The sequence below is a fragment of the Chlorocebus sabaeus genome, chromosome 22 (assembly GCF_047675955.1).
Source record: "Chlorocebus sabaeus isolate Y175 chromosome 22, mChlSab1.0.hap1, whole genome shotgun sequence".
In the NCBI taxonomy this organism is placed as follows: domain Eukaryota; kingdom Metazoa; phylum Chordata; class Mammalia; order Primates; family Cercopithecidae; genus Chlorocebus; species Chlorocebus sabaeus.
The window spans coordinates 31,841,511-31,950,910 of NC_132925.1; the positions used below are offsets into that span (position 1 = coordinate 31,841,511).

At 40.9% G+C, this 109,400-nt stretch overlaps 3 protein-coding genes across 3 annotated transcripts; 2 read left to right on the forward strand and 1 right to left on the reverse strand.

Moving 5' to 3' along the window:
- Positions 1-272: 272 nt before the first annotated feature.
- Positions 273-40,150, forward strand: TMPRSS7 (transmembrane serine protease 7). Its single transcript, XM_038003308.2, has 16 exons — positions 273-403; positions 2,618-2,685; positions 4,104-4,297; positions 5,313-5,351; positions 6,081-6,309; positions 8,203-8,333; positions 9,064-9,176; positions 15,075-15,181; positions 18,724-18,860; positions 20,461-20,568; positions 24,723-24,833; positions 31,876-31,992; positions 32,908-33,079; positions 34,541-34,809; positions 36,380-36,516; positions 38,522-40,150. Exons 1-16 carry the CDS (start codon positions 311-313, stop codon positions 38,690-38,692), a joined length of 2,196 nt encoding a protein of 731 aa, XP_037859236.2. The 5' UTR covers positions 273-310; the 3' UTR covers positions 38,693-40,150.
- A 3,996-nt stretch (positions 40,151-44,146) lies between these two features.
- C22H3orf52 (chromosome 22 C3orf52 homolog) lies at positions 44,147-76,834 on the forward strand. The gene is made up of 6 exons (XM_007985836.3): positions 44,147-44,369; positions 50,991-51,120; positions 60,309-60,436; positions 68,154-68,224; positions 71,575-71,756; positions 75,253-76,834. Exons 1-6 carry the CDS (start codon positions 44,232-44,234, stop codon positions 75,255-75,257), a joined length of 654 nt encoding a protein of 217 aa, XP_007984027.3. The 5' UTR covers positions 44,147-44,231; the 3' UTR covers positions 75,258-76,834.
- Positions 76,835-78,738: 1,904 nt separating this feature from the next.
- GCSAM (germinal center associated signaling and motility) lies at positions 78,739-92,699 on the reverse strand. Its single transcript, XM_073009712.1, has 6 exons — positions 92,180-92,699; positions 89,115-89,183; positions 86,672-86,716; positions 85,606-85,652; positions 83,837-83,865; positions 78,739-82,383 (listed from the first exon to the last, which is right to left on the reverse strand). Exons 1-6 carry the CDS (start codon positions 92,206-92,208, stop codon positions 82,069-82,071), a joined length of 534 nt encoding a protein of 177 aa, XP_072865813.1. The 5' UTR covers positions 92,209-92,699; the 3' UTR covers positions 78,739-82,068.
- Positions 92,700-109,400: the final 16,701 nt, after the last annotated feature.

Here is a 109,400-nt window from a genome sequence, read left to right on the forward strand (position 1 = left end):
AAAGTAACACACAAGGGCCATGAGATCCTTTTAATCTTGCTCTTAACTATTTGCCAGAGCTGACAGAAGGAATATTCTGAGATACGGTTATTTGCTGCTGATGAAATAGATGTTGTTACCTATATTTAAAACTTCACAGGCTCTGAACCAGTTAGTATGTAGGTGACTAAAATAAAATTATTTTAGGAGCCTCATACTGACATAGCTCAGACAATTCCTTACTGCCACACAGATGGGAAAGCCTCCCAATCTCGTTCTCTCCTATTTTACAGGTAAGACAGAAAGCAAAGATGCTTTTTACTTTGCTGGGATGTTTCGCATCACCAACATTGAGTTTCTTCCTGAATACCAACAAAAGGAGTCCAGGGAATTTCTTTCCATGGCACGGACTGTGCAGCAAGTGGTGAGGCGATGGGGGTAGAAGGGGTTAGGGTGGAGAGGGTTTGCGGGGAGGTGGGGGATGAAGCTGGAGGGGACCACAAGTGTCACAGGTGAGCAGGGTTTAGGGAAGTAGAGGGCAGGGTAGACAAAGGAAGCTGTCAGAAGAAAACATGAAATTTAGCACATCTTGGCTATAAGATAGAATTTCTCCCCCTGCTCCCACGTTCCAACGTAAAAAAAAAAGAATGGTTCTCTCAGCTTCAGTTTTTCTCAACTGTAAAATAAAGGAATTGGAATCAGATGACCTTTAAAATACCTTCCAGTTCTGAAGTTAGATGCATACCGATTAATTCCACTATTCTACACATTTATTTCAACCTCGATGCACTGGCAATCTCTTCACTGTAAAAAGTAACTTTCTCATTATAGAACTAATAAATATTTATTATAAAAATTAGCAAAATTCAGATGATTATGTTTTAAAAACTAACATCTTCTTTAACGTCATCACCAGAGATAAAGCCCCTTTTTATTCTGAAATACAAGAACAGTGCAATACTGGAATATTATTTTCAATTTTATAAATTAACATTTTCTCTTAGCATGCTATTGCATGCTTCTATGCAAGTAAATCTGCCTTAAAAAAAAATGTGAGTTACAATAGCCTCAAAGTCAGCAAATCCCCATTGATTGAATGTTTAGGCTGTTCCCAATTTTTGCTATAGATAATGTGACAGCAAAGCTACCACATTCTTTGTGAGTATCTCCGATTACTCCCTTAGGTGGTTTCCTAAAAGTATAATTACTTGGACAAATAGAAAAGTATGTATTCATGGCTCTTGGCACATATTACCAACTAGAACGTTGCTGTCAATTTGTATTTCCACGGTACTGGAGAGGGTTGTCATAGTGATGACCTTGACACAATGACTGGCTGTGTAGAAGGAGGAAAGGTGGTGAGAGAGAGGGCACATCAAAGACAATAGTGCTCAGAGCAGCTTTTATTTACTGAATGCCTTCTATATACTGAGTACGTCACTAAACCTTTGCCTCTAATATTTATACAGTCCTGTGTCGCTTAACAATGGAGCTACTGTTGTACAAACATCATAGAGTGTGTGTACACATACATAGCTGGAGTGGCCTACTACACACCCAGGCTAGATGGTATAGCCTACTGCTCCTAAGCCACAAACCTGCATGGCACGTTACTGTACTGAACAGTGTAGCCCATTGTAACACAAATCACTAGATGATAGGAGTCGCTCAGCTCCATCATAATCTTGTGAGACTACTGTCATATGTGTGGTCTGTCATTGACCAAAATGTCATGTGGCATATGATGGTATATCAATTATGTCTCAAATTATCCCAAGGAGGTGGGTGTTTTGATTACCACTTTATAGGTAAAATAAATAAATAAATAAATAAAACAAAACAAAAAAAACCCTGTCTAAACAGGTTTAGGCAACATGTTCTGTGTTGCACAGTGAATTTAAATTTCACAGCTCATATTACTTCCACTACACTTTATAATTTCTAAGGGTAGAAACAAATTTTTTTTTTAATCTTGGGCAATTATGTAGTGGTTTTCAAATTATGTAGGAAGGAGAATACCAGAGAAAATGACTTGGGAGAAGAGAGTGAGTTTGGTTTTAGAAATGCTAGGTGAGGGCCAAGAAGGTAAATCAATTGAAATACAGCTCTCCTTTGAGATTCAATTATGAAGTTTTAAAAGGGCTGGGGCCCTTCCCTAGAGTTTGTTCTGAAGGAGGCTGGTAGACCTGGCTGTGGATACCACTCGCCCCCTAGTGGCCAATATGAGAATGTGTCCTTAAGGATATAGTCAACGCTGCCGCCCTGATAGAAAAGACGTTGGGTCAGATACTGCAGTATGAAAATGTGCTTAAATGAGTTTAATTTGTTAACTGTGGAGAAAACTAACCTTTGGAGTGGGGAGAATACAGAAGTTAAGTTTGAGTTTAAAGAGAGCAATAAATGACTGAGGGTCACTGATTTTTCACAGATAGCAGAATGAAAGTAAGTCACCCAAGATTGTTGCAGGAAGAATTTATTTGAATTCAAGAAATAATGTCTGGGTGTGGGTTAGGGGCTTTTATTTTGAGGCTTGCACTTCTTCTTGCTGGCTGTCAGAGCTTGGGCCTACAACATTTAAGATACTGTAAAAGGAAGTCAAGTATGAAATACTTCAGATACCTCAACTATTCTTTTTCAGATAAACCTGGTTTATACAACATCTGCCTTCTCTAAATTTTATGAGCAGTCTGTTGTTGCAGATGTCAGGTAATGCATGTCCCTCGTTTTGGGATTTCTGTGTTCATTGTTCTAAATTCCATTCAAGGCTATGAAAAGGCTGAGATTCCACCATTCCTAAGTAGCTTCTTGGAGGTGGTTGGGGATTCATACTGTATTAACACAACTAGTGACTCAACTCACTGCCCTGCTTTCATGCTGTGTTTTTGCTCTTTATCTACCAAATCCCGACCTTCTCCCCATAGCTAGAATCCTGAACCCCTATAGCAGTGCTGCTGTGCAAAATGGCCATAAACTTGTCTATCATGTTGGGTGGAGGGTGGAGGCAAAAATAAAGCACAGACCGTGATTTCTGAATGTTCAGTGAAAAACCGGTCAATAGAGATCTTCTGAGAGAAAAGGGAATTCATGGTGAAATAATTTTTAGAAAAAATTGTGCACCATATATTGTATCCCACCCCCACCCACTCCCAATATATCTGCAGAGATTCACAATCCACAATTCACTTTGACATATTAAAGCACTGAGAAGCCTTGGAGTAAAGCAACTTGATTAGTTTCCTTAACCTTCCATTTCTCAAGTCATTTACTGCAGAACGCCATGTTATGTTCCTTTCATAAAACATGGCAGTATTTATGCCATTAGGAGCTCAGGCTCTGGGGGCAGACTGGAAACCAAATTGGGCTTAATTACTGGATCTGCTACTAGCTATGTGACTTGGAGTTGTATTTGGCCTCAGTTTTCTCACCTATAAAATTGGAATAATAATAGGACCTTCTCATAAGATTAAATGGGATAAAGGAAATTTAGCAGAGTATCAAACATTATAATGGTTTTAATTTTTTTTTTTTTTTTTTTTTTTTTGAGACAATCTCACTTTACTGCCCAGGCCGGAGTACAATGGCACGATCTCAGCTCACTGCAACCTCCGCCTCCCGGGTTCAAACAATTCTTCCGGCTCAGCCTCCCGAGTAGCTGTGATTACAGGCACCCGCCACAATGCCTGGCTAATGTTTGTAGTTTTAGTAGAGACGGGGTTTCACCATGTTAGTCAGGCTGGTCTCAAACTCCTGACCTCAGGTAATCTGCCTGCCTCGGCCTCCCAAAGTGCTGGGATTACAGGCGTGAGCCACCGCGCCCCGCCACGGTTTTAAATTTTAATGGCAGTGAATACTGATTGATATCCATTAGAAATAGCATATTCTCCATGGAGATGCAACTATACAGTAATGGTTTTAGATTAGAATCCAACACAATAGTCTGAATACATTTAACATGATGCTGTCCTTTGCCAATCTTCATAACAGAAGTCAATGACTACCTAAAGAAGGGAGCTAGCTTCAGTTGAAGGATGTGCTCACTGGCCTTACCTTGAATCTATTAGCTGGGTACTGCTTCTCTGTAAAGTCCTGTGAGGTCCCTGACGATCTCTCTTTTTTCGTTATAGCAGCAACAACAAAGGTGGCCTCCTTGTCCACTTTTGGATTGTGTTCGTCATGCCACGCGCCAAAGGCCACATCTTCTGTGAAGACTGTGTGGCCGCCATCTTGAAGGACTCCATCCAGACAAGCATCATAAACCGGACCTCTGTGGGGAGCTTGCAGGGTCTGGCTGTGGACATGGACTCTGTGGTACTAAATGGTGATTGTTGGGTAATTCTCCTTTAGCATTCCTTCCTACAGCACTCCGGGTACTTGCCATGATTATAGTCAACATTTAACGAAGCATTACAATGTGGGATTATCCCACAATCCCAGGAGCGCAGGATTAACTAAAGACGTTGGAGCTATGTTAGTAAAGCAAAAATACAGCGATTGAACAATAGATTTGGGGAAAATATTCATATGAAATTGAATGTATTACTGTGTACCTCTACCTACCTTTATTCAGTTCATGCATCGTCAAACTAAGTCCCCAAAGAACAAAGACCTAGACAAGGAAGGATTTTGCTGAGGTTTATCGTGTTACTTTACTTGCCCAGACAGACTGTCCCTTTACTGTGTAATGCTGTCCAGCACTCCAAAACAGCTTGCTTCATAGCCTCAAATGCAAATTTCATTGTTTTCCTTGATAGTAAAGTGGCTTAATGATTGCATAACTCAAAATTTATGCAGTTTTCTGTTTTGATTTAAATTTTATATATAAAATACATATATGAACATGTTATAAATATATTATAAATTTCTGTGTATTTAAAAATATATAAGTATATTATATACACACACACATACACTAGGCATATGGTAGGTAGCTGACAAATATTTGTTAAATAAATGAAAAATCTCATAGAAAATTTTGCATCCCATGTATTATTTCATATATAGGACTAATATCATATTTGTTTGGTTGCTTTTTCACCTTTGAAAATATTTGAAACTTGCAACTACAATTTCAAGGATACAAAGGTAAAGAGAATAGTACAGTGAACTCTCATACACCCATCACTCAGCTTCGACAACTATCAGCTCACTCGCAACTCTTCTATTTGATCTCTAAATACCTAAACTACCTCATCCTCACTGGATTATTTTAAAGTAAATCCCAGATGTGTTTGATTGCTTTTAAAGAAGGACTGAAAATAATTTTTACTAAGCAAAATTCTAACAAAATGAAATGTTGGGATTCAGTCTCTTGTCTATGTGCTTTTTCAATGCAGCTGGGCTTCGGTCGGATTACTCGTCAACCATAGGATCTGGTAAATTCTTTCATGTGGTTCCCCCTCCTCCCACGTTAATATGGTTTTTGGCTGTAATTTTCATTTTCTAATTGATGGTATTTGTTAGTGCTCTTTTAATTGCAAGTGACAGAAATGCATTCAAACTGGCTTAAGCACAAAAGAAACTTAACTGGCTCATGTAAGTGGGACATACATGGAATGTGCTAGCATTAGTCATGGTTGAGTCTAGGATCTAAAATAAAAATATCATCAGAACTCTGCATCTCTGCCTACTTCTATGGAGACTTCGTTATCAAGTTATGCTCTTTCACTGTGGTTGTAACAAGGACCACCAAGCAGATCCAAACTTATAATTTATCATTTTCTCAACCACGGTGAAAACCACCTCCACGTATTTCCTGACTGCTCTTGCAGAAGTCCTGGGGCTGACTCTCATTGTCTGGATTGACTGACATGCCTATTCTTTAAATGACTTCTTTGACTCTGATTGGCCAGCCTGGGTTATGTGCCCACCTCTGAAGCTAGGGGTGAGTTTAACCCCAACCAAACTATATAGACAGAGTGCGGGTAGTTTCTAAAGCCAAAGTGCAGGGCTGTTACCCGAAGGCAGGGAAGTGGACCTAGGCTGGCAAAGGCAGCATATGTCCTTCATATGACCTCTTTTGCTCTTTACTTTTCTATAAAGATTTCTTTTTTTAGAAAAATCATTCCTAAAATAAAGAAAGGAAAATGGTGCTGTCTCCACAGACAAAGGCTGCTCTCAGTACTTCTATGCAGAGCATCTGTCTCTCCACTACCCGCTGGAGATTTCTGCAACCTCAGGGAGGCTGATGTGTCATTTCAAGCTGGTGGCCATAGTGGGCTACCTGATTCGTCTCTCAATCAAGTCCATCCAAATCGAAGCCGACAACTGTGTCACTGACTCCCTGACCATTTATGACTCCCTTTTGCCCATCCAGAGCAGCATCTTGTACAGGTACGATGCAGGTACTCTTCTTGGCGGGTAAAAAGATTTTTTACAACCTCTGTTTTACAGTATCTGTGTTCCCCCTGGATTTTTTTAAAAACAGTTTTTGTGTGCACACATGAGGTCGATGACTGACCCATGCCCTATTTAGTATCCATTATACTTCAGTACCCTCGCCAGAGCCTATCAGACTCAATGTTTGTTTTCTACTTGTAGGAAATACTCTCAAAGTCAGTACAGCAAGAACTTCATCCAATATACCTGAAATATAACATACTTTGTTTAATTTTAATTTATTGAAATAAAAATGAAGTCTACTGTTTCAACAGTGTGAGAATAAATATCCTATGATGATTGCATCACATTAGTAAACAATTAAATTCTTTTCTCATTACAAAGATAACACATGTTTATTGTAGAAAATTAGGTCAGAGGAAACAGTATCAATTACTTTACAATCTCCTTATTCAGAAGAAATTTCTGTTATATTTTAGCATAAATCCTTTCATTCATGTATATGTAATAACACACACATATACATACCATAGTATTTTTTACTTAATAGTAGATATTTATTTATGGATGCTTAGTATTTGGTAAACTAATAATGAATTAGGCTTTATTAAGAAAGTATTTATTACTCACTGTGCTGAAAAGGTACGTAAATTATCCTATTATTTTTAACCGTGTCTATGGATGTATGTAACAATGCTTTATGTGTGTATGTAGGTGTTTATATTTTGTTGATGAATGTGCATGTTAAAAATTCAAACACTAGGTAAGAATATGCAGTGAAAAGTAAGTTTGCCACTGATGCCCATTCTTCCATCATTATCAGCTTCTTTTCTTCCTTTCAGACATATTTACATATCTCATTTAATCCTCAGCACAATGCTATGAGGAGCATACTATTATTATTACTACTGAGGCAGGAGAATAGGATCTGGAGGCAGGGAATTTACGGCCAATTAGTGCTGACTTCCTAAAGCTGATTCAAAGGGAAACAACAAGATCTCGGGGCAGGGAACCTAAGCCCAATTAATGTAAACTTCCTAAAACTAAACCAAAGGGAAAAGCCCCATCACCCTACAACCCTCTCGCTTCCACCACTTCTCAGGTGGAAAGGGAAAGCACCCTGATTGGCCTCAGGCTAAGCCCGGGCCATCCCTTCAGCTGCATATGGCACCAATTTACCTCGACCTTTAATTAGCCATGGACCAAATCCTTCATCCAGATAAGGCGTAGCTGATAGGGACCTCACAAGGAGCACTTAAAACCCCAAATACTTTGTAACTGGGGCCTTGAACCGCTTGCTCTAGTCCACTCCCACCCTGTGGAGTGCTTTAATAAATCCCTGCTTTCCTTTCTCATTTCTGTTTCATTCCTTTGTTGCTTTGTGCATTTTGCTCAATTCTTTGTTTAAAATGCCAAGGACCTGGACGACTCACATGGCCTTTGTTCTGGTAACACTACCATTGCATAGAAGAGAAACTGGTGCTTACAAAGATTTAAGCTTGGCATCTTTCATCCATTTACATAATGGAGCTGACTTTTGAATCCAGTTTTCCTTAGGGCAGAGTCCAGGACCTTAGCCATTAGATACACTACTTTTATACCGTATTTCTGCTCAAGGAGCATCCAGTGACAGGCATCCCAGAGAATTCTCTGGTAGAGGTTCCTACACAAAAATGTATCTACCTTTTCCGGCTCTGTAGTGCTCTGTGGCTACTAATGGATGAGGTTCTGGTTGGGAGAGAGTCCCAAGAACTGAGTGGATGGATTGAACGGATGGCCCAGGAAACCTGTGGAATCATTTTGAATGGAGACCCATTTCTCGAACAGGAGACCCATTTCTCAAATAATGTATTATTCATGTACTTTTGTTTTATTATCTGCTTTCAGAATTTGTGAACCCACAAAAATATTAATGTCATTTGTTTCTACAAATAATCTCATGTTGGTGACATTTAAGGCTCCTCATATACGGAGGCTCTCAGGAATCCGGGCATATTTTGAGGTCATTCCAGAACAAAGTAAGTCTTCCCCAGTTATGCAGAAGTCACTTTTAGAAATATTTGTTATGATAGCCTATTCTTATCTTTCTGGAGGCTGTGTTATAATATTCATTTTATTAGTCTGGGACTCTGAATAAGGGTCCAGTCAGAAGAGAGAGACCATATTGGTTATTTGGACACAATGAATTCTTAAGAACTATTAACTTAGTATAAAGGTGTTAATAAGGTTACTCAAAAGGTGAATAGGACAAGAAGAGAAATGTCAGGTACCATGGATGTAACATGTGCAGAAAGTAACTATCATCCCTAGGGCTGGGTGAACAAAGGAAAGAGGTTGGGATTATCTCAGTTTAGAGCATAGAAGAGAGAATATGAGGGATGGAACTCAGGCCTCTGAGGAGGGATTGCTGTTCAGCTGTTGCTGGTGTCTCTGAGTTCAGAACTATGTTTTTAAAGAAAGTAATAGCATCTTGCAGATCTGCAGCCAAAATATATGATTTGAAAACAAACATAGAATTTCAGAATAAGCATTTTAGCTATACATCTGTAGGGTGGTATTTCTTTCTTCTGAAAGAACAAACAAACAAACAAAAAAAACCAAAAAACAAAAAAAAGCACAAAGTTTAAGAAATGTATAAAGCTTGTCGATCAAGGAAGTGTGCATTAGTAATTAAATGAATGTATGAAGTGTATGTTTCCATAATCTCACAGCTGCGAATCATTGTGTGTCACTGGGTATCTTTTTCAGAGTGTGAAAACACAGTGTTGGTCAAAGAAATCACTGACTTTGAAGGGAAAATTTCAAGCCCATATTACCCGAGCTACTATCCTCCAAAATGCAAGTGTACCTGGAAATTTCAGGTAGCCTAGTTCTACCAGTGTCTTAGAAAAATATGACTGCTCTATTTTTAATAACATGAATTTCATTACCTTTATTTTTAATTACAAAAGAATATTGCTTAATTTTATAAAATTTCAGTATTATTGAAACATATTATTTAGAACGCAACACTTTTCTGTAATTTCAACTCTCTGCCCACAAATGAACTACTCTTAGCAGACCGGAACTTGTTTCTTAAATTTGTTTGTGTTGAAAATGCAAAGGCATTGTTGAAGGTTCAAACAATTATTTTATTATGATAGAGCACATTCATCCATTTTAAATTACTTCATCACTAGCATTGTAATAGGAATAATAATAAAGTAATACATTGGATTAGTCAATACAGTCAGCCCTCTATATCTGCAGGTTTGGCATCTGTGGATTAAACCAATCACAGATCAAAAAATTTTACAAACACACACAATAAAATACAACAATAAAAAATAATATAAATAAAAAACAATACAACATAACAACTATTTACATAGAATATAATTGTATTAGGTATTATAAGTAATCTATAGATGATTTAAAGTATAGGAGAGGATGTGCATAGATTACACGCAAATACTACACAATTTTACATAAAATACTTCAGTATCTGAGAATTTTGGTATCTGTGGGGTTCCTGTAACCAATCCTCCACAGATAGCAAGGGACAACTGTATTATATTTCAGTTGTATAAGCAAACCAGAGTGCAAATGTATACGAAATATCTGTCTATCTATTATCTGTCTATCATCTATCTCTCTATCTCTATCTATCTATCATCTATCTATATCTATATATATATGTATGTATGTATGTATGTATGTATCTATCTATCTATCTATCTATCTATCTATCTATCTATCTATCTGTCTCTGTTATCTATCTATCTCTCCCTCTGGTGCTAGATAAGGCATTTATTTATTTTTTTTTTTTTTAAATCTTAGTAAACTGTTTTTTTCTTTCTCCACCTATAATATCACATGGAGACAGGGCAAAGTGTCACTTTTGTTCATTCAGGATATACATATAAACTCATTGTTGTGTGGCATAGCAATTAGATAAATTAGATGTAAATGGCAAGCAGTATGTTGTTTGCATTTATTCAATATATTATTGAACAACTACTATGGGCCAGGCACTCAGGCATGATTCCGGACACGGGGGATCCATGAAATCAGACACACACGCACAGCAGCAGCCCTGCTCTCATGGAGCTTACCTTCCAGTAGGGGAAGGCAAGTAATAAACAAACAAGTTAAATATGCATAATATGTCTCATAATGATAAAATGCTATGGAGAAAAATAAAGCAGGGAAGGGGGCTCTATAGCTTGAGTTGGGGGTGGGAGGTGTGAAGGATAACAAGTTAGGTGTTTGTTATCTTAAATAGGATGGTCAGGGAAAGTCTTGCTGACAAGGGGACATTTGCACATAAACCTAAAAGATGAGGGTACTAACCTTGTAAATACCAGGATAAGAATGTTGCAGGCAAAGGGAACAGCTGAGCCAGGGACTCTGAGGCAGGAGGGTGCTTAACGCATATATATTTTTTTGTGCATAGTCATAATAGTTAAAATAATTTCATTACTCTACCCAAACCTGTAAGTTGGTGTCCATACCCTGATGGCATGTATCCTTAAATTTAAAAAAAAAAATCATTATTACAAATATTTCCAAAGTAGTTAAGAGATAAAGGTGCTGGACCCTTGCTCACTGCCAGATTCTCAAGGCTTCAGGGCAGCAGAAATGCAGGGCCTCAGATGAGCAGTGAGTCTGAGGAGGAGAGGAAAAGAGGAGATAAAAAAATGGGTTAGGGAAGGAAAAGGGAAAGGAAACAAATCTCCATTTCTTCAGTCTCTCCACAAAGCAGATTTACCTTCTGGAGTTCATGTGATAGCAGAAGACAGTGCCATTCTCAAAAGCTCTGTCAAATGTTTGAAATTCCTTTGAGATAAAATAAAGGTTGACTTCTTAATAATCCATGGCCTTAACATGAAAAATTTAAAACTTTGTTGGGACTTTTAGTCAGGGTGTGAATAAGAATATTGGATCATTTAGTGTTTTGCTAGGGGTTGGGGGTGAGAAATGCTGAAGAAAAAAAAAAAAGACTTTGTAAGGAAAAGGCCATCCCAGTGGGCAAGTGAGGAGTGGGAGAAAGGAGGCGGGAAACACCAGGACCAACGTGTTAGCCGTGGTCATCTCAGAGAGCAAGTTTGTTCTCCTCAGTGTGCAGGTTAAATAAAGCTGTTCCTTTTCAGAAAGCTTTGAAAACATGAGAGCATGTTACTGTGAATGGAAATCAGTGTAAAACATATTGACTTTTTTCACCTGTGAAATAGCTTTGAATTTATTAAAAAATAACTAAGAGCTAGATGACTTAAGTAACAAAAATATTGACTCATCATGATAAAAGTTTTTTACACAAAAGTTAGTTTATATTCTCAATCCATCTTTGTGTCTGGTTCCATTTTGAAATTTGCTGAAGAGCAATCAACTCCCTTTGCAAACTCACTTTCAGCTGAGTTTTAAGGTCTTATTTATCTGAGAAGGATTAACTCCTGCTACAGCTTAAAGTCCACCTGATTCTTCTCTCAAGCTCTCTTGTCCACTCAACAATGCTTATTAAATGTCTGCCACGTGTCAGGCTCTATATGGGGATGCCTAGTAGCAAGATAAAGTCCTTGTTCTCATGGAGCTTACAGACTACAGGGGAATATGGAACAAATAAGTATAACCAGAAAAGGGTGTTGAGTTTATATTATGTTGTCTGTATTTGTTTAGCACTTCAGTGTTTTTGGCAACATATTTTTATTTGCCCTTCAAAACACACCTCTAATATAGAAGATATATTCTTAGCACATTTTATAGGTATGGAAAAAGAGATGGGTCAAACCATTTGCTAGGGATCACTCAAACAGAAAGTGACCCAGGTAGGACTAGAAGGAATCATGCCTTCTCCATGAATAAATTCAGCCCCTTCTCCTTGTCTGGGTTTCTGAAGATGTTCTGCTTCCCTACATTTCTTAACAATCACTTAGCTGAACATTTACCTCCTCCCCTCTTTTCGTATTCCAACACATTTTCTTATAGAATCTTAGAAAAGGAAAATGGAGCAGTGCTTTGAATTGTTTTTATCACAAAAGTCATCAGCACAGCACCATCCAATTTAGGTCCACCAGGCAGAAGCACGGATTTTTATGGGCCATGTAAGTCACCTCCTTATATCACTTAGGAAATGCACAAGATTCCCCAGAAGGGAGCCCCGCTCCCTGCTTCTGTGAAGGAAATATGCAATCAGTTTTACCACAGAAATTTTCACTGCCCATCTGAGGTGGGCTCTTGGGTTGTGTACACACGATCCCTGGCAAATTAGGGGTGGCTGAAAGATATGGCCTCTTGCATCCTATCACCATCACTGACCAGAGAAATATTTAAATATTACAGGTCCAGTTCCCAACGCAAAGGCAGAGGATAGGGAACAGAAACAGAGAACACAGAACATATAATAGTGGACTTATTTTTTGTTCACTTGTTGAAATAGCCTGCAATGCATTGTGAAACTAAATGTCACCCCTCTGTTTGTCAAGGAGGTTAATGTAAGTAATGCCTCTTGGCCAATCTGTATGCAAATGTAGAATTGTGTGCAATTCTGTATTAGTGGAATCAGTGTGCCAGGGAACTCATTTCTTTTCACTATGGAGGAACTCTGTGGATTGGAAGGTAGTGTTGCATATAAATCCATTTTTATTTTGAAGCTTTGGAATACAGTGAAAATGCCTAACTGAGCTTCTTGTAGAAGACTGCACTGGAAGATATTCTTACATTATAAGATTTACATTAGTTACTTAACATATTTATTATCTCTCCGTTTGCATGTTTTTTATGTGAAGAAATAACCAGATGAGAAGACTTTAAAAAATTGATATGTGTTCTCATGAGCCCTGGGTTTTCGGTAAATATAAGACCATCCCTTTCCGATTGAGCCCCCCATGTTGGTATCCAAGCAGCCTGTTACACCGGGAAAAGGGTGACCTTCAGAGACATGCAGGGCTGGTTTGAATCTGTGGGCTCCATTTTTTAACCTTGGGAAAGTTACTTATCTTGGTTAGTCTTGGTTTTTTCTTCTGTGCAATGGGATTCACACCACCTGCATAACAGGGTTGTTGTGATGTTTAAGTGAGAAACATAAAGCACCTGATTCATTCTCCCTCAAAGGTAGGTGGTGAGGGGTGGTTTACTCTATTCAAATGCTCATGGGAAACAAACAAACACACGCGCACACACACACACACACACAGAGCATAACATATAATGCGATGACATAACTAAAACCAAACGTCTTTCAGAGCAATACAAGTAATGGGTAAAATTCACCTAAAGAAAAAGACAATAAGATTGAATTACAAAGTATTACCTAAAACTGAACTTTATGTTATTTTCAAAAGACAAAATGAACTAAAAAGCACCTCAATAAGGCTGAACAAAAACGATGGGCAATGTATCAGGCAATTTATAAACAACAAAATGCAGAGTTTACAATCTTAGTACCAGGCAACACTGAAATCAGGGCAACGACATCCCTGATTTGCAAGTACGAGACAAAAAGCAATCTGTAACGATAAAGACGATGATCCGTAAGATCTAATTATGTCAATTGTTTATGCAGCAAATGAAACAGCATTAATACTCATAAATCAAAAACAAGTGGAAATACAAAGAGAGAAGTGGGCAATGCCGGCTAGGCACAGTGGCTCACGCCTGTAATCCCAACACTTTCGGAGGCTGAGGCGGGTGGATCACTTGATTTGTGATCACTTGATCACAGGAGTTTGAGACCAGCCTGGGCAATGTGGTGAAACTCTGTCTCTATAAAGATTATTTGATAAAAAAAGTAAAAAAAAATAAGCAAAGAAGTGGGCAATGCTTAAATAAGGAATTTTAAGTCTCTTCATTCATGACAGAGATAGTGGAGGACAATAAATCAGGCAAAGCAGGATATTAAATACTGAATATCATGCACATGAGTTTCATATTATATATATGCAGACTACTCCTTTTTTTTAAAGTGACCGTGAAACATTCATAAATTTGATCACAAAATTATAAAAATTTAAAGCACTGTAAATGATACTCTTATTCAACTGAGATAGAGTTAGAAAGCTTGAAAATGGATGAACCCAAATTTGACTCTCTTAAATGTAAAAATTCCTTAAATAATTCCTGGGTCAAAGTGAAAATCAAAACTAAAACTTTGTCATATCAGACATAATACAGATGTATACCACAAAACGCAACAAAAAAGTCAGTTGCATAGTGTATGTGTGTGTGTGGAGTGGTGTGGTGCATGCGCGCGTGTGCACGCGCACACACACACGTGTTTGCTCATACACGAAGGCAGCTTTCTCTTTTAATGTCTTCCGAGAAGATCTAGGGGTGACTCACTAAGAGCCTTCAGAAATACTGAATTTAATATGAAGAGGAGGCTGATTCATTTCTCCTTTGTCTAAAGAGTCTGAATGATGCTTTAAATCAACTGTGTCATATGTACATCAAAAGAGGAAGGTGTTTACACTCATTAACAAGTGGGTGTTTTTAAAGTTAAGTTCACACTAACAGGGAGAAACTGAAACCCAGAGATGCTGACATGTGTCAAGTCATCCCGCTCCACTTAGGACCCAGCATCTGCTCCCTGAATACATGGCTGCCTGCTTCCTTCTTCAGAACGCTCTCCTCCTTATCCTGCTTTGTTCGGGAGAACTGGTTTATCCCACTAAGGGCCACAGGGTGCAAGGAGTAGAATGGCCTTAAAACAACAAGCCAAGGGAATAAGTAAATACGTCCTTTGATTGAAGCATTTTTTTCTGATTTAATGTTTGTTTTCACAGACTTCTCTATCAACTCTTGGCATAGCACTGAAATTCTATAACTATTCAATAACCAAGAAGAGTATGAAAGGCTGTGAGCATGGATGGTGGGAAATTAATGAGCACATGTAAGTGATTTTCATATGTGAGGCATCTGACGAAAGGTTCATAGCTGTGTGTTCCTTGTTCTCAAAGAGTTTGTGCTTTACCATTTACAGTTAGCGAAACTGAGGGATATAGGAGTTATGTAACTTGCTCAAGGTCATGCAGCTCATGAGTGATCGAGGCAAGATTCAAACTCATGTCTTAGGGCTCCTCCCCCACCACTGCTCTCTGCTGCTGGGCTATAGATACGTATATTCCACACTTCACACGAGTATTTGGCAGATGAGTTTTTCAAATCCTGGATCCGTGGGGGAATATAATAAATTGGGGTTCTGCTGGAAAAAAATGTTGGAGACCATTGACCAATTCTGTGTGGTAGGAGAGTCCCAGTTGGCCTGGCTAGATCCTGAGGCTGGGAAATGGGTTGAAGCTAATCAGAAATCTAGGGGCTTAAGGTTAGAACCAATCTACTTGGCTCTAGAACCAATGTACTAGGTGCTCACTCTCACTCTTAATTTGTCCCTTAATTGTTGTTGTTGATTTACTTATAAACCTATAACAGATTAAATAGGCACTGAATTAAATAGTTTTGTTTTTTTGTTTTGCTTTTTTATTTTTGTTTTTTTGAGACAGAGTTTTGCTCTGTCACCCAGGCTGGAGTGCTGTGGTGCGATCTTGGCTCACTGCAACCTTTGTTTCCTGGTTTCAAGCAATTCTCCTGCCTCGGCCTCCCAAGTAGCTGGGACTATAGGCATGCACCACCATACCTGGCTAATTTTTGTAGTGTTAGTAGAGATGGAGTTTTGCCATGTTGGCCAGGCTAGTGTCAAACTCCTGACCTCAAGTGATCCACCTTCCCTAGCCTCCCAAAGTTCCAGGATTCCAGGCATGAGCCACCATACCCGGCCCCTGAATAGGTTTTCAAAAATACAGCATGCCCTGTCTTGACCACGGAATAGCTTCTCAGTTCACTTTCAGAAAATTCTGTGAAGTTAAAGGATTTGCCTGCTACTTCTTTGTTCATTGTTATTCTATGAGTGAAACCTTCCCTTTCTAAGTGCTTTTTCAGAAAAAACTTCTTTCAATCCCTTCGGACAGACTACTTTCAAAATAACTCGTCCTGTCTTCATTAGAATAGGGCTTATCAAATTTAAGGACATTCTTGGATTCATATTAAAATACAGACCGTATTATTTTGGGGAGTGTAATTGAATCGAGGCTCTATTTTGTGGGAGTCAGAAGACCCGGGTTCAAGTTCCAGCTCTATCATTTAGTAGCTACATTAACTAGGGCAAATTATTTAACTTCTTTGAGTTTTAGTTGGTGAAATGAGGTAATGATTCTTAATAAGTTTTTTCTTGTTTGTTATTTGGTTAGAATTTACGAAATCATGTATACTACAAAGCAAAAAATACTAGCTATTATTAATATGAATAATAAGATTGTTTTTGAAATGACACTTGTTGGATAAACACTATAGAACGTGCCCCCAAGGCTTTAAAGATACTGCATTTTGGTATTTAAATAAAATACAGATCCAGAAAACAAATCTTTATAAATCTTTTGTGAAGGTGTAAGCCTATGACAGAGCTGTGCTTTGAAAATGAGGGACTATTTTATTCCTAAATCACAACGACTACCCCAGATGTGTTTATTGCTGCCTAAGTAGGAGCAGTATCTGCTCCCAAGCAATACCAGGAAAGCTCTCTGAGCCCCATCCTTTCCTAAAGGGCCAGTTCTTCACTAGGCTTGTGGGCTGGCTGAAATCCTATCAGATTCATTTGATGCTTCCTTACCCTCAGCATTTAAAATGCCAGCCCTTCACATTATCAGTACTTTTCATCTAAAAAGGAAAAGCTCTAATTGTGCTAACTAGACACCTTGCTGAACAGTTAGCCTAAGGAAATTAAGGCTATAATGGGGAAGGAGGAAAAAGTCATCCTGACTGGAAGAAGCCTAATGATCTCCTCTAGCCAGCCTGGGGGTGAGGTGTGCATGCTACGGCAGCTGGACTGCTGTATATGAACCGCGAAGAAATGGATAGCCTTTTTACCAAGATTTAGCATGGCAGAACTGCTTTGGTGTGCTAGAGTTTAGCATCAGACCAATTCGCATCCAAATCTTGGTTCTATTTACTTGCTATTTGAACTTCAGCAAGTTATTTCACGTCTTTATGTCTTAGTTTCCTCACTTGTCATGTGTCTGTCTAGATAAATTGACCCTTGCTGGCTTTCTCCAGTTTCTCAGTTTCAAAACATTCATTTCATAAGCCACCATTATTCCTCATTGCATACTCCCCCCTTTTAAACTCCAGTGCAAGCATGTGATCTCTTTCCTCTTGATTCCCCTTAACATGCCTAGCAAGGCTCATCTTTGCAAGGAAACGCTACTAAATGTTAATGGTGAGCGCAAAGAAAATCACTATGAGATTCAGATAACATAATCAGCATGTTTTTAAGAGCACAGGATTCTGATCTCAAGATGGCCAACTCGGACTCCAAAAGTTTGGCATGGCTTAGCTTTCAGGTGCCTCTCAGACCCTGGCTCCCAGTTAGCCAGAAGGACATCTGCACTTGCCATCTCTTCCTCATACCTCAGGAGTTGGCTAATAGCTTATCAGTTCCGGTACTTCAGCCAATTGCGAAAGACTCTTCCTGAGAAACACGTGAATGCTTTCCTCCTTTAATCCTTAAAATCATAGGCTATCTGTGCTCCTGAATGCCAGTGTCTGATCCATGGAACATTCCTGTTTCCCAAGTGCTTTAGGGGCCTAGAGTGATAGGCATTACAGGTTCCAGTGGAGGTCGTTACCCCCAAGCCTTGTGTCTGCTGTCTCCCATCAAGATCTTGCGGTTTCTCTGTGGGAAGAGCCTCATCTACACAGGGCAGTGGACTAACTTAGGGGCCTGCAATATAATAATACTGCATGCTCCACTAACCACAGTGCTAATGTAGTGAAAATTATTAACAGGAGGGACATTTTCTCAAAAGGATACCAGGGGGCATTAGGTGATGAGAGGTAATTAAAAATAATCAAGGTAGGGAAATATTGGAGACAGACATTAATTCTTTGAAATTTTGCCAGGGACAAGCCCTTATGTGCATGTCAGATTTCAATTTACATTGAAATAATGTTGTCTTTTGCTTTTAGTCTTGCTGGAATTCTTTGCATATTTTCAGCCTGAACGAATGGACTCCACTTTGTTTGGCAGAGAGGCTTGTGGACAAAAGCAGGCAATTCTTATGTTACACAGGTTTTCACATTGTAAAAGGAAAGAAAACAGAGATAATTAAATCTGTATATCTTTGGATCATAAGTGATGGTAAAGAAAGCAACAGGTCAATGGTGCTATTATTGTTCTATTAAGCAGAAGAGAAAATAAAGAGGGCAGAAGTTACTTGATCACAGTCACATGGCCTAGATTGAATAACTACCATTAGCTCTACCATACGTATCTCTGTTTGTGAAAACCAAATGACCAAAGTATTAGAGAATTCACCATGAATAGGAATTCAGTCGACAGAACCTCAAGCTGTGTGTTGTCCCCGACTCTTGTCTCCTCAGGTACTGTGGCTCCTACATGGATCATCAGACAATTTTTCGAGTGCCCAGCCCTCTGGTTCACATTCAGCTCCAGTGCAGTTCAAGGCTTTCAGACAAGCCACTTTTGGTAGAATATGGCAGTTACAACATCAGTCAACGTAAGCCTGGGATCACCTCCTTAGGAAAACTTAATGAATACTTACATAGAGGGTAACATTTTATAATTCTAAACTGTGAGAATTTAAGAAATGAATACTGCTTTATTTCTGCTATTTCCTTTTACATACCTCTTTTTATAATAAATAATAAATATAAAGTACAAATAAATACAACAAATAATATATATGATTACATATTTATTACTACTATACTTTGAATTATTAAAGAAATAATATAACTTTTTAATATTACTGACTTATAGTTGAAAAATAATTTCTCACATTATTCCTTAAAGACATGTATTGGTTTGTAGTTCTTGCTAGCCATCATTTTCTGTAAATATGATGTTTACACCAACATGTAGCGGATCCAAAGCCAACACTTGTCACTCACTTTGGCCTGTGCTCGCACAGGAAGAGCGGTTTGGTGGAGGGAGTTCAAATATCCGCCCTCAGAATGCTGAGTTTGAAATTCATACTGAAAACTACTGGAAGAGTGGCCAGGAAGTGCTCATGAGAAAAGGCAATGTGTGAGGGAAGTCATTAGAACTACAGAGAGTAGCTAATGACACGCTCAGGAAATCTTTAACCCATCTTGAGAGGGAAAAGGTAAAGATTGCCCACTGAGGAGTCCACAGGGATATGACTTGAGAGAACATTTCTTTAGACCATGTCTTTCTTTGCCAATCCCTAATAGACCTTCTTCTAGATTCAGAATATTACATCCTGAATATCAGAGTATTGCAGTTTCCAGCAGAGTCACAGGTAGATAAAGCAAGCTGTCTTATTTTTAATTGTTTATTCAAATCATAACTATTTTCCAGCATCTCATCCACTCCATCATGTGCCATTGAAATAGTGTTTGACTTGACCATACACTTTCCCCCATTCTTTTGCACAAGAGGAGGAAGGATTCATTATTTCTCTGATGTTTATCTATGAACTCAGGATGAATGATTCAAGATCAGGAATGAATCTTGAATCAGGGAATGGATCATTAATCAGAAGCCTGGTTGAAGAGGAAAGACTAATGGACAGGGAGGTAGGCGGCAGGAGTCTGGGTTTGAGGTCAGTAAGTAATCTCTCTAGGTCCAACGTGATAAGAGCAGTGGTTACTGATATGTTTTGGAGCACAGCTGACTTGAAAATGTAATTTAAGACATGCAGAATAACTCATCTGATCACAGAAGATTCAGGGACACCAGAAGTCAATTTTAAATTCTCTGGGGCTGTCTACAGACTCCACATTAGGAATGCTGGGCTCCCTTAAGTATGTTCCAACTTTCACATTCTTCAGGCATATGACAAAGTCATCCAGCTGAGACTAGACTATGGAGACAGTAGAAGTTTGCTTGTGCATATGACCTGAATGCAGTGCTCACCCAGAGCTCCAGGTGGATATTGCTTTCTTCTTTGCCCTTCTATGTTCTGCATTTTTGTCTTTCAATGACTGGCGACCTTCATTTGATGGAGACACTATATAATTATTACTGCTACCCTGCCAACTCCCTAACCACTTCACACTTTACCTTTCTTTGCTAATGTGGTCTAGTGATTTTCAGGGATCTCTCCAAGATTTTCTACTTTTTGTTTTCCGTAGCTTGCCCTGTTGGATCTTTTAGATGCTCCTCCGGTTTATGTGTCCCTCAGGCCCAGCGTTGTGATGGAGTAAATGACTGCTTTGATGAAAGTGATGAACTATTTTGCGGTGGGTATTCAAGCTTTTAATACGACTTTCTTATGAATAAGTAACTTCTCAGGACCATGATTGCTGCTGGTATATATCTTTAGTCTTTCTAGTTATTATCTATTACTGCATAACCAACTACTCCAAAGTCTAGTGGCTTAAACAATCATTTATTCTTGATCATGCATCTGTGGATTTTCTGGGATCTGACTAATCTAGACTGGGCTCATATGGGTGGCTCTGCTTCAGGCATTGTGTCCTCCTGAGCTTGATTCTTCCAAGATTGGAATCAGCTCTACTTTTTATGGCTCTTTTCCTCATTGAGCCAGTCATGGCAGTGGCAAAACGAAAAGAGGGGAGAGCAGCAACACATGGTTTCTTGTAAGGCCTGGGCTTGGAACTGGCACACCATCATTTGTGTTACATTCTATTGTTCAAATCAAGTCACATAGCTGAAAACAATGTCAGGGGCAGGGAAATTTACTCTATACACCTTGGGGCTATGGTAACACTGGGGTGCATGATACTACCACAGGGAGTAAAGACCTGTGGCTAATAACTTAATTCACCACAATCTTAAACACTGAAATCCTAGTTGAGGGCACAGATTCTCCATCTAGAGAGAAGCTCAGAATTTGCAGAGAAATGCTCTTTCAGTTTGCTCCTTTATGAAGCCCAGCTCCCACCTGTTGTTTGTAAATAAAAGAGAACGGGTTTTGTGTGTTGTGTGTGTTTTCTTTTCTTTTTTTTCTTTGAGACAAGGTCTTGCTTTGTCACTCAGGCTAGAGTGCAGTGGCACAATCACAGCTCACTGCAGCCTTGACTTCCTGGACTCAAGTGATCCTCCCACCTCAGCCTCCTGAGTAGCTGGGACTACAGGTGCGCACCACCACGTCTCCACATCTCACTAATTTTTAAAAGATTTTACTAGAGACAGTGTCTCACTTTGCTGCCCAGGCTGGTGTCAAACTCCTGGCCTCAAGCATTCTGACCACCTCAGCCTGCCATAGTGTTGAGATTACAGGCATGAGCCACTGCAACCAGCCCTATGAAAGAAAAAGTTTTGTTGTTATTTTTCTAACCTGTACAATTTGTATTGACATCACATTGGTGATGACTAATGTGTAGGGTAACTGACATTCTTATTTAGGGTGAAGAATCTCTGTCTTAATTTTTCATGACTATTTGCACCTCATTCTTGAATCTATCTCTAGTTTCAGGGAGCAATGTGGGAAGGACAATTCACTGGACTATGTGACACCATTGGCAGCATTTTCTTCTGAAGGTCCAGAGTGTTTAAATCCAATACAGTTACAATGATAATGCTATTTAATCTTTTTCATATCCTTGGAAAAATATAGTTAATATGCTATATCTAACTGTGAAAAATTATATGAATGAAAAATAACTTGTGACTATATACTTTATTTATTTATTTTGTAGAGATAAGGTATTGCTTTACCATCCAGGCTGGAGAGCAGTGGTGTGATCATAGCTCACTGCAGCCTCGAACTCCTGGGCTCAAGGGATCCTCCCCCCTCAGCCTCCTGAGTAGCTGGGAATACAGGCACACACCACCAACCCCACTTTGTTTTACTTTTCATACAGATGGCGTCTCACTGTGTTGCCCAAGTCAGTCTAAAACTCCTGACCTCAAGCACTTCTCCCACCTTGGCTTTCCAAAGAGATGGGATTACAGGCACAAGCGACCATGCCTAGTTTATGCCTTATTTTTTTAGTTGACAACACAAAACACAAAATTTGTCTTAGCTTATGGTTCATTGATTATTTAAATCTACAGTGTTCTATTTCTTAAGAAAATAAATGCTGATCATTATATAATGACTGACTTTTTTTACATTATTATTTTTTGTGCTGATTCTCCAGACAAAAACGATTATTGTGAATTTGTAATAAGGACTGTTTTTTGATAATCATTATTCCTCATTGTGCAATTTTTTGGAGCTATTCTCTAAGTGTCCATGAGGTATGCTCAGGGACCTAATGAACAATTTTAGGGCAGCAATATCCTCCTACCTGCCCTCACAAGAGATAGCTCTGAAAAAACAGGTGCAGATAGCAAAACTTTCAACTTTTCACAAAACCAGAAATGTCTAAGCAATCATGCTTTCTAAATTTGCTTGCTTGTACTTGTTGCTGGTCTAAAGGCAATTCATGAAAGTATTCCAAAGAGGAAAAACATGATAGATTTACATGAACATTTCCTAATTCAGGAAATGGATCTCATCAGACAAAATAGTTCCAAAGAGACCACAGGGCCACATAAACCCGAAGTCTGTTATCCTTTAAGATCTCACATTCATTAATTCATTCAACAAACCTTTAGTAAACAACTACTATTTGCTCAGGGGCTTGAGGTACGGAGATGAAGAAGACAAAATCTCCAATCTTAGGACACTCCTATTTTGCTTCGGAAGGTAGATGAATTTGATTTAGATCACAGCTTATGATTTTTATTTTTCTTAAAATCAATTACTATGATGCATTTAATTGTAACTAAACAAACAAGCCACTAGAGTTTAACGCATTTATACAAAACCAAAAATCAATTCAAGATGAGATTTGAGTGGGACCCAGCCAAACCTATAATTTCACCCTTGGCCCCTCCCAAATATCATGTCCTCACATTTCAAAACACAATCATGACTTCTCAACAGACTCCCAAAGTCTTAACTCATTCCAGCATTAATACAAAAGTCCAAGTCTAAAGTCTTATCTGAGACAAGGCAAGTCCCTTTGCCTGTGAGCCTGTAAAATCAAAAGCAAGTTAGTTACTTCGAGATATAATGGTGTACACTCTTTGGGTAAATACACCTGTTCCAAATGGGAGAAATTGACCAAAACAAAGGGGCGACAGGTTCCATGCAAGTCAGAAATCCAATAAAGCTGTAATTATACCTTAAAGTTCAAAAATGATCTCCTCTGACTCCATGCCTCAAATCCTGGTCACACTGATGCAAGAGGTGGGCTCCCATGGCCTTCAGCAGCTCGACCCCTGTGGCTTTTCAGGGTATACCTTCCCTCCTGGCTGCCTTCACAGCTGGTGTTGAGTGTCAGCTTTTCCATGTGCGTGGTGCAAGCTGTCAGTGGAGCTACCATTCTGGGGTCTGGAGGATGGTGGTCCTCTTTTCTCAGCTCCACTAGACAGTGCCCTAGTGGGGACTCTGTGTAGGTGCCCCAACCCCACATTTCTGTTCTGCATTGCCCTAGCAGAGGTTCTCCATAAGGGCTCTGCCCCTGCAGCAAACTTCTGCCTGGACCTCCAGGTGTTTCCATACATCCTCTGAAATCTATGCAGAGGTCCCCAAACCTCAATTCTTGACATCTGTGTACTCGCAGGCCCACCACATGGAAACTGCCAAGGCCTGGGAGATGCACCCTCTCAAACAATGGACTGAGCTGTATGTTGGCCTCGTTTAGCCAAGTCTTAAGACTGCACATAGCAGGAGGGGAAAAAACCATTTTTCCCTCCTAGGCCTCTGAGTCTGTGATAGGAGGGACTACAGTAAGGATCTCTGACATGTCCTGGAGACATTTTCCCCGTTGTCTTGGTGATTAATCTTCAGCTTATTGTTACCTATGCAGATTGATTCAGGCAGCTTGAATTTCTCCCCAGAAAATGGGGTTCTCATCTTGAATTGTAGTTCCCATAATCCCCATGTATCATAGAAGGGACCTGGTGGGAGGTAATTAAATCATGGGGATGGTTACTTCCATTCTGTTCTGATGATAGTGAGTTCTCACAAGATCTGATGGTTTTGTAAGGTGCTTTTCCCTCACTTTGCTCTGCACTTGTTCTTCCTGCTGTCATTTGAAGAAGGACGTGTTTGCTTCCCCTTCTGTCATGATTGTAAATTTCCTGAGGCCTCCTCAGCCATGTGGAACTGTGAATCAATTAAACCTCTTTCCTTTATAAATTAAAAAAAAAAAAAAAAAAAGCAAAAATCAGATCTGACAAAACAAGTGGTAGAAATTACACCAAAGTTTGAACACCTACTTTTCCTCATGGAAGTGTCAGTTTTGAGGAAAGTACACTTTTTGTTTTATTTAGGTCATCTGAATGATTTGTACCTTGAGATTGGCACTGCTGATCATCAGAGAACCCGGCTGGTATCTCAGGCTCATGAACTTTCTGTTTTTATTTTTTATTCTAGTGAGCCCTCAACCTGCCTGCAATACCAGCTCCTTCAGGCAGCATGGCCCTCTCATCTGTGATGGCTTCAGGGACTGTGAGAATGGCCGCGATGAGCAAAACTGCACTCAAAGTGAGGGAGGGTCCTCTGTGCCCTGCTGTTCCTCCTATGAAACTCTTCTAAATCAGGACAAAAATACCTCTGAGAGGTCAGGGGTTAGGGCAATCAACTTGTCCCAGTTTCTCTGGAACTTTTCCAGTTTTAGCACTGAAAGCCCTTGTCTTGGGAACCCCTTTAGTCCCAAGGGGACAAATAGGGACAGTTGGTCACTCTAAATGGGGAGGAATGTGTGTGTATGTGTGTGTGTGTTCATGTGTGAATACTGGCAGATTTTTTTTTCAATTTGTAAAAATGTTCGTGTTAAAAACACTTTTTTATTCTTTTTTAAAAAATTGCTATACTTTAATTCTAGGGTACATGTGCACAATGTGCAGGTTTGTTACATAGGTATACATGTGCCATGTTGGTTTGCTGTACCCGTCAACTCATCATTTACACTAGGTATTTCTCCTAATGCTATCCCTCCCCCAGGCAGGCCCCAGTGTGTGATGTTCCCTGCCCTGTGTCCATGTGTTCTCATTGTTCAGTTCCCACCTATGAATGAGAACATGAGGTTGGTTTTTTGTCCTTGTGTTAGTTTGCTGAGAATGATGGTTTCCAGTTTCATCCATGTCCCTGTAAAGGACATGAACTCATCCTTTTTTTTGTGGCTGCATAGTATTCCATGGTGTATATGTGCCACATTTTCTTAATCCAGTCTCTCATTCATGAACATTTGGGTTGGTTCCAAGTCTTTGCTATTGTGAATAGTGCCACAATAAACATACATGTGTGTGTGTCTTTATAGTAGCATGATTTATAATCCTTTGGGTATATACCCAGTAATGGGATTGCTGGGTCAAATGGTATTTCTAGTTCTAGATCCTGGAGGAATTGCCACACCATCTTCCACAATGGTTGAACTAATTTACACTCCCACCAACAGCGTAAAAGCGTTCCTATTTCTCCACATCCTCTCCAGCACCTGTTGTTTCCTGACGTTTTAATGATCACCATTCTAACTGGCGTGAGATGGTATCTCATTGTGGTTTTGATTTGCATTTCTCTGATGGCCAGTGATGATGAGCATTTTTTTCATGTGTCTGTTGGCTGCATAAATGTCTTCTTTTGAGAAGTGTCTGTTCATATCCTCTGCCCACTTTTTTGATGGGATTGTTTCTTTTTTCTTGTAAATTTGTTTGAGTTCTTTGTAGATTCTGGAGATTAGCCCTTTGTCAGATGGGTAGATTGCAAACATTTTCTCCCATTCCGTAGGTTGCCCATTCACTCTGATGGTAGTTTCTTTAGCCATGCTGAAGCCCTTTAGTTTAATTGCATTCCATTCCTCCTTGAAGAGGTCCTTCTCATCCATTGTAAGTTGGATTCCTAGGTATTTTATTCTCTTTGTAGCAATTATGAATGGGAGTTCTCCCATGATTTGGCTGTCTGTCTGTTCTTGTTGTATAGGAATGCTTGTGATTTTTGCACATTGATTTTTTATCCTGAGACTTTGCTGAAGTTGCTTAGCAGCTTAAGGAGATTTTGGGCTGAGACGATGGGATTTTCTAAATATACAATGATGTCATCTGCAGACAGGGACAATTTGACTTCCTCTTTTCCTAATTGAATACCCTTTATTTCTTTCTCTTGCCTGATTGCCCTGGCCAGAACTTCCAACACTATTTTGGATAGGAGTGGTGAGAGAGCACATTCTTGTCTTGTGCTGGTTTTCAAAGGGAATGCTTCCAGTTTTTGCCCATTCAGTATGATATTGACTGTGGGTTTGTCATAAATAGCTCTTATTATTTTGAGATACGTTCCATCAATACCTAGTTTATTGAGAGTTCTTAGCATGAAGGGCTGTTGAATTTTTTCAAAGGCCTTTTCTGCATCTATTGAGATAATCATGCGGTTTTTGTTGTTGATTCTGTTTATATGCTGGATTACGTTAATTGATTTGCGTATGTTGAACCAGCCTTGTTTCCCAAGGAGGAAACCCACTTGATCGTGGTGGATAAGCTTTTTGATGTGCTGCTGGATTTGGTTTGCCAGTATTTTATTGAGGATTTTCACATCGATGTTCATCAGGGATATTGATCTACAATTCTCCTTTTTGTTGTGTCTCTGCCAGGCTTTGGTATCAGGATAATGCTGGCCTCATAAAATGAGTTAGGGAGGATTCCCTCTTTTTCTATTGATTGGAATAGTTTCAGAAGAAATGGTACCAGCTCCTCTTTGTGCCTCTGGTAGAATTTGGCTGTGAATCCATCTGGTCCTGGATTTTTTTTGGTTGGTAGGCTATTAATTATTGCCTCAATTTCAGAACCTGTTATTGGTCTATTCAGAGATTCAAATTCTTCTTGGTTTAGTCTTGGGAGAGTGTATGTGTCCAGGAATTTATCCATTTCTTCTAGATTTTCTAGTTTATTTGCTTAGAGGTGTTTATAGTATTCTCTGATGGTAGTTTGTATTTCTGTGGGATCGGTGGTGATAGCCCCTTTATCATTTTTTATTGAGTCTATTTGATTCTTCTCTTTTCTTCTTTATTAGTCTTGCTAGCAGTCTATCAATTTTGTTGATCGTTTCAAAAAACCAGCTCCAAGATTCATTGATATTTTTTGAAGAGTTTTTTGTGTCTCTATCTCTTTCAGTTCTGCTCTGATCTTAGTTATTTCTTGCCTTCTGCTAGCTTTTGAATGTGTTTGCTCTTGCTTCTCTAGTTCTTTTAATTGTGATGTTAGGGTGTCAATTTTAGATCTTTCCAGCTTTCTCTTGTGGGCATTTAGTGCAATAAATTTCCCTCTACACACTGCTTTAAAGGTGTCCCAGAGATTCTGGTATGTTGTGTCTTTGTTCTCATTGGTTTCAAAAAACATCTTTATTTCTGCCTTCATTTCGTTATTTACCCAGTAGTCATTCAGGAGCAGGTTGTTCAGTTTCCATGAAGTTGTGTGGTTTTGAAGTAGTTTTTAAATCCTGAGTTCTAATTTGATTGCACTGTGGTCTGAGAGACAGTTTGTTGTGATTTATGTTCTTTTACATTTGCTTAGGAGTGCTTTACTTCCAATTATGTGGTCAATTTTAGAATAAGTGTGATGTGGTGCTGATAAGAATGTATATTCTGTTGATTTGGGGTGGAGAGTTCCGTAGATGTCTGTGAGGTTCACTTGGTGCAGAGCTGAGTTCAAGTCCTGCATATCCTTGTTAACCTTATGTCTTGTTGATCTGTCTAATATTGACAGTGGGGTGTTAAAGTCTCCCATTATTATTGTGTGGGAATCTAAGTCTCTTTGTAGGTCTCTAAAGACTTGTTTAAGAATCTGGGTGCTCCTGTATTGGGTGTGTATATATTTAGGATAGTTAGCTCTTCTTGTTGAATTGATTCCTTTACCATTATGTAACGGCCTTCTTTATCTTATTTGATCTTGTTGGTTTAATATCTGATTTATCAGAGACTAGGATTGCAACCCCTCCTTTTTTTTTGCTTTCCATTTGCTTGGTAGATCTTCCTCCAACCTTTTATTTTGAGCCTATGTGTGTCTCTACACATGAGATGGGTCTCCTGAATATAGCACATTGATGGTCTTGACTCGTCTTTTTTATTATTATTATTATACCCTATGTTCTAGGGTACATGTGCACAACGTGCAGGTTTGTTACATATGTATACATGTGCCATGTTGGTGTGCTGCACCCATTAACTCGTAATTCTTTATCCAATTTGCCAGTCTTTGTCTTTTAATTGGGGTTTTAGCCCATTTAAATTTAAGGTTAATCTTGTTATGTGTGAATTTGATCCTGTCGTTATGATGTTAGTTGGGTTTTTTTTTGCCCATTAATTGATGCAATTTCTTCATAGCATCGATGGTCTTTACAATTTGGCATATATTTGCAGTGGCTGGTACCAGTTGTTCCTTTCCATGTTTACTGCTTCCTTCAGGAGCTCTTGTAAGGCAGGCCTAGTGGTGACAAAATATCTCAGCATTTGCTTGTCTGTAAAGGATTTTATTTCTCCTTCACTTATGAAGCTTGGTTTGGCTGGATATGAAATTCTGGGTTGGAAATTCTTTTTTTTAAGAATGTTGAATATTTGCCTCCACTCTCTTCTGGCTCGTAGGGTTTTTGCTGAGAGATCCACTGTTAGTTTGATGGACTTCCCTTTGTGGGTAACCTGACCTTTCTCTCTGGTTGCCCTTAACATTGTTTCCTTCATTTCAACCTTGGTAAATCTGACAATTATGTGTCTTGGGGTTGCTTTTCTCGAGGAGTATCTTTATGATGCTCTCTGTATTTCCTGAATTTGAATGTTGGCCTGCCTTGCTAGGTTGGGGAAGTTCTCATGGATAATATCCTGAAGAGTGTTTTCCAACTTGGTTCCATTCTCCCCATCACTTTCAGGTACACCAATCAAATGCAGATTTGATCTTTTCACATAGTCCCAAATTTCTTGGAGGCTTTGTTCATTTCTTTTTACTCTTTTTTCTCTAAACTTTTTTTCTCACTTTATTTCATTCATTTGATCTTCAATCACCAATACCCTTTCTTCCACTTGATTGAATCAGCTACTGAAGCTTGTGCATGTGTTGCGTAGTTCTCGTGCCATGGTTTTCAGCTCCATCAGGTCATTTAATGTCTTCTCTACACTGTTTATTCTAATTAGTCATTCGTCTAACCTTTTTTCAAAGTTTTTAGCTTCCTTCCGATGGGTTTGAACATGCTTCTTTAGCTCAGTGAAGTTTGTTATTACTGACCTGTTGAAGCCTACTTTTGTCAACTTGTCAAAGTAATTCTCTGTCCAGCTTTGTTCCGTTGCTGTTGAGGAGCTGTGATCCTTTGGAGGAGAAGAGGCACTCTGGTTTTTAGAATTTTCAGCTTTTCGGCTCTGGTTTCTCCCCATCTTTGTCATTTTATCTACCTTGTGTCTTTGATGTTGGTGACTTACAGATGGGGTTTTGGTGTAGATGTCCCTTTTGTTGATGTTGATGCTGTTCCTTTCTGTTTGTTAGTTTTCCTTCTAACAGTCAGGTCCCTCAGCTGCAGGTCTGTTGGAGATTACTGGAGGTCCACTCCAGACCCTGTTTGCCTGGGTATCACCAGCAGAGGCTGCAGAAGAGCAAATATTGCAGAGCAGCAAATAGTGCTGCCTGATCCTTCCTCTGGAAGCTTCATCCCAGAGGGGCACCCACCTATGTGAGGTGTCTGTCAGCCCCTACTGGGAGGTGTCTCCCAGTTAGGCTACACAGGGGTCAGGGACCCACTTGAGGAGGCAGTCTGTCCGTTCTTAGAGCTCAAATGCCATGCTGGGAACACCACTGCTCTCTTTAGAGCTGTCAGACACGAATGTTTAAGTCTTCAGAGGGTGTCTGCTACCTTTTGTTCAGCTATGCCCTGCCCACAGAGGTGGAGTCTATAAGGGGCAGTAGGCCTTGCTGAGCTGCAGTGGGCTCTGCCCGGTTTGAGCTTCCCAGGCTGCTTTGTTTACCTACTCAAGCCTCAGCAATGTTGGACGCCCCTCCCCCATCCAGGCTGCTGCCTCTCAGTTGGATCTCAGGCTGCTGCGCTAGCAGTGAACAAGGCTCCGTGGGCGTGGGACCCGCCAAGCCAGGCATATGTGCCACATTTTCTTAATCCCATCTATCATTCATGGACATTGGGGTTGGTTCCAAGTCTTTGCTATTGTGAATAGTGCCACAATAAACATATATGTGCATGTGTCTTTATAGTAGCATGATTTATAATCCTTTGGGTATATACCCAGTAATGGGATTGCTGGGTCAAATGGTATTTCTAGTTCTAGATCCCTGAGGAATAGCCATACCATCTTCCACAATGGTTGAACTGATTTACACTCCCACCAACAGTGTAAAAGCATTCCTATTTCTCCACATCCCCTCCAACATCTGTTGTTTCCTGACTTTTTCTCTTTTTTTGAGACAGAGTCTTGCTCTGTTGCCCAGGCGGAGTGCAGTGGTGCGGTCTCGGTTCACTGCAACCTCCCCCACTGGGTTCAAGCAATTCCCCTGCCTCAGCCTCCTGTGTAGCTGGGATTACAGGTGCACACCACCACGCCCAGCTAATTTTTTTGTATTTTTAGTAGAGATGGGGTTTCACCATGTTCCTGACCTCAGGCAATCCACCCCCTCGGCCTCCCAAAGTGCTGGGATTACAAGTGTAAGCCACCACCCTCAGCCTTTTCCTGACTCTTTAATGATCGCCATTCTAACTGGTGTGAGATGGTATCTCATTGTGGTTTTGATTTGCATTTTTCTGATGACCAGTAATGATGAGCATTTTTTCATGTATCTATTGGCTGCATAAACGTCTTCTTTTGATAAGTGTCTGTTCATATCCTTTGCCCACTTTTTGATGGGGTTCTTTGTTTTTTCCTTGTAAATTTGTTTGAGTTATTTGTAGATTCTGGAGATTAGCCCTTTGTCAGATGGGTAGATTGCAAACATTTTCTCCAATTCCGTAGGTTGCCTGTTCACTCTGATGACAGTTTCTTTTGTAATACTGGCAGATTCTTATTGCTTACTTGCTTTTAATGATACTCAGGATTGTAGGATACAGAGGACCTGATGTAGAGGAACTTGCCAAATACTGGAATGGAACACTTTCCACTCTCACCCTTGCAGAAACAAACCTCCAGGGTTGTGAACAAATGTGTTGTAATTCACAAGTCTGTCCATTTTGCCTCCTATTGATATAAAATAACTGAGCATGACTGTGATTTTTGCTCAAAAGTTTTCTTGGAGAATAAGAGAAGGTAATAGAGGCTGCAGCCTGAAGCCACTGATATGTCACACTTCTTCACACTCACCTGCTGTGGGAGAAAGAAGAGGTGGTTTGATTGATTCTCAACAAAGCCTGCCAGCCTTCAAATGGCTTTTCTTAAGTGAAGACACAGATCACTCTGAGGTTGTTCCACTTCTTTCTGCCATTTATCCCAGAGCAGTAAACACCAATCCTGTGATTAAATCATTTTTTATGGGGTTTGGAGTTATTCATTCAAATCTCATTCACTCAGATTTGTTTCTGGCTAAGGAAAGCTGTTTCTTCTTTTGTCCATTTTTAGGTATTCCATGCAACAACAGAACTTTTAAGTGTGGCAATGATATTTGCTTTAGGAAACAAAATGCAAAATGTGATGGGACAGTGGATTGTCCAGATGGAAGTGATGAAGAAGGCTGCAGTGAGTAGAAATTCATTCCTTTGGATTCCTGTATTCCATATTCAGTTTACCTGTTTTTTATATTTTCATTCCCTTCTTGGTGTATTTCACTTGATTGAGGTTGCCATAGCCAAAATAAGAAGAGTAACTATTGGCAAACTGAGCCTGAAATTGTTTCTCAGAAATAAAAACTCTGGAATGGATTCTTTCGTCTTGATAACAGCATTAATGAATTAAATTTTTATAATGAGAACTTTCACTTTCTAATAACTTTAATCAAAGGAGAAGATCTTAAATAAAAACCCTGTGAGAAAATAAATAGAAACTGGAACGCAGTGGATGACTTGTTAATAATGCCTTATGTTATGAACAATATCAAGTGCTGTTTCTTTCTTTAGGTTTGACCCAATAACTAATCTCCCACATGCTCCTATTAGTCATGTGGCCACTAATTGGCCATGTGGCAACATGTAAATTATACATCTTTACCAATACTAGTTACACTGGCAAACAATTGCTCTGATAACTAGTTTTCCCAGTAGGTTTCCATTTGTTCAGGTCTTATAAATCTTTTCCCAAATACTTGCTGTCACATCAGCACAACTTCAAGGAAATTCTCAATTCATTTACATTCCTCTTTACCTGACAATCTAAGTCCATAGGCAGCTGTTTATGTCAGTTCAGCTGTTACAACAGGTCCCCCTCCTCCCCTCATCTGCATTGTGCTATAGAGACTGTGTCAGGGCATGCTTCAGGAAGGAGGGGGTGGTTTGTTCGTACTGGTTTTGGACAGACTCATATGTTCTCTGTCCTCTAGATAAGGAGATTTCAAATTGCTACCTAGTGAGTCAGTTCCCAGACAGCGCTAAAACTGGCTTAATTTCTAGTTTTTCTTCCAAGTCTACCTTTAAATCACATGCCCTTTCTCTACTAAAGCCTGCAGCAGGAGTTCCTCCACCCTTCACCGCATCATCGGAGGCACAGACACCCTAGAGGGAGGTTGGCCGTGGCAGGTCAGCCTTCACTTTGTTGGATCTGCCTACTGTGGTGCCTCGGTCATCTCCAGGGAGTGGCTTCTTTCTGCAGCCCACTGTTTTCATGGAAACAGGTAGGATATCACAGTTTGTACTCTCAAGTGGCACTCTGTGGCCACAGACAACATATCTGCCCTCAAACTGTGGGAAGCAGATCCCCGTTGGGGACATTCAATCAATTCAATTGAGCTTTCGTTTTTTGGATCCCACTTGTGTGACAAACATTTTTTTAAGGTATTATTGGTATAAAAAAAGAACACAAAGAAAACATCAAGAACATATAGGCTTTTACTAAGGCTGAGAAAATAAGATAGGGCTTTTAACTCAGAGGGAGCAAACTTAAGAGAATGTGTGGAGAATGTGGAGAAAAATGGGCACTGCAGAGTGACTGGAGAATGGAGATCCCCATTTAATATAGGAGGGGGATCCTGGAGGGGCCCATTAGGGTGGCTTTGGAAGGGCTCTGTCTTTACCAATGGGATTATTATGGGATAGATGCTCTTCCAGCTAAGGGTAAGAGGACATCTTAGAAAATAACCTCACTTAAAATTTAAACTTACTATTAGAATCTACTGAATATTAGGTTAAAAAAATCATTCACTTCTCATTCTGGTTTTTTTTTTTTTTTTTTTTTTTTTGAGTATTTCAATGAAGTTACACAGTTTGGATATTTGTTTTTCCTGGAAATTATAGGATTTGTATTAACTATTAAGATAGCTTCACAACTGCTTGATTATTAGTCTCTAATGCTGTGAAACTGCTCCAAATAATGCGTTAACCCTAATATTTCTTTAGGTGTCCATTGCCACTCATGAGACATCAGCTAAGCAGATTGTGACCAAAATTTTGGGGCTTCCTTTTTTCACTCCCACCTTTTACCCCACTGTTATGCTGATGGAGATGGAAGCTTCACATGGAGATTACAAGTCCTTCTGTGACTCGTGCAAGGTCACGGAGGTCAAGATTGGGATTCTTGAAGGACTGATGGGAATGGCAGTTGGTGACCCTATGAATGGGCATTGTTGAGCAGTAACAGTGGTGATCATTAAGACTTCTGGTAGTTTGCCAGAAGGAATTTCACTAAATTCCTGCTTATAACACTTTAATTTCTAATCTATCTTGGTATTCACATCATTTGAATTTGGTAGTAGGGTTCTCCATCAAATGCCATTGTCAGCATGAATAGGAAGAATGTGACAAATTAATTCTAGTTACCAACATTCTTGACCTGTGTGTGGTTCATGAAATACCAGTGGCAAGAAAATGTCCAGGCATTTGCTTAGGACATTGTTGAGTGAATTTTCTATAACTCGCCACTCCGAATACAGCTTACTTCATTTCTGACTTTATGAGGGAGACAAAGGAGGCTCACAGTTATGCTTTCTGCCATAGTCCCTGGACAGAGCCAGTGGCTATAAGGCGGCCCTGGAAGTCAGGCCCTTCTTTTTCAGTCCTCAACTCTTTAGAGTGCTTGTTTGCAAACTATATGTGGTTCTTTAAGCTGCTAACTTTATGTTTCATTACTGTTCTATCAGGCTGTCAGATCCCACACCATGGACCGCACACCTTGGGATGAATGTTCAGGGGAATGCCAAGTTTGTCTCCCCAGTGAGAAGAATCGTGGTCCACGAGTACTATAACAGTCAGACTTTCGATTATGATATTGCTTTGCTACAGCTCAGTATTGCTTGGCCTGAGACCTTGAAACAGCTCATTCAGCCAATATGCATTCCTCCCGCTGGCCAGAGAGTTCGCAGTGGGGAGAAGTGCTGGGTAACTGGCTGGGGGCGAAGACACGAAGCAGGTATGAATGTGTATGAATGAATGGTCATGCCCTCCCACTGCAAAGGACGATAAGGTGTCTATGTAGTGCTTTAGGGTTCACAGAGAGGGTTCGTGTATATCATCTCCTTTGAACCTCCTGACAACTTTGGAAAGTTGGATTGGAGAAGGGTATTGTTATTCCTTTTTAATGATGCTATCCACCTGCTTTAAAAGAAGCAGGGCTCACCTCATAAAGAGGGAGAGGACTGTGTATGAGCAAGGCAGGATTTTTTAACTAGATAGTCATGGGCCCTTTTCAAACTCTGAAGGATATGCTACGTTATTCACTAGAGAAGGAGCAATTCCTCCCTTTTCATTCAAAGAAACGATTCATTTATAAAGGAGAGAAAGACACACATGCACATCCCACTATGTCAACTCATAGGCAACAGTCTGGAAGACTATGTGGTATGTCCTGCGCCTATGTAATTGGCTAAGGGATGAGAGTGAGGGCTGAACTTCAGACTGTCCTTAATTTCCAGACCAAAAATTCAGGCCTGGAGGTTATACCAGCCTGGATTCGGTCCACCCAGAGGAGATACCTTTTTGCAATTCCTCTGACAGGAGAGGACATCTTTTCAATATGCATAAAGATCAGGCTCTATAGTAGGGAAGTCTCTACATCTACCCTGCCAAGGTTTTTCATGGTCCAGGATTCAAGGTGGGATTCTGAAGATACAGTGAGGGGAAGAATCCAATGCTTTGTGAATGTATCCCCAAACCCTAGTGCTAATATTTTCCCTTGGTCTTTCAATCACCTCACATTCTTTTGTCGTCCTTTTCAAGGGTTTAGGACAAATACAGCACCTGTAATTCCTGAACCTTACCCTGCAGCCTCATTCTGACACTCTAAAGTGTGGGCAGTTTCTCAAAGGCAGCTTCTCACTGCTTTCATTTAGTTATTGAAGTAGTAATACCACCAGCTTGGGCCCACCAAGTCTCAGGGTCCCAAGGAGGGAAGGCAGCTGACTGTGTGAACACTTGTAACTTTGATAGGTTACTGTGCTCAGTGCTTTGATTACATTATCATATATCACATGAGGAAAGCATCTGCCCAACCAACTTATCATGAGATGTTTTCTTTATAAGCCTGAGTATGTGTGTGTGTGCTTATTTTTCTGAATCATCTAGCCAGGTAGGTTCAAAAGGAAGTGGAAGGGCTATATGCAAACTATTAGGTTTTTATGGTTCGTCAGAGACTTCCATATATCAGTTATGCTGTTCCATTTAAAGAGCTCTCTTGAATAGTAGATATTAATAATAACTGTTGCTGACTCATCATTCTACTGAAAACAGGAGGGAAATGGTGAGGAATATGGCACAGTTGTTCAAGTAATTGAGTCAGACCTTGGGTCTGAATCTTGAGTTACTTGCTAGCTGTGTGTCACTGCGCAAGCCCTTTAATCTCCTAACCCTCCATTTGAAAGTACCTCAAAGAATTGCTGCTATGAGGGTAAAAGGAGATAATGTGTGTTAACTTTTCAAATGAAGCCGTGAATCCATGTAGCCATTACCACTAACACCATTTCTACTTCCAATGTGTTTTGCAGATAATAAAGGCTCCCTTGTTCTGCAGCAAGCAGAGGTAGAGCTCATTGATCAAACCCTCTGTGTTTCCACCTACGGGATCATCACTTCTCGGATGCTCTGTGCAGGCGTAATGTCAGGCAAGAGAGATGCCTGCAAAGTAAGTCACTGATCCTTTCCCTTGCCTAACATGTTGTGCTTTCCATAAATGCTTTCTCACTTAATCTACATAACACTGGGAAATAACCAGGGCAGGTATTTCCCTTAATTCACCTGAGCTGCTCAGATATTATTTATCATCCAATTGCCTAAGATCATGGAGATATATTGAAATAATTGATTCTATAGAACTCAGTTTTCTATAATGTGCTCCATGTATTTTCCTTCAATATTTAGAGGATGAGGTCAGCATTCATCATTCTGCCATAATTTTCTTATAACCGATTTATTTCCTACTTCCTTAGCAGCTGTCATTTAATTTCTAAAATTTGCAGGATTTTATGTACTCATTCCTTTGAAGCATATGCTGGGGGAAAAAGGAGAGGAATGGAGAGGTGACAAAGAGTACTAATTTGTAGTTCGCTGGGTAGGCCCCTGGCAGTGGTAAAGTTGGAGGTCACCTTTGGGGTGACATTTCTCGGAGTCTGAGATTCCAATCTATGCAGTTACCTACATGATCGCAAAAGAGTAAAGAGATGATTTAGAGCAAGCTTGTCCAACCCGTGGTCCACAGGCCATATGCAGCCCAGGACAGCTTTGAATGCAGCCCAACACAAATTCATAAACTTTCTGAAAACATTATAAGATTTTTTTTGCAATTTTTTTTTAGCTCATTAGCTATCATTAGTGTTCATATATTTTATGTGTGGCCCAAGACAATTCTTCTTCCAGTGTGGCTCACGTAAACCAAAAGACTGGACACTCCTGATTTAGAGGGTGAGTAGGACAGTGGGAGCTGCTCTTTCATCTTTCCACAATCTTAGCGATGATGCCACAAAAACTCATCCTATAATAATGAGTTCTGTCTTCTGAGCTCCTATTTTGTGGCAAGCACCATGCTAGGTTCTTTAAGTAAATTTATTCTAATCATTCTTTTTCCTCATTTTATAGAAGAGGAAAGTGGGCACAGAGAGGGTAAGTAAATTGCCCAAGGTCATACAGCTAGTAAGTGTAAATGTCTGAGCTGGGATTTGAACCCTTGCCTCTCTAATGCTAAGGGTACTCTATTTTGGGTGCTTCCCATAGCTAGTCAGTTACACAGCCCTGTTCCACATAGCCACGGGTGTTTACTTAAACTTAGTAGAGTTGATGTGGTGACAATTAAAATAAAGACCCCCGTTTCCCTACTAGTTGGAATTTTGCTAATCAGGTATAAGATCATGATTTGGATACATGGGCAAATTTGTTGCCTCTGAGTAAGCTGCAAGATTATGTACCCTCTAAAATAGGAAAATGAAACCTAGATATTATAATTTAAAGGATTAATACTGTGGAAATGATGTTTATACTTTGAATTGTTTAAGCCTTTGCTTAGAGGAATTGAGATATCAGAAAGGACTCTCAAGTTAGAGTGATTTGTTTGTGATAATTGTGGACCAGTAGTTGTTAGGGTCTTTTCACTGGACCTGGCTAACTAAACAGGGTCTCTTCTTCTCCATGGGGCTATGAGCTAATCACTGAAGTTGCATGGCCCAGAGATAGAAGTCAACCTTCCAAGATAACCATGCCTCATAAGGTTGTTGTGAGGATTAAATGTCTTTAAACAATTCTTACCACATGGCTAGCACTAAATAAATGTTAGCCCTTACTACTACTACTACTACTGTTACCACCACCACCACCACGATCACCACTAGTATTATTGAGGTTTATTATTTGTTTAGGGCTATGTGAGAGTTGTTTTCTCCAGTAAGAATCTTCTAATGTTATTCTTGGCCTAAAGAATCATGTTTTGTCTAATGAATGCAGCTGTTTGATTATAGGAAGAACAATTATAAAATGATAGAAGTTTCACATTACTTTTTGACACTTCCCAAATTACACAGTGATTAGCCAAGCAAAAACATGTCATAAGAGGACTCTTGAACACAGTTCATTAGATACAATAAAGATGAAACTGATGATCAGGGGACCAACTTACTTTATACTTATTTTTTTGTGTGTAGGGAGATTCAGGTGGACCTTTATCTTGTCGAAGAAAAAGTGATGGAAAATGGATTTTGACTGGCATTGTTAGCTGGGGACATGGATGTGGACGACCAAACTTTCCTGGTGTTTACACAAGAGTGTCAAACTTTGTTCCCTGGATTCATAAATATGTCCCTTCTCTTTTGTAATTGTATCAGTTGTATTTTTACTGTGATTTATGTTAAAAAATAGTTTAAAATGATGCAATAATTGGCTGGGTGTGGTGGCTCACGCCTGTAATCCCAGCACTTTGGGAGACCAAGGCGGGCAGATCACGACATCAGGAGAGCGAGACCATCCTGGCTAACATGGTGAAACCCTGTCTCTACTAAAAAAAAAAAAAGAAAAAAAAAATTAGCCGGGCATGGTGGCAGGTTCCTGTAGTCCCAGCTACTCAGGAGGCTGAGGCAGGAGAATGGCGTGAACCCAGGAGGTGGAGCTTGCAGTGAGCCGAGACTGGCCACTGCACTCCAGCCTCGTTGACAGAGTGAGACTCCATCTCAATAAATAAATAAATAAATAAAATGATGCAATAATTATTAATAAAATCAGTCCCTTACATTTTTTTTCAACTGGAAATGTCAAATTGCATACATTTAATACTGATTGAAAGACAGATTAATATGTGTTCCATGAAAAGTTTTCCGAAGGGAATAACTAAATTCGTTCTTAAGTACAAAAGGTTATTGATTCAGAGATGGAAGAAACCTAAAGTAATGTTATGAATCAAGCCTCTAAAATAAAATAAAAAAATAAAGGAGATGTTCAGGGATCCTTATTTTATGTCCCTATTCATGTTCAGATATTTATAAAAATTAGAGCAAATTTGACTTATTAAAATAAGAAATTTCAGTAAAAACCATACCTGACCATCAGCATTTTCAAGAAACTAAATGCACAAAATATCTTACTTGCAAATGCAAATAAAGCAAAACTCGGTTATTGACAGAATAAGTACCAATATTGTTGCTTTATAAACCAATTTCATCTAACCATATCATAGTGGACCATCTTCGCCATGGCACATGGTAATGTTGTGTACAAAGAAACTAATCAACCAACCAACAAAACTGACAGCAACCATTACTAAATGGCAGAATAAAGCATCATGGTAATTGAATTGAAAGCATGTATATGAGATTCAAAGAAATTATTGTAATGCTGGTCAGCAAAAAAAAGGCAAAGAAATTTTTGAATGATTGTTGTGAAAGTAGAATTTTTCAGAAATATTATCATCTGACTTTTGGTTATTTCCTAAAACCCCAGTGGATGAGACTTTCTTTTACTTTCAGACTCTTATAATACCTTACATAGTTGTAAATCTAGAGCACACTCTCAATGTATCTTAGTTCTTGATTTATTTTATCTTGATTTAGAGGGTTTCATACTTGATCTCCGAATATTTTTTCATCAACAGAAGCCAGAATTGATAGTACCACCAAATGAGTGAAAACAACAGAAAAAAGATTGATATTATTTGTTTTCCTGTTATAAAGTCAAAGCAGTAATAACAATACTATTATCAGGTAGGGTCTATTAATAGAATAATGCACAGAACCTTAAGAAATCTTAATGTAACAGCAAAAGGAGAGAGAGCAAAAGGTGTCATCCCCCAGGCCAGATAACTTTTTCAGTTCATAGAGCATACTTCTATTTGTTAAAAGACTGTTCCCTCAGATTAAGGATAAAGCATCTTAATAATACCACTATGAATGGGCCTCAAAGGTTTCAGTAAACTGGTTATATGATAGTGCAATTCAGAGGGCCAAGTCTACCACTAATTCAAAAGGGAGGACTTGGCTACTGAATCCACTGGACAGAAGAGTGAATTAAGCTGATATTTCTTATAATTTATATTTATTTTGCCTGGATGGCTGTGACCTGTATACAAGGTGAGTTGTACTTTTTACTTTATGGTCATTTCTAGGCATAGAATTGCTCTTCACAAAATACATGAAAACCTTTGCCTAAGTCTGTGATCTCAGTTACGGGATGGAGGAGGGCTGGCATGATCTATGAGATCCATCAGAGGGAGTTTTTGAAAGCACATGTATGCACTACCACTATAGGCCCTCACTGGTATGAAAGTGAGTACACTATGTTCCTTAGCAGTGCTGGGGCAGGGAAAAGGTTGAAAATCAAACCTAACTTACTTGGATATTGCATGTTAAGATGCCTTTAGAACCCGAATGAAGTGTGAATATCCACTTCATTCTTGCAAAGGTGTGAAGTAAGGCAAGCCCCAAGAATGGTTTTGTTAGCAGAGCAAAATGGCCTTCATAAACCAAGACAGCAGCATTTCACGTGCCACGTTACTGGGGAGAATTTGTGGGGACTCATACCCTCTTTCACAGCGCCTTGAAAACAGCACAGTGAAGCACCACAAGCAACCATTTCTCAATTGTTTTCTACTTGATTAGCTTGAGTGACTGACCCGGTTGCTGATGTTCGGAGTAGTACTACTTGCCATCTGACAACACACAGGAACAAACTGTTGCGTATTCCAGAGTCACTGACCTATTTGAAGGGAATGAGATGCTTTGGTGTGTTGGTGATATCCCTCTGATGATGTCACTTTGTTTTTTTGGTTTATGTGATAATCATTTAGGAAATTATTTGCTTCTAAAAAGGATTTAAAAAGAAGAGCAAGTACTATTACAGAACAGCAACATCAAAAATCTTATATTGGTCAGCAAATATGTTTTAATTTTTTAAATTCTTTTTTTTTTTTTTTTTTTGAGATGGAGTCTGGCTCTGTCGCCCAGGCTGGAGTGCAGTGGCCGGATCTCAGCTCACTGCAAGCTCCGCCTCCCGGGTTTACGCCATTCTCCTGCCTCAGCCTCCCGAGTAGCTGGGACTACAGGCGCCCACCACCTCGCCCGGCTAGTTTTTTGTATTTTTTAGTAGAGACGGGGTTTCACCGTGTTCGCCAGGATGGTCTCGATCTCCTGACCTCGTGATCCGCCCGTCTCGGCCTCCCAAAGTGCTGGGATTATAGGCTTGAGCCACTGTGCCCGGCCTTAATTTTTTAATGTTATTTAAATTGGACTCTTTAAACAACCTAAAGCAATTGAGTCAATAATAATTTTAAATTATATTGAAGAAATCTATTTTTGAAATAATAGTGCATTTAAAAAGCTACCCTTATGTAAATAAATTCTGAAGGAATTACAAAAACAAATCTAGGTAGAGTTTGGTTCCTCATTCACAAACGCTTGACTTTCATCAGAATCATTTAATCTAAACTTGGTTGTACCTCTAGGGAGAAACATCTCTTCCTAACTTATTCTGAATCCTTAGAGTGGAGTGAAACTGGCAGGATGAAGAAAGTCTTCAGGTAGGGTTGGAACTCTCATCTGCATTCTAGGTCAGCTGTCTGGAGATTAAGAAATTTGCAGATAACCAGAACAGGAACAGGTTGCAAATAAGAATTTAAGTAGTTCAGGTACTATGGGAACTGTCAGCAAGTGTGAGTGATGAGGAATATAGGACAGGACAGGAAGAAAAATCAATATCAAAAGAAAACTTTGAATCAAGGGTTAGTGCTAGGTGCTAAGGGTCGGGGGAGGGTGGGTATTAGCTACAAAGACAAATGGAGCATTTACTGAGATCCTTTCATTTTTCAGGCACAGGAATAAATGCTTTACCTTAATCTTCCTGCCTCTGCTAGGTAGGAATTATTTTATAAGAAAACAAACAGACATTAAACGACTTGCCCAAGAAGACACAGATAGTGAGAGTCTAAATTTGATCCCACTTCTGTCTGCCTTCAGAATTTATATTCCTTCCACTGTAACACAGGACAAGGGTTAGGCATATGGAATTACAGAAATGCATTCAAATCTAATTACAGAATACATAAACCTTGCTTAACAGTACTCAAAAGGCATTAGAAGATGTGGTTTAGGGTGTGCATGAGACAGGAACAGTTGCTTTTTGATTCTCTGGGGGAGTGAAGGAGGCTTTAGGTATCTGTGCCTGGAGAAACCAGGCTTGGAGATATCTACTATCCATCTGATGTGAGAAAAAAATCTCACATTTAGGCTGAACTCCTGCAATCAAATGAGGGAACTATGAGAAAAGTTTTCTGGACCCTGGGTAAGGATGGGGGTGGGGAGATTCAGAAGTTTGAGAGGTCTCAGTGCTTCCAGTCAGGTCTGCATGTTTTTGTGACTACAGATCCTATCAAGATCTCCCTGCAAATTCCCACACCCTTCAATGGCTCTAGTTCTTAATCAGTCTCCAGTCCCGTTTAGGCCTAGGGGTGTTAACAGTGTTAACAGCTTCATGCTATTGCTAGTCCCTGGGTACCTCACCATTCCTTGTTGATTCCCTTAACACTTGCTCCTTGGTTAAAATTCCTGTTCAAAAATCCCAGCTGAGAATGCAGCCTGATTCTTGCAGGATCTGCCTGTTGGAGCAGAAGTCAGTGCAGGTCAGCAGATGAGTCACTGCAGATTCCCCTTAGCAGGCGGATGGATCCAAAGTTCAGGGGATCTGGTAGCAGGCAACAGACAACTGGAGACAGGATATCTAGGCTGTGTCTCAACATCAGGCACCGAATATGCCAGACTTTTGGACTCAAGTCAACATATTTGGAGTGGAGCTGATTTATATGCTTCTTGTTAATGATCTGGTCTTAATGTGTGTGTGTGTGTGTGTGTGTGTGTTGCGTGGAGGGTGAGAATAAGGAGCAACACTATTCGGAACAGAAGCTTGAGAGGTGAGGCCCTTGGCCCAATCCACGGCGTGCTTAACAAACCTAATTCCATGCTAACTAAACCGGAAGTTCTGAACTATAGATAGGGTGTCAAGGAGATTGTGTGTGCGCAGGAATTTTGTGTGTGTGTGTGTGTGTCAGGCCCCTCCCCTCAAAGATAAATAATAATGGTCAACATTTATGAGTGCTTGCTGTGTCAATCACTGTTCTGAGTGCCTTGCTTACAGCAACCCTTGTAATCCTGGTAAAAACTGTATTACGAGGGTACAAATATTACACCACCTTTCCAGGCGAGGACATTGGCACAGAGAGATGAAGCCCGAGGTCTCACAGTGAGGAACGCCCTGGGTGGAGAATAACCCAGGTACACTGGTTTTAGAGTCCACTGTCCCCAGCACCACACAATACTGTCTCTGTGCCTGACTCTGGACTTGACGAAGAAGTGTGTTGGTGTATATTACTCACCTTCATATACTCAGAACCTAGCACCATGCTGGCACGAGGCATGGTTATTTCTTGATTGAATGAAAGCACTTTTGCTAGACCGCGAGGACTGTGGCAAACCCCAACAACCAACAGTTCGTGGGCTTAGATCGCAAACTTTCCTCCGTTGGACGGTGCTGCCGGACCCATCCTTTCCTTACCACAGCCCGACACCCAGGCAGCCCCTAAACGCAGATGGTCCGCATCTGCAGGCGCGGGGAAAGGCACAGCAGGCAGCGCCCTGAACAAACCAGAAAAACAGCCCTCGGCTCTGGAGCCCACTGCGACCACGGCTTTAGGTGCTCTACCCCGCTCTGGGGAGTGGCCGCCACTCACCGCTCGCCACTCCTGTCGGCTCCGGGCGCTCCCGCCGCCCGAAGCGCGCGGCGCTCCGCCTAGTGGGTGGAGTGTGAGGCGGCGAGGTCGCTCGACCCTGCTAGCGCTGTGGCCTCCCGCGGAGCGGCTCAGACCTTCTCCGCCCGCCCATGGACCTGGCCCAACCCTCACCACCCGTAGACGAGCTGGAGCTCTCGGTGCTCGTGCGGCAGCCAAACGAGCACACGCCTCTCAATGGTGCCGTCAACGTCTTCCCTTCTTTGGACGAGGAGGTCCCCCCGGCCGAGGTAAGGTCCCCTTGGCGCTGGCCCTAACCTGCCAGCGGCGGGACAGTAGTAGGACCCGGGCCTGGCACCCGCGAGTTTCGGGTTTCCAGCCAGGCGGGGCGTCGCCGGCGCCGAGCGAGGGTGGGGCGCGCTCGAGTGCTCTGAATGGAGCCGAGTAACCGCGACACCTTTCGGCCGGAGCAGTCCCCTCCCCAGCCCCTGGGGTCGTCCAACCCCTCCGACCCCCGAGGCGCTTTAGGAATCGTAGGGGTGAGGTGTGGCCGCTCCTGTCTTCAGATACTCCGGAGATAGAGGTAGTTTTTTAAAGTTATGTAACTTTTAATTCAGTTTTTCTTTTTCCCAGTAGGGAGAATGAGAATGACAGATGGAGTATCCTCCTTCTCTAAGAATCTCTTAAGCCTTCCCCTTACCTTCACTGCCTTGCCACGTCTCTCGCTTGCCTCCACCCACCTCGCCGCAGCTCCCAGCCCTCTTCCATGCCTACCATCCGCCAAGCACTTTCTGACTTCTCCCAGCCTGGCCATTGGATTCTGCAGGAAGAGAGATAGGGGAGAGCACAGAGGAGAGAAAGCGGTCAGAAGGAGAAGGGGTAGGGCTGGCGTGGGGATGGTGCGGGCGGGTCGGGGGGGCAGGTGGAGGTGAACTTGCCCTGCTCAATTGAAAGAAAATAAGTTCAAAGTTCTTGTCTCGAAGGACGAGACTTCGCCCACCTTGCTTTTACCTCCTCTCAATCCCTGGCGATTTTTAGGCCAAGCTCTTTTCTGCTTCAACCCTAGCAATGATGGAAACATTATTCGCTCTCATCAAAGACTTGTAAAACATCAGAGCTTTGACTTCCCAGCCATCCACCTTCTGATTAACTCTTAAGATTGGCTTGAGGTTTTCTGGGTACACAGAACCCCCCCATATTGAGCCCCGACCTGATCTTTCTAGGCCCCACTCCTCCACCCCCAACTTTTTGGCTGCCCAGGTGTTGATTTTAGGGATAATCAGGAAATTCAAAAGTTGAAAGCATTGCTTTTGCTCTACATTGATTCCTGGAATTATTCCAAAGTCTGCTTTTATAGGTACTCTGGAGAGTAATTTGAAAACTTATTTCTGAATAAAATATGAATGCCACAGAAGAATGAAGGCTGAACAAAGATAGTCTGGTCACAGTGCAAGTGGCCACAACTGTGAACTTGCTGTATGGGTCCTCCAGGACGGTGTCTAGGAATGGGAGTTGGAAATACTTGCCTCAGATTAGACAGACCCGGACACCCTAAAGACTCCCTAGCTTGGGACTGAATCCAGAGATCTGGTGACAGTTTCACCACTAAACAATGTGTCCCAGGGGCAAGGCTGTCCCGTAGTGGTAATGTGTGCCTACTCCGGCTTCTGTGAGGCCTGGGAATGCCTTGTTGAAAACAAGTGATGGGTAGAACATGCCAAATCCATGCAGGGTTATCAGTATTCTGTAATTGTTTAGCACGTACCCTGTAGCAATGGTTGTTTCGTGTTCCCATGACGTCCTTGTTAGTAAGGTATGTACAGATACCCTAGACTTCTTTGTAAGTTAACTTTGTAGGTCACCCAATAGGAGAGCTGTCCTCAGTAACAGGATGGAGTGAAGGTGAAGGGCTACAGGAGCACTTGGAGTGTGTTCAAGGAATGCTTGGACTTTGTTAAAGGGAAATCTTTAACAAAGAAAAAAAAAAGCATCACCTAATGTGATAATCATTCTTTTTTTTTTCTATAAAATAAGGTGAAGTGTATTTCAGTTAGAAAAGTCAATAAATATAGGCTTATTAAAAAGATTCAGACAAGATTCAGACCCTTAAGAATTTTGTGTGTTGGTCTCTTTGAACTGTATTAAGATTTCTAATTTTGCAACGTAGCTGAAGTTCATGTATTTTCATTCACTCTGTTTAGTGACTGTCTTGTGACAAATACTTTTGATGCATAAATGCATTTAATTATCACAGCTAACTTAAGAGGAAGGCATCAGTATTCTGGTTTGTCAGATTAAAGATGCTGAGTGAAGAAATTGAGGGAGGCTCAGAGGAGTTACCAAAATGCTCACGTTCCCTCAGTGGTGCCTCTGAAGCTTGAACATATGTTTTTTAGATCTCAAAACTATGCTGTTTCTGTTGATTTATTCTATCTATCTATCTATCTATCCATCTATCTATCTATCAGCATTTAATTTAAATATGTCATATATAATTTATACTCATTTATTTATAGTTGCCTACATTATTAATTATTACTAATTTCTGTAAGTTAGGTAATTTATAATTAGGTAATTTAAGTGAGCTAGGAGTTGAGTGTCACATCTGGAATGATGGAGTTGCAGGTGGATGGGTGAGAAATCAGGAACAGTTCTGGAATGATTGGGAAGAAGACATCTCTCTTCTTCCTTGGAAGAGCTGTGATGGGAGAGTGAACAAAAGCAGTAGAAAGAACTTCTTTCCCTTTCTTGATGTGTGCTTGGCACTTGAGACAAAGGAATAGAAGCCGCTGAACTCTACTTTGCCTGCTGTCACTGTAAACATGGCAGTATGGTTGGGTCAAAAGTGAAAAAGAAATTATGGGTAATAGAGTGAGGCTGGTTTTCTTTTATGGTTCATTACAGGGGCTCTGGCTCAGTTTTCAAATAGAAATCCTAGAGGCATTTTAAGAGATGGCAGCATCATTTGAAGAATAACAAACCAGTAAATTGATAGTTTTGAGGCAGGTAAGATTTCTTTCAGGCCGGACGCATTGGCTCATGCCTGTAATCCCAGCACTTTGGGAGGCCAAGGTGGGCAGATCATCTGAAGTTGGGAGTTCGAGACCAGCCTGACCAACATGGAGAAACCCTTTCTCTACTAAAAAATATACAAAATTAGCCAGGCATGGTGGCGCATGCCTGTAATTCTAGCTACTCAGGAAGGCTGAGGCAGGAGACTCGCTTGAACCTAGGAGGCGGAGGTTGCGGTGAGCCAAGATCACGCCACTGCACTCCAGCCTGGGCAACAAGAGTGAAACACCGTCTCAAAAAAAAAAAAAAAGATTTATTTCAATGGGCTAGCTAAAAATTAGCTCCATTGCCATGTGCTGTTCAGTTTAGGACAAGAATCAACTGGCTCTTTTGTGCTTGGATCAAACAAGTGGATTAAATCCCACAATGAATATTATAAAGAGTTTCCTACCTGTAAGAAAATTTTCCCTGATCTATATAATATCTGCTTCTGATTGAGTCAAAAAGAAGAAAAGCTTTTTGGATCTAAGAGATAGGTATCCTGCCACTGTTGCAGGATCCTGTGTCATGTATTTAGACCTTTATCTAAAGACGGATGTGAATATATCTGAAAGCCCCGAAAATTCTCGAGCCATAGAATATGATCACAGAATATAAGATGCAGTTTGCAAATGTAAATTATTAAGCCATGTAAAACAATAATAGAATGTAAGATGCAGCTGCAAATACCTCCGAAAGGCACCTTAGAGAAGAATCTACCTGTGGCCTCTCCTCATGACCTAGAATTTGGGCAAGAGAGATGAAGCCAGTGAAGAAGGCAGTGTGTCTTCATAATCCAGTTTAGAGGCAAGACTCAGATGGCACAAGTAGCACAAACCTATTGTATCAGTGGCTGTTCACCCTCAGGGCAAGTTGGAATCTCCTGGGGGTACCTCTAAAAGATCCTAATTCCTCAGCTGATTCTAATGTGCAGTCTGCTGAGAAGCACTGTACAAGCTATTGTTTGGCTGGGAGTGTCTGACAGTTCCGTGTGCTTTTTTTTTTTTTTTTTTTTTTTTTTTTTATTTGAGACAGGGTCTCACTCCTGCCGCCCAGGCTAGAGTGCAGTGGCACGCTCATAGCTCACTGCAGCCTTGACCTCTTGGGCTCAAGCGATCCTCCCACCTCAGACTCCTCAGTATCTGGGACCACAGGTGTAAACCGTCATGCCTATTTTTTTATTTTTATTTTTTGTCATGACAGACCATTTTATAATGACATAAAGTCTGTGAATATGAATCATGTAAGGGATAGCACTCAGCGGTCTTGCTCTTCGAGCTGAGGACAGGTCAGTGAGGGCACTAGGCTGCAGGAAGAGGCATTGCCTATAGATGACGGCTGTATAATTTTGAGCTGATTTCCTCCAGGAAGTCATAGAGTAATTAGTGTTTTTTTTTCAACCCACCAGAGTCCTAATTTATGATCTCTAAGGGACAGCATAAGTAAAGGTATGAGAGGCCAAGGAGATGCATTGACATCTCTTTGAAACTAGAGATTTCATTTTGTGCTAATCTTTATGGGTTCCAGCTGCCTTTTGTGTGAGGGCTGAAAATAGCACCAGGCCTTCAGCCTCAGGAGCTCTGTAAATGGGGAGATGTTTCTGTCCCCTGAGAAATTAAAGATTCCTTGTACTGGAATGTCTTTTTCCCATGTGGCTTTGAAGCAGTTATGCAGGTTTTGAGTGGGGATGAGAGGTGACCCTATCCCTGGGATTCCAGAAATGCACTTAACTCAAGAGGGATTTCCTCTGGCAGGATATCCCCAGGGCCTTTAAGTGCTCCCCTCACACCCACAGGCTGGGCCTCAGAGTCAGTGTAAAGTGCACTTGAGAAATCCAACAATTGTCCCCTCATTTAGATTTTCTCAGGGTCCGTTCTTAAAATTTCTGGAGGCCCCTACAACTAAACAGCACACAATTGTTAAATGTATATTACTTGTAGAAGGCACAGGTATGGAATGTAAGAACAGGGGAGTGTAAGAGCACCCCTCCTCTGGGTGGTTTCAGTTTACCTAGCAAGATAAGACCAGTCTCTGTTTGTTTTTGAACCTGAAACCGGACAGGGCAGTCAGCGGCAGCAGCAGATGGGCTACGTGGACAGCTCAGGTATTGGAAGCTGTCACTGAGGCCAGGTGGGGAGGGCGGCTTCCACTAAAGGGGAGATTTGACCTAGCTTCCTAAGGGTGGGAGGGCTCAGACCAGAGGCCTGCCATGGCCTGCTCCCACCTCCCTTACAATCTGGTCCACTAGGCGCAGGTGGGGCCTAGGTATGTGTCAGCACTTTGGGAGGCCGAGGCAGGTGGATCACGAGGTCAGGAGATCGAGACCATCCTGGCTAACACAGTGAAACCCTGTCTCTACTAAATATACAAAAAATGAGCTGAGCGTGGTGGTGAGCGCCTGTAGTCCCAGCTACTCGAGAGGCTGAGACAGGAGAATGGCGTGAACCTGGGAGATGGAGCTTTCAGTGAGCCGAGATCATGCCACTGCACTCCAGCCTGGGCCACAAAGCGAGACCCCATCTCAAAAAAAAAAAAGAATGGGAGAGAAAGCAGGCCAGGTGGCCAGGTGTCAGTCAGGAGCGAGTCTCCTTGAGTGCCGGCCGCTGCTTTGTGGGATGGCCAACGCTCGGTTGCACGCTTCAGCTGAGCTCCCAATAATTGTTTAGCAGATGCTTTGTGTCCATTATCTCTAGTTTTTGCAACAGTCCTGTGAGCTACATTTAGTATTTATGTATTTTAAAGTTGAGGACTTTGGGTCCTATGAGTTTCAGTAGCTTGCTTAAAACCAGCTTGCCTTTAAATGGTATGCCTTGGTTTGGAATCCAAGTGTGTTAGATACAGAAACATTTTTTTCCCATTGTATCCTGTTGTTTCCCATGGTCTCCATGTAAGAATTACCTAATGGTGGAGTGGGAAGTAGGAGAAGAGTCGTGAGACCACATAGGGTAAGGTGGGGGCCCCTCCATGACACCCTCGTAAATCAGACCTCTGCACAGTGATGTGGACAAAAGGGAAAGTTGGAGAGCTTTGTGCAGACACACAGCAGGGATTGGTTGTGGCTCATCTCTCTGAATTGCGTCTTTGAAATGGGATAGTGCACACTCTTTGAAATGGGCTAGTGCACACCCTGAAGGGCTGTTAGGGTTAAGTGAAATGATGCTGGTGCTCAATAAACCATAGCAGTTGTACTTGTTTTCACTGGCCCCTCCTCTGCCCCACTCCAGCCTCCTCACTCCAGCTTTGCAGCTTATTTCCTGTTGTCTCTTCCTTCTGTCCTTTCATTGCCCTTCCCAACCCTTTTTTACATAGAACCTAGGCCACGACTTTTTCTTGGTGTTTCCACTCTAAACTACACATCATTTTCCCTTAATTTTCAACTCGGCTCTGGTGTTTCAAAACCTTCAAGTTACCAGTGCACACCCAATTAAGTCCAATCTATTCTGGGACAGCCATCAACACCCTCTGAGTGTGCTCCCAGCTTTTCACTCTCTCTCATCTTAACTTTCATTATTTGCCTCTGAAACCCACATTCCAATCGGCAGACTAGTCTGCTGGCCGGTTGCATTACGAATCCACACTGTGGATGCTCTTTCCTGGGTTTGGAAGGCCTTCAAAAATCCATCTTTCAAAATCCCGCCTATCCTCCCCACTTCAGAGCCCCCAGAGGATTTTCCTGCTAACTTCTTGGCAAGGTTCTGTTCTGCCTCTGATCTATCTTTTTGTAAACTTGATTCAGTAGAGTGTTGCCCTGAGGTCAGGGTCTTCCTGCCTTCATTTCTGTGTCACTGGCTCATCCTAGGTATTCAGAAATGTCTGTTGCAACAAAATGACTGCCTCACAATCTCCCTCTGCCTTTCTAGGCTAACAAGGAGAGCCACTGGAGCTCCTGTAATAAGAATGTGGTTGGAAGGTGCAAACTGTGGATGATCATCACCTCCATTTTCCTAGGTCTTATTGTAGTGATCATCATAGGCATGTGTCTTTCTGGAGGTAAGAGGATTTAGATGTGAATAAGTTGACACATTTTAAGAACTTACTTAAGGCTCGTGACTTACACTGAAATGGAAGATGTACTCACAGCCACTTCATTATTTATAATGTGAATTTAAGACTGGCTTGGAATATATTGTATGGGAGGGAGATATCCCTTATTCTTGTGTTTTTTTTTCCTCTGTTTTTGCTGTATTTTGTTGTTTTATAAGCTCCAGAAGAAGTAGAGAAACCAGTGTTTTACTTTAAACTCTGCTCATTGGATCTTGAAGAGGTTTCTTAATATTTTAACTTACTAATCACTGATTTATATTTTATTATATCCTGATATCTGTTAATGTGAATTCTTTTTATTTTCATTTGTTTGCTAAAAATAATTATACTTCATCTGGTGTGTTTGATATATTACTATGATGATAAAATAATAAATAATGCATTTAAAAGAGTTTTCTAAAACTCTTATTGTCTTACTGTATTTATTTATTTATTTTTTGAGAGAAAGTCTCACTCTGTCACCCAGGCTAGAGTGCAGTGACACGACCTTGGCTTGCTGCAACCTCTGCCTCCCAAGTTCAAGGAATTCTCGTGCCTCAGTCTCTGAAATAGCTGGAATTACAGGCATGCGCCACCACACCCAACCAATTTTTGTATTTTTAGTAAATACGGGCTTTCGCCATGTTGTCCAGGTTGGTCTTGAACTCCTGACCTCAAGTGATCTGCCCGCCTTGGCCTCCCAAATTGCTGGGATTAGAGGCATGAGCTACCATGCCTGGCCCAATTTTAACTTATTTTAGAAATGACTGTTTATTTTATTAGTGTTGTATGTGTGTATAAAACAAAAAACTTATAGAACGCTAAATATATGTGACTACATCTATTCCATATATTATTTCATTTTGTTGCTTATTTTGATTGAAAAATGATACATGTTCAGTTACCCATAAAACCCATTCATAATATCAATATTTGGTAATATTTTCTTCTAGTCTTTTGTTTACTTGCATTTCTAAAATAATTTGAGGTTAGATTTCTTTATAGTCTTGTGAACTACCTTTAGGATTTTGATATTATGTTTAGATCATTTTGCGAAGTCATTAAAAATTCTTTGTGAACATTGTTATTTTTATGATTTGCATGATATAGTCTTCCACATCATTTAAAGTCCTTTAGGTAGTTACCAATTTTTAAATGATTATTGTATTTGTTAAAGTTTTTGCAGTGCATAAATATAGCATCCTCCGGTGGACAATAATTTCAGTTTCAAAATGGGAAAGAAGAAAATTGTTTTTATTTATATGTGGGGGTGATGGTAGAGAGGGGCACGTCTGAGGCTGAGATACTCCCAAGCATGATCCAGCCTTCACGTGGGCATGGGTTGAGTCCAGCTCCCCGTTGCAAACCCAGTCATAGAATGAGATCAAGAAGGGGTAACTCCCTAGTCTCTCCAGAGGGAGTTCTCAGGAATTTTCTTCAGAAACTACATTTTCCATTTACCTCTTGTTTCCCCTTCTCCCAACCCCTTTATTTCCTGTCTTAGAGTTTTGTAGTTCCTGAAGGAATAGGAAAACTCTGATGACATCAGTCAACCTCCAGCACATGAGTTTCCTGTCCAGACACCATGTCTACTTCTTTACTTAGGGCATTGTTCAGGTGTGGTAGATGACTCTTTGAGGCTATAAGCTGGTGTTAAGGTAGGAAAAAGCTAATAAAGTGTGCTGTACCTCCTCCGTCATGCTGAGGACAATAGTTTTGGTGTGAGCATTGCCATACTTGCTATTCATGTCAATTCCAACATATGGGTGTTAAAAATGAGGTTTAGTAGCACAATCTTGTCCTGACATAACTAGTTGGTGCTATCCTGGGAGTTGATATTTGGATCCTGTTGGCATCTGGGGCCTATTGTAAAGGATGATTCAAGAGATCTAGATGGTTTAATATTCAGGAATCTAAAGCACAAGACCCAGGATCTTTCTTCCGTTCTCAAAAAGTCATCTAACTTCTTCACCTCACAAAGAGCAGTCTGCAAGAGGAAGGTATTTCACTGCCTTCCACAGTTTTTCTGGAGATGTAAAAGGTTATGGGATAATATTCAGGGAAGAATTTTTTTAACACTTGTAGTGCAAACTTTATTTTTAATTTAATTGTAAATTTGTGTTCTAACATGTCAATGCTGTAAGAGAGATTTTTTCAAACTACTTTTTAAATCAAGGAAATATTTTTATTTTACTTGGCATCTCAGCTCTTAGCTATTTGAGCCTGTGGGGAGAGTCATGTTAGACATGAGGGTGGGGGAGATGCAGTAGACAAAAATGGGTGGGGCAGGGGCTCCCTTCTGTGACAGTCCCAGCCTCACCTAGAGCAGCTCTGTAGGCATTTTTGGGGGATGATCTGCAATAATTGGCCACTTCCTAATTGCCAAGCCTATTAATATGAATCAGATATTTGTGGAACTTTCAAGTACTGTGTGGGAAACATTGTCTGGGGACAAAAACACTGTTGGGAGACTCAAGGGCTGTGCCTGTGGCTGTCTGGATTTACTGGGTGACTAAGGTTCCTCAGGAACTACATTTGCCATTCGTTGCCTGCTTACCCTTCTCTAGACCCCTTAATCTCCTGCCTCAAGGCTCTATAGTCTTCAGACTGAAGCTTGGAGGCAGAAGGGTTAACTGTTGTTCTTCCGTAGGCAGGACTTTGCAAAACTACCCAGAAAGGCTGGGGAAGCTGAGAGGCTAAAAAAAACCTGACAACTCCAGTTACTCAGACAGAAACATTTAACAGGGTTTTAGGAACAGAAGCCATGCCTTGGGCAGCAGCGAGAGGAGATGGTGCATTCCTGCACCATTACCCCAAAGGCCCAGGGCTTAAATACCATGGAAAAAGGGTATGCCTGCTTCAGAAGGGATGTGTTTTACAATTGCGTAAGGGCAGGATTTATGGCGTGTAGATAATGTCAAGGTTGTTTTGACCTGAGGGTGAGATTTATGGTAAGTATGTGCTGTTATACATGGAATGGTAGATGAAATAGAAATCTTAGAGGCATTTCCAGAGCTAGAAGTTAACACAGTGAAATCAGAAGTTAACACGGTGAAATAGTAACTAAGATGGAATTTCTTTAGCCTTCAAAACTGTGCAGCTGGGGTGGACATAAAATGGGGCAGTGAAAGCATCTCAGAACAGAAAGTTGGGGAGGGGACAATCGGGTACCTAGGGCAGGGTATCCAGGGCAAGGTATCCAGTGGGGAGTTGTATTTTGTCACTCAAATTAAGAATTGTCAGCATGTGGTGATAATAAAAGCAGACCAACTTGTAGTAGGTTTTACTATTGCTGCTCATTCTCTACAGACTGTGTAGCCTTTATTGCCTGTACATGGGGTGGGCTTGTTCACTGCTCTGCCCTTGTATGCCGTTGAAGAATGACAAATTCAGGATCATGGCTTAGCTTAAGGCACTGAGTAGGGGCTTTGTATGCACTAGGGAAAAGAGGCTACCCTTCCTCCAGACTCACAATTGACAGGGAAATTTTTTTAATGTCCATTTTTATGGGCGGAACCCGGGGAATTCTGTTATTTGAGACTCTATAGGGAAAAGGTATTAACGGATTCTTTCCTTCTCCATAAGGAATTATAAATTTCCTGATTTGAAAGGTGCAGAAACAAAAGCCTTCATCTTTTTCTCAAAGTCATTTTCTTTCTGGATAATTGGGAGAACCAGTTGAGTGTTCTCAAGGGTTCTCCTTTCTTCACTAATTCACACTAGTCATGGAGAGGTGAGACCCTGGATAACACTTTACTAATGAAGTTTTGGTTGGGGCAAAATATTTTAAATATTTCAAAAACAAAACTGTGACAAGTAGGTGGACGCTTAGAAACATGATTTAAATTGATAACATCCTGGAGACCCTTATGTGATATCCCCCAACATTATACCCTAGATTCTTGCCTGATCCTAATCTCTTAATTTACACACCTTTTATCAGTAGGAATGCTGTGGTACTGAGATATAAGCAACGACTTCCTAAGTGACATTGTGTTGAGTGGATTTGTTTGCCTTTCAGTTGTGAATAAGAGCTACATTTTATGATGTCACGTGGTTCTGGCAGACTGACAATTTTCACAGGGTAATGCTCCCTGGTATAGGGTGACTCATTGGAAGATCCTAGGCAGACAGCATTAACAAGCTATAAGCTGCCAAGGTCCTTTGGGGCAGGAACGTGAGAGCAGCGCTAGACCCAGTACCTTGAAATTTCTTTCAATTTTCACCTGTGTATCTTTTCTTCAAATTGCTGATGTTTCTCTACTTTACCAAGATGGACACCCTTACCTGTGGTCTCCATGTAATTCTTTCAGCTTCCTCTAACCCAGAGATCTTCAGATATCTCCTCCTTTCTCTAAGCATCCTCAGGTTCTTCTTAATTTATGCCTTGTGTTCCTTTATTGGAATGCTAATCATGTGGAAGTTATTTATATCCCACTGCTCAAGGTCATCACCAAAGTCCGATTGCAAAAATTCAAAAAGTTGCAACCTCAGGTATAAATGGGTTAACTCTTCAAATGCACAAGCATCCTCTCGCCTTCAAAGCAGTCTTCCATCAGGATTCTTGCTACTTCATTTAGATATGTGTTTTTTTCTCTCTCTTTTTTCACTTCCAGAAACAAAGGTCTGCATTTGAATCTTGCAGACTTCCAAACCTCTTGTATCTATTGGTTCCCAGTTTTTCTTCCCAAGATTACTAGCAATTGTCTGATCGTGGAAGCCAACATTTCTCTGTCTCCTGCCTTATTGTCAGCTTTTAGCTCTGGCAACTTCATTATACTCTTCTGAGTCTATAGAACTCCTGGACTTTAGGTTGATTTTGCTATTTTTACTCTTGGCCTCTGCATTGTGGGTTCATGAGGCTTCTCTTTAGCTTTCTGACTTTTCATATTCTTCATTATTTTCCTTGGTGAGCTCGTTCACTCCCAGGACAGCAGCCATGCCTCCAAGAAGGTGACTCCTAGATCTACATCTGTACAATTTTCCTGAGTTTTAGAGGTACTTTTGGCTAGAGATCTTTATCTAAAAATAACTGTCATCATCTCAGTTATCACACATGTGAAACTACCGTTTGTTTGTATGCTATTTTAGTCTGCCTGGGCTACTAAAACAGAATATCATAAACTAGGTAGCTTATACATAACAGAAATTTATTGCTCACAATTCTAAAGACTGGAAATCCAAGATCAAAGTGTCAGCACATTTGCTGTCTGGTGAGGGCACACTTTTTATTTTGTAGATTGTGCCTTCTAGCTATATATTCAATGGTATAAGGGGAAAGGCAGCTTTCTGGGGCCTCTTTTATAAGGGCAGTAATACCATTCATAAGTGCTCTCCCCTCATGATCTAATCACCTCCCAAAGACCCCACTGTCTAAGACCATCTGATATTGTTTGGATTTGTGTCCCTGCCCAAATCTCATGTTGAATGGGAAGAGGGGCCTGGTAGAAGGTGATTGGATCATGGGGGTGGATTTCCCCTTTGCTAGTCTCATGATAGTGTGTGAATTCTCATGAGATCTGATGGTTTAAAAGTGTGTGGCTCTTCCTTCTTTGCTCTTTCTCTGTCTCTCCTGCTCCCCCACGATAAGATATGCTTGTTTCCCCTGAGCCTTCTGCTATAATTGTAAGTTTCCTGAGGGCTCCCATCCTTGCTTCCTGTTAAGCCTGAAGAACTGTAAGACAATTAAACCTCTTTTCTTCATGAATTACGCAGTCTCAGGTAGTTCTTTATAGCAGTGTGAGAATGGACTAATACACGATCACGCTGGTGATTAGATTTCAACATATGCATTTTTCAGGGAGACACAAACATTCAGACCATAGCATATCCTTTATCACAATTTGCTCATCTTTTCCCCGTTCACTCACCCTTTATATAAGACCAAGTTTATTTTAGTTCTGCTACTATCCAGTTGTGTAACTTTAGGCAAACTTGTCAACCCCCTGGGCCTGTTTTCCCATTTATAAATGTAAAGATTTCGGAATCTGAGGCTATAAATATACTTGACCCTAATACATGCTAATTCATTGACCTGAACAAATTACGCATTTTCTCTAAGACTCAGTGTCTTCATTTAAAAATGAAAACAACAATATTTAACTCATTGGGTTGATGTGAGGATTATGTGAGGAAAATATATTCATAAAGTACATAGCAGAGTGTTTACACATCATACTTAATACAGTAGCTATTATTCTTCTTGTTCTTGGGCTTGATATCTTGGAAACCTTTTTGATTTCTTCTTTCCCATGTCTAGATAATGGCCAAATCTTACCAGTTATTCCTTGGTAGTGTCTTGATAGTAACTTTCCCACTTACTACAGGGCACCATGCAGGATACTTTATGCATGTTGGTTTTCATCTTTACTCTCACCTACATTGTAGGTGTTGATATTTCTGTTGGGGAAGCAGATTCAGAAATTTAAATGACTTGCTCAAGGTCATCTGGCTAACAAATTGCCAGCAGGAGTTCAGACTAAATCTGGCTACCTTTAAAGTCAGCTCTGTTTCCACTATCCTGGGCTTTCTCATTAATTTTTTCTTTTTGTTCCCACTGCTGTCAGTCAAATCAGTCTGTTCCAAACTTGTACCTGTTGGCCTCTCTGCCTCATTTCTCCTGGTTTCATTTTATCCCATCCATGACCACCCAATTAACCTCCGTTGAACACCGGCCTCTCCTTTCTTCGTGGGAGATGTTTAACAACACTTCATTACCCCTCGAAGGCATCTGGCATTTAAGGGCTCTCTGTCAAGCTTAATTTCTTATGTTCTAGCCAAAGAACTGTTTTCATGTTCCTTCAACATACAACACACGTTTTTGTGATTTTTTAAAAACATGTTTTTTCTACACGAATAAGTACAGCCCAGATTATCTCATTAGTGACATAAAAACTCTCCTGACTGGGTAAGCCTGTCGTTGTTATTATTGTTACTATTTTGACACACACAACTGTTTAGATAGGTCTTGGTACAGATTCATGATTTGGATGATACACATTAAATATGTGTCATTAGAGCTATTATGGGAGGCCTGTTTTCACACTTGGCATCTCTTCTCAGTGTCCTTGAGTTTAGCAGTTATTTGAATCTTGTATCTATCCTCTTGGCATCCCCTGTTGTTTTCAGAGGCATTGACATCTGTTATGGAAATCTACATGGTGGGTATAGAACTCAAAGATACCCATTGAAATATTATTTATAGAAGTAGAAAGCTGAAAATGATAAAAGTCATATTTAAGAAAATAGGTGAGCCTATTATGAAGCCGTTAAAATAATCTTTGCAAGGAATTTTAAGCACATGGGAAATGGCTTTTGATATGTTTACAACAAAACAATCAGGATAAGTAAGCAATAATAGCAGCAAACAACAAAAATCAGGATATGAATTACCTATTTGTTAAGACCTCAAATATATAATATCAAGTATAGGAGGAAAAAACCCTCTCGATTGCAAGATTATTAGTATTTTTTTCTTTGCTTTGTTACAATTTCCTGTACTTTGCAAGTTTTTTGCTATGAAGGCATAACTTAAAAAAAAAAATCATACAACATAATATCATGACTTATAGCAAGTAAGGACGCAGGGATAATTCCCTGTGTTCGGGGGTCCCAAGATCATTCCTAGATTCAACAATTTGCTAGGAGGATACGCAGGACTCAACATGCAGTCCTACTGATGACTGATGTATTACAGCAAAAGGGTACATTACATCAAATGATTAATTACAGCAAAATCCAGAGAAAACCAGGAGCAAGCTTTCAAGTGTCCTCTCTCAGTGGAGTTGCACCAGACTTGTTTAATTCCTCCAGCAATAGACTGTGACAACACATGTGAGATCTCATCTACTAGGGAAGCTTATTAGAGATTCAGTGCCTGGGGTTTTCACTGGCAGTTGGTCATATACATAGCCTTTGCTTACCATGCACCAAAAATCCAGACTCCCAGAAGGAAAGGAGATGTTAGCCACATTGTACAAACAGTTGAGGCACAGTGAGCCCCTCTCATCAGGGGAAAATCCAGGTTCTCTGGCGCCAGCCAGGACCAATTTTGAGGAGGCCTTTCTTATGCTAGCAATCCCAGGCCTGCTATATTAACTCTTTTCTGCACATTCCTTGCTCCTAATGCCTCACATTTCCAGATGTCCTCACAGAATAAGTAACAGGAATACCAGGAATCTTCCTCCTTTTTGCCTGACCTTCCATCACAAACACTGAATTTATTCCACTATGGTCTTAAAGTCTATGGCAATATAAGCACCTGCTTCCTCCCACCTATGCCTTTCTCAGGGCCGGAGAGGTGGTCTCCTGTGTGGGGCCAGCTGGTGAGGCTGGCGTGGAGCCAGGGGAGCATAATTAGCACACTAGTGCCTGCTTCTGGTGCCTGGATCCTCACTTTGTGATTTTCCTTTAGTTCCAACTACTTAAAAATCAATTAGATAGCAGTCATTAAACACAAGCAGCAACACGTAACTAATTTTCCCAGGAACGTAATTCCTGCACACCCTGGGGCTCTGAGTATAGTTTAGCTTCCCTTCTGCAAGCAGAGCATGTCAACATAGCTGTCCTGTGAGACACAGTCTAGAGCGATGACTTCATGCTCATCCTCTGTCTTCCTGGGGAGCTTCAAGACACGGACTCGCATGCTCATTTTCTAGTCCCATCTCTGTTGTTTGGGTTGATGATGTCACTTCTTCATGGTGGTCTTTGCCAGCACAGAACTGGGAGGTGAGTCAATGCAGTTGCTTGTTCCCACTTCCTGTCCTCCATCACTCATTGTTCATCCCCACCCACTACTGTCTCCCAGTACCTGCCTTGACACCTGTGTGCCTAGCTAAGCTGCAGGTTCAGTCTAATAAGGAAGTTCATATTCTTCCTACTCCCTCTGGCCCTTTCCCCAGTCTGTATTCATTGGAATCTGAGACCCCTTTGCCATAAAACAAACTTTTTATTTTGATGGAGGCAAATTCCTGTATTTTACTCAATTTTACTGAGTGGAGAAAGCATTTCTGCTTATACTTGCTTGCTGTGTTCAGCCTTTACCCTTGATGCTCATAGTTATGTTCAAGTATGGCAGTCAATGGAATAAATAAGTTTATTATTATATGCAGGTGTTTACTTTCGTTTTTCATTTCCACCTCCCCTACTCTCTTTAGTAACTTATGTTGATGAAGATGAAAATGAAATACTTGAATTATCATCAAATAAAACATTCTTGGTCATGCTAAAGATTCCAGAGGAGTGTGTTGCTGAAGAAGAATTGCCTCACCTGCTCACTGAAAAGGTAATTCCATCTTATGTACCTGCCTGAGGAGTTATTGACATTAGAATATGAGTTCTGCTAGAATAATTGGCATAGAGCTATAGAGTAAGTAGCTCCAATTTTGGATTCTTTGTCTGGATTTTAGCAGAAAATGCTGCTTATAAATATATTTTATGACCAAATACCACATGTTCTTACTTACAAGTGGGAGCTAAATGATGAGAACACATGGGCACGAAGAGAGGAACAGACATTGGGGTCTACTTAAGGGTGGAGGGTGGAAAGAGGTAGAAGAACAGAAAAAAAATAACTATTGGGTACTAGGTTTAGTACCTGGGTGACAAAATAAACTGTACAACAAACCACCGTGACACAAGTTTACCTGTATAGCAAACCTGCACGTGTATTCTCCTGAGCCTAGAATAAAACTTTGTTAAAATATAAGTAAATGTCTTTACTGTAGTGCAAAGCCAGAGGGAAGAGTCCTGGCCTCCAGCTACATAAATGCTGGAGGACACTGCTCTTTTTACTCCCTCAGGTCCTATATTGAATTCCACCTGTAGTATTCATTGAGGGTCTGCGATGTGCTAGACAACATGCCAAGTGCCAGGACCACATTGTCTGTGCCTTCAGTGGTCTCACAGTCCAAGTACAGGAAGTAACTAAAAAGATAGTTTTATAACAGTGTGATATGTTCTAGTGTGTTTTACAATGGCAAAGGAGGGGCATCTGAGCTACCTGAAGTGGAGATGAAGGCATGAAAGGCCTCTTAAGTGAAGTGATGCTCAGGATTAGTTTTGAAATGAGATAGGAATGTTCTAAATGAAAAAGCATGAGACATTGAAGGATCTGCATAGTATGTACTGTGGCCTTCCCATGCTTTGTGGTGACGGCTTGCAGAGATGAGGCTAAAAAAGAAGGCAGGGGTCAGGTCATGAAGGCTTTCCCACTCTTCGGTAAGGCACCAAAATATTTTCATCAGCAGATTGACACAGTTAGATTTTTCCTTTTAGCCTTTCTGTGTTTTGGTGGAGACCGCCAGGAGGAAGAGATCAGTTAGAAGGTGTTACAATAGTCCAGGTGAGAAACGAGGGAGGCTTGAACTAGGGCAGTGTCAGGAAAATAAGGAAGATTTGCATGAGATTTAAGAGGTATTCTCACTCAACAAGAGTCCGTGACTGATTGGGTGGTGGTGAGGAGAGCGTGACTCCAGGCTCTGATTGAGTGATTGGGCAGATGGATGGCGGTGTCAGTCATGGCGTGAGAAACCCAGGAGAATGAACCCTCTGTGGAAGATGGAAGCTCTGCAGCCAGGGTAGGAGGGTTGGGTGGAGCATCCCAATCATCCTGTCAAAGACAGGGTGGTTCACAGCCAGACTCAGAAATTTTGATAAGAAAATCTGGGCAAGAACAGCCTGGCCTTCATTAGATTCTTCTCTGCCATTGCTAGGTTGAGTGGAGTGAGTGCTATTTAACTTCCATTTGATTTGATTCCTACAAAAGTTCCTGAAGAGGCGATTCCATCTAGGTCACATCAGAGTCAGTTTCTGGGTACCCATACATGAGATGTAATTGCTTCTTTTATCACAGGAGTTTGTATCCTGTGATGATTACCCCAGGTTTCTCTTCCTCCTTCTCTTCATTTATGTCTTTAAATTTTTTTAAGTTGTTTAAATTTATTCATTTTATTTTTATTTTTTATTTCCATAGGTTTTGGGGGACCAGGTGGTATTTGGTTACGTGAATAAGTTCCATAGTGGTGATTTCTGAGATTCTGGTGCACCTATTACCTGAGTAGTGTACACTGTACCCAATTTGTAGTCTTTTATCCCTCATCCCCGCCACCCTTTCCTTCGAGTCCTGGAAGTCTCTTCATTTATGTCTTATCTTCAGCTCCCTTTTCTCCTTTCCTTCCACCTGCTTCCTGGGGCAAGTTGTTGAGTGAGAAGCTTCTTGCTGCTTTCCTCTTGGCTGCTTTTTTAATGGAGAGGTTTTGCATTTGCTGAGCAGAAATAAGACGAGTCAGCATCCATATGTGTCACCTGTTGCAGAGTAGACTGTCTATTTCAAAGGTGAATTGAAGGGGGGGTCCTGCCCCTCCACACCTGTGGGCGCTTCTCGTTAGGTGGAACGAGAGACTTGAGAAAAGAAATGAGACACAGAAACGAAGTATAGAGAAAGAAAAGGTGGGCCCAGGGGACCGGCGCTCAGAACACAGAGGACCCGCGCTGGCACCAGTCTCTGAGTTCCCTCAGTATTTATTGATCATTATCTTTACCATCTTAGAAAAGGGGAAGTGGAAGGACAATAGGATCATAGTAGGGAGAAGGTCAGCAGTAAGACATATAAATAAAGATCTCTGTGACATGAATAAGTTTAAGGAAAAGTGCTGTGCCTTGATATGCATATGTAAACATCTCCATAAACCTTTTTAGTGCACAAAGAGCAGCATTGCCGCTAGCAAGTCCCACCTTCAGCCCTAAGGTGGTTTTCTCCTATCTCAGTAAATAGAACATACAATCAGGTTTTACACCGAGGTGTTCCATTGCCCAGGGACAGGCAGGAGACAGATGCCTTTCTCTATCTCAACTGCCCAGAGGCCCTCTTTCCTCTTTTACTAATTCTCCTCAGCACAGACCCTTCACGGGTGTCAGGCTGGGGGATGATCAGGTCTTTCCCTTCCCACGAGGCCATATTTCAGACTATCACATGGGGAGAAACCTTGGACAACACCTCGCTTTCCTAGGCAGAGGTCCCTGTGACCTTTGGCAGTGTACTTGTCCCTGGGTACTTGAGATTAAGAGAATGGTGATGACTTTTAACAAGCATACTGCCTTCAGGCACTTGTTTAACAAAGCACACCCTGCACAGCCCTAAATCCATTAAACCTTGAGTCACCACAGCACATGTCTCTTGCAAGGACAGGGTTGGGGGTAGGGTTACAGATTAACAGCATCTCAAATACAGAACAAAATGGAGTCTCTTATGTCTACTTCTTTCTATATAGACACAGTAACAGTCTGATTTCTCTATCTTTTCCCCACATAAATGAATGTTCATTTTTCATCTTACAACCATATCTCTTGCACGGAGTCAGACACGAGGAAATTCTCCGGGTATTTTGGGCTCATCAGTAGGTAGTGGCAAAGGAACAGGGACTGACATTGATGCCTGCAGTGGTCCACAGATTTCTTTGAGCCAGTTTCTTCTCTGATAAATAGAAATCAGTGCACTTTCTCTGTTTAACTCAGGTGCAAATGAGATTACATAAAAATAACTTGAGAAACATTTTAAAAGAATTATATTGGGCCGGGCACGGTTGCTCATGCCTGTAATCCCAGCACTTTGGGAGGCTAAGGCGGGTAGATTACGAGATCAGGAGATTGAGACCATCCTGGCTAACACAGTGAAACCCCGGTTCTACTAAAACTACAAAAAATTAGCCAGGCGTGGTGGCGGGCACCTGTAGTCCCAGCTACTTGGGAGGCTGAGGCAGGAGAATGGCATGAACCCGGGAGGCGGAGCTTGCAGTGAGCCCAGATCACGCCATTGCACTCCAGCCTGGGCAACAGAGACTCGGTCTCAAAAAAAAAAAAAAAAAAAAAAAAAAAAAAAAAAAAAAAAAAAAGAATTATCTTATTTACACATGATCAAAGTAAGGCATAGTGAAGTGACAGATTCCTGCCCTTCATTCCCCAACCAAATATGCTCAGAAACAAAGCAATTAGCACCTAAAGGTATTCCTGTCTTTCTGTCAGGTCAATAACTCCTTTCTTCCATTAGGTCAACTTCCAGAAGTTTATGGATATGAAAGGTAAATGGAAGTGAGTATTTGTGGAGGAAAAACTGTTTTTTTCTCTATACCCACATTCAACGCAGAACACTTCTGTGGCCACATGTGTGTTTTTTTTCCACACCAACCAATTATCTGCCACCAGCTGTGTATCCTACAATCCAGTTCAATTCTGACATGATCTGCCTGGAGTTAGTGCAGACCCCACAGTTTAAGGGTTCAGCCCCACAAAACTTCCCTCACTTAACATGCCAGTTACAAGTCTAGGTTGTCACTTGTGCTTCTGACCAACCAGCTGCAAATCCGAGGTTTCCAAAACCCCCGCCTTGGGTTTGATCATTTGCTAGAATGGCTCACAGAGCTCAGGGAAGCATTACATTTATGGGTACACTGTAGAGAATAGAGCATATCAAAAGCCAGATGAAAAGGTACATAGGATGGACATGTGGGACGGAACGTGGGTGTCCATGTCCTTTCAAGTGTGCCACCCTCCCTGTAAATGTGGTCAGCCACCTGGGAGCTCTCCAAACTCTGTCTTTTAGGGACTTTTATGGAGATTTCATCACATAGGCATGATAGATTATTATGCATTATTATGCTGGAGAGAACTTGTTCTCCAGCCTCTCTCCCCTCCGGAGGATGGGGGTGGAGGTGGGGCCGAAAGCTTCAGATTTCTTCCTCTTCTTTTTTTTTTTTTTTCTCGAGACAGTTTTCACTATATTGCCTGGGCTGATATCAAGCTCCTGGCTTCAAGTGATTCTCCCTGCTAGTCTCCCGAGTAGCTGGGATTACAGGCGTGCAGCATCCCACTCCACCACACTGGCTGACAGTTCCAAGCTTCTAGCTGTGGCTTGGTCTTTCTGATGATCAGCTCCCATCCAGCAGCCCACCAAGAGTTGCCTCATCAGAAATAAAGACACTCCTATAACCCAGGAAACTGCAGGAGATTTAGGAGCAGGTCTGTGTCAGGAGCTGGGGTAAAGATCAAATGTTAGAGTACAAGATGTACCCGGCACCCCTGTCACTCAGGAAGTAACAAGGGTTTTAGGAATTCTGTGCCGGGAACTGGGGCAGAGACTAAACGTATATATGTTTTTATTATATCACAGTATTGGAACTTTATGCCCCTTTCCCTTGGCTTTTCTAAACACAGGCCCTGCCATGTTCATTGCCACAGTTTTTTCCTCTCAGGGTTGGGGCTGTTACTCTGCTTAAGCCAGCGTGTTAGTTACATGCGAACCAGCACACCCTGTGCAGGGGTTAGGAGTTAATGATGGCACCTCTCTTATTCTGGAAGCTGGTCTCTAATTAGCCACCGCATCAGACTCAGCTAATCAACTCGCTGAGCTCCTTGCTCAGTTTGCACCAAGCCCCATAGACATTGTGTGGGAGACGCCAGACTAAGGGTTGAGGAACCTCCCTATTTCACTTCTTTGGGCCCAAAGTGGACAGTGTGACTAACAGCTCCCCAAATATAAATATGTCCTAAGTACAGCAGAGGAGCATGATCAAAAAGAATCTTCAAGTGAACACAAAAAGTGATGTAGTCTACCACTCCATATGTTACCTTAAAATTTTAACTTAAAAATTTTGCTGAAAGCCCTTATGTGCAAAACACTGTGCTGGGCCCTAGAGATTAATAAAGGAAGGAAGGGAAGGAGGAAGCAGAGAAGACTGGAAGGAAGAATAGATATCACCCCTGCCATAGGAAGCTCAGTCCAAAAGGAAGAGAGAGACGTGAGTGCTTGACATTGGTGCTTGAAAAGATCCTCCTCTATGGCATCCTCATTCTCCTCCCCATCACAGCATTCCTGTGAAAGCTGCTTTCCTACTTCCTGAGTTTTTTAAATGGCTGTCAGCCTATCGGCAACATCCTGTGCTTTGGGACTTAAGAGCTGTACAACGACCCAGTCATTTTCTTCTTCAGGAGACAGTTTCCTTCGTTGTGTATATATCCATTTCATCTTCACTGGGTAGTGTGGTAAGATGGGAAGAAGCTGCTTTTTAGTGTTCATGACACGTAGGATTGAATGTTGGCTTCTCCATTTACTAGCAGAGTGACTTGGGACAGGTTTTCTTCATCTCATGGAATGGAGTGCTGTTTTATTTTCCAGTAAAAAGGGGAGACATGTTTTAATGCCTGTTATACCAGGTTTTTATAAAGATCACGACAATAATGACAAGATTAGAAGAGCAGAAATAGCAGGCACTCTCATCTTTTGTTCTTTCTTTGAGAGATAGGTTGTACATGTTGAATTAAATGGGAGTGTATTGTGGAAGTGCAGCGTCCTTGACATTCCATTCAGAGTGGAGGGGAAGCAAGGTGAGCTCTCCCTAGGGCACTGCTGTTTTTGTATGTTTGACTGCTTGTTATTGAATAAAGTAATAGGTCATTAAGCCATAATGGCGGTAGCTGGGGATGGCACATGTTCCTGAGTACTACTAGTTTAGGATTCAGACCTCTGAAACACAACTAGTCAATGCCTGGGAAAATATGTGTGTAACATAATATCACCAACTAGTATCCAGAATATAAAACTAACCACTTCAGCTAGATGAGAAAAAGATAGATAAGCCAAGGGAAAGAAAGGAAATGAGTGAGAAATTCAGAGATGAGAAGTCCCAGAGTTAATAAACATATGAAAAGATGTTCAACTTCACTAGTAAGTGAGGCGGTACAGATTAAAATAACGTGAAGTACTATTTTATACTCCTCAGAGTGGAAAAAATTTAAGTTTGGTAACACTAAGTGCTGGTTAGGATGTGGCAAATGGATATGTATACATTGCTGGGGGGGATGGGAAAGGGAGAGCAATTTTGTGAAGTTGGAGATGAACCTACCCTTGAACCCAACAATTCCTTTTCTTGGCATATGCCCATTGGAAACTCCTGTGTGCCCAAGAGGAGATGCACAGAGAAATTAAGGATGATTGCTTCAGCATAGGTTGTAATAGGGGGAAATTGGTAATAGTGCATGTGATCATCAGTAGAGGAATGGATAAGCTGGTATACTCATTTAAACGAATCTATGCAGGAGTTAGGTAAATGCCTTTTATTGAGATTTATTTTATGAATAAATCTTAAATGTAATTTTGGTGAAAAAAAGCAAGGTTTAGAAGATTTTGTAGAATATGGTGCCTTTTGTTTGAATAAAAACACAAATTATATTTTGTTATGATTACATAAATAAGTAGCAATTTGTTAAAATATGCAAGGAAAGGATGCATGCCAGCTTCAGAATGATGGTTAGTACTAAGGAAGAGAGAGAGGAGGAGCTGAATGGTATGTAGGGGTCATTTTAGCTTTATTTTGTTTCTTAAATTAAAGGGCCAAACCCAATATAGAAACTGTGAAGACACGAAAGCTAGGTAGTGGACACACGGGTGTCATTATTTTTTATGATGCTTGCAATGTTTCATGCATAAAATAAAGCCTCCATATTTTTTGCAATTCCCCTGTTTGTCTCTTTGTCCAGGGGATGTGCTAGACCCGTGACTTAGCATGGCTGTTTGTCTTTACGCTGAAGCTCTGGAGAAGGGAGAAAGAAGCCCTGGCTAAGCAATGTCCCAGGTGCTAAGTGGTCTGTGCTGCTGCTATCCAGCAGCCATTTTGGGGTCTTCTCTCCTTCCCATGGTCTGTGAGGTCTGTGTGGGCTCCAGCTGCTGACATTCTCACCACCAAGGCCACAGGGTGCCAGTGCAACTTCTGAGAGAAGCTGAGTCATTTGGTCCTTATAAATGTGGTTCTTTTGAAGTAGCGTTAACTTGAGTTTTGGTTTATGGTAGGCTCAAACCTTCCTATTTCTTGATCCAGAGCTTCCAGATAAGTTGATTCCAGTCTAGAATGGAATCTCCTCTGCCATAGAAGTAGTTTTGCTTTGTCAGGTGTTGTGTAATATAATCTGTCAGTAATGTGTGTGGTTTAATTTGCTTCTGTTTGTTTTAGCTCACTGATGTGTACAGTACATCGCCCTCTCTGAGTCGTTATTTTACTTCAGTTGAAATAGTGGACTTCAGGTAAGAGGGTGGAACATTACATTTCGCTCTCTTTCTCTGGAAAGAGATCCCCCCACCCCACCCTTCATCATTTACCTAGCAGGGCTTCCCAGAGCCTCAGAGCATGAAGGGAACCCATAATAGAATCACGGAAATCACAGAATGTCAGTGCTGGGAAGGTCTTTTACACCAACAGGCTTGACTCCCTTATTTCACAAATGAGAAAAAAGAAGACCAGATTAATGGTATGATTGGACCAGGGTCACACAGAATAGAGGAAAAACCAGTCCCAGGTAAACGATTCCTGTTTAACAATGAATGCTCAAATAAGCTAAGGGTGGAAGTAGAAATAGATCTCAGGTAATGCTGTGATATGAGTGATATAATCTATGTATAGGTGTATAGGCATTTGCTTCTGAGGAGCACAAGTAATACAGGAGTATATTCTCCTTGTTTAGTATTAAAGATGTAAAGAGGGGCCGGGTGTTGTGGCTTATGCCTGTAATCCCAGCACTTTGGGAGGCCAAGGGGGCCGGATCACTTGAGGTCAGGAGTTCAAGACTAGCCTGAACAACGTGGTGAAACCCTTCTACTAAGAATACAAAAATTAGCCAGGTATTGTGGTGGGTGCCTGTAATCCCAGGTACTCGGGAGGCTGAGGCAGGAGAATCTCTTGAATTCGGGAGGGGAGGTTGCAGTGAGCTGAGATTGCGTCACAGCACTCCAGCCTGAGTGACAGAGCCAGACTCTGTCAAAAAAAAAAAAAAGAAGAAGAAGAAGACATAAAGAGGTATGCACAGGAAAAGCCTACCTTCTGCCTCCTTTCTTCTCCACTGCCACTACCAATAACTAATGCCATTCCCTTCCATGGAGTGAATAGCTGTCAAGAGTTGAGTGTAATTACTTCTGTTCATGTATCTATTATAGGCACCACAGATACCACACACACACAGGATATACACACCCATATGTATTTTTTATTTTTTAAATTTCCTCCTCATCTTTAATGTTCTTGAGATGTAGGCATCAGGGTATATTTGTGTGAAGTCAGTTTATTATCCTTTTACATCATTGGGACTATTGGAGATAACTTAAAATTTACATCAAAGCTTCATTATCCATGATGCCTGAGATGTCTCTGGAATATGACCATCAAAAGTTGTATTATATTAAGAGTCCCCTTTCAAACTATAAGTTCTCCAAACCCTAATATTAGCAGACCTGGGAGGGGAGGCACATAAAGCAGGTGGTAGGTAGCACTATGGTGTGGGGCCAAACAGACCTGAAGTCTACAGATACATATGGTGCAGGCTGCCTTTGATCTCCTTCTTTAAAGACTCCCAACGGGTTGGGCATGGTGGCTCAGGCCTGTAATCCCAGACCTTTGGGAGGCCGAGGCAGGCAGATCACAAGGTCAGGAGATTGAGACCATCTTGGCCAACATAGTGAAACCCCGTTTCTACTAAAAATACAAAAATTAGCTGGGCATGATGGTGCATGCCTGTAACCCCAGCTACTCAGGAGGCTGAGGCAGGAGAATCGCTTGAACCAGGGAGTCAGAGGTTGCAGTGAGTTGAAATCGCACCACTGCACTCCAGCCTGTGACACAGAGAGACTCAAACAAAACAAAACAGACCCAATGTACATGATACTTATGGTGACATCTTCTCACTTTGTTTCAAGAAGTCCAGGCAGGGGTTCTAAAGTATTGAATTGAGGAAGAAAAGCCATTGCTTCCCAAAAGGTGCTGCTGCATATGGGTGGAAGGCGGCTGAATCCTCGGCACATGCATTTGTGTTTACAGGGGCATCGTGACCTCAGCCCTGGACTAGCCCAACTAGAACCTAGAAAAACGCCCTTTGGCTTATTGGCTGCTAGACTCACTCCAGTGGTGGGCAGCTGGGGGAAAGGCCCTGAAAATTGCTCTTTTCTCAGAATTCAGCCTTACATAAATTTACCCTGTGACCTGCCATGGGGGATTAGGGTGGGCTGGCCAGGCCAGGCTAGGTGGCCTGATTTTCCCATTCAGCTTCTGACCTCGTCTTCTGAAGGTCAGACTCTGGCCCTTTCCATTAGCCAGCCCAAGTCCTGCCCCTGGGAATGCAGGGTGGCTGACTGTGTAGGTGTTGATCCTCATTAGCGATAATTAGAGGGCAGAGCTCAGGGAACAAGTTATGACACCTGCAAACTAGGGTAGCTGGATTGCAGTTTGAAAGTGCATTTTTCGGCTTTCCTGTAGTGGCATCCTTGAAACTATGAGTTTCTTGAGAGTCCTGACTCTCCATTACTCATCTGATCTGCAGTATCTGGCACATCTCCCAGCCGTAGCAGAGTTTATAAACTCAATTGTCAGCCACCATGTAAGATCCAAGAATAGCGGCCTGTGTGACCTGTGGCCAGAAGAGGGAGCTCTTTGCCTGCCCTTAGCAGGGGCAGTGGCCTGATTCACACTAATGGGCCTGGTGCATCTGCAAAACTTCCCCAAGGTCATAGTCTCCGATGTGGCCTTCTGCTCGTTATTTTATTGCTGGTTCTTAATCTGGCCCATCTTGAACCAAAGTAATAGGATAACTATGAATAAACTAAATGTTGAAGTAGCATTTAAAGAGTAGCATTAGACACTAATTAATGGAGGGTAGCCCTTGATTATTTTTATTTTGGAAATAGGAAAAAATGTTCTAGGAAGATGAAAATTCCCTTTCCTTAGGTCTCATTACTGAGAGAGTTACAGGGCTTGGTTCTCTTGCCCTAGGGGCCTCTGGAAATGGGACAGAAAAGTTTCTCACTTTGGGGACAAACCAGGGAAGCCTGATTTGTTGCTGATACACAGGGTGGTCTCTGTCAACATTCAGAAGTTCTGGACCCAGTCGATGGTAGGAAGCTTTGGCTGTGCCTTAAACATTTTCATAGGTCAAATAAAGAACTGATTAAACTAAAGATCCCTGGCACACCTTTGTGGGGGCAATGCTGAGAACATGAAGAAGGAATGTGTGTGGAGAAAAGGGGAGGCTTTCCTGGCTTGCCTCGAGGGATGAAGGCTGGGGTTGGAACAGATGATGGGCGAAGCTTGGGATCTTCTCAGCATCTTGACCGGAGATGGGCTGCACCTCTCCCTCTGATGGCCTCTCCCAGTGGATTCCTAGAGGATGGGTACTAGGTGGAAGGAGGAGGTTAGGATCACCTCAACTTTTTGTGATGAATCTGTGGAAAAGGATTCTTACAGGACACTATGTTCTTCCAGGACAGACCATTCTTTGCTATTTTGTACTGGAAGAACATGCAAAACTTTAAAAAAAGTTATTGCTTAGGTTCATTTCTTGAGTTGTAGTGTGATGCTGTCTATGCTTTAATGTCTCTGGTTTGCCTTTCAGTGGTGAAAATGCCACAGTAACCTACCACCTGCAGTTTGGGGTTCCATCAGATGACGAAAATGTTATGAAGTATATGATGAGTGAGGAGTTGGTGCTGGGCGTTTTGCTACAGGATTTCCATGATGAGAACATACCTGGTTGTGAGAGTCTGGGGCTTGATCCAGCATCCCTCTTGCTCTCTGGTAAGTAGAGCAAGTAAAGAAGTCAGAGTTGTGGTGATAAACAGGTGAACCAGATTGGAGTCAGATTGGTTTGGTTCGATTTGGCAACTTTGGTGACTTGGTACTGTGTCAGACTCTTCATTTCTTCACTCGTCCCCTCAGCGCATGGTGTTGCTGTGAGGTGATGTTCCCCTCTCTGTGGAGGCTACACAGTCCGTGCCCTCCATAATTACACAGTGTAGTTGAGAACAGTTATGGAAAAGATAATTCAGCCATAAAGATGAACATTGCTACATGTTTCCTCATGCAGTTCACCCACATTCGAAGCCCTGTATCCTACTTTACAATATGATTAGCAACCTTTATGGAGACACTGGTTTCCCAAGAGAAGGAAGAATTGAAGAATTTGAAATCAATGATACAGCTAAATTGCTCAGAGTATCTTAATATGGGGAACCTATTTCTTTTTCTGTTGAAGGCCACTGAGACCATTAAGAAATTAATAGAGACAAGTTTATTCCTTTCCTTAGAAAATTATGACAAATTTACTCATCAACTTTTAAAATTAAGAACAGAACAAGGAAATAGATATGTTGTTTTATAAATGTAACAAACACCCCATTTATCGGAATATGAGAACTTTTAACCCTCAGAACAAAACCTGGCAGAAAGGAAGGTCAGAAGGCCAAATGGCTTCAGGCCCTCAAAATGTCCTTCCATTGCTTGGTAGTGAAGCTCTGGCCTTTGCTGCTGATCTCAGTTTCTGATACCTGGCTCGGAGGCTTGTTTGCTCTTATTTAGCCCGTAATGCCAACAATCTTGAATATTTTATGTTCTCATCCACAGTCCACCAGAATCACTTTCTCCACTTTAGTAGGTTCTCAGTAAATACTAGTTGAATGAATGAAAGGCAAATTAGAAGTAGTTGTGGTTGGCAACAGGTGCATTAACGGTCTAGAATCAAAAGCATGGAACAGGGATTAAAAGCACACGTGTTAGTGCATAGTACAAGACAAGGTGTTTATTATGATGACACTGTTTCTTGAGGATGAGAGGCAAGAGTAATGTTGACCTAAGAAGGCAGAACGTTATGTAAAACAGTTCTTAAGCATGCCATTTAGAAGGCCAAATTTAGCTCACTGGAAATGTCTCATAAATGGAGATCCTCCTCACAGAGCATCCTGAATAAAGTGTGTCTGTGGGTCAGGCAGACGATATATGTGTGTGGAGTGAAGAGGTTGTGCCCCAATTACAGTAATTTTAAAAAGAAAAAAAAGACCAGGTGCAGTGGCTTACGCCTGTAATCCCAGCACTTTGGGAGGCTGAGGCAGGTGGATCACATGAGGTCAGGAGTTTGAGACAAGCCTGGCCAACATAGTGAAACCCCATCTCTACTAAAAATACAAAAATTAGCCGGGCATGGTGGTGAGTGCTTGTAATCCCAGCTACTTGGGAGGCTGAGGCAGGAGAATCACTTGAACCCGGGAGGCAGAGGTTGCGGTGAGCCGAGATTGCGCCATTGCACTCCAGCCTGGGTGACAGGAGCGAAACTCCGTCTCAAAAGAACAAACAAACAAATAAACAAACAAAAAACTATAAACCTTCAGCCTCCTCCTGTGTAAAGAGGCCTGCGATGCCTGTGGGGGCTGCTGCTGTGGTGTGGTTGGTCTTGATTTTCTTAGGCCCCTTGCAAAAATTGTTACTGGCTCCTTCCAAATGGAGGCCAGGGAGGTGGGCAGAGGTCTGAGGAAAGGTTTAAGAGGCTTCCTCGAGAGGTTCATACAGCACAGGATAAAGGGCAGGCTGCTTATGAGGCCTGAGGAGGGCTCCCAGAAGACCCTGAGCTTGGCCAAAGAGACTTAGCCGTTTCCCCAGGGCTCGGTGCTCCAGCAGGCGCTGGGGAAGCAGCTATGAGTGGAACAAAGTCTCTGCTCTTCTGGAAGTTGCACTCTTTCTCTCAGACGTTTCTTCTGACGGGACATGCTGAGAAAATATGGGGTTTTCTGTGACCCCATGTCCCCCTTTCCAGAGCATGAATGTGCAATATTTGAGCCATTTTATGTTTTCAGGATGTAAGTGTCACTGCCCTCTGAAAGGGAAGGGTACACAGAGAAGCAGTTGGGAAATAGGGAAAGAAGAAGAGGGACTCATCGCAGGCAGGCAGATGGGGGATGAGCGCAGAGGCAAACTCTAGAGACAGGGAAGATGTGTCAGGGAGAGGCCCAGGGCCCTCGGAGGGACCAAGAGGGGTGGAGTGAGTTCTTACGCCAGTTTCCCCGTGCACTTGAGCTGTGGGCTTGGGGGATTGCCACCCCTGCCCTGTGATTAGCTGGGCAACTAGTTTCCCTCAATGGTAATGTTCTCAGTCTTCAAAGAGCAAAGATTCTTAACATTGTTTGGTTTGCCCCTTAGAGAATCTGAAGACAGCCGTGTACCTTCTCCCCAGGGGAAAAAAAAATGTACACACCTCTTCCCACAATACAAAATTGTACAGACAATTTCAGGGATTCCGAGTATTTCCCTGAGGCCAGCCTATGGTCCATTTGGGGTTTGAATATGTGCACTTTAGAAGCAGAATCCGAAATTAGATTGTAATTTGGATTCCTGAGGGGTTTTTGTGCGTTTGCTTCTTATTCTCTAATTTGGAAATACGGCGATTATTTTGACCTGACTGCATGCGTATTTGGATGCCTTATAAAAATAAACACTTTCCTTAAAATATCACGATAAAGGAATTTTTTAAGTCCATCGTCCCTCACCCTTCCCTGTCTTTGATCTTCTTCACCTCCTAGATGAGTGGGGCCCTGGGCTAAGAGGGGAAAGTCTGTTTTACAAAGGTCAAAGGAAAAGTCAGCATCCTGAGTTACTCTGGACACAGAGGAGGTACTTGGTGTGTTCTCACATGGGGAGGAGTCAGCTAGTAGACTGAGTAGGGAAAAAGGACAAAACCAGGATTTTTGTGAGAGAGAAGAGGAAAAAGCCCCAGCTAGGGAGAATAGTGAATCTTGTCAGTCCTGTCAGTGGTGATGAGGCTGGACTCCTGTAGACCCCGGCGGGCTTCCCCTGTGTCATGTCTGTTTAGGGCTTTGCATCTGTACCTGCACCTGCTCCTTAGGGTTCACATCATTTCTCTCATCAGAATTTCTCACAGTATATTGTACATGTTTTAAAAATGGAAATTTTAGAGTTTATGGTTAGATTATGAAAAGGGACTGGATGTTAAAATGTCCTCAGCACCCAAAAACGACATCATCAAAATTATTTCTCATGCATCCTACCCAAACAAATAAGCAATGAACAATAAATGTGATTTGCCTTTTGACATGTATTCAGAGTGGTTTGTGTGGGTGTGTGTGTGTGTGGACTGAAGACTAAATTTCCTCTGTTAGGAATTTATAAACCTTGCAATTTTATCTAAGATTTTATATTAAAATTCAATGAAATGAAATAAAAACCTAAGCATTTAATAATGTTTTTAAAAATCAGTAACTTTTGTTCATCTGTGTTTTCTTTTTAGAATGAGGTGATGGAGGTTGGTCTGTGTCTGAAAGCAGTGCTCCACCCTGTCCTGGAGATGAAGGGAATTCACTCTGTTTTGCAGAAAAGATTCTGTGGATTAATACAGAAGCACCAGCAACAACCAGAGGGATGGAGACTCCTTTCCTGATTCTGCAGGCTGGCTCCAAGCCCAGTAAAACAGCTCCCAAGCACTGCTTCAGCTGGGTCCAGTCTTAACAAAGGCAAGAAGCCAGCTAGGGTCGGGGCGATAGGGTCAGCGGGTACATCCCCCTGTGGGAGGTCACTGGTATTCTGTTTTTTGTTTTAGTTTTAGTTTAGTTTAGTTTTGTTTTTTGAGACAGTGTCTTGTTCTGTCACTTAGGCTGGAGTGCAGTGGTGCAATCATGGCTCACTGCTATCCTTGAAGCACCCCACCCACCTGGGTTACTTTTTCTTTAGTGCAGCGGTGCACTGCCTTCTTTTAGGTGGGATCGCGTAAGCATGAGCTGGTAGAGCAGGGAGAGGCGGGCAGCCAGGTTAGGAAGACTAAGCCAGTCATTCACTGAAATCACCCTCCTCCCCTCCCACCATTCGTTTTGATCTACCTCAAAGCCAGGCTGTGAAGAAAAGAAAGACACTTCAGAAGACCTTAGCAGTGTGGTTCTGTGTCTACTTCCATGACCTGTACCTGAGTATCTCAGCCAACCAGCCCTAGGCGCACCACCAAGGTTACTTTGAGATCTGTATATATAGCTAGCTACAGATGGGAGCTGTGTGTTTCTTCATTATTTTGCCACTCCTCATTGTTCCTGTGATTCCTGAACACGCTTTTTGGAAATATGGGTCCCTGTGACTTTTGAGCATACTACCATCACTTTGGATAGTCACTCCATGTATATATTTAGAAACTTCCGTTAGGGAATCATTAAGGCTGTTTAACATCTGCTCTGGATATTACACATTGGCTTTTTGTTGCCCAGTGCTGCAGACGTTCCTGTAGTACTCAGTGTCTTCAGGCAATGATTGTGTATCCTGTTACAGATGGTTGTGATACAGGAAGAACCACTCTTCTTTGAAAATAAAATGTTGGAAGCTTTTGCCAGCTATTTGGGGGGTAGAAGGAATATTAGTGACTGTATTGATTGTCTACAGATACAGAATTGCCTGTTGTGAGGGAACCAAGTGTTTGTTTTGTTGGGAAAAGAAATTTACCAGGAGAGAGAGTTTTGTGCTGTATCGTGAGAGATCTCATCTGTCAGTTAAATCAGCCCTGGGTTAAAGTCAGTGTGAAAGGCAGCTGTGTGTGGGCACGAGCTAGTGTCTGCCTTAGACTAGATTTGACTTGAGTTCTTTATGACCCAGGACTCTGGATAATGTGAATTTGCTTTCTTATTTAACTAGAAGATACATATACTATAGATCATTGTCTCATTTTAGTGATCGTTCCTTAAACTAGTGAAACTAGTGGATTTCTCTTCTTCCTCTTTATTTTTTACATGTCAAATGTGAACCTTAGTGTATTTGTATTTTGTAGAAAATAATGAAAAATTTTAATGGAGAATGGTTTAAAAACATTTACAATAAATTATTTTTGCATCTGTGTTGTTGCATTCCGATTGGCCGAGCTTTGGGCTGGGTTTTCGTTTGTTTGTTTGTTTCTTGCAGTAAATGGTGTTGAACATCATCTTTTCATTTCCCTTAGGGCAGCTTCCTCTTCTGGGTGAATAAGATCAAGCCAAGTTTTGCGGGGGCGGCCTGGGTTCTCCTCTCTGTTCCAGCAAGAGCAGGCAGAGGCCATCCCCTCCTCTTTCTCTGAGGTCCTCTCTGGCAGGACTTGGTATCTGAAAGGGCTTGGACTTGAAGGAATGGCCTGTTCATGTCTGGAGGCAGGATTTGGTTTTGTTCTTCCCTTCTTTGGAAAGCACCAAGATGCAAGTACCTTGTCTTGGGTTTTGACCACTTGCAAGTCATAGAGAGGACTTTCCATAGGTTCGACTTTCCTGCCCAAATGGTATGGAAAAACTAACCTTTGTGACTAACATATTTGGTGGTGTTTGAAAGAAAATATCACTTGCAAATTCACTTTCTGCTATAGGAGATAAATCTACTGCTCATCACGCAACATCATGATGAGCATCATGCCTGGTACATACTGAGGTTTCAAAAATTGAAGGAGTTGAGAAGAAAAACTGCTCTTCTCTGGATGTCACTTAGATATGGATAGAATGGCAATAGCCATATTGGCAGAACCCGCTCCTATTCCTCCGCCAACAAAAATTCCAGCCATGTGTCTAATTCTTTTTTTGTTTTTGCCTTTCAATTTAATTTAGTTCTATAGATTTGAAAAAATGATGTGTTTTATAGAAGTCTATAGGGGATACTAATGGAGAAGACAATAAGAAAAGAAGCTGTTAGTTTTATTAAGGAGTTAGGATCAGTACAGATGAAACAGGAAACAGCAGAAAAAAATACCCAGGAGTTAAAAACAAAGGCAGTCTGGGCATGGTGGCTCACGCTTGTTATCCCAGCACTTTGGGAGGTCGAGGCAGGCGGATCACCTGAGGTTAGGAGCTCGAGACCAGCCTGACCAAAGTGGTGAAACCCCATCTCTACTAAAAATTAGCCAGGCATGGTGGCAGGTGCCTGTAATCCTAGCTACTCAGGAGGCTGAAGCAGGAGAATCACTTGAACCCAGGAGGCAGAGGTTGCAGTGAGCCGAGATCACACCATTGTACTCCAGCCTGGGTGACAAGAGTGAAACTCCATCACAAACAAACAAACAAACAAACAAACAGAAACACCAGTAGGGTTGAGTAGGGTTGCAGGTGGTTAGAGAAAAGAGTGGTCAGTATAGTTTAATCAGAGGAGGGTTTTTTGTAGGAAGTAGGACTCAAGCCGAATCCTGAAGCCCTGGTGGGATTTGAATAAGAAGATTTGCCTTCCTTTACACATGTTTGTGTCTTCTTAGGATGAGGTACACGTTCTCTACTTTGTCTTTTACATGTGAATTCTGGACATGAATCCTGTCCTATTTAGAGTCGATCAATGCTAAGAAAAAGTGGGAGAAATGTCTCAATATCCTCCTCCTCCTCTCCCATCACTCTTTCATTGCTTTAAAATAAGTTAATTCACACTATTGCTGCATTGTTGGCAGCTTTATCCACAGACATCCTTGAATCTTTCCTTTGTGACTAGATATTATAGACTCAGCTTCAAAAGGCACCTCCCTCATCTCACAGTTGGGAAATCAAATTCTGGAGAGCTGGGAGGATCAGCCCGGAGTTCCACCGCTTGTTGAGGGCAAAGCCTAGATCACAGGGCAACCACACACTATGAATGGCCTCCAGCCCAGGGAGGATCCCCAGAGGCATGCTCAGTTCAGGCTTGGCTGACATCTGGGAATTCCTAAGGAGCATAAGTGGTCAGGAGTCAGGGGTGAACGGAGACGGAGGGCCCTCAGACTGCAGGAGACTTTATATGATGATGATGACCTCTCAAGGCTTCACCAAGTGCCTTGCAAAAGAGAATTCTGTAGGAAAGTAGACGGAATTTACACTGGTCCACTTAACAGTTGGCAGAACCAAGGTATGCTCACATCAAGTGGCTTTCTGAACTTGAGGCTATAGGCTTGGAAATGAACAGAGATAAATAGAAACAGAATCTACTTTTCCCTGGAGCCCTCGTGGAATCCTGGAGACTTCTATTTCCTGTTCTGTCCATGCCCTTCAATCCCTGAGAATATCCGAAGCACCTGTCACTCAAGTTTGTCCTAAAAAACGTTAGCATTTCAACTTGTTGTCAACAGATTTTCCCGCCCTGTCTTTGCCCTCTTCCTATTTTTCTCTTCTGTTTTAAATAAGAATTTATTCACAGAATAAGGAATTATTTATAGATGCTACTATGTACGTGAAACGGAAACCACAAAGTCTGCAGTTGCAGCATAAATTGTGCCTCTGAATGTTGGCTGAGTAGTTTTAAGACCAGCATGAGGGAGGGAGAGTTTCCTGGTCATGTTTGTGGCTTGAGAGAGTAATTTAAATGCTCAGGCTCAGGTTCTTTATCAGGGACAGGGATTCTTTCACTGAGGTGTTGCATCCCTAACCCCCGCACACATCATATACAAACGTGTGTGTGTGAATGTGCGTTTTCTGCAAAGGGGGTGCACAGCTTTCATCAGAAATCCTGAAATGTAGGGGAAACAGCATCAGTGTTACATACAGACATAGTGGGCGTTTTGGGACATTAAAATTTATTTACTGGAAATTTGACACATCCTACACATTAAGTATATTACATTCATATCAGAATTTTTTAACTCTTTTTTTGTTCTTAATATTACTTTTGACTTAGAAATCATAATTGTATATATCACATTGAGTATCTTGAAGCACTACTAAACGGCTCCCCCTGCTCAAAAGTAATTCCCTTTCATAATCCCTCTTATAATTCCCTCTTGTAAATCCCTGTTATAATTTCATTATAAAAACAACTTTCTTTGGTTAAACATTTATATTGAATGTGTCCCTGATAAAAGGCATATACTGTTTGGGGCAGATAATGTTTTCACAGGATGAGGGTCAAACAAATATTATGTCATACTAAGAATATTTCAACCAGTCTACTTCCACAATGGCCCAGTAGCCATGTGAAACTTCTAGCATAAACTCATTGATTTGGTGTTTCTACCTTGCTGGAGGACTGCTGGGTGACCCTGAATAACCAGCTGTATCAGCATGGTTTTTTTCCATGCATCATAAAAGATTTTTGTTTCTCTGTACCCTTTGATATCATTTATTCAGTGTCTGTAATAGATGATTGCCTACATTGGATGTAATCCTCCTGTCGATGATGAAGGAGCTGAGCCTCCAAGTAGCACGTTCAAAGTCACAGATGGAGGAAGAGAGAGAACCAGGATTTGAATGACCGATGATCTGTCTCTGGGATCTACAGTCTTTCCTCTAAGCCATGTTACATCTTGTACAATATCCACTGCTAACATGAATGCCTCCTTTTGAGGATCTGATCCTGGCCAAGGATCAGCTAGAGTTTCACGTGAAGGAATCTTGCTAAAAGTAGGAAGTCAGCAGAGGAGGAGATACCAAGATGCAGCTGGCTCTTTAGCTGAAGACCATCACCTGGCCAAAGTCTTCAAAACCTGACACATCCAAGCTCAGGCCACTGCATTTCTCCTCATTTGGGAGTTAGCACATTTTAAATAGCAAAGTTATTCAGCTTTGGTTAACTTTGAGAAGAAAACAGTAACTAAACATAATGTACTAGGGTTCCTGTCGCTTAGCTGGTCAAAGGGCCTGTCTAGTAAACATAATGTACCTACTGCTTTCTTAAACAAACCTCTTTTAAAACAAACTATTTTAGCATGCCTAAAATTAAGACAGTAGCCACGCGTTAAATAAAACAAGTGGAAGACACAGGTGTGAATACAGAAATAGCAGAATTTGCTAAATTGTCTTGGTCTCACTTATCCAATTTGTGATTTAATATTTTTATGCCATTTTATTGGTACCTGCTCTTATGCATCAGTAACCAAACACATTTCTGTTAAGTTTCTCTCAAACTATAATAATTTAGGGCAGGTGTCTGCAAACTTTTTTTCCAAAAAGTGCCAAAGTATATTTATTTTGGCTCTTAAGGGCCTATGGTCCATGTCACAACTACTCAACTCTCCCATGGTTGAACAATCATAGATAGTAGGCAAACACATGAGTGTGGCTGTGTTCCAATAAATCTTTATCTATAAAAACAGGGAGTGGGCCAGGTTTGGCCTGGGGGTTACAGTTTGCTGATCCCTGGTTTAGAGGATAGATATAATTTGAGGAACACTAAGGAAAAGATAAGAGAAAGTAAATAATCAGGACACATAGAGGAGTGCCTATCAGAGAAGCTATATGTGTGTTAATTTCCTATGTGGACATTTTATTCATATTTTATACATGACATTATTAAATATATACATTTAGTATACATTTAGTATATTGCAGAGAGCTTTGTATGTAGCATACTGGGGGAGCACTAAATTGGAAGTCAGTAGGAAATCAGGCTCCAAATTAAGTTTTGCCACTAACTTTAATGTATCATTAGGTAAATTATCCTCTCTGAGCCAAAAAATGGTAGTGGGATTATGGTATCTCCAAGGATCATTCTTCTTAACATTGTCTGATGCTACAATTGTCTTATTAAGATTTCTAGGGAGAAATACAAAGTTAAAAATAAAATCATATAGGTTAAAATTATGTGAACATCTGGCCTAGAGCCTCTTGATTCAACTCACATAACCAACCAGACCCTGGGGGCCAACAGGTCAAAGGACACGATGTAAAAGACATGGCTTAGACACATGGAGTGAGAGGAGCAACACAGGCTCCCATGGGGTGAGGGCTGAGCTGGAAGGTCACTGTAATGAGTGAACTCCCCCTTGGGTACACTTAGTATGATGAGTAAAGCTTCCTTGTGACTTCAGGGAACAATCATAGGAACACTTTATAAGAAGATCCCAGACAGAGAGCAGAGCCCCTTGTGGTGTGCATAGCTTTAGGGGAATCAGGGAGCACCCCCCACCACTATAATCTCCAAATCATGTAGAACCAAAGATGGTTACCTCTTTCTCAAATGGTGTTGTTCAGGATAAATGGTTGACCTTTATATTTTGGCTTTTGTGTGCTAAGAGGACTTGTGGTACACAAACCATGCTCTGCAGGAAAAGGGTTGTTGTGGGAGGTAAGCTGGAGGGACTTTGTGTCCCATCCCTGCTTCAGGCAGATCCCCCATCCCACCTTTTATTTGTTGGTGCTAAACAAATGCTAGTCCAACCACTTCACTATAAACGGGAAAACTGGGTCTCAGAAGGGGCCGTAAGTGGATGTGGCTGTTGCAGAAAGTGAGAGGAGATTCTTTGAGGCATGAGAAGTTCATATTCATCTTCTGGGGATCGGGCATGCCTAGGGGTAGAAGGCATGTGTAGAAGTGAATACTCAGTCTCAGTTTCTCCCAAGGACTCTCTGGGTCTCTCAGCTTTGCAGGGAACATTCTCATAGTACTCTTCAGCAGAGTTCCCTGATGGCCTTCTACAGAGAACCTGATGATGGATGAGGGTATAGCACAGCTCCTCTGAGTAGGTCTGGTCAATATTGTCCTGCTTGTCAAAGGAGAGCCACCATCAAGATTTGGCCTCTTGCCATGACCTTTACACTTCAGTCTCAACACAGGCTTGACCCTGGGTCAAGTCTGTCTTCTATGACCACCTCCTCCCCATGTCTTGGCCATTTTTTTCTAAATGACTGCTTCCACCCCAACCACTAGGCCAGCAGCAAGAGTGCTTAAGGTCTAGAGCTTACTCAGGTGCATCCTCTCTGCCCCTTGTTCCCAAGTGACCTCTGACCACCTGATATGGTTTGGATATTCGTTCCCTGCAAATCTAATGTTGAAATTTGGTTCCCATTGTTGGAGGCAGTACCTAGTGAGAGGTGTTTTCGTTATGGGAGCAGATTTCTCATGAATGGCTTGGTGCCATCCTCGCAGTTATGAGTGTACAGCCTGAAGAACCATGAGCCAAATAAACTTATTTTCTTTATAAATTGCCCAGCTTTGCGTATTCCTTTATAGCAACACAAGTGGACTAAGACACTACCCATACCGTTCCCAGTCTCAGGGCTTGGAGGACAGCCAATTCTAATAAAAAAGAATAATCTGGCTGGGCATGGTGGCTCATGCCTGTAATCCCAGCACTTTGGGAGGCCAAGGTGGGTCGACCACCTGAGGTTGGGAGTTCCAGACCAGCCTGGCCAACACACTGAAACCCCATTTCTACTGGAAATACAAAAATTAACTGGGCGTGGTGGCAGGTGCCTGTAATCCCAGCTACTAGGGAGGCTGAGGCTGAGAATTGCTTGAACCCAGGAGGCGGAGGGTGCAGTGAGCTGAGATTGTGCCATTGCACTCCAGCCTGGGTGACAAGAGCAAAACTCTGTCTCAAAACAAAACAAAAAAATAAAAAAAGAATAATCTTATAATACCTTAATGTGTTTTGGTTATGATATTTAAATACCCTCTAGAGATATTTATGTTATTAAATAAGGAAACAACTCAAGGGAAGGTTTCACTTATGATGGGATATCAGGAGGTAAAAAGCAAAGCAGCAAAGTACACGGGGAGAAGCATGGATTTTGAAGTGAAACTTGGTTTTGAACCCTGGTTCTGCCCCCTTGTTAGCGATCTGGTTTTGGGGAATTATCACTTAATCACTCAGTTTTCTCGTCTATAAAATGGGGAGATGGGATGGATTATAGCAGCAACATTCAAGCGTTGTTGTTTTAGCTACATGAGTTGATGTGTGTAAAGCACTCAGCATGTTGTCTGTCATAAATGAAGTGGTCATTAAGTTCCTTTCAATAAGTTATACAGCACAAGTGGCTGCTGCTTCTGCCACCAGGCCCTGAACATGCCACCCGGGTTCACGAGCACTGACATCTAAAGTCTTTCTCCATGTAAGGGTCAGAAGGGAACTTGGAGGCCAACTTCTCCTGCCATTTAGGGTGTCGGCACTTCTATCATCATCTCAAGAAATAACTTAGAGATGTTCTCATTACCTGGATGGGAGTAGATGACATTCCTTCATCTGGAGAAAGAAAATACACTCAATGAATTTCACGTTATAGGGAGATTTGAGGGGAGGAGCAGGGGAGGCTAGAATATAAATAACTAAAAAGCCAAGAAACAGCTGGGGTAGCTCTTCTCAGGCTGTTCTGATCTACAGCATATCCCTGGGGAGTGACAGGACATCTAAACAAGTCACAGCCGGAGCTGTTCTCAGTCTGAGAGGTGAGAGAAGGAAGACACATTTGGTTAGTGTTTGGATAGGAAATCACAATTTCTCCCTCCAGCTCTCTTTCCCTCCTTACCTAGCCCCCTCTCCTTCCTTACACAAAATTGATTTTTGTTCCTTACCCAAATTCAGTGCCTCTGCATCCGGCACTCGGGAGACAAAGAAGAATCAGAAACAGTCCCTGTCCTCAAAAGGCCCACAAGCTAGCACAGGAGACAGACAAGGGGCTGTGAGAGATCCACACTGTGGAGTGGAGGGCCGTCGTTTCTACTCTAGGTGACAGGATGGTGGTGGTGTGGTAATTGTTGTTCAAGGAGTTAGGCAGAACAGGAAAGTCTTAAGCTAAACGTTCTCATTCCTATACCTGCTGGCAAATAACAAATGAGCACGGCAATTTTTCAAAGCCTAATTAAGACCAAATGTCTCTGGCCATTCAGCAAAGAGGCACATTGACACCCTTGCTCCCTCTTGCAAACATACCAGCTCCGTAAACAAACATGTGCCCTCACGTGAAAGTCTACAGAGGAGGCTACCATATGGTATACGGATTGACGTTCTCTCAGTCCTCACATTCTGAATTTCCACATCTCCATGAGCTCCCATAGGCATCTAAGACTTCCCTGATTATCATTGTAAGAAAAGCATCTTCAGCACGGAGTTTTAGCATCTGGTCTTATTTCTATTAGGTTTTGCTCTGATGGAAATTGAGGTTCCCTGGGACCCACCATTCCTGGAGTGAAGTGGCTAGGGAGGGAGGCTACATTATTCATTTACACATCTTACAGGGCTAGATTTTAAGATTCTATGTAAATGAACTGGGTTCTCCTCTTTAAACTAAGGAAGGCAAAGTCAAAACTCTTCCATTGTTCTTCAGAAACACAGTGGCTTGTCCTCAGGCCTACACTTTCTTATTTTTATTTTTAGGTGTGATACAATTCATCACACTCTCTTTCTAGAATTCTTCTTTCTCCTTGACTTCAACGCTGTTCTATCACCAGAGACTATTGCACCAGCCTCCTAAGTGGTCTTCTGGTATCTACTCTTCCCACTCCTTGCTGCAATTTGTCTTCTGCACAGGAACCTGGGTGACATCTTTAATACAAATCTAATCATACTTGCCCCCCACTCCCCATCCCCTGTGTAAAGCCAGTATCTCCTGTAGCTCTCAAGACAAAGATGAAAATCTTTAACCTGACCAGGAGGCCCCACCCCTCCCCTATCCCAGGCTGGCTTTCTTGCAGTTTCTTGTAAGTGCCTTTCTCCTCCACCTTTTGTATCCTTGCCTCCAGTTACTGCCTTCAGCCTCCAGGCCTCAGGCACTAACTGAGGAATTTGGAGATTAAAGAGCCAATTCCTGCTTCAATGAGCTCACCATCTAGTGAGGACAAAAGACAAGGAATTGGATACATTGCAGCAAAATGTGTAGATATCGTAATTGAAATAAGCCTAAGGGGCTTTGGGAACATAGAGAAGAAGCAGTTTGGAAAGGTAAGTCTTATCAAAAGTGAAAATGATAGGAAATCAATGACTTACTTTCATTTTGGGAATCTTGCCTTTTTTCAAAAATGAGTATTTTCTTCCTGTAAAAGAAAAGCAAAGCAAATTGTTTTAATATTCAGAAACTCTCACAGGAAATGACACAAACCTACAAAACTTACTTTTAACTCTTTGTTAAAGTTATATGCCTTTTATAATACCTCCTTCAGCATAGATGAGTTAAATAAAAAAGAAAAAAGTAAAAGATAAGGCCAAGAGGTAGAAATATATTCCTTTGTGCCTCTCTCTCTCTCTCTCTCTCTCTCTCTCTCTCTCTCCCCTCCCCTCTCTCTTTTCTAAATATGATAGGGAATTGATTTATAGATGGGGAAATATGGTGATATAGGTTACTTTTTTGGAGACTTTTTTTTTCTGACAAAGTATCAATTTCTTTTCTATCATGTGAGTGAAGGAGCCAGGATTATTTTCAATCTCAATTCTAATCTATGATCTCCAAAACAAGCAAACAAACAAACAAACACACTCTTCCCATAAGGGAACACTGTATAAAAGACCCCCTGAAAAAATGCAATATAAGTATAATGGAAGTTCATCATCATTTCAGTAGACAAGAACATCTGCTGTGAGGGTGACCATATGTCCTGGTTTGCCTCAGTCTGGTTAAGGTCATTATCAATCACTTAGTGAGCTTTAATTATATTTAGCATCCTTTTCACTCTCAAAGGTATCTTAGTTTGAATGATAAATTATACGATCACCCCGACTGTAAGTTCTATGTGCAAGCGATAGAAACGTGTGCTTCGGAACATGCAGACTCAGATTTGCAGTGTGACAAAAAGGTGTCTTTTTTCTATGTCAGTAGCTAGTTTCATCTTTGCTTCTGAGGCTTTCGTGTTTGAGGACAGCATGCCACCCATGAGACTGTTGTTCCTGTTTCTCATCAAATTGGAAGGATTGCTTCCCTGATTAGCTCTTAGGTGATTGTATCTGGGCTAGTAACAGGCTTCCGCTGTGGCCACAGACAGTCACAGGTAACTTATAGCAAATACCACATTGAAACCACACTTAGGGAAGTAACTCTTACAAACAACTGTCCACTCACCAGGGAAGGCAGAAACACCCTTCAGCGATACGGTGATCCCAGCATCTAAAATACCCAAGAGAGATGGCAAATCATAAAACTGATTTCTGCAGCTTTGTTAAGGTGACTCCTTCCCTTTTGCCATTTCTGTGGAAAACCTTTTCTCCCCGCAGCTTGTTTCATTCTAGATAACTTGGACACATCTCTCACAGTAGAATGCCTTTGTCCTCCTAGGATGAAGATGATACTATCAAATTCAGGAAAAAGCTTTCTGCTGTCTTCCCAGCAAAAAGAAAAAAAAAACGTTTTCTCACTCTCAATTCTGGTAATTTCCTTGGTTCCCTTGTAATGAAGAACACACAAGAGTTATCTCCAGGGAATGAAGGTACAAATGTGTGGAACTTTTATAAATCATTTTTTTCAGGTATGGGTTTGGCAATATCTGTACAGTATTTTACTATACTCTGAATTTCTCCAATTTACAGTATATTGCAATTGTTTGCTCACTTGTCTATATTCTACACTAGAATGTGAGCTTTGCAAAGCTGGGGACCATATTGATCTTATTCATTGTGGTATGTATTTCCAGTGTATGACACAACATCTGGCACAGTAAATGGGTTTTCAATAAATATTTGATGAAGATATGAATACAGAATGAATAGCCAAGGACAGAACAACCCTGCTGCAGGAGGTCAGCAAATCTACCATCATGACTCCAACGATATAGTTAAATAACAGGACTTCTCTCTCGTAGCACAAAGGCTTAGAATCTCTATGTAGTCCCGCGTCTACATTAATGTCTAAGTATCATTCTGTACATCTTTCTGAAATTGAGGCATAGTCAACTACCTACATGGTTGAATGGGAAAGCCCTTTATAAAGTAGTACGTGGATCAGTCACAGTATGTAAAAGCCTCTGGAAAACACCATCCAAAAATGTCTCCCCAGTGAGCTTTCCCATGAAGTTCCATCAGGAGGAGCAGTGGAGGAAAGGCTGACTGCATCGTGACCTCGGCTGTGGTCACCCGCTTGGCTGAGCATTCTGACAACCTCTAAGATCTATGCACCATCAAAGCCTCTGGGGCCCAGAGGCACAGCTGCAACTCTTCCTCTTCTTTAGGTTACCTTCAATGTGCTTCAGGCCGTTTGCTTACATCTCCGCTTTGTTGCTAAGGAAACATCATAAGAAAACTACTGAATCATACCAAGCTAACAAACCAGGTTCACTGAGGAGAAATGAGTGAGATAAGAGGAGGGGGATGATTTTGAGAGATATTCTCTGAACTCCTGAGGCCACAGTTTTTAAATCTGTAAAAGAGGATGTATATATTGCTTACACAGGGAGTTATAAGAATAAGCTGAGGTTAAATATGGGCAAAAACTATTTGTAAGCTGGCTGTTTCTTCTACTCGACTTTTCAGCAATTTATTCTTGCATTTCAACATGGTTGTTTTGGTTTGGGATGGGTTCAGACAGCCTCCAAGAAGAAAACCAGACAAATCTCTTTAACTTTAGGTTACATGTCAGCAATTTGAGGTATCTGTCCTTTTCACAAAGCCTTCTCTGGCTCTCTGGTCTACCCAACCCCTCCCTTGTTATAATGCCATGGCCCTTCTGATTTATTTCATCCTTTGAACTGTATGCCTTAACATGTGCCCGCTGATACCCCTGAAAATATGTAATTCTCAACTTGCACTGAAAAAATGCACCCTGTTGAAAGGAATCTCTGGGTTTCCAGCCCCTAACGCAGGCATTGGTGTTAAAAAATAACAATAGTGCTTGTCTTTTAATTGCTCCTCTTTCAAAATCTCCTCCTGAAACCGTGTGAAAAGCACAGATAACTTTACAGGCCACAGAAAAACTGACCTTGTCACCCCTTGGGATTCTCGGATCCTGGAACATTAGTTCCATATTTTAATTATTTCTTTCCTTAGAGAGAATACTTAAGGGCCGGATGTTTGAAAGGTCTGTTCAAAAAGAATTAATGAGGTGGTCTTTGTTTAACAGCATCAGGGCAATCACAACGGTGTCTCCACAAACTTTCTAAAAATTGTCGTAACATCTGGCATGTGTTCACCTCAGAAATAGACACCTATAGCTTAAAATAAAATGGCTAGGGTGGAGGTTGAGCACAAAGGTACCTTTGTGGTACAAAAGGACAACAGGAAACAAAAGGACAACAGGAAATAAGACCCCTTATTTTATAACGGGGCATGACAGGGACTAACAGGGTCTTAGTTCCTGTTGCTAGGAGTTACATTAGGCTTCTAGCAAAGTAGCACATCTCCTATCCAAAGTTTTTAAGCATTTTGTCTTTTGTCCTGTCTTCACATTTGCTACTATTGCAACCGCTGCTGGTCTAAACAGGGCCCTCCCTCACTGGGATGTGAAGTCCAGGGCTTGACACACTTCATTCTCCTTGGGCAAAGGCTGGGGGGAGTTTGGTTGATTTTGCTCTCACCTGGACGTTCTCTGTTTGGGGCTTTGCATTTTCAGATTCCAAGGCGTCTCTTGAGAGTTCTGCTGCCACCTGAAACTCAACGTATCAGAAACAGGCTAAGTATTTCCTAACCAGGCCTACCACTTATTTTCATACTTTTTCCAACTTTCCTCATTTCTGCTATTTGTGTGTGACTTTGAAATTGACTGGTTGCCCTCACATATGTTAATACTCTTTCCTCAAGCACATGCCACAAGCTACCTTTGATCTGACATGCTCTCCATTGCCACAGCAACAGCCCACTGATATTCTCCAACTGCCATGAACGAGTGATTGTAAATCGTCCATTCCCAAATATCCAGGGATCCTCAACATGACCCTCAGAGTATCAGTGTCCAGAGAGAGGCCTGAGGTCCTCAGCTACCATCTCTTTGGTGCAGTTCCAGGAGCTATACACAAGTAATGGGGAAAGGTACTGGCTTTGTCTTGTGTAAATCACACCATCTTTCACAGAAAGCATGGAGGCCCAGAACAAGGGATAGAAGGAGAAGAAAAGGATTGAGCAAAGAAAATAAATTGGTTCATTGTTTGGGTTAGATTTCTGTATACCCATCTTTCCATTTGTTGGGAACTGGGGGTATGAGGATAAAGAAACTAACACTTAAACACTACTTAATATATGCCAATCATTTTGTGTGTTATATTTCATTTAATCCCAGAATAAATCCGTAAGATAGATATTATCATTATACTTTTTATACTAATGAGGAAACTGAGACTCAGAATGCCAGGCAATCGGTCTGAGGATCCACAACCACTAAGGAGGAAAAGCTGGGTTTGCTGCTGGCAGGTCCCTTCCTCTGAGACTGAGCTCCTCTCAAGAAGGGATGGGTGCCATTCTATCCTGTGCAAAATTTCCCCAGTTTCTTAGCTTATTTGACCTGGAGAGACATGGTTGGGGGGTATGCTGATTGGATGATAACTGGGTGTTGGGGTGACAATGAAAATTAAATACCAGTATATACAAGACTTTTGAATACATTAAGGGAAACATTTTATTTAATCATTTTAATGAATTTATTTTTAAAACTGGGTCTTGCTATGTTGCTCAGGCTGGCCTCAAACTCCTGGCCTCAAGCAATCCTCCTGCCTCAGCCTCCTGAGTAGCTGGGACCACGGGTGCATGCCACTGCACTTGCTCAAGGGAGACCTTTTAAATCATCATAGAAATAAAGATGTTGGGCAAACTGATCAACTATTTGGAAAAAAAAATTATATCTGACACCATATACTGAATATATGTTGCCAAATGTAAAATAATAAAATCAAAACTTGGGTTGATTTGTCTTATCTTGGGAAGAGCAAAGAATTTTAAGCATGAATGTAAAGGCAGAAACCAAAAAGCTTTCTAGATTTAAAATTGAATTTTCTTTAAAATACAATAAACACAAAACCATAAGAAGTCCAAACACCATACAATGTGTGTACCTTGGAAAAAGTATATTTTTCTTACATAAAACAAAATTTTAAAGTAAATAATTTTTTAAAGTTTTGTTTTGCAATGTTTATGAGAATGGACTAACTTCTTCAAAGCATAAATAGCTTTTACTATCAATAAAACCAAATATATCAAAATAATAATGGATGAAAGACATTACTGGCTCTTCACATATGAAGAAATACAAATGGCTAATGAATACAGAAATTTAAATAAGCAGAATGTATCCGATGTTATCAGTAGTTATAAATGCAATTACCATTTTTTTTGTTTATACTTTCTGTATTTCCCAATTTTGTTATTACAAATACATAGTAAGGTCATAATTTTTTACCCCCACATCAAAGTTCTAAAAAACAAATCCCATATGTGACTTCAATCAGGACTTAATAATTCATATCATTTCTGTATTTTGTTTTGTTTGATTTATCAGAACGGTGATTTCTTTGTTTCCAGTCAATCATCTACCACTTATTAAGTGCCTGTCATGTGCCAGAAACAATGCCAGGAACCAGCAATTCAAAGATAAATAAGAAACAATCACTACATTTGAGCAGCTCATATCTAGTAATAAAAATAGTAATTTATATAATTTTTAGAACAATGCTAGAGTAGAAGATTCTACTACTCTTCTACTACTCTTGACAAGGGGGTGCGAGGACCCAGGGTAGAGAAGTCTCAGACAACATGATTTTTAGGAAGGGACATGAGATATTCCACAGGACCATCAATCTTCTTTTCAGCAAGTGGTCAAAAGTGGGCTAACAGTTTTTCCTGTGTTCCACTCTCCAGTGGCATGAACTGAGACCTGGGATTCCAAGCATAAACCTGTGAAGACCCCTTCTGGCTGGCTTACTCTCTCTAGATCGCCCTAGTTTATACCCTAGAGATTACCTTGTCTTTAGTGGCACTAGATTTTTACAATGACGGCTTTGATATTAAGGAAGATAATGGTCAAAAAAAAGAAAGCAGAAAATATCTTCTAATTTTGAACCCTACTTTGTGTCAGGCACTCACTATGCTAGCACAATACACAGTAGAACCCTCTAAGGTAGATACTGTATAAAGAAACTGAGGTCCAGAAAAGTAAATCCGAGTTCTCTGCCTATTTAATTTAGATGACCTCTGCTTACCTGCTTGCAGGGAGTGCACATCAAAGGAAGCCTCAAGGTGGCAGGAAGCTTGCTGTTTATTTCAAACTTAAAATTCTGGCTGAAAGAGGGTGGTGATTCTGACCTCCTTGTGGAGCATGAGGGGCTCAGGAGAGCATCTCCTTCCTGGGCTTTCAGAAAGTTTTTCATTTCTTAGGTGGTAACCTATTATATAGACCTTCCTTGGTAAAGTCTCTCCACCTTTCAGCTATTCTCCATCAGCTGCTCACCATGATTCTTCGGAGAAGGCAAAACCTATGGGAAATTTAATGTGGTATCTGGCACTGAGTAGGCACTGAAGGCTTGGCAGTTTCCTTACCCAACTACTTTCTACCCCGACTTAGTGTGCTAACTGTATACTAGCTTTCTTTTTCTCTTCCTTGCTGTATTGCCCTGTCCCATCTCCTCTGCTCTCCCATAGGGAGTCTATTACTTACCTGTTTTCTCTCAGCAGAGAGTTTCCCATCCTCTCAGTCCTCTCAGGGCTTCCCCTCAGTCCCTTTATCACTTCCTTCTTGATTTGTGCTTTGACAGGACAACTCCTGACTTAAAGAAAGGGCTGTGTGGCTCTGGCCACCTATGCAGAAACAGCAGAAAGGAGAAGGGTGTCTCTGCAGAGGGGAGGAAGAGGCTGGGGGAGGAGTGCTAGAGGCGCGCACGTGCAGAATGTTCTAACATGTCAGTGTCTGAATCAACTTGGCTGTTGGCCATAACCAGCAACTACCCGTCAATGAGAGCTTCAAACCTCTGGGGAATCCCAGGTCTGAAATTACAGATGGGTCATGGGAGTTTTTCCACTGCAGATATTTACATTTATAAATTACGTTGTCTTCTTAAAAAAGTCAGAAGGAGGTTAAAACAGTCAAGCCACAGACCTGTAAAAAATATAGTATCAACAACTCTCAAATCTGAAAACAAACACCCAATAACAAAATAGGCAAAATATTTGAACAGACACTTCACCAAAGGAACTATACAGATGACCATTAAAAGATGATAAACATTGTAGTCATTACGGAAGTGTAAATCAAATCCACAATGGAACACTTTTACACACTTATTACAATGGCTGTAAAACCCTGACAATATCAAGTCATGGCAAAGTATGCAGAGCAACTGGAAGTCTCATTCTTTGCTGATGAGAATGCAAAATGACAGACTTTGGAAAGAAGCGATAAGGACAGAAGGCAGATGGCTTTACCGGGTAGAAGAGGGTGGCTCATTGGCAAAGGTCCCACCCTCAAGCCTTGAAACTGCAGCCCTAAATAAGAATGGTTACCCCTGTTATCCTGCCCAAATGTTACTGTTTGGCCTGTCCAGCCCCCCTTATTCTGTGCCCATATAAACCCATATAAACCCCAGACCTCAGCTGGCAGAGAAACAAGCAGCTGAACATCGAGAGGAGAAGAAGCAACTGAGTGTCAGAGATGCGGCTTAACTTCAGGTGGCATGACTTCAGAGAGGAGCCTGGCCAGAGACAGCAGGCTTCAGGGAAAGATAACCTTCTTCCTGTACCATCCCCTTTCCAGCTCCCCTTCCACTGAAAGCCACTTCCACCATTTAATAAAATCCTCCACATTCAACACTTTTCAAACCATTCATGCAACCTGATTATTCCTGGATGCCAAACAAGAACCCGGGTACCAAGAGGGCAGGGTGTAAAAGGCTGTCACCCTGACTCTCCACTGAGTGGGTTAACACTGAGCTGTCCATGGATGGCAACTGCTAAAAGAGCATTAATTGTAACACATCCCTAGATGCTGCTGTTGGGCTGGAGCTCAAAAGTGCTCACCCCAGCCCTGGCACACGCTTGCCTGTGTGCTCCTGCTCCCACAGAGAGTTTAAGTATGGTGGTGACCAGGTAAGCAGGCCACACCCCTGTCGCAAGTCCCGAGAAGGGGTCAAGGGGACTCTCCCATCTCAGAAGTATGACAATTTCTTACAAAATCGAACATAGACTTACTGTACAACCTAGCAATTTCACTCCTAGGCATTTAGCCAAGTGAAACTTACATCCTCTAAGAATGTGTGTATAAATTTTTATATATGTTTTACTCATAATAGCCGAAAAACCCTGGAAATAGCCTAACTGATCTCCATTGAGTGAATTGCTAAATAATCTCCATGTTATATTACATCCACACAGCAGAATCCTGACCATCATTGAAAAGGAGTGGACTATTAATACATGCAATAACTAGGATCAATCTCAAATGCATTATACTAGGTGAAAGAGACCAGACTTAAAGCCTACCTTCTGTGACATTCAAGATAAGGTGAAACCATAGGAACAGAAAACATACTAGTGTTGCCAGGAGCAAAAGATGGGGGAGATGTTGACTTTCAAAGGACAGGAGGAAATTTTTTGTTGTTGTTCTTTATCTTGATTGCGTTAGTGGCCACATGACTGTGTGCATTTCTCATAATTCATAGAACTGTATACTAATAAGGGTACATTTCACTGCATATAAATGAATCTCAATAGAAAAAAGGTTAAAAAAGAAAGAAATCTGGGGACCGGAATCATTGGTTTTTGTATTATCCTTGTATTTGATGGTTGTTTCCAGTTTGGTCACTCATCTGTTTGTTCATTCCTTTAAGAAGTATGTGTTGAGTGCCTACTATGTGCTGGGCACTGTGGGTTCAATGGCAAGAAAAGCAGATACAGGGCTGCTCTTATGAAGTTCCTTGAAAGAAATAAAACAAAGTGCAAAATATTTTATTGCTTGTCCTTGAGTAATGTAAAGGTCCTATCTAAAACAGGCAGGAGAAGCATGGAGAGTGGGCTTTGAAGAAACAATTTCCCAGAAACTAGGGTACTAGTTGTACAACCCCAGATTCACCCCACATCATTCTTCTCCATATAGCTGCTTTCCAAACCTCCTTTTGGCTCTGTGAGGGATTTCCAGGAGCAGCTTATTAAAAACAGAAGATTTTATTATAAAAGATAAGCCATTATTGACCATTCACTTTTCTAAAAAAACACAAATGTGAGAATAAAATAAAAATACCCAAGACTCACTAGCCCCTGCAGGACAGAAGGCAGCCCTGGACAGAGAGCCCGCTTATACCTACCTAATGTCTGAACTTCTCACACGTTCTAGGGTTTCATATTTTGTTACCTCTTGCAAAGGAAAGGAAACTGGCTAGAAAATTCATGTACAAGAAGGTCACAACTTTAAAGCTATCTGACGCTAATGACTTGTATAATCTAGTTTGCTGCTCTAAGAGACAATATCAAATAAGCACTGTCAAATACTACTCCCACCTGATCTTTGCTGTCATTGTTCTTTGAAATTATCTTTGGGATTGGTTATGTTCTCTCACTGTAGCTTTTGTTTATCTCAGAGCACACACCCTAACATCCATGTGCAGTCTCCATGCTCAAGTATTCCAGAATACAATTCTCTAGAGCCTAACTTCGGTTGACACCTGACTCCAAATTGCAAATCTCCCTCCAATCAAAAAGAAAGGGGAAATTAATTTTTAAGGGCAATTAGCAAATATATTACAAAAATAATTTCAGATAAACTCTATGTGACAAATGGTGCTGTCAAGTCCTCTTATTTGAATACTAGTCATTGTCTTGAGAAAATGTGTGCAATGTAGGATATCTTCTTGGCATATAAAAAGGGAAGATTTCTTTCTGTTTTTGTAATCTCTTTAGGGGATTGCCTGTGGTGCACATTACATTCTGGTTGAATATTTATTCAGCAATAAGAGTGTTTTCTTTCTCTTCTATTTTTGTGGACAGGTTTTCTGAAATAGCAGGAGATTTTGCTTTTAATTCTGTTTCCCCAATAGTAGCCCCATTAATTTTTTTTTCATGAATCCCTCAGGTAATTGACTCTAGGAAAGATGTTAGGGTGGTGAATTTTCTTATTTTGTAAATATTTGAAAATCAGGAAAATCCTCCCATCAATAAATTAAATGAAGCATTGAAGTAAAAAAGAATATTCTTAACAAAGCTTATATTAAAAATTAGAAGTTTCTACTGCATATAGATCTAAGAAACCTAGGGGTACCCTAGTCTGTTTCTCCTATTTTCCTCTTTCAAAACCATTCCGTTACCCAGGCTGGATAATTACAATAAAAAATAGAGTATGTGTTCCAAATTATCGAATGCTTCTTCCTTGCGTATGGAAAATCTGGGATGACAACCAGTGGTCTGCCATTTTGTGTGTGAAAAAAAGAGGTATGTATATGTGAGAGTCTGAAGGAATCTTCATATATCATTATAACTAACCTCTCTCTTCCCTATTGCCTTCAGAAAAAAAGAAAAACAATCAATCTAACCTAAAAGTGCCACCTCCTCAGTGGCCTCAGCACCTTTTGCACTACCTGGAGGCTAGCAGCAGGAGACCAGAATGTCTTAGCATTGTGAAAGAGAGACAGCATGGACAGGGTGCTTAGCCAGTGAGTAGGGCTATTGTTGACTTCTCACCAGTATGAATGAGCAGATCCCAGACCCTGGTTGGGGCAGCCTGAGCAGACACAGCCTGGATGCTGCTCCATGGGTGGCTTAATTAGCTCCAATATTGTCTAAAGGAGTCTTTCAGTCCAGAGAGCCATGGTAGGGTGAGTTCTGGAAATCAATCTGCCCATTGTAATTTAGGGGAAGGTTAGGAATTGCTTTCCAGCGTCTGTTTTACTCAGGCCACTAGATGGAGAAGCTGAGCTGTGGAAGTGTTAGCTATTAGTGTTAGTTACTTTACTTGTGTAAAGTAGCATGAAAGAGCAGGATATTTATAATATACAGATTTACTGCTGTGAAACTGACTGGACTATAAATAATACATCTTCTCTCCATAAATGAGTAGAGCAACACACTCCCACACAAAGAAGCCCAGATAACAAAGCTTTGAATCACAGATTCACTCTTTATTCTTCTCAGTGTTAACCCCCATGCCTAACACATGTAAGAAACTATATTTCTAACATATGTAAGAAACTGTATGTGTTGAATTGGAAATAAAAGTCTGGATATTTGTTAGCAGATGATAGGGAAATCAGAGAACATTTGGGTTAAGATTTTAAAATTTACTTTCCTATCCTTTGGCATTGCTGTAAAGAATTAATGACCAATGACTGTTTTGCTCTATCCTTTGAAGATCATAGAAAAGTATAATCACAATAAGTATTTGTTGAGAGCTTGCTAATAATCCAGGAACTCTGCTAAATGCTTTAGATACAATTTCTAATTTATTCATGTAAGAATTCTGTGGAATAAATACTATTTCCTCTTTGTGGTAGATGAGAACACCAGGCTCAAGTGACTTGCTCAAGGATATCCCAATAGGAAGTGACAGAGCTAGGATATATCAAACAGGGTGTGGATTTAATCATTTGTTGTCCTACTTAATAAGTACTTGTTGAAAGATAAGCTTGACTTTGAAACCTGGTCTACATCACTCCAATGTGTCAATAAGGAGTAGTATATTTGCATGTTTAGTGTGTCAAGGCTTCCCAGTTCTTACGCGGTTTTCACAATCTGGGCTGGCCTCAGCACAAGGCACATTAGAGACCTTTAGGATAAGAGTGAGTGATAAGAGTGATTCTAGACACTCCTGCAGTTTCAAAGGCCTAGATGAGATAATTCTAGTCCTAGTCCAGTCACTTTCTGGCAATGATGAAAAGAGGAAAGGGAATTGGGAGAACTATTTATGCAGAAAGAAAATTCTTTTGGGGCATTTTGTTATGGGAAAAGAAGTGGTTTATTTAAGACTTCTTACAGAACCAGGAGTCAAATAGTTTAGTTAAGACTTCCCTATTCTTCTTCCCTTTAAAAGAGGATAAAGGCTGCATGGTGACAGAGTACTGAGGAATCTTCCTGAATAGAACTTTCTACCTATATACTTTGTGATACAAAATATGAGCTGATTAGTGGTCCTAGCTAATGTCAGATAGTTATGTGTTTGAAAACTGTAACTATTAATTGCTGCTATTCCATACAAAAAAAGTATTTTGTTTAAAGAGGAGATAACAGAGTTTCAGTAACTCTCTAGGTGAACGTTGGGGTTGGACTTTTGCTTTCTGGTGAAGAGATTTCAGCACATAGCTATTTTGACTTTGCAGGAGCCATGGTAATCCAGAGATGATTGTCTAGAAACAGAATGGCAACTTTTTCAGTTCACTGGGAGTGCTCTCATAGCTGCAACCACCAGGAGGGTGGCACAGAACTTCTCTGAGAATGAATGACCCTTGGGGAGAATGTTTCTTCATTTGCAAAGTTTCCTGTTTTTCATTAGTAAAACTAATATAGAATAGGGAAGATAAGTATCTGCAGAAAAAGTACAAACCAGGTTTAAGCATTATAAAAGTTAAAGAATAAAGCTAAATTACAAAAATATTCAAGGGTCAATTGACCAAGGAAAGCCTTTTATATAAAAATTTTAAAAGCAGACAATGTTCTGGGCATTGTAAGCAAATAAGCAGGTTTCCTCTGAAGAGCCAAATGAAAGTGAGCTCTAAGCACCCTCCTCAGCCAAAGTCTGTACATTACATTCTTTCAGGTAAAAGCAGAGCCCTAGGCACATAACCCACCATGCCCTGAAGATAAGGCTGGTTATATACATCATGCATGGTACAAGGATTTTATATTCCAGTGTCTTGTGTAGTGGCCTTTTCCCACAGGGAAAAGGTTTACAATCCAGTACATAAACCTAGTCCATGACATTGACAGTGACTAATGTAATGGAGTGTATGCAATACTTCTTCAATGGCTTAAATTTCCATAATAAAATCTAAATAACTTAAAAAGCATTATACTGATTGTGCTTGGAGGATTTAAATCCATGTCATCATGCCTAGCTGTGTGACTTTGAGCAATTTATTTGCATGCTCTAAGCTCCATTACTTTCTTGGCAAAATGGAACTAATGATGGTACGTACCTCCCAAAATTCATATGATGACTGCATGAGCTAATGAGGGAAAAGCACTCAGAATAGCATATCAGAAGATACATTAGGCTCTCCTTAAGTAACAGCTACTGTTGGTGGAGAGCACTTCTTCCCTTTCCTGGTGCCTGCTCTAGATCAAGGGCTGAACTCTCCATTGCCTTTATATTGCTGCCCATCTTCATTTTCTCATTTGTTCTACTGAAGAGAGGTGGTTTATTTGGTTGATGAATTTGGAAGTAGAACGTGGACATTCTTTGTTAATCCCCTTCTTCCTGATATTTTTTTGGAGTAAATTTAGTCTTAGAAATCCTACATTTTCTTTTTTTTTTTTTTTTCTTTTTGAGACGGAGTCTTTGCTCTGTCGCCCAGGCTGGAGTGCAGTGGCACGAACTCGGCTCACTGCAAGCTCCGCCTCCTGGGTTTACGCCATTCTCCTGCCTCAGCCTCCCGAGTAGCTGGGACTACAGGCGCCCGCACCTCGCCCGGCTAGTTTTTTGTATTTTTTAGTAGAGACGGGGTTTCACCGGGTTAGCCAGGATGGTCTCGATCTCCTGACCTCGTGATCCGCCCGTCTCGGCCTACATTTTCTACTGTTCTCAGCTATGCATTAAGCTTAATGACAAATGCCTACAGTAGTCAATCTTTCCAATTCTAGGGTAAAGAAGGCAACCACACTATCTAATGTCAGCTCCGTGAGTAATAATGGTGAGCTTGTGAATGTTTTATTCTCCATCTGCTTTAACCCTTTATCACAATTTTCAGTTGGTTCAGAACTCAGGAGAGGAGGGGTTCTCATTAATGGGATTCCTTAAACACTTAACAGCTGTCAGGTCATTATCACTGGGAAAAAAGCTGGTTACGGTTAGTTGTGGAGAGAAGTGGTAGCAGTTTGATTTGACTTTGTCAACAGAAACAAACCAAGCTGTCTTTTCTACAAGGACACTTTTGTGACAGGAGTCGCCATCCTTGGCTTCTAAAACTGTGCCCATCACCGGTTATTTGGCATGGCATTCAGATTTCCAAACCCCCAGGTGGAAGTCTGACTCTGAAGACACAGCTTTAAATTTTTATTAATTCTTCAGATATGTATTTGGGGCTTACCATGTTAGAGGGATATGTTTTATAACTTGTTTTCAAATCTCTGCTCTGCCTCTGCCTAGTTGTAAGATTTTCAGTTTACTCATTCATAAATTGGGAATAATTGTACTTACCTTATGTGATTGTTACAAAATGAGTTCATCATAACTGTATGGCACGTGTTGGATGCCTAAAACAGAGAAAGCATGGACTAACTTTTCACTGTTAAGACTATTTTCTAAAATTATGCACCAGGCATTGTGCTCATTGCTGTGAGTATAATGGTGAATAAAATGATTTCTGAAAGTTTCACTTAGGCTTAAGTTGCCTGATTCAGTCTGAATCAGTTTTCATTCCTCACTATTATAATTCTCTGAGAGCTACTGAGATGAGTGAAGTGCAATGAGTGAAACAAATCAATACTTGGATCAAGAACAACATTTAAACTATATTTTGATACATTTTATTTTTCATAAAGTGAACCAAACCATTATTGCTGTAAGAGCAATATGCAAAATATCTAGATGGCTATAAGCTTATTTTCTGGCTCTAAGACTAAAATTTACTCTAAGATTTTCTAAAATGTTTTGTATATTTAAAATAACAAATATTTTAAATCAAGGAAACTTTGCAAAAAGTATATGTGTTGAACGGGCTAGTCTCAAGGTCCAAACTTCTTTTCTGCTTAGCACCAAGATCATCCACACAGGATCCAACTTGATGTTGCTCCTTCTTGATGTAGGGAAGTGTGTTTCTGCAGCAGGACGCCTCTCATAGCCACAGCATTAATACATGCTTCAGTCTTCATAACAGTCTCACTCGTTCCTAATAGAAGTGCAAAGAAAAAACAAAAGCATAGAGGGCTTTGGTATTTTTCAACATTGACTTAAAACCCAGAGTAGGATGTATTAGAGGGTCAATTTGATTCCCATAAGAAAAACTTGGTCATTTTTGCTAAGGCCAAGGAAGGAATTGAGCACGTGAGTGTGAATCCCTTGTCATTCATAGAGTGGTGGCAGAATGATTTACCCTAGGAGTCAGAGTCTGAGAAGCCACTGATGCCTGCTAAAATGAACAGGTATAGTTTATGGATTATCAGGAGGAGGATTGTCCATTGTGAGAAGGATTGACTTAATCCATTACCACTCATTGAGCTTCAGTTCAGACTATAAAAACCCCCTCATCAAACCAGTATTGCTGAATACAAAGGGTATTAAGAATAAATAAATAACTTTCAAATAATTTATATTTCATAATGTTTAATAGTTTCATAATCATGTTTTTGATTATAAAATCAATAGAACCACATAAAATGAGAGAAGTGAACAAAACCACTCTTACTCTCATCCTTCTAATTCCATAATTAAATAATTTGTATTGATCTTTTCTAGACCCTTTTCATGTCGAAAGATGTGTATATGTTGTATGTTGCATATTTTGCTTTCCTCTTCATATTTTACATTGATCTGTACAACCAACCCTTTTAATGTTTGCATGATATTTCCTCATATGGATGTTCTGTAGACAATCTTGTTGTTAGACACTTGAGCTCTTTCTTTTGTCGTTAGAAGTAGTGGTGCCTTGGATGTTTTGTACACATTTACTGCAAGAATAATTTACTTTGGATTAATCCCTGGAAGTATAATCACTAATTCAAAGTGTGTGAGCATTCTTCTAACTTTGTTACAAGTTGTTATTACTCTTCTACCAGCAAAATATGAGAAAATCAATATCCCTCAATTTTCATCTATTTCCTCTTCTATTTCAAAGGAAATAGATTTTACCAATGAATAAAAAATTTGTCAATTAAAAAAGCAAATGCTAATACTTTAGTTTTTTTAAATTTGCATTTCTTAGATTACTATTTTCCCCATTGTTAGGTATTGTCTTTTACTTGAATTGGTTGTTCATAGTTTGCCTGTTGAAATTACAGTGTTTTCCTAATCATCTTGTACACATTATTCCAAGGTACAGATATTGATCTTATTATAAGCAATTAATTCTTTTTTTGGACCATTCTTGAGCTGCTTTTATTATTATAGGATTGTATAAGAAACTGCTGACTTGGGTGTCCTCCTGCCAAGAAGATTATCAATCTCCAGCACCTCCTTGTATTTCCTTCTGCTTTCTATGACAGTATTACTTTCTTGAGGTAAAAGAGATTAATGCATTAAACATTACCTAAATCATTCTGACTTAAATTCAATATACAAAACGGATAATTATCTGCTGATAATATATGAAAGTATTCTTTGGGCAATAATAAAAAAAAATCTTTTTTTTCCAATTTTTATTTTAGATTCCGGGGACACATGTGCAAGTTTGTTACCTGCGTATATTGCGTTATGCTGGGCTTGGGATTCAAATAATTCCATCACCCAGGTACTGAACATAATACCCAGCAGTTAGTTTTTCAACCCTTGACCCCTCACTCCCTTCCCTCTGTAGAAATCCCTGGTGTCTAATGTTGCCATCTTTACATCCATGAGTACCCAATGTTTAACTCCCACTTATACGTGAGAACATGCAATATTTGGTTTTCTTTTGCTGTGTTAATTTGCTTAGGATAATGGGTTTCAGCTGCATCCATATTGCTGCAAAGGACATGATTTGGGTCTTTTTTGTGGCTGTATAGTGTTTCATGGCATATATGAACCACATTTTCTTCATTCAACCCACCACTGATGAACACCTCAGTTGATTCCATGTCTTTGCTATTTATTGTAAGTGGTGCTATGATGAACATGCAAGTGCATGTGTCTTTTTGGTAGAATAATTTGTATGTATATATAATCTCCAGTAATGCCACTGCTGCATCAAATGGTAGTTCTGTTTTAAGTTCTTTGAGAAATCTCCAAACTACTGTCCATAGTGGCTGAACTAGTTTACATTCCCACTAACAGTGTATACGTTTCCTTTTCTCTGCAGTCTCCTCATATCTGTTGTTTTTGACTTTTTAATAACAGTCATTCTGAATGGTGTGAGAGAGTATCTCACTGTGGTTTTGATTTGTATTTCTCTAATGATTAGTGATGATGAGCACTTTTTCATGTTTGTTGGCTGCTTATATGTCTTCATTTGAGACACATCTGTCCATGTCTTTCATGCATTTTTAATGGGGTTGTTTTTTGCTTGTTCAATTGTTTAAGTTCTTTATAAATTCTGGATATTAGGCTTTTGTTGGATGCACAGTTTGGGAGTATTTTCTCCCACACTGTAGGTTGTCTGTTTATTCTATTGATAGTTTCTTCTGCTGTGCAGAAACTCTTTAGTTTAATTAGGTCCTCCTTGTCAGTTTCTGTTTTTGTTGCAATTGCTTTTGAAGACTTAGTCATAAATTATTTGCCAAGGCCAGTGTGGAGAATAGTGCTTCCTAGGTTGTCTTCTAGGATTCTTATAGTTCGAGGTCTTACATTTAAACCTTTAATCCATCTTGAGTGAAGTTTTGCATACAGTGAAAGGCAGGGGAAAGAATGAAATAGTTTCAGTTTCATTCCTCTGTATATGGCTAGTCAGTTATCCTAGTACCAGTTATTGAATAGGGAGTCCTTTCCCCATTGCTTGTATTGTCAACTTTGTTGAAGACTAGATTGTTTATAGGTTCTCTATTCTGTTCCATTGGTCTATGTGTCTGTTTTTGTACCAGTAGCATGCTGCTTTGGTTACTATGCTTTTATAGTATTGTGATGCCCTGGCTTTTTGTTTTTGTTTTTTTGTTTTTTGTTTTTTGTTTTGTTTTTTTTTTGAGACAGAGTCTTGCACTGTCACCCAAGCTGGAGTGCAATGGCGTGATCTTGGCTCACTGCAACCTCTGCCTCCTGGGTTCAAGTGGTTCTTCTGCCTCAGCCTCCTGAGTAGTAGGGATTACAGGTGCCCACCATGAAACCCAGCTAATGTTTTGTATTTTTAGTAGAGACGGGGTTTCACCATGTTGGCCAGGGTGGTCTCAAACTCCTGACCTTGCAATTCATCCGCCTCGGCCTCCTAAAGTGCTGGAATTACAGGCATGAGCCACCACACACAGCCATTTTTTTCTAATTCCGTGAAAAATTATGTTGGTAATTCAATATGAATAGTGTTGAATCTGTAGATTTTTTGGGGCAGTATGGCTATTTTAACAATATTTATTCTTCCAATCCACAAGCATGGAATGTTTCTTCATTTGTTTATGTCATCTGTGATTTCTTTCAGCAGTATTTTGTCATTCTCTTCATAGAAATCTTTTACCTCCTGGGTTGCATGTATTCCTAAGGTTTGTGTGTGTGTGTGTGGATATTGTAAATGGGAGTGTGTTCTTGATTTGACTCTCACCTTGAACATTGGTCTATAGAAATCCTACTGATTTTTGTACATTGATTCTGCATCCTGAAACTTTGCTGAAGTTGTTTGTCACCTCCAGAAGCCTTTTGGTAGAGTCCTTAGGGTGTTTTAAATATAAAATCATATTGCCCGCAAAGAGAAACAGTTTGACTTCTTTTTCTTATTTGGATGACTTTTATTTCTTTCTTTTGCCTAATTGCTTTGGCTAGCATTTCCAGTATTATGTTGAATAGGAGTAGTGGGAATGGGCATCCTTTTCTTGTTCCAGTTCTCAAAGGGAATGGTTCCAGCTTTTGCCCATTCAGTATGATATTGGCTGTGGACTTGTCCCAAAAATAATAGGAGCTTGATGGCTCCTATTATTTTGAAGTGTGTTCCTTCAGTGCCTAGTCTGTTGAGGCTTTTTATCATGAAGAGATATTGGATCTTATCAAAAGCTTCCTTTATGTCTATTGAGATGATCATATGGTTTTGTTTTTGATTCTGTTTATGTGGTGAACCACAGTTATTGATTTGCTGGATGTTGAATCAGCCTTGCATCCCAGAAATAAAGCCTACTTGATCATGGTATATTAACTCTTTGATGTGCTGCTGGATTTAATTTGCTAAAATTTTGTTGAGAATTTCCACATCTACGTTGATTGGGAATATTGGCCTGTAGTTTTCTTTTTTCATTGTGTTTTGCCAGATTTTGGTATCAGGGTGATGTTGGCTTTGTAGAATGAGTTAGGGAGGAGTTACTTTTCATTGATTTTTTTTGAAATAGTTTCAGTAGAATTGGTACTAGCTCTTCTTCTCTTTGTGTATCTGGTAGAATTTGGCTGTGAATCTATCTGCCCTGGGCATTTTCTTTTTTTGGTTGGTAGGTTTTTTTTATGGATTCAATTTTGGAACCTGATATTGGTCTGTTCAGTTTTTCCATTTCTTCCTGATTCGATCTTGGGAGATTGTGTAGTCCCAGAAATTTATCTTTTTGATATGGTTTGGTTGTGTTTCCACCCAAATCTCATCTTAAATTCCCACATGTTGTGGGAGGGACCTGTTGGGAGGTAGTTGAATCATGGGGACTAGTCTTTCCTATGCTGTTCTCATGATAGTGAATAAGTCTTATGAGATCTGATGATTATATAAGGGGGAGTTTCCCTGCCCAAGCTCTCTTCTCTTGTCTGCCACTGTATGAGATGTGTCTTTCACCTTCTGCCATAATTGTGAAGCCTCCCAGCCACATGGAACTGTAAATCCAGTAAACATCTTTCTTTCATAAATTGCCCAGTCTCAAGTATGTCTTTATTAGCAGCACGAAAATGGACTGATACACCATTTCTTCTATATTTTCTAGTTTGTGTGTGTAGAGGTGTTTATAATAGTCTCCAAGGATCTTTTGTATTTCTGTGGGATTGGTTACAATGTCACCTTTGTCATTTCTGATTGTGCTTATTTGGATCTCTCTTTTTTCTTTAATCTAGCTAGTGATCTACTGATTTTGTTTATCCTTTCAAAAAACCGACTTTATTTCCATTGATTCTTTGTATGGATTTTTCTGTCTTAATTTTGTTCAGTTCTTCTCTGATTTTAGTTATTTCTTTTCTTCTGCTAGCTTTGTAGCTCATTTGTTCTTGTTTTTCTAGTTCCTCTAGTTGTGAAATTAGACTGTTAATTTGAGATCTTTCTAACTTTTGAGGTAGGCATTTAGTGTTATAAACTTTATGCTTAACACTGGTTTTGCTGTATCCCAGAGATGTTGGTATGTTGTGTCTCTGTTTTCATTTATTTCAAAGTATTTTTTTGATTTTTGCCTTGATTTAATTGTCTACTCAAACATCAATCAGAAGTCAGTTGTTTAATTTGCATGTAATTGTGTGGTTTTGAGAGATTTTCTTGGTATTCATTTCTATTTTTAATCCACTGTTGTCCAAGAGTATGGTTGGTATGATTTTGATTCTTTTGAATTGATTGAAACTTGCTTTATGGATGAGCATGTGGTCAATCTTGGAATATTTTTTGTGTGCAGATGAGAATAATATATATTGTAGTTGATGGGTGGAGTATGCAGTAGATGTCTATTAGGTCCAAGTGTTGAGTTAAAGTCCAGAATTTCTTTGTTACTTTTCTGCCTCAATCTGTCTAATACTGTCAGTGGGGAGTTGAAGTCCCTCACTATCATTGTGTGACTATCTAAGCCTTTTCACACATATAGAAGTATGTGTTTTATGAACTTAGGTGCTCCAATATTGGGTGCATGTAAATTTAGGATGGTTAAGTCTTCTTGTTAAATTGAATCCCTTATCATTACATAATGCACTTCTTTGTCCGTTTTTACTGTTTCCAATCTAAAGTCTGTTTTATCTGATATAAAATTAGTGACCCCTGCTCTTTTTTGTTTTACATTTGCATTGTAGATCTTTCTCTAGCCCTTTACTTTTAGCTGATTGCTGTCATTATGTGTGAGATGGGTTTCTTGAAGGATAGGTCTTGTTTTTTAAATTCAACTTGCTACTCTATGCCTTTTACATGGGGGTGTTTAGACCATTTACATTCAAGATTCATATTGATATGTAAATTTCGATCCTACTATGAAGTTGTTAGCTGTCTATTGTGCAGTTTCTATTGTGCTTTTGTTTTTTATGGCCTGCAAGGTATGTACATAGGTAAGTTTTTGTGGTAGCAGGTGCCATTCTTTTGTTTCCTTCTTTAGAACTCTCTTAACAGTCTCTTGTAAGGGTGATCTCATGGTAATGAATTCCCTTAGCACTTTCTTGTCTGGAAAATATTTTAATTTTCCTTTGCTTATAAAGCTTAGTTTGGCAAGATATGAAATTCTTGGTTGGAATTTTCTTTCTTTCAGAATGGTAAATATAGGCCCCTAGTCTCTCCTGGCTTGTAAGGTTTCTGCTGAGAAGTCTGCTGTTAGCCTCATGGAGTTCCCGTTGTATGTTATCTACCCTATTTCTCTGACTTTAAAATTTTTTCTTTGGCATTGACCTTGGACAGTCTGGTGACTATATGTGTTGGGGATGTTCATTTTGTATACTGTCTCTAGGTTTTTTGTATCTGGATGCCTACATCTCTAGCAAGATTAAAGAAGTTTTCTTGAATTATTTCCTGAAATATATTCTATAGATTGTTTGTCTTTTCTCCTTCTCTAGGGAATGCCAATAATTCATAGGTTTGATCTCTTTATATAATCCCATATTTCTCAAAGACTTTGCTCATTTTAAAAATTCTTTTAAACTTTATTTCAGGCAGACTGGGTTAGTTCAAAAGAGTGGTCTTCAAGCTCTGAAATTCATTCTTCTCCTTGGTTTAGTCTATTGATAAAGTTTTCAATTGTATTTTGAAAATTTTTGGGTGAGTTTTCCAATTCCAGAAGCCCTGATTGATTTTTTTTTAAAGGTGTTTATCTCTTCTTTCATTTCCTGGATTGTTTTAAGGTTTCTTTGTGTTAATTTCCAACTTCATCTTGGATCTCATTAATCTTCCTTACAATCCATGCTTTGACTGCCTTATCTGTATCTCTGAGTTTACATTTTGGTTAGGGACCATTGCTGGAGAGCTAGTGCAATCCTTTGGTGGCGTTACTACATTCAGATTTTTCATGGTACCAGAATTCTTGCATGGGTTCTTTCTCATCTGGTGACACTGGCACTTCTAATTTTTGTAATTCTTTTCATGTGAGTAGAATTTTCCTTTTTTCCCTTTAACAATACTATTATTAGTTTATTTTTTTTATTTTTCCCTTCCCTTTTCCCCACTCCCTAGGTGGTATGACTATACAGAATGCTGTTTTGGCTTTGCTACTATAGCTCTATGTCTTAATAAGACTTTTGGCAGGTTTTATATTGGGCTGTTCAGTTCATCCTACAAGCATGTAGATGGCACTTACAGTAAGAGCTGGCTGTGGCCAATGTGTTTAGGTATATACTTGATCCATGTTTACTGGCAGAAACTATTGTTTTAGGCAATGGGCTAATTCCTAATATGCACAGTGGTCTGAGTTCTCTGCTCAGCCCTGAGGGGATGGGGAGTAGGAGCCATAAAGGGTGTGTCTTGACTGGGCAGGTCTTTCTGCAGGTCTCCTGATAGCAGGTGCAAGAACCAGTGCCAATAGAGAACTAGTGGGTGTCCTCAGGTACTCACTGGTGTGTCTGGGAATGGAGTTGGGAAACCTTGGCTCTGAGTTCTCTGCACAGGGATGTGGGGCAACCTAAGCTCCTAATCTAGAAGAGTGGATGCTTCAGATGCATGAGATCTGCTTGTGTGTGGAGCAGAGATGGCCCCCCTGCACCAAGACCTCTGCACAGGAGGGGTAGGATGACTCAGGGTGCTGGTCCAAGGAAGCAGGTGCTCTGAATGCCTGCAGATCTGTGTGAGCATGGAGCAGAGAAGGTCCCCCTGTACCAAAATATCTGCACAGGAAGAGCGGGGAGCAGTTAGGTCAGGCTGCTGATCCAGTGAGTGCATAATCTGAATGCCTGGAGATCTGCCTGGGCATGGAGCAGACAGTCCCAGCGCATCATGATTCAGGAAGGGTGGGGTGGCTCAGGCTGTTGAACCAGGTCAGTGGGTACTCTGAATGCCTGGTGATCTGCCTGGGCATGAAGCAGAGAGAGAGTTCCCACACACCAGATCTCTCTGCACAGAAAGGATGGGGTGGGTCAGGTTGCTGATCCAGTGAGTGAGTAATCCAAATGCCTGGAGATCTGCCTAAGTGTGAAGTGGAGAGAACCCTGCCGTACCATGATCTATGTGCAGAAAGGGGGGTGGCTCAGGCTCTTGAACCAGGCAAACAGGTGCCCCAAATGTCTGGAGATCTCCCTGGGCTTGGGGCAGAGACAGCCCTTCTGCACCACAATCTATGTCTAGGGAGGATGGCACAGCTTAGATTGCTGAACCAGGTCAATGGGTATTCCAAATGTCTGGAGGTCTGCCTGGGTGTGGAGCAGAGAGCCCCATTGTACCATGATCTATGTCCAGAAAGGGTTATGTGGCTCAAGCTGCTGAACAAGGGAAATGGGTGCTCTGAACACCTGAGATCTGACTGGGTAGGGAGCAGAGGGAGCCCCACTGCACCATGATCTGTGTCCAGGAAGGGTGGGATGGCTTAGGATGCTGAACAAGGAGAATGACTGCTCCAAATACCTGTATTTCTACCTGGAGTTTGAGCAGAGAGGGCCCCACTGCACCACAGTCTCAGGGGAGCAGGATAAGGCACCTAGCAATGGCACATACAGATAAGTTCCTGGTTGCCAAGCTGGCCCTGGCTGCAAGTCTCACTACCCGGGAGAAAATACAGGTGTAGCAGTTTTCCTCCTACCCTAGATTTGCAACGGGGAAAAGCACAATTCTAGCACCTACTGTTGA

Coding starts and splice junctions, on each gene's coding strand:
- TMPRSS7 (XM_038003308.2), top strand. CDS start 311: ATGTTTCGCATCACCAACATTGAGTTTCTTCCTGAATACCAACAAAAG. Junction 6,310..8,202: donor CAGAGCAGCATCTTGTACAG/GTACGATGCAGG, acceptor ATCTGCTTTCAG/AATTTGTGAACCCACAAAAA. Junction 20,569..24,722: donor AAGTGATGAACTATTTTGCG/GTGGGTATTCAA, acceptor TTTTTATTCTAG/TGAGCCCTCAACCTGCCTGC.
- C22H3orf52 (XM_007985836.3), top strand. CDS start 44,232: ATGGACCTGGCCCAACCCTCACCACCCGTAGACGAGCTGGAGCTCTCG. Junction 51,121..60,308: donor AGGCATGTGTCTTTCTGGAG/GTAAGAGGATTT, acceptor TACTCTCTTTAG/TAACTTATGTTGATGAAGAT. Junction 68,225..71,574: donor GTTGAAATAGTGGACTTCAG/GTAAGAGGGTGG, acceptor TTTGCCTTTCAG/TGGTGAAAATGCCACAGTAA.
- GCSAM (XM_073009712.1), bottom strand. CDS start 92,208: ATGGGAAACTCTCTGCTGAGAGAAAACAG. Junction 86,717..89,114: donor CCCAAACAGAGAACGTCCAG/GTGAGAGCAAAA, acceptor TGGGTATTTTAG/ATGCTGGGATCACCGTATCG. Junction 85,653..86,671: donor GGGTGTTTCTGCCTTCCCTG/GTGAGTGGACAG, acceptor TTTCTTTTACAG/GAAGAAAATACTCATTTTTG.